The sequence below is a fragment of the Ornithorhynchus anatinus genome, chromosome 1 (assembly GCF_004115215.2).
Source record: "Ornithorhynchus anatinus isolate Pmale09 chromosome 1, mOrnAna1.pri.v4, whole genome shotgun sequence".
Taxonomy (NCBI): domain Eukaryota; kingdom Metazoa; phylum Chordata; class Mammalia; order Monotremata; family Ornithorhynchidae; genus Ornithorhynchus; species Ornithorhynchus anatinus.
Genome location: NC_041728.1, coordinates 56,773,512 through 56,917,690, shown reverse-complemented (window position 1 = coordinate 56,917,690; position 144,179 = coordinate 56,773,512). Strand labels below are relative to the sequence as shown.

General features: G+C 46.7%; 1 protein-coding gene and 1 non-coding gene across 4 annotated transcripts; both read right to left on the bottom strand.

Moving 5' to 3' along the window:
* Positions 1-22,225: 22,225 nt before the first annotated feature.
* On the bottom strand, positions 22,226-22,363 carry LOC114817384. The gene has a single exon (XR_003765240.1). It is a non-coding gene; the product is annotated as a small nucleolar RNA SNORA7 (small nucleolar RNA).
* Positions 22,364-39,728: 17,365 nt separating this feature from the next.
* On the bottom strand, positions 39,729-111,499 carry VRK1 (VRK serine/threonine kinase 1). Of its 3 annotated transcripts, XM_029066204.1 has the most exons (14): positions 111,421-111,498; positions 89,624-89,713; positions 88,771-88,932; positions 87,765-87,820; positions 81,892-81,961; positions 80,723-80,810; positions 77,307-77,415; positions 77,068-77,160; positions 74,415-74,547; positions 73,435-73,555; positions 73,072-73,130; positions 71,184-71,362; positions 56,638-56,728; positions 39,729-39,955 (listed from the first exon to the last, which is right to left on the bottom strand). In XM_029066204.1, exons 3-14 carry the CDS (start codon positions 88,925-88,927, stop codon positions 39,924-39,926), a joined length of 1,188 nt encoding a protein of 395 aa, XP_028922037.1. In that variant the 5' UTR covers positions 88,928-88,932; positions 89,624-89,713; positions 111,421-111,498; the 3' UTR covers positions 39,729-39,923. The 3 variants fall into 3 exon arrangements, with proteins under 3 accessions (XP_028922037.1, XP_028922043.1, XP_028922050.1); XM_029066210.2 differs by lacking the exon at positions 89,624-89,713; XM_029066217.1 differs by lacking the exons at positions 39,729-39,955; positions 56,638-56,728 and adding an exon at positions 69,307-69,753 and having other exon boundaries at positions 111,421-111,499.
* Positions 111,500-144,179: the final 32,680 nt, after the last annotated feature.

Here is a 144,179-nt window from a genome sequence, read left to right as displayed (position 1 = left end):
GGGGGGTGACTATCCCAGCATTCTCCCTCTGGCTGCTCATGCGTGGAGCTGCCTCTTCTGCAGGAGCACTTTAGTAGGGGTAACGGTATTAATAACAGACTGTAAGACTGTAAGCTGAGCAGTGGATGTGCCTTGTTGGATTGTATTTAGTAGTAGGAATAATATTTAACCACCTACTGTGTGCAGAGCACTCAACTAAGCACTAGAAGAGAATACACAGGTGGGAATTAGGCATGGACTCTGTCCATGAGCCCTTTGCCAGGAGGCACCATGGCTTTGCCTTAGAAAGCTGAGCTGTGCGGCCTAGTGGATAGAGCATGGGCCTAGGAGTCAGAAGGACCTGGGTTCTAATCCTAGCTCTGCCATCTGTCTGCTGGGTGACCTTGGGCAAGTCGCTTCACGTCTCTGTACTTCAGTCACCTCATCTGTAAAGTGGAGATTCAGACCATGAGTCCCTTGTGAGACGTGAACCGTGTCCAACCTGATTAGCTTGTATCTATCTCAGCGCTTAGTACAGTGTCCAAGTTCTTAATACTATCAAAAGAAAAACAAAACAAAAAAAATCACCAGTGAAGGGTGGAGAGCCATAGTGCTCCAGGAAAACTCTTGTTGCCCATTTGCAAGATGTGGGCCAAAATATGAGGCACCACCCTTCTCCTATTAACACACGAGTCACCTGCCGGGCCCTATCCCGTCTCAATTCTTCACATAATATCAACAAGCACATGATATCACATGATCCCCCCCCCCCCCCCCAGACTATTAGCCCATTGCAGGCAGGGATTGTCTCTATTGCTGTAATGCACTTTCCAAGTGCTTAGTACAGTGCTCTGCACACAGTACGTGTTCAATAAGTACAATTGAATGAATAAGCTCTCTACTCCCCCATCCCCTCTTTACTCCAGAAAAACACAGGGAGGCCAAGGATGACCCTCGGCTAATAACAAGATACTTGGCCAGGCTTGGGGAAAAAAAAGTTCACTCCCACTCTCTTCCCCTTCCTCCTCCACCTTGTCTGCTCTGTGACCTCGGCCAAGTCAACTTCTCTGTGACTCAGCTACCTCATCTGCAAAGTGGGAATAAAACTATAAGCCCTGTGTGAGACAGGGACTGTGTCCAACCCAATTAGCTGGTACCTACCCACCCCAGCATTAAGTACAGTGCCTGGAACATAATAATAATATTGGTATTTAAGTGATTAGTAAGTGTCAGGCACTGTACTAAGCTCTGGTGGGGAAACAAGCAAATTGGGTTGGACACAGTCCCTGTCCCATATGGGGGCTCACAGTGTTCATCCCCATTTTTACAGATGAGGTAACTGAGGCTCAGAAGTGAAGTTACTTGCCCAAGGTCACACAGACAAGTGGCAAAGCCAGGATTAGAACCCACATAGTAAATGTTTAATACCATAAAACAATAATTTATTTGTTTTAAAAAAAAAAGGTAGGCTGCCCCAAGGGAGCATTGATGGCCAGTAGTTCCTGTTTCGGGGGCTTCACTGAGTGATCTACAGTCCATTTTCTCCTCTTCTTGTAAGACAAACACCCAGAAAAACTAACACTTGGAGAAGTCGATTACAGGCCAGCTTAGAGCTCTAAGAGGGGCCCAAAGAGCCAGGAGAAACCGGCTGAGCAAAGATCTGAGAGTCACGAGGAAGTCGATGACTCAGTTATCTCTGGCTGGCTTTGTGGCTAGGCCGAGAGACCCTGTCTAAAGATTCTGGTCTTGTACAGCAAGACCAAGTGGATAAACCACAGGCCTGATAGTCAGGAGAACCTGGGTTTTAATTCCAGATCTACCACCATCTATGTGACCTTGGACAAGTCACTTCTCTGTTCCTCTATTAACTCATCTATAAAATGGAGATAAAGCCTGTGAGCCCCTTGTGGGATATGGACTGTGTCAAACCTGCTTAGCTCATGTCTACCTCAATGTTTAGAACAGTGCCTGGCACATAGTAAGTACTTAACAAATACCATTAAAAAAAAAAAAGACACCCCAGGATTCAACTATAAACAGTGGAAAGTCCCCCAGTCACCTGCAGTGAGAGGAGAAACACAGTGTTAATGCTGAGTGTGTGTTATTAATGGTATTTAATTAGTATGTGCCAGGAACTGTACTAAGCACTAGGTTAGATACAAGCTAATCAGGTTGGACAGAGTCCATGTCTCCCATAAGACTCGCAGTTTTAATCCCCATTTTATAGATGAGTTTAGGCACAGAGAAGTGAAGTGATTTGTCCAAGGTCACACAGTGGAGTGCAGAGCGAGGATTAAAACTCACATCTTTCTGACTTCCAGACTTATGCTCTTACACACAGTGTGGCCTAATGGATAAAGGAGAGAGTGTGGATAAGAGGCAGGATGTGTGTGTGAATCTGTCTTCCTGGGTCCTTATACGTATTTGAGGGGCAGGGGCAGGAACCCTGAATCTTCCTAACCAAAGAACATTCCTCCTCATTAATTTGTGCGGGAGCAGCCTGACTGGCTACTGAGGCGGAGATAGCAGCAGCAAAAGCCACCTCTGGCAGTGGTTATGTTTCATTATGAGGGGAGGGAAGGTGGGAGAACAGGTAGGCTGAGGAAGGTAGACAGACTCACTTTGGTATGAGGGATTGGGAGGTTGGGATCTTCCTCTCCACTCAGGTGGTCTCGGTTCTGGTAGGAAACCCGGAGAGAATGAGCCCAGGAGTGTGGCCAGCCCTTTGTAGGGCAGAAAATGGCTTTACCGCACAGGCATGAGCAACTAGGAGTTGGAAGGTAGCAGAGGAAGAGGGGCAAGCAGCCTACTGATCATAGAGAAGGGGATGGGGGACACTGCAGGAAACTGCTTCCAGCCCCGGACCCTGGTCTTGGCCACCCCCTTGCAGGTGACCAAGCATTGACCTCAATTTTTAGGCTTAAAATTATTTCCTGCTGTAAACATGTCCTCACTTTTAACATGGTGGAAAAAGCCTCTCACTTATGCCTGAGAAGAGATCGGGACTGGCCTCATCTCCATTATGTGGCCGATGAACAGGCCCCTGCCATCTGGGTTGGGTGGGTTGGTTCTCCCTTGCTCCCATCTCTCCATGGGAGACATGAAATCCACTGGCATCATATGCAGCGTGATAGCGGCCCCACAAAATAAATCAATTGGGTCTGAGGAACCATGGAAGGATTAAACATATCTGGGAAGAAGGAAGAAAGTGAGCGAGAGGCAGAGTGATTGCTGGGATTGTGAGCTTCTTTGAGACCCTTATGCTGATTTGGGGAGAGGAAAAGCTGAGCCCGGGCTCTAGCAATCAATTGGCTCAGTGGAAAGAGCACGGGCTTTGGAGTCAGAGGTCATGGGTTCGAATCCCAGCTCTGCCACTTGTCAGCTGTGTGACTGTAGGCAAATCACTTAACTTCTCTGTGCCTCAGTTACTTCATCTGTAAAATGAGGATTAAGATTGTGAGCCCCACTTGGGACAACCTGATTCCCCTGTGTCTACCCCAGCACTTAGAACAGTGCTCTGCACATAGTAAGCACTTAAATACCAACAATAATATTTATTAAGCCCTTGGGGTGGGCAGAGCACTATATTAAGCATTTGGGAGACTGTAGAACAGAGTTAGAAGACATTCGCTGTCCACAATGAGCTCACAGTTAAGAGGGGGAGACAGACATGGATCAAACTCCTTACTACCAGCTTCAAAACTCTTCATCACCTTTCCGCTTCTTAATAATAATAATGTTGGTATTTGTCAAGCGCTTACTATGCACAGAGCACTGTTCTAAGCGCTGGGGTAGATACAGGATAATCAGGTTGTCCCACGCGAGGCTCACAGTTAATCCCCATTTTACAGATGAGGCAATTGAGGCCCAGAGAAATGAAGTGACTTGCCCACAGTCACACAGCTGGCAAGTGGCAGAGCCAGGACTCGAACCCATGACCGCTGACTCCCAAGCCCGGGCTCTTTCCACTGAGCCACACTGCTTCCACCTCTCTTCTCTCCTCCTACATCCCAACCGACACACTCCGCTCCTCTGGTGCTAACCTTCTCACTGTACATCATCCTTGCCTGTAGCGCCATCGACCCCTGGCCAGGAACGCCCTCCCTCCTCAAATCCGCCAGTCACACTTCCTCCCCTTCAAAGCCCTACTGAAGGCTCACCTCTTCCAAGAAGCCTTCTCAAACTAAGCCCCCCCTTTCCTCAGCTCTCCCTCCCCATCGCTCCAACTCACTCCCTTTGCTCTATAGCCCTCTATCCATCCCACAGTACTTGTGTGTGTGTGTGTATATACACATATATATATATACACACACACACACACACACACATCTATAATTCTATTTATATTGATTCCTGTTTACTTGTTTTGATGTCTATATCCCCTCCCCTTCTAGACTGTAAGCCAGGTATTGTCTCTATTGCTCTGCACACGGTAAACACTCAACTACTATTGAATGAATGAATTTATATAAATAAGTTACAAATATGTACATAAGTGCTGTGGGGCTTGGGGGGGGGGGGGGTTGAGGTGGGGGGAAAATGAATACAGGGAGTAAGGTCAGAATAACATAGAAAAGAGTAGGAAAAGGAACAAGAAGGCTTAGTCAGGGAAGGCCTCAGAGGATATGTATCTTCAATAAGGCCTTGAAAGAGGAAAGAGTAATTGTCAGCTATGAAGAGGGAGGACGTTCCAGGCCAGAGACAGGACCCTGGGTGAAAGGTCGGCAGCAAGATAGAGGTAAAGTGAGTAGGTTGGTAGAGGAGTGAAGTGTGTGGGCTTAATAAGGTCTCTAATCTTTTCAGCTCAACCACAAGCCTAAGAGTTGTCTAAACTAGTTCACCATCTTGGTTATTTAATGAGCACTTATTCTATGCACAACACTGGACTAAACTCAACTTTAGACCATAAACTCATTATGGGCAGGGAATGTGCCTGCTAATTCTGTTGTAGGGTACTCTTCCAAGCACTTAGTGCAGTGTGTTGCACATAGAAGGCCCTCAAGTACCACAGATTCAGAGAATACAATACAGCAGAGTTAGTAGACATATTCCCTACCAAAAAGAAGCTTACAGACAATTCTCAGAGACAAGTATTCTATGTTCCCCTCCCCCAAAGTCCTCTTACATCATGTTGACAAGCAAGATAGGACACCTCTTATTCATTAACATTTTTCAGTGAAATAGTCCAAAGCCACAAATCATACTCACCAGTTTCACCTTCTCCAGAGTCAACACACTGGACATCTTGGAGAGTCAAGTTCAGTCTCCAGTTGACTGCTCCTCAAAGAGAAGCCACTCTAGGCTAGGAGAGGTGGTGTTACAGGCAGAGGAAATGGGGTAGATGTGGTGAAGCAGCATCGGGTCACTGGTGCTAAGGTGAGGTGAACAAACAGCTTCTCCTTGTTGAGCTTGTCTTTCATGCTCATAGAATACATGGACCAAGACCCTTGGTAGATATAACTCTTCATTTTTCCACACGAAAGTGAACAACAAGCCCAACCAGAAACAAAAAAGAAAGTCTTTTTGGCCACTGGTTTAATCACAACCTTCCACTCACACTCCCAGCTGCTTGTTGCCTTCTGGTCTGGAACCTTCGGTGCCTTTAAATAGTCATGGGTTCTCACAGCTGGGGCCAATTAAGCTAAGCCCATCACTTACAGCTGTTGAGTGATGAGGGAGAGCCATGGAAAGAGCTATGGTTTAGGAAAGGAGGAAGAAGCCTGCAAGTGAAATGGAGGAGAGAAAAGAGAGAAAGAGCAAGTAGGGGAGAGGAAGGGGAGAAGAGAGAAGAAAAAAAGAGGAAGATTGGAAGTGAAATGGGGAAGGGAAAAAAGGAAATGAGGAGAGAATGGAGGGGGGAGAAAATGGAGGAGGGGGAAGGAGAGGAACTTGCAGGGGGCAAGATTAAAGTGTCAGAAGTGGGAATGCCCTGCCCTATTGATTATTTTAATATTTATTTTATCATATTTATTGAGTGCTTACTATGTGCCGGGCACTGCTCTAAACTCTGGGGTAGATACAAGCTAATCAGGTCAGACATAGTCCATGTCCCACATGGGGCTTACAGTCTTAATCCCCTTTTTACAGATGAGGTAGCTGAGGCACAGAGAAGTGAAGTGACTTTCCCCAGGTCAAACAACAGACAAGAGGTGGAACCTGGATTAGAAAACAGGTCCTTCCGACTCCCAGCCCAGGGCTCTAGCCGCTTGGCAACCCTGAAGGGTTCTCACCAGGGAAACCCAATTATTTAAAAATGTGATATATGTTTACCCACTCCTCCCCAGAATGTGAAGGTGCAGGAAAAATTGAGTGTAGGGTGTTGTAAATGAAACATAATGGTGGAAGAAACACAAACCTCTAACACCCCTTTACATGGTATTTTTGTACACAGCTAGGATTTTATGTCTTTCGCTCATTCACATTTATTGAGCGCTTACCGTTTGCAAAGCGCTTTACTAAGGGCTTGGAAGGGTACACTACAACCGAAAGCAGGCACATTCCCCACCCACAGTGAGTTTACATTGAACACTTACTGTGCAGAGCACTGTACTAAACGCTTGGGAGAGAACAAGAGGATGGAGCTGGTAGATACATTCTCTGCCCCCAACGAGCTTACAGTCTATAAGGAGAGTCAGACATTGATAGAAACAAATATATGACGGATATGGACATAAGTGCTGTGGAGCGAGGGGAGGGGGTGAATAAAGGCAGCAGATCGGGGTGACGCAGAAGGGAATGGGCGAAGAGGAAAGGCGGGCTTATTTGGTCGAGGCCTCTTGGAGGAGGTGTGCTTTTACTGGGGAGAATTAGTAGTCAACATTCAAAGAGAAATGTCTGTCTCCATGATCTATTAATAATAATTACAGAATTTGTTAAATGCCCCCTATGTGCCAAGCACTGTACTAAGCGCTGGAGTAGGTACAAGATAACCAGGTCCCACATAGGACTGACAGTGTAAGTAGGAAGGAGAACGGTTACTGAATCCCCATTTTGCAGATGAGGGAACCGAAGCATAGGGAAGTTAAGTGACTTGTCCAAGGTCACACAGCAGACAAGTGATAGAGCCGGAATTAGAATCCAGGTTATCTGACTTCCAGGACTGTGCTCTTTCTACTAGACCACCCTGTTTCTCACTGAAAGGAATGATCCAAAGGCACCTTACATTAGAGATGACTAAAACCCCAGATTCTGGCCCGATGCCCACTTATCAATTTCACTCCACCTACTTGAATTCCCAAGAAGTCTCCATTGAAAACGTATTGAAATTTAAAAGCATAACTTTTATTTTAGCTCTGAAAATCAGTTTACACCCACGTTTGTAGGGGTTAAAATAAATCTGACCTATTTAAAGAATAGCTCTGCAGATTCTTTCTTCTCATCCCTCTTTCCTCTTCTCCCTTCCAGTTTTTTAATCTTTCCTTCATCTCTCTTGTTTCCCTTCCCCTGCCTACTTCTCTCCCCGTTACTAACTCCCTCCATTCACCCTTTGCCTCATTGTCCCTTCAGTAGCATTAGGCTGTACCATAACTGAGTGGTCTTTAGGTAACAGAACAGCATGCCATCTCCACAGACGAATCAGTCAATCAATCAGTAGTAGAGAAGCAGCAGGGCGTAGTGGAGCACGGGCCTGGGAGTCCGAAGGTCACAGGTTCTAATCCTGACTCTGACACTTGTCTGCTGTGTGACCCTGGGCAAGTCATTTCACTTCTCTGGGCCTCAGTAACCTCATCTCTAAAACAGGGATTGAGACTGAGCCTCACATGGGACGGGGACTGTGTCCAGTTTGATTTGCTTGTAATGATAATAATGATGATGGTATTTGTTAAGTGCTCACTATGTGTCACGCACTGTTTTAAGTGCTGGGGTAGATAAAAGGTAATCAGGTTGTCCCACGGGGGGCTCACAGTCTTAATCCTCATTTTACAGATGAGGTAACTGAGGCACAGAGAAGTTAAGTGACTGGCCCAAAGTCACACCGCTGACAAGTGGCGGAGGCGGGATTAGAATCCATGACCTCCGACTCCCAAGCCTATGAGACTGTGGGACAGGGACTGTGTCCAACATGATTACCTTTTATCTATCCTAGCACTTAGAACAGGGCTTGACCCACAGTGAGCACTTAACAGATATCATAATTATTATTATTAATCTATTTTGCAGGCTCCTCCTCTGCCTCCCACCTCTTAACTGTGGGAGTCCCTCAAGGCTCAGTTCCGGGTTCTTTCCTATTCTCCGTTTACACCCATTCCCTTGGAGAACTCATTCGCTCCCATCACTTAACTACCATCTCTAACCAGATAATTCTCAAATCATCTCCAGCCCCAACCTCTCTCCTTCCCTGCAGTCTCTAATTTTCTCCTGCTCTTTTCTCGGTGATACTCGTTACTCACCGCACTTCATTCTCGTCTATCTCGCCACCGACCCACATCCTGCCTCTGGTACGGAACGCACTCCCCCTTCACATCCGACACCATCACTTTCCCCACCTTAAAAGCCGTATTAAAAGCACATTTCCTCCAAGAAGCTTTCCCTAATTAAGTCCTTCCTCTTTTCCCACTCCTATGTTGTCCTGGCACTTGGATTTACCCCCTTTATTCACCCCTCCCTCAGCTCCACAGCACTTATATACTATCTGCAATTTATTTATTTTATATTAATGTCTGTCTCCCCCTCTTGACTGTAAGCTAGTTGTGGGCAAGGAAGGTAGCAGCGTGGCTCAGTGGAAAGAGCCAGAGTCAGAGGTCACGAGTTTGACTCCCAGCTCTGCCACTTGTCAGCTGTGTGACTGTGGGTAAGTCACTTAACTTCTCTGTGCCTCAGTTGCCTCATCTGTAAAATGGGGATTAACTGTGAGCCTCACGTGGGACAACCTGATTACCCTGTATCTACCCCAGCGCTTAGAACAGTGCTCTGCACATAGTAAGCGCTTAACAAATACCAACATTATTATTATTATTATTACCTACCAATGCTGTTAGGTCATATTCTCCCAATCCCTTAATATAGTTCTCTGCACTCAGTCTCAATAAATATGACTGCCTGATTACTTACTTACTAAATGCCAAGCTCCAAGCACTGGGTTCAAGTGACTTGCTCAAAGCAGAGTGACCTATTGGTTAGAGTACGAGCCTGGGAGTCCAAAGGACTAACCTAAACCTGGACAAGTAATCTAATTTCTCTGTGCCTGTTATCTGTAAAATGAGGATTAAGACTGTGAACCCCATGTGGGACATGGGGCATGAACTGTGTTTAATCCGATTAGCCTGCCAGCGCTTAGTACAGTGCCTGGCACATTGTAAGAGCTTAACAAATACCATTTTAAAAAAAAAGTCACACTGCAGCCAAGTGGCAGAACGGGGATTAGAACCCACCTCCTCTGACTCCCCAGCCCAAACTCTTCTCACTAGGCCATGCTGCTCATTCCCTTGACTACTTCATCAGTCTTCTTGCTGACCTCTCTCTCTCTTTCTCCCCCTTCCAGTCCATAATACACTCCGCTACCTAGATCATTTTTCTAATTAAAAAATTCAATCTATGTCTTCTCACTCCTCAAGAACCTCCAAACGTTGCCCATCCACATCTGCAGCAAGCAGAAACTCCTTACCGTCAGCTTTAAGGCACTCAATCAGGTCTCCCACTCCTATTCCACCTGGCTGATCTACTGCCCACCAGCCCGCACACTCCATTCCTGCAGTCACAACCTGCTCACTGTGCCACGATCTCATCTGTCTTACCCCTGACCTTTAGCTCAAGTCTTCCCTCTGTCCTGGAATTCCCTCCCCTTTCATATACCCCACCTTCAAAGCCTTATTAAAATCGCAACTCCGCCAAGAGGCCTTCCCCGACTAAGCCCTCATTTCCCCTACTCCCTCTCCCCTCTGCATCACCTATGTCCTTTGATCTGTACCCCTTAAGCCCTTAATATTCACCCCACCCTCAGCCCCACAGCACTTATGTCCGTATGCTTTCCATCTGCAATTTATTTTGATGTCTGCATCCCCCTCTAGACTAAAGCTCCCTTTATCGTGCTCTCCCACGCGCTTGGTACAGTGCTCCGCACACAGAAAGCAGTAAGTAAACACCACTGATTGATTTATTAACAAATACCACAATTATTATCATTATTATTGGAACCAGACAAGAGTTCACCAAAGTACTCATTGTGAATACTTGGCTTCCAGGTTCCCGTGTACCGTACGGAGGAATGAGCTGAAACGGAGGAGTTTGATTAAACAACATTTAATAGTCAAAGGGGAAAAAAAATCCACAACGGCAGAAGGTCATCTTTATTATCTCTCCTTCTAGAAAGCAGTGTAAGGATAAAGATGAAATACTTTACCCTGAATAATAATTACTCGTGTTGATTAAACCCTGCATGGTTGCGTGGAATGAGTGCTCTTTACCAAAGTTAGCTATAGCATTTATAGATCTAGAAGGGCTGAATGCTGAGGTTTGCTTTCTTAACAATGTCGCTACATCCATTTGAAGCTATTTTCTTCCTATTTAATTTTTTTTTTGCAAGTTGATGAAAAGCAGTACAATATTTATTTTTCCTAGGCACCAAAGTACAGCTATTTTATCAGTATTACAAAGCACCTTCAATTTAAGCCCAACTTGTAAGAACAGCTGAAGACTGTTGTGCTTTTATACCCCATTATGCTGAATATTATTCATTACTTCTTTTTTTTTTCCAGCAATGTGTTTGCTATCAATGTGGAACTATTGTGGCTCTTTATAACATAAATGAATTTCTCCCCGCTATAGTATTACCTGAGAAGCCCCCAACAACGTGTGATTCCGGGATTCCTTAGTTGCTTGTATATAAGCAACTTTCAAACGTCTTTCTCCTCCACTCAGCCATCTCGGCCACCTTTATCGAACTGTTTTAGCAGCGGTCTGAAGGGCGAGTGGGCGGATGTGATATCAGCAATAAGCCACATTCGGTGGCCACAGGAACCACCTACCGCTCCGACGTCAGCAGTCCCCACTGGGGAATAATAACAATGATAATAATCACGGTGGTATTGGTTAAGTGCTTACTATGTGCCAGGCATTGTATTAAGCGCTGGGGTGGAAAAATGCAAATCGGGTTGGACACAGTCCCTGTTCCACCTGGGGCTCACAGTCTCAATCCCCTTTTTACACATGATGGAACTGAGGCCCGGAGAAGTGATTTGCCCAAGGTCGCACAGTAGACGAGTGGCAGAGACGGGATCAGAACCCAGGTCCTTCTGACTCCCGGGCCCGTGCTCTATCCACTAGGCCACGCTGCTTCCCATTAGACCACCCGGGATAGTCAGTCACATCTCTGTCTTCAACCATGGATGCCCCAGGAGAGACAACTCAACCAGCCTCATGTAGGGGAGATATCTTGGATCCAGGCTTCCAGGAATAAGAAGAACTGGGTGCTAATCCTGGCTGTTCTACTTCTTGTCTTGGAACCAGGGGAAAGTCACTTTACCTTCTCTGTGCCTCACCTTCCCCTCGTGTAAAATGAGGGCGAGAGCATCGATGGGAAAAGGCTTTGAAAAAGCCCTGGGCTCTCCAAATACGTGTACTAGTGTTACATAGACTGTAAGATCGCTTGGGGTAGGGAACATATCCTCTAATTCTGTTGTACTGTACTCTCCTAAGTGCTTAGTTCAGTGCTCTGCACACAGTAAGCACTCAAGAAACACCACCGATTGATTGATAATAATACACAAGATACCAAGAACTCCCAGACTAAGCCTCGAAAACAAGTTTGGTCAGAGAATTGGGAAACCATTTTCCTCAACAATAATAATGATGATGTTTGTTTAGCACTTACTATGTGTCAATCACTGTGCTAAGAACTGGGGTAGAGACACGATAATTATGTCAGATTCCATCCCAGTCCCAGGTGGGTCTCAAAGTCTTAGCAGGAGGGAGACCAGGCATTCATTCATTCATTCAATAGTATTTATTGAGCGCTTACTATGTGCAGAGCACTGTACTAAGCGCTTGGAATGAACAAGTCGGCAACAGATAGAGACAGTCCCTGCCGTTTGACGGGCTTACGGTCTAATCGGGGGAGACGGGCAGACGAGAACGATGGCGATAAATAGAGTCGAGGGGAAGAACATCTCGAAAACAATGGCAACTGAATAGAATCAAGGCGATGTACATTTCATTAACAAAATGAATAGGGTAATGAAAATATATACAGTTGAGCGGACGAGTACAGTGCTGAGGGGATGGGAAGAGAGAGGGGGAGGAGCAGAGGGAAATGGGGGGAAAAGAGGGTTAAGCTGCAGAGAGGTGAAGGGGGGGTGGTAGAGGGAGTAGAGGGAGAAGAGGAGCTCGGTCTGGGAAGGCCTCTCGGAGGAGGTGAGTTTTAAGTAGGGTTTTGAAGAGGGGAAGAGAATCAGTTTGGCGGAGGTGAGGAGGGAGGGCGTTCCGGCACCGCGGGAGGACGTGGTCCGGGGGTCGACGGCGAGATGGGAGAGACCGAGGGACGGTGAGGAGGTGGGCGGCGGAGGAGCGGAGTGTGCGCGAATCCCCATTTGGCAGATGAGGGAACTGAGGTCCGGAGAAGTTAAGAGGCTCATCCAGGGTCACCAGGCAGGCGAGTGTTACAACGGGGATTACGACCCGGGTCCCCCGACTTCCACTAAGCTGCACATTTCCTCCGCTCCTTCTGCCTGCAAGCAGAATGAAACCAGGGCGGACAGTGAGCAGCCTGGTGCCCGGATCTGTGTGGTTGAAAATGGGGTCCAAGAAACCCCTCTCCCCCAGATTGAGGGTGCGGGGGGGAAGGGGCTTGAGAGACCCTGTCCCCACCCCATCTTGGCATCCGACAAGCTCCATCCAAGCATCCCCTATCTGGACTCGGTCAACCAGTCGTGTTTACCGAGCGCTAACCGTGTGCAGAGCACTGAGCGCTTGGGAAACGCAATACAACTCCCGCTGGATTCTGACAGCACGGCGTTGCACTTTCAAGCCAGCCGGTGCTGCTCACCCCACTCCTTCTCCCGACTGCCAAGCTAAAGGCCCCGGGGGTGGGGAAAGGGCATTTCTCTATCGAACACTCGATCCGGTGATTACCGTTATTGTATAATTGGTGACACAAAGAGCAACCAAGTGAAGTGCTACTGCCAAGCTGAGAGTTTTCTGCTTCAAATGACACTCTAGGTTCGGCGGCTACAAGACATGAAAATGTAGTTAATTGCGACTAAAGAGCGTTCTGCCTAGCTTTCTAATTTTCCACAGTGAGTTCCTTTTATTCTGCAGTGGTATCCTTGCGGTAATTGACTTTCAAATACTACTTGTTACATATCTTGTTTAAAAGGAGTCTTTCTGGCGGCGGTGAGCCCTACGGTTCTTCTAGAGCTGAATATCATTAGAATATGCAACCGTACGCTTTCGCAGCCTTTCCACCGGGACCGCGCATACAGTAGGTGCTCGGGAAATATTAGCCGATCCATCGTATTTAGTGGGCATTTACTGCGCGCAGAGCAGTTGACGGTGATGAGGTCTGTGCGCTGTGCTAAATGTACTGTACATTTCGGTAAAGAACTAGAATGAGGATGCTTACACACTTCACTCTGAGGGGCTTACAGAACTTACCTGGCTGATCCCTTAATATCATATCTAGTGTGTGACCTTGGACAAGACATTTCTCTGTTCCTCAGTTACCTCAACCTTAGAACGGGGATCAGATTCATTCTATAGTACTTATTGAGCGCTTACTATGTGCAGAGCACTGTACTAAGCGCTTGGAATGGACAAATCGGTAACGGAGAGAGACGGTCCCTGCCCTTTGACGGGCTTCCAGTCTAATCAAATCCTACTCCCTCCTACTTAGACTGGGAACCCCATGAGGGACAGGGACTACGTCCAACGTGATTAAGTGGTTCTCACCCCAGCACTTTGAACAGTGTTTAACACACAGAAACTCACCGGATGGATCTTTTAATATCATATCTGCTACGTGACCTTGGGCAAATCACTTCTCTGTGCCTCAGTTACTGTATGTGGCAACTGATTAAATCATACTCCCTCCTACTTATCTGCAAGCCCCATGGGGGACAGAGACTATGTCCAACCTGATTAAGTTGTAACTACCCCAGCGCTTAGAACAGTGCTCAACACACAGTGCTTAATAACTCTCATGATTATTATCTGTTAAGCGCTTACTATGTGCTCAGCAAGGTCCTAGACTCTGGAGTAGATACAAGATAAGCAGGTCAGACAAAGACTCCATTCCACATGGGACTCACAGGCTAAGTGGGAAGATGAACAGGTATTGAATCCCCATTTTACAGATGAGGAAACCGAGGACACATAGCAGGTGAGTGGCGGAGCCGCGACTAGAATCCAGCTTTCCTGACTCTTAGGCTGGTGTCCTTTCCACCGGACGTAGGGTTAAGGTGGGGACCGGGAATTCAGTCCGTGGAGCCCTCTCCTTCTCCCAACCCCCTCCTCAGACTGGATTCACGGGACACTTCCAAAGTGCCTTGACCCCTCACCTCAGTCGAACCGGCAGCCGCTATGTGAAGCGGTGTGGTTTAGTGGAGAGAGGAGGCGGGCTTGGGAGTCAGAGGACCTGGGTTCTAATTCCAGCTTCTCCGGTTGTTTGCCGTGTGGTTTGGGGTGAGTCACTTCACTTCTCTGTGCCTCAGTTTTCTCAGCTGTAAAACGGGGATTAAGTCCCTGTTCTCCCTCTTATTTAGGCTGCAAGCGTAACAGGGACTTGTCCAAGCTGATTAACTTATAACTACTTCTGTTCTTACAACAGTCTATGACACACGGTAAGTGCTTAACAGATACCACAATAATAATAATAACATTTCATGATTTAAAATCAGGGACTCGAACCCTTCCTTTTTTCTCATATTAGAACTAAACCCGGCTCTGCCACTTGTCTGCTATGTGACCTTGGGAAAGTCACTTAACTTCACTGTGCCTCAGTTACTTCATCAGTAAAATGGGGATTAAGAATGTGAGCCCCATGTGGGACATGGACTGCAGACAACCTGAATACCTTGTATCTACCCCAGTGCTCAGTACAGTGCCTGACATATAGTGAGCATTTAACAAATGCCATTTAAAAAATGAAATAAAAAAAACTGCACCTGAACTGCTCATGAAGAGACTCGTTAGATCGGAACCCAAGCCCCCCTAACTTCCTACATTCTCCCAACATCCAGTATTTCTGGTGGTGTTTTTCAACGGAAGCTAAACAATCTTCCCAGCTACGTTCTACCTACCCTCCACCGAGCCTTCTCTGAGTCGTTGGGGGATTTCTCTTTCCCCTACGTTGTCTGCCTTTGGCCCACGTCTCTCAAGGAAAATGACCCCCTAGACTATAAGCTCACTGTAACCGGGAAACATGTCTACCAACTCTGTTGTGTCACACTCTCGTGGTGCAGTGGATGCAGCACAAGCCAGGGAGTCAGAAAGTCATGAGTTCTAATTCCGGCTCTGCCGCTTGCCCGCTGGGTCGCTTTACTTCTCGGCACCTCAGTTACCTCATCTATAAAATGGAAATCGATTCCGTGAGCCCCAGATGGGGCAGAGACTGCGTCCAACCCGATTTGCTTGTATCCCCCCCAGCGTTTAGTACAGTGCCTGGCACCGAGGTCATGGGTTCGAAGCCCGGCTCTGCCACTTGTCGGCTGTGTGACTGTGGGCAAGTCACTTCACTTCTCTGTGCCTCAGTTACCTCATCTGTAAAATGGGGATTAAGACTGTGAGCCCCACGGGGGACAACCTGATTCCCTCGTGTCTACCCCAGCGCTTAGAACAGTGCTCTGCACATAGACTTATGTGCTTAACAAATGCCAACATTATTATTATTATATAGTAAGCACTTAGCAAATACCATTATTATCATTATTATTTATTATTATCACAGTTTTCTGCACACAGTAGGCACTCAATAAATGACAGTGACGAATTGATCAGTTGATTGAAGAGGGGCAAAACACCCAGCAATGTAAAAGTTTCACTGTTAAGTAGAGCCACTTCGGAATATGAACTCCTTAATGCTATTTGTTAAATGCTTACTATGTGTCAGTCACTGTTCTAAACGCTGGGGTAGTTACAAGGTAAACGGGTTGGACACAGTCCCTGTCCCTCATAGGGCTTACAGTCTTAATCCCCATTTTAATCACCATGTGACAAGATGTCTTTTGTTGGATGGGGCAATAGGGATTTTGTGGGTTCTGCTTCCTCTAGACTGTTTTAGCTCACTGTGGGCAGGGAACGTGTCTTCCAACTCTGTTGCATTGTAGTCTCCCAAGTAGTTCGTTTATTCATTCGTTCATTCAGTCATATTTATCGAGCGCTTACTGTGTGCAGAGCACTGTACTAAGCCCTTGGCAAGTACAGTTCAGCAACAAAGAGAGACGATCCCTGCCCACAACGGGCTCACAGTCCAGAAGGGGGGAGTCGGACGTCAAAAGAAGCAAACAGGCGTCAGTAGCATCGATATAAATAAATAGAATGATAGATATGTGCATATATGTACAAGTGCTGGGGGGGTGGGGAGAGGGGTAAAGCAAAGGGAGTGGGGCAGGGTGATGGGGGGGGCAGGGGGAGCTGAGGAAATGGGCGGCTTAGTCTGGGAGTAATTAGTACGGTGCTCTGCACACTGTAAGCACACAATAAAAACAACCGATTGAACTACCCAAAAGATCTAGTACGGGCTCCTTTAGGGTATGGCTAAAACTATCATTATTATTATTATTATTATTATTGTTATCATGTGGCTCGGCGGAAAGAGCACGGGCTTTGGAGTGAGAGGTCACGGGTTCGAATCCCGGCTCGGCCACTTGTCAGCTGTGTGACTGTGGGCAAGTCACTTCACTTCTCGGTGCCTCAGTTCCCTCATCTGTAAAATGGGGATTAAGACCGTGAGCCGCACGTGGGACGACCTGATTCCCCTGTGTCTACCCCAGCGCTTAGAACAGTGCTCGGCACATAGTAAGCGCTTAACAGATACCAACATTATTATTATTATTATTATTCTAGAGATTTTAAAGCACTTAACCTTGCAGACCAATTGTAATAATAATAATTATGGTATTTGTTAATGGGAAGCAGCATGGCTCAGTGGAAAGAATACGGGCTTGGGAGTCCTCATCTGTCAAATGGGGATTAAGATTGTGAGCCTCACATGGGACAACCTGGTTACCCTTTATCTACCCCAGCGCTTAGAACAGTGCTCTGCACACAGTAACAGATACCAACATTATTATTATTATCATTATTATTAAGCGCTTACTATGTGCCAAGTACTATAATAGTGGTATTTATAAAGTGCTTACTATGTGCCTGGCACTGTACTGAGCCCTGAGGCAGATGCGATATGATCACAACATAGTGGGATCAGACACAGTTCCTGTCCCACAGGAACTCCCAGTCTAAGTAGGAGGGAAAACCTGTACTTCATCTCCATTTTACAGATGAGGAAACTGAGGCCCAGAGAAGTCAAGTTGGCCAAGTTCACAGGGCAGGCAAACGATGGAGCCAGGATTTAAACTCGGGTCTCCTGACTCCCACTTCTGGGATGTTTCCACTAGGCCACGTCGCTTCTTAAGTAAGCAATCGTCATTCGAGGGAACCCTGTGAAGCCAAGAGGTCGCATGCTGGATGTGGAAGCCCAAGAAACCGACAGAACAAGCTGCCAACCCCTCCAGGTATTTGTCCATGGGTCTCAGCAGAAGAAGAGGAAACTTTCGCTTTTCCATCTGCTGACTTTCAAGGAAACCCCCGGTCAAGGCTTGGGGCTAAATGGTTGTGCGACCTTGGGCAAGTCGCTTCTTTTCTCTGTGCCTCAGTTTATCTCATCTGTGCAGTTCATTCATTCCTTCTGTTGTATTTATTAAGCGCTTACTGTGTGCTATACTAAAAGCTTGGAAAGAACAATACGACAATAAACAGCGACCGATCCCTGCCCGCAACGAGCTCGCAGTCTAGAAGGGAGGGAGAAGCAGTGTGGCCTAGCGGCTGGAGCCCGGGCCCGGGAGTCAGAAGGAACTGGGTTCTCATCCCGGCTCCACCATCTGCCCGCTGTGTGACCTTGGGCAAGTCACTTCGTTTCTCTGAGGTGTAAATGGGGACCGTGAGCCCCATAACGGACATGAACTATGACCAAACCGATTAGCTTGTAGCCACCCCGGTGCTCGGTACGGGGTCTGGCACATAGTGAGCGCTTAACAAAAACCATAACACGAAACAAAAACCGCCAAATCTACGGCAGCGTAAACAGTCCCCTATCACCCACCATCCCAAATCCCACCGCGGGAAGGTAGAGGGCAGACGAAAAGATTGGGGTCTCCCGGGCTGCGCAACTGAAGCGGGGACTCCGAACGAGGGGTCCGGCGCTGCGAAGCTACTAAAAGGGGAGGTGCAGGAATCGTGGAGGTTCACAGGCCCCTTCTCATCCGCGGTTGTTCGGAGCCCGGCGGCGTCACTCTGCAAGATAAGTTCACTTCCCAAAATACCACACTCCAGGTAATCGGGAGAAAGGTCAGAGTGATGTAGGGATGCTTGTTATAAATCATTTTGTACATAAAACTGCCTAATTACCAGGGAGATGAGGCTGAGGAGACGCTGCTCCTGGGAACAGCTATAACGCTGCTGCGGATGGGCTCACGGGAGGACCGTTGCCTGCCCGGGAAAATATTTTCCCGACTTACAGTACCGTCCTTACTTTTTCCAGCAAAGAGAATTTCAACATATCACCCTCCCCTGCCTGTCCCTTCCCTGTTTAAGCTGCTCATATCACCTTTCTCTAACTTCATTTAAGGCTGAAGTAATGTCACTATTCCTTTCCTTTTTCCTCTTCCTTGTCGGTCCCCAATTTTCAGGCAAACTTGTTGTGGGCAGGGATTGTATTTGTATTTCACCTAGATGACACAGTTTAGCACTGAGCGACACCCATGCAAAACAACCATGAGATCACGGTCACTGCGTTTCCCGGTCCCAGACCTGCTAAGGAAAGGGACAGACCCCTTCTAGGGCAGCCAAAGCAGTCAAATATCAGACAAATTTGTGTGGGGTTCCCCCAACCCCCGATTGGCTTCCAAAGTTGTATCGGAAGAAACAGACATTAAAAGTAATTCATCCAGGGACAAAATTTATACTTGACTCAATGAATAATAATGGCATTTATTAAGCGGTTACTACGTGCAAAGCACCATTCTAAGCTCTGGGGGGGGGGGGGGATACAAAGTGATCAGGTTGTCCCACGTGGGGATCACAGTCTTACGACCCATTTTCCAGATGAGGTAACTGAGGCACAGAGAAGTGAAGTGACTTGCCCACAGTCACACAGCTGACAAGTGGCGGAGCCGGGATTAGAACCCATGACCTCTGACTCCCAAGCCTGGGCTCTTTCCACTGAGCCACGCTGCTTCCCATCACTTCAGTGGAATTTCCTGAGTGGTAACTGTGTGGAGAATACTGTACTAAGCGCTTGGGAGAGGACAATAAAACCTGGTCGCGGGTTCTAATCCCGGATTTGCCGCTTGTCTGCTGCGTGACCTTGGGCAAGTCACTTCACTTCTCTGGGCCTCAGTTACCTCATCTGTAAAATGGGGATTAAGAGTGAATGCCCTATGTGTGACAGGAACTGTGTCCAGCTTAATTTGCTTGTAACCACTCCAGCGTTTAGTACAGCGCCTGGCACGTAGTAAGCGCTTACCATATCCCACAATTATTATTAGAAGAGGAGTCTTCCAGCTGGTCTCCCACCGTGTCTCCCCACACATCCTGTCCTTGGTTGCCATGTTATTCGCTGCCTTGTCTGTAGCTGGCAGCTGGGTCCCGTGTCTGGCTTCCAGGATGGATCTGAGAAGCAGATCTACCCCAGAGTTCATCACAGTGCCTGCCACATCCATCGATACTCACACTTATTGAGCGCTTACTTTGTGCAGAGCACAGTACTTAGCTCTTGGGAGAGTACGACATAACAGACACATTCCCTGCCCGCAGTGACTTTGCAGTTTAGAGGGGGAGACGGGCCTTAATATGAATAAATAAATTACAGATACGTAATAATAATAATGTTGGTATTTGTTAAGCGCTGACTATGTGCCAAGCACTGCTCTAAGCGCTGGGGTAGATACAAGGTAATCAGGTTGTCCTACGTTCATTCATTCATTCAATAGTATTTATTGAGCGCTTACTATGTGCAGAGCACTGTACTAAGCTACGTGGGGCTCACAGCCTTAATCCCCATTTTACAGATGAGGAACTGAGGCACAGAGAAGTCAAGCGACTTGCCCAAAGTCACACAGCTGATACGTGAGGGAATCGGGATTAGAACCCATGACCTCTGACTTCCAAGCCCGGGCTGTGGGGCTGAGCAGGTGGGGAATGAAGGAGCAAGTCAGGGTGGCATAGTAAGCTCTTAACTAACCCCCTCATTACCATTATTCTTATCTGGCCCAGTGGGCCAGGCAGAGAAGCAGCGTGGCCTAGGGGATAAAGCACGGGCCCCAGAGTCGGGACGTGGGTTCTAATCTCCAATCTGCCACTTGTCTGCTGCGTGATCTTGGGCAAGTCACTTGGCTTCTCCGGGTCTCAGTTACCTCATCTGTAAAATGGGGGTTAAGTCCGTGAGCCCCACGTGGGACAGGGACTGTATCCAACCTACTTTGTATCTCTCCAGGGCCTAAAACAGTCAGCACATAGTAAGCACTTAACAAATACTACTTAAAAACAACAATAAAAAAAGTGAAACAGTGGGCATAGATGGGAGGGGATAAGGCAGTGTATGTTGTATCCATCATGGCCAGGGAACCAGATGGATCACAAACATGGGATCCCTTGTGCCACAGTACTAATTCTTGTCTCCCTTTAGGTCCCACTTCCTGACAGGCCGGAAAGTACAGGGGGCTGAGTGTCTTGTGTGGAGGCCTTCCCGGACCAAGTTCTCATTCGCCCAACACACCGTCTCACCCCTGCCCTTTGTAATGATAATAATAAAAATTTTGGTATTTGTTAAGCACTTACTCCGTGCCAAGCACTGTTCTAAGCGCCGGGGTAGATACAACGCAATCAGACTGTCCCACGTGGGGCTCACGGTCTTAATCCCCATTCCACAGATGAGGTAACTGAGGCACAGAGAAGTTACGTGACTCGCCCAAAGTCACACAGCTAAGTGGCAGAGCAAGGATTAGAACCCACGACCTCTGAGTCCCAAGCCCGTGCTCTTTCCACCGAGCCACGCCGCTTCTGCTCCGTCCCACCCTGCAAAAGGATATCACCAATTCGACGGTGATGCTCCTCAGAAAATGACACCCGTTGAAACGTCTGCTCGAACAGTGAGTCGCAGCACAGTCGGAAAACGTCCGCTGAACTTGGGGCCCATCCCCTTGGGCTTTCTGCCCACAAAGAGCCACATCCTGGGTGGTATGGACGGAGCTCTCGGCCCAGCCAGAGAACGCCCCTTGCTGACTGATCTCTAATCCCCGACCGAGCCGCCTAACGGAGGCAACAGCTTCAGACGCCTCCCTGTCTGGACACCAAAGCCAAAAGGCATTGAGCGAGCTCGTCTAAGACTTTCTAAATTCCTTTCCTCCTTACCTACGTACGCCTCTGCGGCTCTACGATTCAACTGATGACAGACGCCCTCCTCCGTAACGCGGAAGGTTACTGTTGGGGCGGGGGGAACAGCTAAGTGTGAACTCTAGGAAAATCCCTTGCCGAACCTGGTTCAATTTCCCTAACCCGTTCTTACGGATATTTCCTCTGCTACCGGTTCTTTCCGCGCCGCCGTGGATAAGAGTTAAGTATGGGGCCCGTGATTTGGCTCTATTTTGATTCTACCCATGCTTAGATGGATGCTTAAATTGTAAGATCGGTTCTTTGGGCACCAAATGCTCGAAGCTTTCACTCTGTTTGGCTCTCCTGCACAAACAGGTCGCTGACCCCGATCAAGTCTTGTCTTATGCAGTTGAGTCATTCATTCATTCAGTAGTATTTATTGAGCGCTTACTCTGTGCAGAGCACTGTACTAAGCGCTTGGAATGAACAAGTCGGCAACAGATAGAGACGGTCCCTGCCGTTTCATCCCCGACCCATAGCGATTCCATGAACGGGTCTCCCAGAACTCCCCACTCTCCATCTGCAATCGTTCTGGTAGTGCATCCGTAGAGTTTTCTCGGTAAAAATACGGAAGTGGTTTACCACTGCCTCCTTCCACCCCCTCAACTTGAGTCTCCATCCTCGACTCTCCCCCATGCCGCTGCCGCCCAGCACAGATGAGTTTTGACTTCGTAGCAGATCGTTTTCCACTCGCTAGCCACTGGCCAAGCTAGGAATGGAGTGGGTCTGCCTCTGCTTGATTCTCCCTCCCGTAGTCGAGACTGGGAGAGTCCTGGAAACTCTCCAGGTGTGATCCCGAGAGGGGACCTGATCCAGAAGTAACCGTATTTAAGTGCATACTGTGTGCAGAGTACCGTACTAAGCACTGGGAGAGGACACACAAGTGGGAAATGGCACATTCCCTATCGGTCAGGGAGTTCACGATCTTTGAGAGGTTCCCTGGGTTTTACGACCCGTATCTTTTCCATCTAGCTACTGTAATGAGGATTGAGCCTTAGATGTCCACTGCTTAAGCATCCCTCGAATAGGTTGAAAATGGAATTAATAATAATAACAATAATAATGTTGGTATCTGTTAAGCGCTTACTATGCGCAGAGCACTGTTCTAAGCGCTGGGGTAGACACAGGGGAAACAGGTTGTCCCGCATGGGGCTCACAGTCTTAATCCCCATTTTACAGATGAGGGAACTGAGGCACGGAGAAGTGACTTGCCCACAGTCCAGAGTCGGGATTCGAACCCATGACCTCTGACTCCAAAGCCCGTGCTCTTTCCACAGAGCCACGCTGCTTCTCCGATAAAAATTATGCAATTTGTTAAGCACATACTATGTGGCAGGCACTGTTCTAAGTGCTGGGATGGCTACAAACCAATCACGGTGGACCCAATCCTGTCCCACGTGGGGCTCACGGTCTTATTTGTCATTTTACAGATGAGGAAACTGAGGCACAGAAAAGTGAAGGGACTCGCCCAAGGTCACACAGCGGACAAGTGGCAGAGTCGGCGTTAGAACCCACATCCTTCTTACTCTCAGCCCCGGGCTCTCTCCACGAGGTCATGCCGCTTCCAGGTGTCCGGATGGGGCGGCATCAGAAGAAGGCTGGGCCTGACCCGAGAACTTCAACAGGGATCATTTTGGAAAACGGGACTTTTCTTCTCAAGACCCCAAGTTTGCCACCGGCGAGAACGTAAGCTCCTTGAGGGAACGGATCCCGGCTACCACCTCTGTAGTACTCTCCTAAGTGCTTATTAATCAGTGGTATTCGTCGAGCACGTACCGTGTGCAGAGCACTCTCCTAAGCGCTACGGAAAGTTCAGAACAGCAGAATCGCTAGATGCAGTCCCTGCTCACAAGGAGCTTACGGGTTAGTACAGTGCCCTGTGCTTGGTGGAGCGTCCATAAACCCTCTTGATGGATCGGAGAGAAAAACTGGAGGTACTCTGTGCGGGTTTCACAGTCAATTAACAGTCTTGGCAGGAGGAGATAGAGTGAAGGTGAGAGATGAACATAATATAGCATCCTAATAATAACCAACATCTTTCCCCTTGACGGGAACGCATTCATTCAATCAATCGTATTTACTGAGCGCTTACTGTGGGCAGAGCACCGTACTAAGCGCTTGGAAAGTACAATTGGGCAACAAATAGAGACAATCCCTACCCGACAACGGGTTCACAGTCTAGGAGCGGGGAGACAGACCACCAAACCAAACAAGTAGACAGGCATCAATAGCGTCAGTGTAAATAAATAGAATTATAGAGGCGCATCATTAATAAAGTAAATAGAAATACGTACATATATACGCGAGTGCTGTGGAGCTGGGAGGGGGGTAGAGCAGAGGGAGGAAGTAGGGGCGATGGGGAGGGGAGGAGGAGTAGAGTAAAGGGGGGGGGGGGCTCAGTCTGGGAAGGCCTCCTGGAGGAGGTGAGCTTTCGGCCACTGGTCTCTCCGCGACCAGGCCAACGCAACCCTATTTACTCCTTGTGGCAACGGCAAGGTGGGAGAGAATGGAATTTAAACCGACCAGGCTGGGACTCAGAAGGCCACGCTTATTCCAAAAAGGAGACGAGATGAGGATTTTGGCAGCCAGGTCTCTAGGTCAGACCGCCAGTTGGATACCGCCGGACCAGATTCTCCGACTGGTCAGACTACCGTGCCTAGAAAATCGGCTGTGATTTCTTGCTTGCTTTTTAGCTGTCTGAGAATGATTAGTTTCACCCCAGAGCCTATCCCTGTTCAGTTTCTCCTAAGTAGAGAATAGTTACATGTCAACCAGAAGGCTTATTGTTGCTTTTGACAATGTTCACTGTGCCAAATCTCCTTTCCTACATGGGGATAGTAGAGGGTTTTCAGTTACCCAAGACATGGAATTATGCCTTCTTGGAAGCAAAAGAAAGCCATTTTCTTTTAATATTCTGTTGTGCAGCTCACCAATTCCCTAACTGCATGTTAGAGTATGCAATGTGAGCAATTGCTGCTATGTAGCTGTCTGGCAGTGCATTACCTCAGCTCTGTCTTGCATTATTTCATAATCAGCAGCAGTTGGAGTTCTACTTGTAAAATAAAAACAAACCCCAAAATGAGGGAAATCTACAAACCTCATCCTACAGTCGTATCTTTTTTATAATCTGCTCTACCTGTCACTTTGGACATTCTGTGGCTTTTAAGACCGTTGTCAGAATGAACAAGTTTGTTGGAACTTACTGGACACTACAGTGGAAACAGTCAGATGGAGGTTACCATTAACATGACCTCCAGATCCCAGAATCTTCCTAAACTTTGGGCTATTCCAGATTTGGGAACCAATAATAGGCGCTTTATCAAGAGCTTAATAGAGAGTTCTGCACTCGGTAAACACTAAAACGATTGATTGAATGAATGAATAGAATAGAGCGGGCCTACTATAGGCACGTGGAGATTTTGGATTTGAGGCTTTCTCAAATATTGTTAAGTGTTGATCAATTTATCAAATCAGGAAGAAGCCACATACAAAGTAAAGAATGGGAAATATTAATCGGTGTTGAGTTGCTTTCTCATTTAAATAGAAGCAGAAGAGTCTTAAGAAGTCTCAAGATAGCACGGCTGACTCCTTCGGGTTTACTGTATCGTACTTTCCCAAGCGCTTAATAGGGTGCTTTGCACATAGTGAGCGCTCGATAAATACGACGGAATGAATGAATGAATGAAATACAGCACCCCATCTCCATCTTCCGCTGACCATCCCCCTGAGGTGTCATGTATCACCTGTAGCATTCAGGATCTCTGTACTTTGTCCAGAGGAAATTGCTCTTGGCTCGAGAGTCGGCTGTTGATCCGGGCGGTAGAGAACTCATCGAGGAATCGGGAGACCCGGTTCTACCCGGAGCTGGCTAATGTGAGCAGAGCCCTCCGTGGCATTTGGCAGCGTGCTGCCTTCCTGCCCGCCCTCTTCCTCACTGCATTCTGTGGCCCAGCGGAACATGCCCGACAGGGATGTTGAGCATGTGGCTGACGGCGATACAAACCGCTAGCGCTAGAATCAACCGTTCAGGTGGATTTCGAGCCCTGAAGTCCCAGGACTGAGGCTCCGCTGTCATCCCTGATGGGAAACTCATCGTCATCATCATCAATGGTACCTATTGAGCATTTAGCACTGTACTAAGTGCTTGGGAGAGTACAACGGAGTTGGCCGACACATTCCCTGCCCACTGTGAGCTTACAGGCTAGAGGAGATTCCATCGCAAACCCGCAACGGGGCTTCAGGGTGCAAACTTCCGTGTCTACTATGAAGCGAGCATGGAAGTCCGGCAGGTGAGCTGAGAGGATTATGACGGTATAGAGCCCGTTGACCTTGACTGTGAGGAAGCCATCGATGACTTTGGGGATCCCCTCCCAGCTCCTTAAATTGGCTTTCCTCTTTTGAATCGGCCCTTGATTCAGAGACCGAATTTTTCCTAATTAGGAAAACTGACTAACTTGATACAGATCAATAGAGAACTTATGCTCAGAGGCTGAAGTTGTTCGGTGCTCTCGACTTTGCCGGAGCAACTATCCACATGGAAACCTTAAGCATCTGTCATGATGGAAGCATCCATCTATAAACCACAGCAGGCTGTCCCCTTCGCCTTCAGAAGATCTGCATGGCTGACGCCTCTAAGCAAGACCTGAAATGAAAGATGATTGGAGCTGATTTCTCCGCTAATAGCAGGAAAGTTCTACCTCTTTTGAGAAGGAGGTGGAAGCAGAGAAATCAGGCCCTGCCTAGAATGATCCAAACAAGTTTGGGGGGGGGGGATTGGGAGGTGGGCAGGGAAAGGAGGTCCTAGAATATTCCAAATCATTCAGATGGGGGAGACTGGTAGGGATGTAACCTCGCTGCCTAAAGTGCCGGGCCACTGAGCCATCAGCTTGAGGGAATCAAATGACTGAGGAAGGCCAGGGCCTTTTGTAGAAGCAAGCCAGTGAGGATTGATAATGGACACTGTGATGCCGCCAAACCCAGGTTCCACCTGGAATTGCCTCTTTCTGGATTTCTTGCCACCCAGCTCAATCAGCAGCGAGGCTGATGTTATCAAAGGGAAAAAAAGGCAGCAATTCTGAGGGAGTGGGGCATAGCTATCCCCGGAGAGGGCCCAAAAATGGGAAACAAAAAGTACTCTGAGCCAAGGTGAGGGCACAAGCAAGATTCCCTCCCGCTTCTGTATGGGAACATGTATGCTAAAACTTACTGTTCATACTGTTCCCTCCCTCCTTCCCCTCAGCACTGTGCTCATTTGTATATATTATTTATTACCCTATTTATTTTGTTAATGAGGTGTACATCCCCTTGTTTCTATTTATCTTGATGATGTTGTCTTGTTTTTGTTTTGTTCTGTTTCGCTTTGCTGTCTGTCTTCCCCGTTTAGACCGGGAGCCCGTCACTGGGCAGGGATCGTCTCTATCTGTTGCCGAACCGTACATTCCAAGCGCTTAGTACAGTGCTCTGCACATAGTAAGAGCTCAATAAATACGATTGAATGAATGAATGCTTCCAAATTGGTCCACATAACCCGGTTCTCCTACAACAGAGAACCCACATTCTAGCAGAACCCCACACTGAGGATACCTCCCATTGTAGAACTCATCTATGTCAGAGGCCATGAGCAGGTGCACAGCTGTTTCGTCTACCACCGAGTTGGGCTGTATCCAATCAATCAATCCCTGGTATTTAGTGAGTACTTACTGTGGGCAGAGCACTATACTAAACGATTGGGAGAGTTGAGAGAAACATTCCCTGCCAAGGACAATTTAACAGTTGAGCGACGGACAGACAAGTGCTCTAAGAATATCCTCAAATTCATTCATTCAATCATATTTATTGAGCGCTCACCGTGTGCAGAGCACCGTACTGAGCACTTGGGAAGTACAATTCAGCAACAAATAGGGACAATCCTTGCCCACAACAGGCTCACGGTCCAGAAATCCTGCCGCTGCCGCGTCCTAGCCAATACGCAGAGTGAAAATGTGTCCTGGCACAACTGGGTGTGTTTTAGAAGGAGGGTGTCATCTCAGCTCTGACAAGGTAAAAGCAATTCATTTGTAGTGGAGGTAATTAGTCCAGCCACCTGGCTCGTTCACATTGGTGTATTCCATTTTCACAGTCTCATCTTCCCAGCACCAACTCTACGATTCCCCGGCTACGGGCACGCCTCTCCCAACTTCTTGCCCAGCGAAGTCACGTCTGGGGAATAATCTCCAGCAATGATCCACTCACAAGTTATCAAATCTGGAAACAAAACAAGGTCTTTGAAAATGGGAAACAAAATCAGAAATCCGGTAGGAGAAAGAGCAAGAAACGGGCTCGCTCCATGGCACAGGGAGGTGAAAGTATTCAATGGCGGTCTTTAGAATTAAAACAAAATCATTATCAGGGCTATCAATTAAAGAATGAGTGCTCTGAGCCTATGGGCTGGCATGCCTACAGTTTTTATAATGTCTGGCAGGATGTTTTACAAACTAAACTCAGCAAGACTACAATTCCACCAGAAGGTGCCTCAGATGGTTTTGCTAATAATTTTGATCAGCTGAAATGGAGGAAAACCATCATTTCATTTATTTGCTTTTCAAAAACTGTCAGTTGGAAATGGGCACATTAATGGCCCCTGTCCTTTCTCTCCCCCCCATAAAAATGTATAACAAAGAAGAAGTGATTGGAGGCGGGGGATGCGGGGGAGGAGATTTCTTCTCAAATATTTTGATCTGTGCCAAAATCAGGAGTCTAACAACTTCCCTTGCCCAAGCAAAGTTGGGTCCATCTCATGGGGAATTTTGATGGAAGGGTACACGGGTTTCTTCGAAGAACGCGGTGAAGACCGACAAAGAGAAGACTGCCGCAAACATATAAGTGTTCCTCACCATCTATTGGCTTTCGTTTTAATAGCCTTTTAACCAACTTTGTTAATGGACTGAATGCAATTTAGATATGGAACTTGGCTAAAATGTAACTTCAATTGGCTATTAAAATTTAAGAGCCAACTAAGATCGCTAATTACAAAAAAAAAAAAAGCTCCAGCGATAATGCTAAGCAGAATTAGTAATAGCAAATGACAGTCTGTCTAGTCTTATTCCCATAGGGAAAGAAACTCTTAACTGAGAAGTCAACCAGACAATGTGCAGAAAACCTAATTGCATTACTGGTATTATGGCATCCAAATCTGGCAGCTTCTGGGGACGAAACAGTGAGTAAAGTCTGTCAAACTCACGTTGGGAAAATGACTGACCAGTTTGGGGGTGGTTTTTTTTTTTTCATACCGGATGGGGCAGGTTCCAGGAAAGTTGATTTGATTCATATCTGATGGAAAAGTCCTCCTTAGCGATAGAGACTCCTGTAAAACCAAGACGGGGAAAATAAGACCCTCAAAGGACTTAAAAAAAAAATTTACCTACCAGGAAAAAGAAATAAGCATCTTTCGGTGGAAAGTTGAGCTTGGGGGAAAAATTGTTTCGACTTCTTTGCTTCATTACAGATATCCTCATTATGCCATCAGTTGAAGTGCAGACTAGTTTTCCTGTGAAGATTTATCATGTATGGTGGCCACTTTGAATCGGCTGTAGTGGAGTCTTTAACATTCCCTAGTCAAGTGTCTCCCTGCTGTGCCTATAAATGTCAGTCCAGTTTTTTCACGGCTGTGCGCACAGATTAGAAACAGCAGGAGAGCTTGGGATTCTGACTACAATACCAGTAAGGACACTTGTCTTCATGGCACTGCTCAAGTGATTCTTGGAATGCAGGACCCTGCTGTTTTCTAATATTTACACATAACTGGAGTCATCAAGAGAGTAAATGCAGTCTAAAGGCAGCGGGCTTCCTTTGTGTTAGGGACTTTACATTCAAATAGGGATCTCAACAACAACAACAAAAAACCAAAATATGGTTCCTATTTCCCCTCCGTTCTGAGAATAAAAGACCAAGCCCCCGCTGTACGGTCGAGACGGTCCACTTAATTCTCCCCCACCCCACCAAATATTTCCTCTGCGCATCCTGTAGCTCCTCGGGAACGGCGGGTGCTCTCGATTCTTGACCTTGAATTGTGTTTCCGTCGGCCGCCGCTCGTGTGACCTCTACAGGAGGAGACAGGGCCTCAGAAACCATTTCGACGTCATCTAACGCCCCTTTGCCCGCCGAGGCGTTTACCTGACCTGGCTGTGGCTTTGGGGCCGGAAAGTCAAGAATCAGCCAGCGCCGGTGGAGCCGCTGACAAGGGGCTTAGGGTCCGATCCTTTCCGGTGTCCTCATCTCGACAGGTTTCCAAGACGTCATCTCGCTCTGGCAGGGTCGGGAGGAAGCGGCTTTCAAAGGGACGCGGGTGCCGGTTCTTCGCGGGCAATTGGACCGAAAGCTGCCGTCCAGAATGTTTTCTACCTGACGTTCCCGGAAAGAAAGACAAGGGAACAGGGGAGAATCTTGGTTTTGACGCATTTAAGAACCACCGTCAAACCCTTCTGTATTGTTTTTTTTTTGTTTTTGGCTTCTGGGAAAAGCAGCTTTTAGGGAGAGAAACAGTGGATAGAGATAAAAGGCAATTCTTTATTTCCTATCACCTGTTATGCCAAGGAAGTCATAATCAGAGGCTGGGACTAGACTTGGTTCTCAATGATTAGTAATGCTAATTCCGGGTCAGACCAATGGCCCAACCAACCGGACGTTCTCCCTTCAACAGTGGACATGGAAAAACGGTGAGGTGATTTCTGTTAACCGCTTACTACGCGTCAAACACTGTTCTAAGTGCTAGGGTAGACAGAAGTGAATTAGGTTGGACACAGTCCCTACCCCGCATGAGACTCACAGTCTAAATAGGAGAAGGAACCGGAGTGCTGAGGCACAGAAAAGTTGAACTGACATGCCCAAGGTCACACAGTAAGCACCTGGCAGAACTGGGGTTAGAATTCAGGTCCTCTAACAATAATAATAATAATGTTGTATTTGTCAAGCGCTTACTATGTGCAGGGCACCGTTCTAAGCGCTGGAGGAGATACAGGGTAATCAGGTCGTCCCACGTGAGGCTCACAGTTAACCCCCATTTTACAGATGAGGTAACTGAGGCACAGAGAAGTCAAGTGACTCGCCCACAGTCGCACAGCTGACAAGTGGCAGAGCCGGGAGTCGAACCCATGACCTCTGACTCCGAAGCCCGGGCTCTTTCCACTGAGCCACGCTGCTCTGACTCTCTGGCCCCTGTTCTTCCCACTAGGCCATGCTGCCTTTCATTCATTCATTCAGCCGTACTTACTGAACGCCCACTGTGTGCAAAGCACTGTACTAAGACTTCCAAGGCCTAGCGGAAAGCGCACGAGACTGGGAGACAGGAGGCTTGGATTCGAGTCCCTGCTCCATCAGTGGCTTACTATGGGACGTTGGGCAAAGTCAATATATCTTCATCACCCTATTTATTTTGTTTAATGAGATGTACATCATCCTGATTCTCTTTATTTGCTATTGTTTTAATGAGATGTTCTTCCCCTCGATTCTATTTATTGCCATTGTTCTTGTCTGTCCGTCTCCCCCGATTAGACTGTGAGCCCGTCAAAGGGCAGGGACCGTCTCTATCTGTTACCCATTTGTCCATTCCAAGCGCTTAGTACAGTGCTCTGCACGTAGTAAGCGCTCAATAAATACTATTGAATGAATGAATGAACCTCTCGGGACCTATTTTTTGATCTATAAAATGGGGATGATAGATTGCACGCACCATATAAGAGGACGTGCACAGCGTCTGATCTCATAACCTTGTGTTTTCTCCAGCACTTAGCACAGAATAAGTGCTGAAAAAATGTCATAATTAATCACTGGTTAGGGACGGACCATGAACATCGCTTACCCTCTGGGGCCCCCTTAACCATGAATCTGTCCAATATCTGCAGGGTTGGAGAGAGAAATGGGGGGGAGAAAAGCAGGAGTGGTGAGGGGAGGGTAACCAGAGAAGACAGAGAAGCAGCGTGGCCTAGTGGATAAAGTACGGGCCTGGGAGTCGGTAGAACCTGGGTTCTGATTCCGGCCCCGACAAGTCCGCTGTTACTTTGGGCAAGTCACACTGAACTTCCCACGAGAAGCAGCGTGGCTCAGCGGAAAGAGCATGGGCTTTGGAGTGAGAGGTCATGGGTTCGAATCCCGACTCTGCCACTTGTCAGCTGGGTGACTGTGGGCAAGTCACTTCACTTCTCTGTGCCTCAGTTCCCGCATCTGTAAAATGGGGATGAAGACCGTGAGCCCCACGTGGGACGACCTGATTCCCCTGTGTCTACCCCAGCGCTTAGAACAGTGCTCTGCACATAGTAAGCGCTTAACAAATACCAACATTTTTCCCTGTGCCTCAGTTACCCAATTTGTAAAATGGGAATTGAGAACCGTGAGCCCTCCAGACTCTAAGGTCACTGTGGGCAGGAAATGTCCCTGTTTATTATTACTATACTGTAATTTATTAATTATGGTACTTATTAAGCACTAACTATGTGCCAAGCACTGTTCTATGAATGAAGTAGATACAAGTTAATCAGGCTGGAACACAATCCCTGACCCCCATGGACTCACACTCTTAATCCCCATTTTACAGATGAGGTAACAGGCTCAGAAAAGTGAAGTGATTCGCCCCAGGTCAAACAGTAGATACGTTGAGTAGCCGGGATTAGAACCCTTGATCTTCTGACTCCCAGACCCGTCCTCTATCCACAACGCCACGCTCCTTCCCAAGCACCTAGTACAGTTCTCTGTCCACACTAAGGGCTCAATAAATAGAATCGACTGACTGATTGACAGTATGTGTCTAACCAGATGAACTATCCCAGCACTTAATACAGGGTCTGGCACATAGTAAAGCGCTTAACAAATGCCATTTAAAAAAAAAAAAGAATTACAACTACACCGGGGAGAAATAGGAACCCTTGCAGCGCCAGCTTGCATTCTCCCAGTCCCTTGGGAAGGCTAAGACTTGGGAGGAGGCCGGGAATCCTGGAAGTCACTCGAGAATCCTGAGGATCTCCCTCCTCCAGCGTCACCCAGAGACCTCGACACCCCTTCTCCCAGTCAGGTGCGTCAGTCAGCGTGGCTCAGTGGAAGGAGCCCGAGCTTGGGAGTCGGAGGTGATGGGTTCGAATCCCAGCTCCACCACTTGTCAGCTGGGTGACTGTGGGCAAGTCACTTCACTTCTCTGGGCCTAAATTCCCTCATCCGTAAATGGGGATTAACTGTGAGCCTCAGGTGGGACAACTTGATCACCCCCTATCTACCTCAGCGCTTAGAACAGTGCTCTGCCCATAGCAAGCGCTTAACAGATACCGGCATTATTATTATCATTAATCATTATCATTATCATCATCATCCCGATGAGGGTCCCTAGCAGGTCCTTCCATACCCCCCCGCCACGCGGCAGCCTGGATCTTCAGCCTCGTAGGAGAGCCCACAAAGGGAAAGTCCCATTTAAAATCGGGCTGAATTAGAGTCAGGAGCATCGACCCTAAAGTCAGCCCTGGAAACACGGCTTTGGCTAATTCATAGAGAACGGGGTTCGGAAGCCATCATATGTTACGTTTACTGCATGCTTACCTCCCCAAATCTCTGAGGATTACCTAAACAATGACCGCGATAATGGAATAATGTCTCAAAACCCTGTGAAACTGATAATAATCGTTGTGGTATTTGTTAATCGCTTACTGTGGGCCAGGTCCTGTATTAGGCGCTGGGGTGGATACAAGCAAATCAGGTTGGATGCAGTCCCTGTCCCTCGTGGGGCTCACAGTCTCATCCCCCCGTTTACAGATGAGGTAACTGAGGCACGGAGAAGTGAAGTGACTCGCCCGAGGTCACGCAGCCGACAGGCGGCGGAGCTGGGATTGGAACCCGTGACCTTCTGCCTCGGAGGCCTGTGCTCTAGCCACTACACCATGCTGCTTCCCTAATTATCTAACTGATTATCACATGAACCTTTCCAACCTCCCCGCTAAGTAGATGCAGATATTCTCATTCTCAGTAGAGAGACGGAGAGAGTCGGTTTGACTTCCAGTTCCAGGCACTCCCACGTCACCGGTTCCTACCCTGTAGTTAGCGGCGCTCGAGTACTCCGCTAATAATCTAAAGAGGGAAAAAGAGGGAAAAAGACATCCAGATCATTTTTAAAAAGCAAACGCTTCGGGCCGTCATCTCGGCCTTCCCGATTTCATCCCATGGATAACAATCACTACCATCTCGAAACGCCTAAGTGGGATAAGCTCGTTGTGGGTAGCCAATATGACTGTTTATTGCCATATCATACTCCCCCAGACGCTTAGGACGGTGCTTTGCGCACAGTGAGAGCTCAGTCAGTACGATCGAATGAATGAATGAATAACCCCTGAACATAAATCCCTCACCTAAATCTGGCTCGCTGTAGGATTTATACATACGATTTTATTGCCATATTAGATACACACACATATGAATATATAATACTTTACATCGGTAACGATTTTAGACTTTTGAAAAACTGTGTCCGCATTAAAGCTGCGGACCAAATTTATGGCCTTAATCTCCCCGAGTCCCAATCTCCTCGTCTGTCTCGGCGACCGAGCCGAAGTTAGCCAGCAGTAAAGCTGAAATTAAAAAATCTCATTTCTGACTGCCGATCGGAGTTTGACTACTCCGTCCATGCCACTCTACTGCTCCTAGCTTAACTGGGGCTTCTGCCGGGAACATCTTGATGTGATTCGACCAGAAAGAACCACACGGCATGCGATCTGACCATTCCGAGCAAGTCACGGGGCTTCGCTTCCAAGGAAAGGTTCGGCAGCCGATTCGCCGACTCATAACAAACTGACTCGGGCTTGCGTTATCCGTTTCTAGTTATAAAGACTTGGGAAACTGAGCGTGTGTGGCCGGGGAGAAACTGGGGGTGGGAGGGAAGGATATATGTGCAGAGGCAGGGTGTAACCTCCTTGAGGGCACGGATCACGTCTACCAATTACCGTATACTCTCCTGAGCGCTTAGAACAGTGCTCCGCACACGGGAAGCACTCGATAAATATCACTAACTAATCGATTGATCGTGTGGTCCAACCGCTAACTTGTGAAGTGCCCGGATCAACTCCCACATTTTAACACCCCCCCCCCCCCCCAAAAGTAGATCAAAGCCGAAGGGAAGAAACTCACTTGGAGCATATTTTAGGCCCCAAGAGAGGCCCGCGACATGCGGCGGGAGGGCGGGGAGCAGCAGGGGAGGGGACACGGAGGGAACCCCGCCCCTCGTCCTCCGTTCCCTCACTCATCATTCATTTATTCATTCCGTCTGAGTTACTGAGCGCTCCCCCGGTGCGGAGCACTGTTCTGAGCGCTTGGGAAAGTGCACTACAACAATAAGCAGACGTATTCAGTGAATACTTCGTTCTGCTGCCGGATTATCTTTCTACAGAAACGCCGTGGGCATGTCCCTCCCCTCCTCGGAAACCTCGAGTGGTTGCCCATCAACCTCCGCACGAAACAAAAACTCCTCACTCTTGGCTTCGAAGCTCTCCGTCCCCTCGCCCCCTCCTACCTCACCTCCTTTCTCTCCTTCTCCATCCCAGCCCGCACTCTCCGCTCCTCGGCCGCCCACATCCTCACCGGGCCTCATTCACGCCTGTACGAATTCTAGTACCGGCTGTCACCTTGGGCAAGTCACAACTTCTCGGGGCCTCAGTTAACTCATCTGAGGGATGGGGATTAAAACTGGGGGCCCCGTCTGGGACGGGGACTGTGTCCAACCTGATAAGCTTGTTATCTATCCCGACGCTTAGAAGAGTGCCTGCCACACGTCTTAACGTGTCTTGTCTCCTGCCGTCGAGTCGCTTCCGACCCATCGCTCCCGGAACGCCCCGTTTCTCCATCTGCAGTCCTTCGGGTCGTGTGTCCGTAGAGTCTTCTTGGTAAAAACACAGAAGCGGTTTACCATCGTCTCCCTCCGTGCAGTCAACTTGCGTCTCCGCCCTCGACTCCCAGGCCGCCGCTGCGCGGCACAAGTCAAATGCGATTAAAAAACGTTAATCGGGTTGGACCCAGTCCCGGTCCCTCAGGGGACTCACAGTTTAAGTAGAAGGGAGTAGGATTTAATCCCCGTTTTCAGATGGGGTAACTGAGGCGAAGAGAAATGAAGCGACTTGCACAAGGTCACACAGCAGACAGGAGGATAGCTGGGGTTTTTTTATGTGGGTTGGGGGGTCCTGAAGAGTCCAAAGTTGCCGTTAATAAAACTTAGATCTGCAAGTTCAGGCCAGCCTCCTCCTAATAACGGTTCTCGGGAGGAGCTCCGTATAGACTCCGAGGGCTAGCAAGAGTCTTATCATTCCGATTAAAGGCCTCCGGAAGTCCGTCTGGATTCGTTCACTTCATCCTGTTCCCGACTTGTCCATTCCGAGCGCTTAGTACGGTGCTCTGCCCATAGTAAGCGCTCAGTAAATACTGTTGAATGAATGAAATTCAATAGTATTTACTGAGCGCTTACTATGTGCTGAGCGCTGTACTCCCAGGCTGTGCCCCGCTCAGGTATTTGGTGGGGATGCAATGCCTGGAAAGCCTAAAGCTGCCTCGCTGGGCTTACGCCTGTCGCAGAAGAAGCAGAGAGACCTGGTGAGCTTCCCAGGGGAGCTGAAATAGAAGGGTGTATTTACGTATATATCCGTAATTTGTTTATATTAATGTCTGTCTTCCCCTGTAGACTGCGAGCTCGTGGGCAGGGAATGTGTTTGATGTTATATTGTACTCTCCCAAGAGCTTAGAAGAATGCTCTGCACCCCGTAAGCGCTCATTAAATATGACTATTAATAACAATAATACCACAGGGCATCCACTAGATTGGAAGCTCCTCCGGGGCGGGGATCATGTTTTCTACTTTTGTTGTAAGCTTCCTAGGTGCCCAGCTCACAAGGTGAGGAGGTATATCTCCCAACAAGGATTTTGGACCTAAACGCCTAGAGTTTTGGTTTTTTTTTCTTAACCATCTATGTCAAGCACTTACTACATGCCGGGCGCTGTACTACAAGCAGCGTGGCTCGGTGGCAAGAGCCCGGGCTTGGGAGTCAGAGGTCATGGGTTCGAATCCCGGCTCTGCCACTTGGCAGCTGGGTGACCGTGGGCAAGTCACTTCACTTCTCTGTGCCTCCGTTCCCTCATCTGTAAAATGGGGATGAAGACTGTGAGCCCCACGTGGGACAACCTGACCACCTTGTATCCTCCCCAGCGCTGAGAACAGTGCTCTGCACATAGTAAGCGCTTAACACATGCCAACATTATTATTATTACTAAGCACTGGGGTAGATGAGTGCATCAGGTTGGACACACTAGCCCATCTGGGGCTCACCGTTTTAACCCCATCTTCCAGATGAGGTGGTAACTGAGGCCCAGAGAAGCGACTCGCCCAAGGTCACGCAGCCGACAAGTGGCGGAGCCGGGATTGGAACCCACCTCCTTCTGACTCCCAGGCCCGTGTTCTATCCACCAGGCCACACTGCCTCAGGACCCCGACAAGTCCTTGGAGTTTCCAATTCGAAAATGGGAGCTTTTCAGGCTAGTAGTTTAGTTTTTTGGGGGGGGGGGGCCCGGGGGGGTTTAAAGTCTGCCCTCTCCCAGTCCTCATCGCCCGTAAAATCCCTACTTCCTTTCCGTCCCCTCTGACAACGGAACAGAGGTCCCTCCGGTAAGCTTCCAAGTGTTCGGTTCAGTGCTCCGTAAAGAAGAGGTACCCAATTCATTCCGAGGCTAATAAATACATCCTCATCATTTTAGACGGACTGCCCAGCTAGACCCTTCTGGCTTATTCTGGCTTTGACTATTTGCGGGCAAAATGAGGGGAAGCAGGAGTGAATGGACCTGGAAATCAGGATTGGGCGAGGGAGGAAAACATCAAGAGATGGCAAAGAGACAAAAACAGGCAGTGAATAAAGTACTTCGAGGGCCTCCCGTGGGAAGAACAACGTACGTGAACCAGATACGCAGATAGTAGCCACCAGAAAATCGCGAACGGAAACATGGAGGGAGCACAGTATTTAACAAGATGGGAAAGGGAAGAGAGCAGTGAAGTCCATCAAGCAAACTTGCTGGCTAGCCGGGCTAGTGGTTTCTCATTCATTTTCGCAGGCCTGCCAACGTAGTAACACTTAGAAAAATGCCAGCACTTGTTAAAAAAAACAATATGCAAGAAAATGTTTGTTTTCCTAATATTTAACCAACAGGTTTTGCTGTTTTTGTGTTTTGAAAAATTAAAAAGGAAAAGGCATGTACACAAACACACACCACACACATTTCGTCCTATTTTAAGCCTCAATGTGTTTGAGACAGAACTTGAGAGTTGATTTAAGTGCCACAAATAAACTTGGGACCATAAAGCTTTCAAGTGCCGAAATCCAGACTTCCCCACAACTCGGCAACGCTGTCTCCCAGTGCCCCGGTTCTCTGCTACGGAAACGACCGCGGCTTTGGAGATCGCAGGAAAGGGTGGAATCCAGCGTGCAAAGATTCAGTAGATGGAGCCGTTCGTTGCCCGGGGAAAGCCGAGGAAAAAATAATCCACCTCGATTACCCAAGGACCCGGTAAACTAACGGTTTGAGGATGGAGTGAAGGTCGTCGGTGCATCCAGCTGTGCAGAGGAGCGAGGCTGGAAGAGGCCCCTCTCAGCTCTACGTGGAGGATTTTTCTTCAGCCACCTTGCCTTTACTGCCTAAAGGTCTAGTTCTTCTTCTTTCTCTTCTTCGTCATAATAATAATAATTGTATTAAGCACTTACTATGTGTCGAACACTGTATTAAGCACCAGGATAGATATAATAAATCAGATCGGACAGTGTCCGTCCCACACAGGGCTCAAAGCCTACGGATGAGGGAGAATAGATATTAGCTCGTTAAGGGCAGGGAATGTGCCCACTAATTCTGTCGTTCTGTAATAACAATAACAGTAATAATAATGATGGCATTTGTTAAGCGCTTACTACGTGCCAAGCGCTGCTTTAAGCGCTGGGGGAGATACAAGGTAACAGGTTGTCCCACATGGGGCTCACAGTTTTAATCCCCATTTTACAGATGAGGGAACTGAGGCACAGAGAAGTGAACCGACTTGCCCGAGGCTACACAGCAGACAAGTGGCGGAGCCAGGATTAGAACCCATGACCTCTGACTCCCAAGCCCGGGTCTTTCCCTTAAGCCACGCTACTTCTCATACTTCTGTATTCTCCCGGGTGCTTAGTACAGTGCTCTGCACATTGTAAGCACTCAATATCGTCGACTGATTGATTCCCCTATTACAGATATGGAAGCTGAGGCCCAAAGAAATTAAGTGACTCGCCTGAGGTCACACAAGAGGCAGGCTTGGTTTTTCTCCCTCCCCTTCTGTTGGTGCACGTTGATTGGCCTGAAACTCCTACAGAGGGATTTTCTGGAAAGCACCACCATCTTTACCATGTTAATATAGCAAATCCTAATACTGCAAATTAATATCCATCCTCCGGTGCTTTTCAACACAGTCAACCCAAACCTCACGACGACTTTGTACGGTTGGGGAATAATTACGGGACATTTGGGATTTATGGGAAATTTACATCTTATATTTTTAAAGGATATACTTCGTGATGAAAAAAGTAAATTGTGAGAACCTTTACAGTTAAAAATAAAACCCACCAAAACCCTCCGGTGGGCAGCATACATATTTCACAAGCTGAACTTCAAGGAAGATAAAAATGATGGAGTATAAAAAGTATTTAAAAATCAAGACAACCAGTCTCATCTCAGCTTGATCAATGATCTTGGACAAGTCACTTCATCGGTCTGTATCCCAATTTCCCCCTCCAAGGGGATCAATGGGAGGATAGCAACAGAGCATTTCAGAATATCTGAAAGATCCCACAGCCATTAATTTCACTGTTGCTAAAGCCGGCATCCATCTCTAAGAAGGTGCACCGTGTCATAAACACTTTTCTAAGGAAACAGTGGCCCAGACTTTTATTTGGGGATTTAAGGCGATAAAACACTTTAATTCACACATACATTTGGGGGCGGGGGGGAAATCAGTCTGGATGTAAATAAAGTAGAGAAATACGGGCAATGCACAGACCTTCCCGAGCATCAGGTCCTTTCAGGGCACAGAAAGTACCTCATTCGAGCTTTACTTTAGGAAAGACTCAAACACCGTCAAGACATCGTAGAATTCAATAAATGCACGGAACTTGAAAATTTGAAAAAATGCACTTTTATCATTTATACGATGCTTACTCGAATAAAAAACTTAATTCTTCAAGGTTAAGTACAAAGAAGCAATTAGTAAACAATGCATAATTTTTCATTATTCATATGGAAACTTAACATTTAAAATGCCAAAGAGGAATGAAACAAAACTAAACGTCGGGCTCGTGCAGGTCACTCTACTTCGGAACTCTCTTTCGAGATCTCGTACCTTCGAAAACAAGAGAAAGACTCAAATCAGTCATCAGTAAAGCACCGGAGTGGAACAAAGATCCCCACGTTGGGTTCGATTCTTTCTGTCCTAGCAATTTGAAAAGAAACCTACAATGAAACAATTAAATGCTGGTAATGGCTTGACAGCTTTTATGTAAAGAATCTTTCCTTAATGCTTGGCCGGAAATAATGACTTCCTTTTAAAAACTGCAATGAGGTCTGGGTAAATTGTTTGGAAAATAACCTAGTAAAAAGTGACACTAATTTGTCCCGAAGGCCGAGCCCCGGTTTCATAGCTCTGGGGTTTGCGCAACTGGGTGTCACGCGTCGAATTAAGAACATCGGCCCCAGAGCGATGAATAGAAAACAGCATTTCCAATTAGAAATCATTCATCACCAGGGTAAACACGTTAATTCTACGTCATAACGCACACCGATAGCTAAATACGTATTCATTTTGGTGAACCATCAATTGCAGGTAGTCAGGAACACAGGTTTGCCAATTCCCCAATTCCACCGTCGGACTCTCCAACTTGAAGAGCAGCTCTAGACCATTCTGGCACCAAAAACATACTCTACTGGGACTTGCCTTTTCCTGCCCGCCCCGGCAGCAAACTACAGATCCACACCTGCACGCTTAGGACACGGCTCCGCACACAGTAAGCGCCATCAATAAATACCATCGACTGATTAAGGCAGATGCGTTCTCCCCCGGCCAACCACCGAGGACACTGCTGTGCACACTCCGAGGACCCGACATTCCTGCCGTGAGCAGGAGCGAGCAGGAGGGCAGAGGAAGTGAGGCACGTGTAATTCCGATTTCAGGATTCTCGGGCATTTTCACCTCCGACCACGGCTCTAACCCTTCTCCACCTCAGTGCCACGGTTGCAGGGCTCTAACCCCTTACCACGCAATCAGTCGGTATTTACTGAATGCTTACCGCGTGCCACCAAGCGGTTGGGAGAGTGCAACCCGAAAAGGTCGGGAGACGCGTTTCCCGCCCGCAGCGAGCCGCCCCTCGAGCAGAAGCCGACGGCAAGAAGGACAAGGAAGCAGAAACGGCAGCGCTAGTAAGAACCGCCACAAAGCCCTGGGGCGGGTATGGCTCTTTTTAAGCTTTGGCTAACGGCCAGCACATTAGGCAAAAGGAGTCGCCTCTGGCGTGGGTTCTACAAATTGCTGGGCACCGGCAGGAGAAAATGCTCCTCCGAGACCCGGGGGAAGGAGCTGGCTTAGGTGCTTCCCCGACACCAGCGAGGCAGAAGGTGTTTTACATTCACCATTTCCAAAGTATCCCATCTAATGCTGCCAAAGGAAGAGGCAGATTTTTAAGGAAAACCGAGCCTACTCATTTTAAGTATCCACTTCTCTTACTCTCGTAAAGAATCGGTGATTTGGAATGTTCTGTCAGAATACAGATTGACTGGTGAAATCGAAGTATTACCGCAAGCCTCAAGAAAATCTCCCAAATACAAGCTCTGATAAGAAGACGTCGAAGTTTCCAAACGTGGCTATATCTAAGCTTAAAGAGCAAGAACTTAGGAAATGTCTTCGTAAATGCCCATTATTACCGTGGTTCCTCCCAAGAGAGATCGAAGAGCAAAGTACGAATAATTTCCTTCCCCGAGTGATCCGCAGCTTTGGGAATCAACATTCAAGACCCATCACAAGACCCATGTACGACTACAGAGGCGATTCTTCACACCGTGGCGAAGTTCGCTGGCCGTTATTATTAGTGCATCACACCTCCTGAATCATTAGAATCACTTCCAAACATCACACGAGAGTCCTAAACTTTTTCGTCTGCGCTACTCTGAAGTGGGGGAAATCACATGTAGCACACAGACGATTCTGCAAGTGGTTAAAAATTATGCTCGTTTAAAAACAGGATCAGAGACCCTTGTCGCTCAAAACCATCCTCACTGTGGGCAGCGAATGTGTTATACAGCACTCTCCCCAGCACTTAATACATGCCTAGAGAAGCAGTGTGGCTCAGTGGAAAGAGCCTGGACTTGGGAGTCAGACGTCATGGGTTCGAATCCCGGCTCTGCCACCTGTCAGCTGGGTGACTGTGGGCAAGTCACCTCACTCCTCGGTGCCTCGGTTCCCTCACCTGTAAAACGGGGATTTACGGCGAGCCTCACGTGGGACAACCTGATTACCCTGTTTCTACCCCAGTGCTTAGAACAGTGCTTGGCACACAGTAAGCGCTTAACGAATACCAACGTTATTATTATGCTCCGCACACGGGAAACGCTCAATAGATACGACTGAAGGAATGAAAAACCACACTATCACTCACCACTTCTCTTTCTTCGGGAAAGCTAGGACGTGACATGTTTTGAAACCATCGTGCTTATGTAACACAATAGACTCACGCTTATTTCAAAGGAATATCTGAATATTTCAAATGAATCAAAACCTCAAGGAAATGATGCACACGCTTAATTCTTTTAATGCTACTTACTGCGTGTCAGGTACCGTACTACGCGCTGAGGTCGACACAAGCTGAACAGGTTGGACGGCCCACGTCTCACCTGGGGCTCAAAGCCTTAATCCCCCTTTGACAGATGAGGTAACTGAGGCAGAAAGAATGACTTAAATATGTTCTAAAATTAAGTTGCTCCCATTTTGCTCAGTATACTTTGAATGACTGAGAGGGAAAAAATTCTTACCAAACTGCAAAATATCCAATTGCGTTGGAAAACTGTTAACAGAGAGACTGACACCTCCAAAACTACTGCTGGTAGTGACCATGTTCTAGAAACATATACTGGTGATACCAGCAATAACAAAGCCCCCAAACTGAATATGAACTGAAGCAGACTATGCCTCAAAAAATAAAAAATCAATGACATTTGAGCACATACCGTGTGCACAACACTCTATTAAGCACTCGCCAAACCCGAGTTGGCAGAGACTTTCCCTGCCCACTAGCGGCTTATAGTCTAGTTGGGGGTGGGGGGGGGGGGGCACAGATAATAATGTAAATACATTTATAAAATATAATTTATAGATAGGTACAAAAGTGCCGTGGGGAATACCAAATGCCCCGAGGTCACAGTCAAGTGCTCTGCACATAGTAAGTGCTCTGCACATAGTAAGTGCTCGATAGATATCTCTGATTGCTCGATAAATCTTCCAACTCACACCCTGTGAGGTAATGTAGTGTGTCCTTCACAGAGAGCTGCTTCAGTCTCTAACGGTGCAAAGTGGATTGGATTTAATAATAATTATGGTATTTGTTAAGCATTTGCTGTGTGCCTGAACCGCAGCGTGCTAAGTGCTGAAATCACTGCTTCCATTTAATTATGGTTTTCTGCATCATCTCTGCTTGATAAACATCTCGGTGCATAAAATAATAATAACGTTGGTATTTGGTAAGCGCTTACTATGTGCAGAGCACTGTTCTAAGCCCTGGGGTAGATACGGGGAAATCAGGTCGTCTCACGGGAGGCTCACAGTTAATCCCCATTTTACAGATGAGGCACAGAGAAGTGAAGTGACTTGCCCACAGTCACACAGCTGGGATTCGAACCCATGGCCTCCGACTCCCAAGCCCAGGCTCTTTCCACTGACCCACACTGCTTCGCTAAAACTCCAATAAAGGTGAAGATTTTGTTATGAGAGGATATAAGGACATATTTACCACCCATTTCAAAGCAGCGAGTGGTGTCAGATCAATTTTGCGGGCAATCTGTCCCTGCATTATAATTCGGTTATTCCATTTGCCAAATTGCAGTACAAACTTGTGAAGGAGTAGGTAAATGGCGATTGGAGCAGCGTGGCTCAGTGGCAAGAGCCCGGGCTTGGGAGTCAGAGGTCATGGGTTTGAATCCCAGCTCTGCCACTTGTCGGCTGTGTGACTGAGGGCAAGTCACTTCTCTGTGCCTCAGTTACCTCACCTGTAAAAGGGGATTAAAACTGTGAGCCTCACGTGGGACAACCCGATGACCCTGGGTCTACCCCAGCGCTTGGAACAGTGCTCTGCACATAGTTAAGTGCTTAACGGATACCAACATTATTATTATTATTATTATTAGAGGGGCATTTCTGCCCATTGCCTTAGGAAGGCAACACATACCAAAGACGGTCCATAGTAGCAGACGTTTCTATACTTTCAGTTTTGAATTCCCTACTACAAAAAAAATTCAATGCATGAAAACAGCCTCTGGACTTACAAAACCTGTTAAAACTGGACCGTCACTTCAGTACCCTGTGGGCAACTCACTTAACTTCTCTGGGCCTCAGTTCCCTCATCTGTAAAATGGGGATGAAGACTGTGAGCCCCACGTGGGACAACCTGATTCCCCTGTGTTTACCCCAGTGCTTAGAACAGTGCTCTGCACATAGTAAGCACTTAACAAATACCAACATTATTATTATTATTACCCTCTGATGGATCCAGATGCCTGCACCATTTTACCGGAATGACTTTAAGGGCCCAACCAGCCAACAGGCACGCCTTGAATGGTTCACTTTTCATCCTGAAATTTTTAAAGTTGGCATTTTGGAGGAATCATTTCTTAGGTGCAATTACCCCAATAACAAGTATTAGGCATATTGTCTGGGTTTTTTTTAAAAAAAAGGGCAGAAGCTAGCACCTCATCCATTCTTTTTAAATGCCTTTAATTACCTATGTCACGGCATATTTCTCCAAAATCTCCCTCAGTTCCTTCCACATCTTCAACCTCAACAGCGTCAGCAATAAAAATGCTACTCCTCTGCGACTCGTTCAAGACCAAGGAAATGGGCTATAGATAGCCAGCATCCATCCCACGTTTCTGTTAGCACGATGTGAATAATAATAATAACGTTGCTGTTTGTTAAGCGCTTACTATGTGCCGAGCACCGTTCTAAGCGCTGGGGTAGACACGGGGGAATCAGGTTGTCCCACGTGGGGCTCACAGTCTTCATCCCCATTTTACAGAGGAGGTAACTGAGGCACCGAGAAGTGAAGTGACTTGCCCAAAGTCACACAGCTGACAAGTGGCCGAGCCGGGATTCGAACCCATGACCCCTGACTCCAGAGCCCGGGCTCTTTCCACTGAGCCGCGCTGCTTCTCGTGAAGGACTTGGGATACGGCGATTCCAACCCGGATGTCTTTAGGAACGGTGATTAAATCAGACCAGTTGTCAATATGGATAGTTAACGTGGTCCTCTGTTGCGTTTCCTCATCTGTCACGAAGAAGTATTTTGGTACAGTGGAAAGAGCACAGAGCTGAGAGTCGGGAGACCCGAGTTCTAATCGCGGTTCTGCCAGTGGTCTGCTGTGTGACCTCGGGCAAATTCATCCATTCGACAGTATGTCATTCATTAGTATTTATTGAGCGCTCACTATGTGCGGCGCACTGTACCGAGCGCTTGGAATGTACAGTTCGGCAATAGAGACAATCTCTGACCAGTGACCGGCTCACAGTCTAAACGGGGGAAATCATTTAACGTCTCCGGGCCTCTGTTTCCTCATCTGTGAAATGGGGCAAGGGGAGCGTCCCCTGGGGTAGGGATGATGTCCGATCTGGGAAGCAGCGTGGCTCAGTGGAAAGAGCCCGGGCTTGGGAGTCAGAGGTCACGGGTCCGACTCCCGGCTCTGCCACTTGTCAGCTGGGTGACCGTGGGCGAGTCACTTCACTTCTCTGGGCCTCAGTTACCTCATCTGTAAAATGGGGATTAACTGTGAGCCTCACGTGGGACCACCTGATGACCCTGTATCTATCCCAGCGCTTAGAACAGTGCTCTGCACATAGTAAGCGCTTAATAAATACCAACATTATTATTATCGCCTTGTATCTACCCCGGCTTAGCACATAGTAAGCACTTAATGAATGCCACGATAATACGGTTCCTCTTGCTTTCTCCTCAGCAGCTTCTACAGAGCTGCTATCGGGGCTGCGTCCCGCAATTAGAACACCACTTCACTTCATTTCGGGAACAAAGAATTCTTCGCCTGAGACGCGCCGTCGAATGAGCACTAGAGGCAGATGAACTTGGATCGTTCTTCTCCCCCCGAGTTAGTTACGACATTAACTCCCTACTTTTCGCCAAGCACTCCGGCGAACACAGGATAAGCAATTCAGACAGCCCCTGTACCATAAGGGGCTCACGGTCTAGATGGGGGAGGGCAGACACGTAGAACAAGATGAAACTGCAAGCGGGAGTCAATTAAAAATCAGTGCAAATTAAGGACATCACAAAATGCAGCCCAACGGTTCTTGGAGCAGGGCAGACCTCAAGTTCCTCACCGCTCCGGGCCAGCGATCTTCGGTCGCAAGCCGCCACGGCCTGCGCAGAGACCTAGGGAGGTGGGAGGTGGGGCTTCGTTCCCGGAGCGGGGCTTATCCGGGCACTGGATTCCCCCGGCTCCCCGACCCTCCAAACCCCCCCACCCCGAAGCTCACGAGAACCCTGAGCCACGGGGGTCTCGGTTTCTGCCCATCCCCTGTCACGGGAGGCGGTTCGGCCATCGCTCCCAGAGGGGAGCGGAAACGCTGGGCTGGGGATCCGGCTGTCCTCTGTTACGTCTGCGTCCCAGTTTGATCAGTCTTTAATATACGCATTCCGATTTCCTTTCTCAGTTTATTATGTATGTCCAGCAGCATCCTCTTTTTTTATTTTTTAAACGGTATTCGTTAAGTGCTTACTATGTGCCAGGCGCTGTACTCAGCACTAGGGGAGATACATGCTCATCAGGTCGGACCCAGCCTCGCCTCACGTGGGGCTCACGGTCCTAATCCCCAATTTACAGGTGAGGGAACCGAGGCCTAGAGGAGTGAAGTGACTTGCCCGAGGTCACAGGGCAGACGAGCGGCAGATCCAGGATCGCAACCCAGGTCCTACTGATTCTCAGAGCTGTGTTCTATCCACTCGGCCACGCTGCTTCCCATATTCTGCTTCCTCTCTGTTCTGCACTGCGTGCTTTCTTTCTCCGAGTTAGGCAGTTTCTTTTCTATTGGCCCAGCAGCAGATGTTATTGGAACCCTTTGGACAAATACCCACTTTCCAGAACTCAGGTTTAGGATTCAGTCAATTTAACGCATAAGTACATTTTCTTGACATCGGCCCCTCTATCTGTACTGTTGGATAAATAATTGGGGCGTTGGTCAAAATGATCAAACCATGCCACTGAAACATGCTCTCTACGGAAGGAAAAGAGAATCCGTTGCAGAAATCAAAACCCAATTTTTCGTCGGTCAACATCTTACAGTTGAGCCCCAGGATTTTAATTTCATATATTCCGCAAAAACGTGGGTGTGCTGTGCACCACTGTATCGGGGGAAACTTCTTCCCTTAGACCGAGATGTAATCTGTCATTTTTCCTATTCCTGACGTGGAGACCGAGCCCTACTGCCACCTCCGATCTCTGTTAGGCACCGACGCCTCGATCTGGTTCCCATCTCGTCGTTATTATTGTAATTATTACTGCCGTACTGGATAAGCACTTACTAGAGATCAAGCACTGTTCTCGGGGCTGGGTTAGATACAGGTTAATCAGTTGAGATACACTCCCTGTCCCACACAGGGCTCTCAGCCCAAGAAGGAGGGAGAACAGGTATTGAATCCCCATTTGACGGATAATAATAATAACAACGCTGGTATTTGTTAAGCGCTTACTGTGTACAGAGCACCGTTCTAAGCGCCGGGGGAGATACAGGGTCATCAGGTCGTCCCACGTGAGGCTCACGGCTAATCCCCATTTTGCAGATGAGGTCACTGAGACACAGAGAAGTGAAGCGACTCGCCCACAGTCACACAGCTGACAAGGGGCAGAGCCGGGAGTCGGACCCACGACCTCTGACTGCGGAGCCCGGGCTCTTTCCACTGAGCCTCGCTGAAGCGCTGGGGTAGATACAAGGTAATCGGGAAAGAAACTGAGGGACGGAGCAGCTAAATGATCTGCCCAAGGTCACACAGCAGGCAAGCCAAGATTAGAACCCGGATCATCCATGGAAGTCACCGAGCCCATACAGGGTGCAAAGCACTGTACTACGCGCTTGGGAGAGTAGAATACGACGGAGTTGGTGGACAGGTTCCCCACCCACGACGTAGGAGGGTCTTCAGACGCCCAGACTAGGCCATGCCGCTTCCCTCCCGCCCCAGTGCCAAGGCTCCAGAGCCTCTGCAGCCCCCCTTCCCCCGCTGCCAGGGACGAGCCAGTAAGAAGTTTGGAGGAGAAGGAACGCTGCCTCTTTTTTTACGGTCTTAGTGGAGCGCTTATTATGAGCCAAACGCTGTTCTAAGCACTGGGGTAGAGACAAGTTAATTAGGTCTCCCTAAGTAGGAGGGAGAATGATAATAATAATAATAATGACGACGATGAGGGTATTTGCTAAGCACTTACTACGTGCCAAGCACTGGCTGGGGGAGATACATTTAGACTGCCATCCCCCCCGATTAGACCGTGAGCCCGTCACTGGGCAGGGATAATAATAATGCCGGTATCTGTTAAGCGCTAACTATGTGCCGAGCACTGTTCTAAGCGCCGGGGGAGACGCGGGGGAATCAGGTTGTCCCACGTGGGGCTCACAGTCTTAATCCCCATCTTCCAGATGAGGGAACTGAGGCCCAGAGAAGTGACGTGACTCGCCCAAGGTCACACAGCAGACAAGTGGCAGAGCTGGGATTCAAACTCATGACCTCTGACTCCAAAGCCCGTGCTCTTTCCACTGAGCCACGAATGTCTCTTTCTGTTGCCGAACTGCACGTTCCGAGCGCTTAGTACGGTGCTCCGCACACAGTAAGCGTGCTCGATAAATACTGCCGGATGAAGGAATACAAGGTGATCAGATCGTCCCACGTGGGGCTCACAGTCTTAATCCCCATCTTCCAGATGAGGGAACTGAGGCACGGAGAAGCTAAGTGACTCGCCCAAAGTCACCCGGCTGACGAGCGGCGGAGCCGGGATTAGGACCCCCGACCTCTGACTTCCGAAGCCGGGCTGTTTCCGCTAAGCCGCGCTGCAGTTTACAGTCTGAGGAAGCTGAGGCGCGGAGAAATTAAGCGACTTGCCCAAGGTCACCCAGCAAGCGACTGGCAGAGCCGAGATTAGAACCTAGGTTCTCTGACTCCCAAACTCATACTCCTTCGACTGGGTCACGTTGCTTCTACTTAGGAAGGAACTGAATAGCGGGAGGGGTGGGGGGGTGGGGGGGTGTTGTGTGTGTGTGTGTGTTCATTCAATAGTATTTATTGAGCGCTTACTATGTGCAGAGCACTGTACTAAGCGCTTGGAACGGACAAATCGGTAACAGATAGAGACGGTGCCCGCCCTTCGCGTGTGTGCGCGCGTGCATTGGGGGAGGGAGAAGCGGGGAGGCAACGAGGCGGAAAAGGGAACAGAATCCCCTCCAGATGGAGCTTCCACATCCTGGGCAACGTCCGGACGGAGCGCGCGCCCTGGCTCCAAATTGTACAACTGTGGTCTTCCAGAACGAAGGGATCGGCTGAAAGGGAATCCGCTGATTCTTACTACAGGTTTATCTACAGTTCGGGGTGATGACATACGGCTGCCACCGACTGTGGCTTAATAATAATAATAACGTTGGTATTCGTTAAGCGCTTACTATGTGCAGAGCGCTGTTCTAAGCGCTGGGGTAGATCCAGGGTCATCAGGTCGTCCCACGTGAGGCTCACAGTGAATCCCCATTTTCCAGATGAGGCCCAGAGAAGCGAAGTGACTCGCCCACAGTCACACAGCTGACAAGTGGCGGAGCCGGCGGTCGAACCCATGACCTCCGACTCCCAAGCCCGGGCTCTTTCCACTGAGCCACGACGGTACCCCGCGACCTTACAAAAGCCGTGCGCGAATGAAACGGTGCCAGCCCCGCTCTTGCCGCGTGCAAAGGCCGGAGGAGGAAGCCTGGAATTCAGGCGCCGGGAGACGGTGCCTCCGGTGACGGCTAGCGGGGCGGGGAGAAGAAAAGGACCAAGCTACTTGGACGGTAAGGATCGGCTCCTTCCGTCTCACGCGGTCGGCTGGTGCCCGACACCTTCAAACATCCGACGCTAAGAGGTCTCTCCGAAAGGGAGCAATGTCCGCGCTCCGGTATCACCCTCGCAGAAAAACCAAACCCGAGTCTGGGTGCGCAAATGCCCGCCTCGGGACGACTGCAGTCGTCCGCTCGAAACGCTTCTCTTCTGTTTCTACTGCTGCTCCGGTCTCTACCTTGTCTAAATCTGTCTCGCCCCTTTATTCATTCATTCGATAGGATTTATCGAGCGCTTACTGTGTGCAGAGCGCCGTACTAAGCGCTTGGAAGGGACAAGTCGGTAACCGAGAGAGACGGTCCCTGCCCTCTGACGGGCTTACGGTCTAACCTTTAAAGGGAGAAGGGGCCTGACTGGGTTTATAAACACAAAAAGACGCATCCGAGCCGACGGATCGGACCCGCTGCTCTGATTCTTCTTGACTACGATTGCGTCTCATCTCTGCCGGTACAAATCCAGAGTTACAGCTAAGAACCGGAGAGATCCTCGGTGGAAATTTCTAGACAATAGGACGGATCCCGTCGGGTGAGGTCGATCCCTTTAATCCTTCGGAGGAACCATCGGGAGCCCCGGAAAACGGAGCGGCAGCACGGCCCACTGGCGAGAGCACGGGCCCGGGGGTCGGAGGACCTGGGTTCTAATCCCGGCTCTGCCACTTCTCTGCCGTGTGCCCTTGGGCGAGGCCCTTAACTCCAGAGCTCGGGCTTGGGAGTCAGCGGTCAAGGGTTCGAATCCCGGCTCCGCCGCTCGTCGGCTGTGTGACTGTGGGCGAGTCGCTTCGCTTCTCCGTGCCTCAGTGACCTCATCCGTAAAATGGCGATGAAGACCGTGAGCCCCACGTGGGACAACCTGATTCCCCTGTGTCTACCCCAGCGCTTAGAACGGTGCTCTGCACACAGTAAGCGCTTAACCAAAATACCAACATTACTATTATTCTCTGTGCCTCAGTTACCTCATCTGTTAAAAGGGGGATGAAGACTGCGGGCCCCTTGTGGGACAGAGACCGTGTCCAGCCTGATTATGTTGTATCTACCCCGGCAGTTAATATAGTGCTTGACAGTATGCGCCGTAAATACCATTTTTTAAAAAAAATCGGCTAATACGCCAGTTGAATCGAGAGATCTGTTTATAAACTTTTTCTAAAAGGACTAACTATCCCTAAATTATATATTATAAATGACTTGCTCATCTACCCCTCTAGACCGTAAGCTCGTTACGGGCAGGGTAGGTGTCGCTAATTTTGTATTGTACTCTCCCAAGCGCTTAGTACAGTGCTCTGTGCATAGTAAGTGCTCAGTAGAAATCACTGATTAACAAGAATGGCTGATACACTATCCTTAAATTATATATTATAAATGACTCCTTCAAGGACATTAGTCCATCTCCCCCTCTAGACTGTAAGCTCATTACATGAGAAGCAGCGTGGCTCAGTGGAAAGAGCCCGGGCTGCGGAGTCAGGGGTCATGGGTTCGAATCCCGGCCCGGCCACTTGTCAGCCGGGTGACTCTGGGCGAGTCACTTCACTTCTCGGTGCCTCAGTTACCCCATCTGTAAAATGGGGATTAAGACCGTGAGCCCCACGGGGGACAACCTGATTCCCTTGTGTCTACCCCAGCGCTTAGGACGGTGCTCGGCACATAGTAAGCGCTTAACGGACACCAGCGTTATCATTATTATGGGCGGGGAAGGTGCCCGCTAATGCTGTTGCACTGTACTCTCCCAAGCGCTTACTACAGTGATCTGCGCATAGTAAGCGCTCAGTAGATATCACTGATTAACCAGAACGGCTATTATCTTGCTCCCAACCCCGGGTTTCTCCCGGTCCGCACTCAGCTCCACGATCATATCCCCGTTCACGATCCCCTCCACGCTATCCCCAAGCCACCGGCCCCCCCCCATCCCACCCCGCCACCACCAGTTTCAGCTCTCCACATTTCAGGCTCCTCCGCTTCCCGCTTGCTTCGGCTCCGTACGGCCCAACGCCGCCTGCCAACTTCCCTCGGGTCTCACCTCCCCGCGCGTGCACGACGCAAGCTGCGACCCAGCCGAGAACGTGAGCGGTGACGATCCGACGTTATAACTCCGCTTGCACGATGATATCTTCGGGCTTTAACGTATCGTAAATTAAACTTTCTTTACGGGTCTATTTCCTTAAAGAATCACTGAAAAGCCAGTTTTGAAAATTGTTGATTTTTATCCACCCTGGAGTAGTGCACACATCTCTCCTGACAACTTATTTTGCTACCGGCTGCCATTTTATCAGTTAAAGTTTGCTTGATTCATGAATATCCGGAAATCAATTACCTAAACTCACTTTCTATTCAGGGAAAAAAAAAATAGATAAGACAAGCACAAACCAAAGGGCCTATGTGAGTAGAAAAATGAATAAAGGAGGAATGAGGGAGAAAATGGTTCATTTTATTTTTTTTTTTTTTACCGTTTTAAAGCTCAGTGTTTCTAATGACATACTTCCAAAGTGCACTGGTAGGAAGACGAGTGCGATTCACGAGCGAGCGAAGGCTCAAACAAAATGGAACACTGGCAGCTTCAACATTTGATTTGTTACATGCTAATAAATTCATTCCCTCAAACTTTGCTAATGAGAAACGCTACTCATTAAAATGATTTCATTCAGTTTTTCTGCCCAGGATTTCCTCTGCATTTAAAAATACCAGATCATGAAAAATAATCTCTTTCGTCTCATTTTACCATCCAAAAAGCTATGTGCAAAATTAAATAAGCCTGATGCTCATGATAACAATGATGATGGTATTTGTTAAGCGCTTACTATGTGCCAAGCACTGTTCTGAGCCCTGGGGTAGACACAAGGCAGGGAGGCGGCGTGGCTCAGTGGAAAGAGCCCGGGCTTCGGAGTCAGAGGTCATGGGTTCGACTCCCGGCTCTGCCGCTTGTCGGCTGTGTGACTGTGGACGAGTCACTTCACTTTTCTGTGCCTCAGTGACCTCATCTGTAAAATGGGGATTAACGGTGAGCCTCACGTGGGACCACCTGATTCCCCTGTGTCTCCCCCAGCGCTTAGAACAGTGCTCTGCACATAGTAAGCGCTTAACAGATACCAACATTATTACAAGGTAATGAGGTTGTCCCTCATGGGGCTCACACTTCTCAATCCCCATTTTACAGATGAGGTCGCCGAAGCCCAGAGAAGTGAAATGACTTGCCTAAGGTCACACGGCAGACCAGCGGCGGAGCTGGGATCAGAACCCACGAACTCTGACTCCCAAACCCAGGACGTTGCCACCAGGCGAGCAGCGTGGCTTAGTGGAAAGAGCACGGGCTTGGGAGTCAGAGGTCAAAGGTTCTAATCCCGGTTCCGCCGTCGTCAGCTTTGGGCAAGTCGCTTAACGTCTCCGGGCCTCACTTACGTCATCTGTAAAATGGGACGAAGGCTGTGAGCCCCAGGTGGGACAACCTGATTATCTTGTATCTCCCCCAGCGCTTAGAACAGTGCTTGGCACATAGTAAGCGCTTAACAAATACCGACATTCGTGTGTGAGGTCATGCTGCTTTTCCCCGAAGTTAGCTGATGTCAGCTCCAGGCCCCACTGGGAAAGGTGGATTTTCAATCTTGGTTCGCATCAAGGCTACCCTCCATTTGGGGCTCTTCCAGAACTAAACGTGAGAATCCTATCAGACCTTCTAAAATGAAAATATTCCTCCCTCACTAGAACACCTTGATTTTGCTTCCCCTCACTACAGCTGCTTCGACCCCCTCGCTTTCCACCAGCAATAGGGCAGATGGATGGAAGATGAAGACAGAACAGGGAGTGAATGTGCTCCTAAATTACTTGGATTTCTGCTGTTGGAATTTTTTATAATTTCTCCACACAGGCTGTCTCCAGTGTAAATAGTTCTGACATTCAAAGTACATCATCGATCGCGATCGATTTTTGTATATTTCTCATTACATTAGCGAAACCGAAGTGAATTTACCCCGGACGGAGCTGCAGAATTCCACCGAGAAGCGGCGTGACCTAGCGGAGCGGGCACGGGCCTGCGAGTCAGGAGACCCGGGGTCTAATCCTGGCTCTGTCACGGTACGCTGCGTGATCTTGGGCAATCGCAACTCTCTTTGCTCCAGTTGCTTCATCTGGAAAAGGAGGATTTCAGACTTGTTCCTCCTCCTTGGACTGCCAGCCCCACGTCAGCAACTAAAAACGCCACTATGCTCACGATCGCTATTATCTTATTACGGTTATTACTTGCACTCCCTAGAAGCCCCGTGCAGGCCAGGGCCTGGGCCAGGTCTGATCATCTTTTAATAACAATCATAAATAATAACAGTGGCATTGGTTAAGCGCTTGTCGTGTGCCAGGCGCTGTACTCCCCCGTGGGACAACCTGATTCCCCCGTGCCTACCCCAGCGCTTAGAACAGTGCTCGGCACACAGTAAGCGCTTAACAAATATCAACCTTATTATGAGAGGCAGCGTGGCTCAGTGGCAAGAGCCCGGGCTTGGGAGTCGGAGGTCATGGGTTCGAATCCCGGCTCCGCCACTTGTCGGCTGTGCGACTGTGGGCGAGAGTCACTTCACTTCTCTGGGCCTCCGTTCCCTCATCTGTAAAATGGGGATGAAGACTGTGAGGCCCCACGTGGGACAACCTGATTCCCCCGTGTCTACCCCAGCGCTTAGAACAGTGCCCCGCACATAGTAAGCGCTTAACAAATACAAAAATACCACCATTATTACTAGGCACCGGGGTGGACACACAAGCAAATCGGTTGGGACACGGTCCCTGTCCCACGGGGGGCTCACAGTCTCCATCCCTGTTTTACAGATGAGGTATCTGAGGCACAGAAGTGAAGCGACTCGCTCAAAGTCACGCAGCGGACAAGTGGCGGAACCGGGATCGGAACCCATGACCTTCTGACTCCCAAGCCCGTGATCTATCCACTAGGCCGTGCTGCTTTCCATTTACCCCCGTTTTCAGCACAGGACTAACCACATAGTTGAGCGCTTAAAAAACGCCAGGGGCAACCTATGGCGGCCAGGCATACTTGACTCTGAACAAATCAACATTCCCAGCCACCCGAAAGCAATTTTTGAGACACCCTGTACGTACAAAAGACGACAGTGGGATATCTATATCATCTACACTCTTACAGCAGCACCTAATCTATACATCATAATCTGGTTATACCAACACTGAAGGAATGAAGCGTGGCTCAGTGGAAAGAGCCCTGGCCTGGGAGTCAGAGGTCATGGGTTCTAATCCCGCCTCGGCCACTCGTCAGCTGTGCGACCTCGGGCAAGTCACTTCACTTCTCTGGGCTTCAGTTACCTCATCTGTAAAACGGGGATGAAGACTGTGAGCCCCACATGGGACAGCCTGATTACCTGGTATCTCCCCCAGCGCTTAGAGCAGTCCTTGGCACATAGTAAGCGCTTAACAAATACCAACATTATTATTATTAACGAAGGAATCCGATTGCCACAAATGTACTTGTTTTGAAGCACGTGCTAACTGAAGACATCATAGCTTCCACCCGCTACCTGCTCCACTCATCTAAGCAGCTCTTCCAATTTTGCTCCTTTCCCACTTTGTCACAGTCTTTCTCGGTTGGGAAAGGTGCTTGGTTATTACAAAAAAAATCCCCAAACCCTTCTCTGACGATCCACTTTAGCCCCTTGCCCCAGCACTGCTAGTCCAGGGAGGGGACGTCTAGGCTGGGAGGCTTTGCTTCGGCCTCAGCGTGGCTTAGTGGATAGAGCGAGGACCTGGGTCCTAATCCTGCATCCACCACTTGTCTGTTGTGCGACCTTGGGTAAGTCACTTCTCTGGGCCTCCCTTACCTCATCTGTAAAATGGAGATTATGAGGTAAGCACCATGTGGGATGGGGACGTGTCCAACCTGATCAACTTGTATCTACCCCAGCGCTTAGAACAGTGCCTGGCACATAGCAAGCACTTAATAAGTACCATAATTATCATTATAATTATTATTACTGCAGACCAGGGAAGGCTTCTAGCTTCTACTCTATGACCTTCGGTAGAGAGGAAGTTGACTTTTCATTTTTTAGCAAGGGCTGCGATGAGAAATGCAAATTATTCCATTTCTTACAGGGAATGAATCCACAAGACCCATACTACTATGGGGATAGGACATCTTAGTGAGGATGCTACAGTGAATTCTTAAATCGCAAACAGCAATTTCTAAAAAGCGACCTAGATAAAGTCAAAAGTCACATCTGTGATTCATCTACACCTTCCTTTTCAAGGAACCCCCATTTTACCTAAAAATGACCAGGTTTTACAAAGTGTAGGATTCGGTCTCTTTCCGATTTCCACCTGAATTTTGAGCAGGTCAGATACAGCACACCCTCTGGTATCAGGTACTTTCCGTGTGATCTGTGATCGCCAAGCATTACCTCCCTCTCCAACTGCCCTGGACCCAGATCTGCTAGAGAGAGATGATGCTAGATCTGCTAGAGAGAGAAATTAAGTTTGGTATTTCCACAGAAATTCCTATTTTTCCACCAAATGACGCCCATGTCTGCCTTTGCCGTGATAAATCCTAATAAATCCCGGGGGAAAAAAAAATAATGACAAAAAGCAAAATAAAAGGGGGCTACTCATACTTATATTCATCGCGAAGTTTTATCTAAGAGGGGTACGGGGGAAAACTGAGGCAGAAGTCCGAAAGAGAACAAAGAGAAGTATGTTAAACTTACAGGGGTGAGTTGCTTCCTTTGACTTTTTGGGAGAACTTGCCGTCTCTTCAGGATTTGGTTCAATGTTTTCCTCTGGTTGTTTCTTCCGTTTCTTTTGCGAAAGAAAGAAGACACATATGGCAGGGAAAAAATGACAATCATATTCATACCGGCGAGGTATTACAGAGCTCTGTAAAAACACACATTTACTCTCTTCACATCACTAAAATCTACCAGTCATTCAAAACCGACATATTTCTTTACTAGTCATTCTTTCCCTCGGAAGGGACAAAAATTAGAAAACATCCAGAGAGCGTAAGCATTCATAAATAACGCATTTACGATTTTATACACCGAATCTGTGACTTTGCAAGACTCCAGCCAATTATTTTAATTATTTCCGTTTTACCGATCGGGGACCGGAGAAACAATCACCAGCACCAGATACGTAAGAAGTTATAGAATAAAAAAGATCAGTGGTAGAAATGTACACTATTAACCCTCTTCACACTCCACCACACGACCCCTTGGTTACAAAGTACAACTGCAATATGTCCTTTTTTGAACTAGCCTTAAATTTGAATGTCACCAACAATCTGAATTTAGCCCCCCAAATCTTTAATTTACCGTTCACTTCATCTACCTATATTTTACCGTGATCCGACATCTACCAGGGCAACAAGTCTCATTTATAATTTCTAGCAATTAACATTAAGTTCGACTTTCATCTTAAACCTTTTTCTCCTTTGCTGGGGGCCATTTTTTTGAACAACTATTAAAAAGGTGATAACCCACTGTTATTTTTCCTAACAACCACCACAGGTTTTATCCCAAATGAAAACTACCAGGGAAAGCCAAACTCCACCGAAGCCCCATTAATCCTAAAACTTGCAAACGGGCAGAACTGTTATGATCCGCGCATCACGATTAATCCTACCGTTTCAAAATACTTTAAGAGGGCTATACAAAGATTAAAACCCAGATGTGCGTTCACGTCATCCCCCCGGAGGGTACGTCTCCCCGTATAAAATAAGAAAGCAACTCGACCGAGTCTTCGGAAACTTTCTGCGACGTTCCCTAGGCAGCTTTGTATACGGACACATCGCTGGTGCTAAGAGAGCTTTAGGAGTGGTTATAACTTCCCATAACCGATGAGGGCGGGGGTTGTGGGGGGAAGAGTGCCTTGCATCTTTCTCTTCCAAAGTGTTGCTTCGTGATTACCATCTAAACCCTGCTGGGCTGAACAGATTGGTTCGATAATTACATACAATAACTGCAGTGGGCAGGTAACCCTCAGCTGGCATAGGGCAGCTCCCCCGTGAGAACTTCCATATGCAAACTGCACTGATGGAGTACATTAGGTACATCCTTCCCGCCGCTGCACAGGCCTGATTAACGCCAGCCAGGCCTCCGAAGCGGGCGCGTCAGCAGATTTGTGATGCATTAGGCGGGAATAAACAGAGACACCGCCGTTCACTCCGGCCGAAATTAAGGAGGAAGATTTCCACGCTCCTCTGCTTTCCACACGGGAGAGGATGCACTTTCCCCGAGTTGTACCGGGAACGATTTTAAATGTTCGTCGTCAAAATAGGTACCCCAAACACGTTACCCAAGAGTACGGGGCATTGATCTCCTCTTCCAGTTTCTCGAACGAGAGGTCTGACTTAAGCTGGATGCAAGTGAATTGCGTGGCGGTGGAAATCGGCGTTCGGTAGACAAAGGAGACGTGCCTTTTTTAGGTAGCCTTTGCTGGGTGAAGAACCATCAATGACACCCGCCCATACTTCATTCCCGACTTTTTTCCGCTAACTCAAAATGGAGAAATTGGCGGTCGAGGTAGAGAGGATCTACACAACCCACACGACCGGATGTCGGGAGACCAGGGTTCGAATCTTAACTCCACCCCCTGCCTGCCGTATGACCCCGGGCAAGCCCGAGCCACAGTCTCCTCACCTGTAAAATGGGGCTAAAATACCCGTTCTCCCTTCCTCTGTGACCGAGAGCCCCACAGGGACGGGGACTGTGTCTGATCTAATTACTTTATGACAACCCCGGTGCTAGGAACAATGCCTGATATTTATTCACGTTAAAGTCTGTCATCCCCTCTAGACTGCAAGCTTGTTATGGGCAGAGAACGTTTCCGGTTAATTCTGTTGTACCGTTTTCTCCCAGGCGCTTAGAACAGCACTCTGCACGTAGTAGCGCTCAACAAATACAACTGACTGATTTAGTGCCTAATAAATGCCACAAATCATCATATTAGTTTACACAAGTGCAAAATTTGGGCTGAATAATTGGGATCTCTTTCCCGATACACTCGGTTTTCCTATAACATGGGGATAGCGGTCTTGGCAATCCCATGCTAAGGAAAACTCACGTCCCACTGTGCGTACATGCACACAAACTGCTTTTTCCCCACACCACAGAGAGCTGTATTCCAGCAGGCTCTCCGAGCCGGTCCAACGTCCCCTGATAGTGTCCTAGTTGAAACGCAGCATCGAAAACCAAGTTCTGGTGGGTGGCGCAGGGTGCATTTAACGGTCCTTCACTCATATTCTCCCCTTACTTCTCAGAATGCCTCAGAAGCAATAGGTAGACAACTAACTCCCCTTGTACAGAAAGAGAAATTGAAGAGAATAAAATTAGACAGCCTTCCCTCGTGGCCTAGTGGAAAGAGCACAGGCCTGGGAGTTCAGTGGATCTGGGTTCTAACTGACCTGCTCTGTTACCTTGGGAAAGTCACTTCCCTGTGGTTCACTGGGGAAAAAAATGAAGGTTTAATACCCGTTTTCCTCCCATTCGGACTGAGGGTCCCAAGCGAGTCAGGGACTGGGTTCGAACTGATTATCTACTATCCACCCTGACACTTAGCAAGGCGTTTGACAAATAGCGAGCGTTTAAATAACACAAATTATGACTTTTACGTATTAATCTCATCATAAATGCAGATTCAGCTAGGCCACACTGCCTCCGTTCACATTTTAAAGACTAGGTATTATTCCTTAGAGATATTTAAAAATAGGTGAACGCTGGAAAAACCAACCACCACCTAAAACTGTCCCTTCGTTCATCACCACCGAAACGTGAGCCGACCGGGTAGTTTGAGGGCGACGTGCAGTGGTTTTCTGGCCGGTGGCCTCCTCCACTGCATTTATGGCTCTGCCACTTGTCAGCTGTGTGACCGTGGGCAAGTCGCTTCACTTCTCTGGGCCTCAGTTCCCTCATCTGTCAGATGGGGATGAAGACTGGGAGCCTCACGCGGGACAACCCGATTACCCTGTGTCTGCCCCGGCGCTCAGAACGGTGCTCTGCACCCAGTAAGCGCTTAACAAATGCCAACGTTGTTGTTGTGGGCTATTCAGATAGGCTGGACAGAGCGGTAGTGAATTCCGCAAGGAGAAAAAAGGCTGCTTAATCTGTGCTGCCCAAACTACCGGCGACCATCAAGCGTGCACGGGACGGGTCCATTCGTGCTCGTATTCGATGCCTACATCTCTTCCGTCTTGGGAGGGTTAGGGTTAGAAGAGGAGGACGCGTATGTGCTGGAGGAAAAGAAGTTAACTGGGGAAGAGGGGGCGAAAGCCTGCAAAAAATGTAGGGCGGGGTGGGGGAGGGAGAATTTGGCAGAGCAACTGAAAACAAGCAGCCCGACCTAGTGGACAGCAGTTCAGGACAGCATTTAGCACAATGCTCGACTCATATTAAGTGCGAAAGAACGAACAATTCATTCTGCCACATTTAAGGCAATTTTAAAAATACGTGTAGAGATCAAAGAAGGCACGACCAATTTCTAAAATCGTTGAATTCAGAGCACAATACTGGAAAGAATAATCTTGTCATCCCGGCTCTGCCCCTCGTCAGCTGTGTGACTGTGGGCAAGTCACTTCACTGTGCCTCAGTTCCCTCATCTGTAAAATGGGGATGAAGACTATGAGCCTCACGTGGGACAACCCGATGACCCTGTATCTACCCCAGCGCTTAGAATAGTGCTCTGCACATAGTAAGCGCTTACCAAATACCAACATTATCATCACCATGAACCTCCCCAAAGACTGTAAGCTCGTTACGGATGGGGACAGGTCTGCTAACACTGTTATATTAGAGAAGCAGCGTGGCTCAGCGGAAAGAGCCCGGGCTTGGGAGTCAGAGGTCACGGGTCCGACTCCCGGCTCTGCCACTTGTCAGCTGTGTGGCTGTGGGCGAGTCACTTCACTTCTCTAGGCCTCAGTTACCTCATCTGTAAAATGGGGATTAACTGGGAGCCTCACGTGGGACGACCTGATTCCCCTGTATCTCCCCCAGCGCTTAGAACGGTGCTCGGCACCTAGGAAGCGCTTAACAAATACCAACATTATTATTACTCTCCCAAGTGCTCGGTACAGTGCTCTGCACGCAGTAAGCGCTCGGTAAATACCAATGAAGGATTCACACAACAAGCTTGAGTTTATCATATTTTGAAGGGTTCATTAGTGGAAACCTGTCAAAGTGCCAAGTTCCAAAGTCACCCTAAAGCTAAGGGAGCTTCCGTATCCTGTTGGCCAATGCAGGAAGCCAGTCTGTCAGTCGTATCTATTGAGTGCTTACTGTGTGCAGAGCACTGTACTAAGTGCTTGGGAGAGTATAGCATAAAAGTAAACGGACACACGCCCTCCCCACCACGAGCTGAAGACAGAAAACGAGTTGGGCACTGCTAATGGTATGCCATTCTAATCCCCACAACAAAATAATTATAATTATCTGATTGTGTTATTACTATCATTGCGGTAAGCACTCAATAAATCTTTCAATAAATACGACTAGGCTACCAGATGTCCTCCATTTCGGAAGCCACTTATTTTGTCTTTTGCCGTTCGCTGATTTACCCCAACGTCTCAAGTCCCACCCTAGGCGCTACGTTCCATCACCGCATGCCAATTTATGCTTTTTTTAGTATTAGGATGACGATGGCGATGGTATCTGTTAAGCGCTTATTACGTGTCAAGCGCTGACCTAAGTCCCGGGATCGATACGAGTCGACCAGGTCGGATGCAGTTCCTGTCCCACAGAGGGCTCACAGTCTACAGGGAAGGGAGAATGGGCACTGAATTCCCATCCGACAGACGAGGACGCTGATCGACAGAGAAACGACTTGCCCAAGGTCATACAGCAGTTGACTTTTTTCTGGTATTTTCAGTGAGGATTTGTTGCGTCTGGGTTTATTTTTACGCACGCTCAACTTGCGCGTTTAAGGAACGCTATGGGAATCGGAATATCCGACAGCTAAAGGGCCACAGTCTCTCAGTTCGTCATTCTAGGAAGCCCAGCTAGAGAGGTGGAAGATTTACCCCAAATCACCCTGTACAATGTGATAGAGAAGCAGCGTGGCTCAGCGGAAAGAGCCCGGGCTTGGGAGTCAGAGGTCAGGAGTTCGAATCCCGCCTCCGCCACTTGTCAGCCGTGTGACGGTGGGCAAGTCACTTCACTGGGCCTCGGTTCCCTCATCTGTCAAATGGGGATTAACTGTGAGCCTCACGTGGGACGACCTGATGACCCTGTATCTACCCCAGCGCTTGGAACAGCGCTCTGCACGTCGTAAGTGCTTAAATACCAACATTATCACAGAGGGATTAGAACCCAGATCATTTTACCGCCAGCCCATGGCTCTTCCCACTACACTACGCTGTCTCCTCGTGTGCTCTTCTAGTAGGACGAAGCACTTTGCCGGTCTTACTATTGAGGAAATACTTCTACAACTCCATAAACAGATCTGGATCGCAAGCTCCTTGAGGGCGGCGATCCTCTCTCCCGATTCTGCCGTCCCGGACTCTCCCAAGCGCCTAGTTCAGTGCTCTGTGTAACCTGAACGCCCGATGAACCCGTTGAAAATCCCACACGTGATTTTCCGAGAACGCAACTGACGTCAACTACGGCAGGTCTCTTTCGCGTCTGATTGTCCGGGGAGACGGGGGCGGGTATCGGTCGTCAGAGTGGGAGGCGGGACTTGAGAACTCGAACCCGGATTGGAGTTGCCCGTCGGAAGGGGAACGGGAAGAGGGTAGACGGGGAGGGAGATGTCGAAGTCACGGGCGTAGAGACAGTGGTTGGGGTCGTGAGAGAAGTTGAATTCCCCAAGACGAGGCGGAGAGGAGGAGGAAAACCAGCAGAGCAGCAGGGCAGGACGACGGAGCTCAAACAGCATTTCCTGGAGTAGGAAACGGTCAACGGTGAAACAGTCTGACCTAAAGGAAAGACTGCAGGCCTGGGAGTCACAGAACCCGGGTTCTAATAATAATGTTGGTATTCGTTAAGCGCTTACTATGTGCAGGGCACCGTTCTAAGCGCGGGGGCAGACACGAGGGAATCAGGTGGTCCCACGTGGGGCTCCCAGTCTTCATCCCCATTTGACAGATGAGGGAACTGAGGCCCAGAGAAGTGAAGCGACTCGCCCGCAGTCACCCAGCTGACAAGTGGTGGAGCCGGCATTCGAACCCATGACCTCTGACTCCAAAGCCCGGGCTCTTTCCCCTGAGCCACGCTGTTTCTAATCCTGGCTCCGCCACTGCCTGCGGGGTGACCTTGGGCAAGTCGCTTCACTTCCCTTCACCTCAGTTTTCTCACCCGCAAAATGGGGATTCGACTCCTCATCGCCCCCGACACTTAAGACCGCGTGCCTGAGGTGGGCCAGGTACCGTGTCTAATCGGATTAGCTTGTAACCACTCAGAGTTTAGGACACAGTGCTCGGCTCATAGTAACAAATCAATCACTGCTGCTTTCTGCGAGCTCAGTGTGTGAAGAGCACTGTACGAAGCGCTTTGGACAGCACAGTGGAGTTGGAAACCGTATTTCCCGCCCACGACAAGCTTAGAGCCTACGGCTATTACGCGTGTCCAAGATGGACAAGAAATCCTGAATGACCACGACAGGAGAGGACTATTTGATTACGCTATGCGGAGATCATTGGTAACATCGGAAAGGGAGTGAAAATTTTATTATAGTGGGACGAAAAGAGAGATGATGGAAAAAAAAAAAAAATTACCGCATTTGTTAAGCGCTTACTATGTGCCAAGCACTATTCTAAGCGCTAGGGTGGATACAAGGTAATCAGGTTGGATACACTCCCCGTCCCACACTGGGCTCACAGTCTCCGTCCCCATTTTATAGATGAGGTAACTGAGGCACGGAGAAGTGAAGCCACTTGCCCAAAGGCACGCAGCGGACAAGTGGCAGAGCCGGGATTAGAACCCACGACCCCTGACCCCCAAGCCCTTGCTCTTGCCACTAGGCCGGGCTGCTTCTGACATGTGAAGCAAAGGAAAGGAACCGAAGGGCAGCCGAGTCGAAGGTCGAAGACTAAAGATAGGAATGGGAGAGAGGATGATAGCCACAAAATAGTGGGATTTTTACTATTATTACGGTATTTAGTGTGCACTCTGTAGGTCCCCCAACACCATGCTAAGCGCTGGGGTAAATATAAAAAATTAAGACCGGATAAAGCCCTTGTCCCACACTGGGTTCACACGCTAAGAGATAAGGAGGGCAGGCACTTTATTCTCATTTTACAAATGAGGAAACTGAGGCACAGAGAGGGTAAGTGACTTGCACAAGGTCACCCAGAGGGCCAGGGACAGAGTTGGAATTAACACCCACGTTTCCGGACTCGCAGGCTCGTGCAGCGTGGCTCAGTGGCAAGAGCCCGGGCTTGGGAGTCAGAGTTCCTGGGTTCGAATCCCGGCTCCGCCCCTTGTCAGCTGGGTGACCGTGGGCGAGTCGCTTCACTTCTCTGGGCCTCGGTTCCCTCATCTGTCAAATGGGGATGAAGACTGGGAGCCTCACGTGGGACCACCTGATTCCCCTGTATCTCCCCCAGCGCTTAGAACGGTGCTCTGCACATAGTAAGCGCTTAACAGATACCCACATTATCGCTATCGCTTGGCCCGCTGCCTTTGTTACCCCAGGATGTCGTAGCTTTTCCCTTCCGGCATCCAATTCCCGCCAATAGGTTACATGGCAGTATGGCCTAGTGGGTAGAGCAAGGGCCCGGGAGTCAGAAGGACCCGGGTTCTAAGCCCAGCTCTGCCACTTGTCTGTTCGGTGACCCTGAGCACATCGCTTCACTTCTCTGGGCCTCAGTTACCTCATCTGTAAAATGGGGATGAAGACCGTGAGCCCAGTGCGGGACAGGGACTGTGTCCAACCTGATCAGCCTGCATCTCCGTACAGTGCCCGGCCCATAGTAAGGGCTTAATAATGCCATTAAAAAAACAAAATTCTCATTGCCTCCTTGGAGGAAACTCTCGCCAGAGTAGAGGGGAAAAACAGAGAGAGGTTGAAAATGGGGGTGAGAGAGAGAGGTACGGCAGCAACGTAAGATGATAATGTTGGTATTTGCATTTGTTAAGCGCTCACTATGTGCAGAGCACCGTTCTAAGCGCCGGGAGAGACACGGGAATAACAACGTTGGCATCCGTTAAGCGCTTACTATGTGCAGAGCGCCGTTCTAAGCGCCGGGGGAGACACGGGGTCGTCAGGTCGTCCCACGTGAGGCTCACGGTCTTCATCCCCCATTTTACAGATGAGGCATCTGAGGCCCAGCGAAGTGAAGTGACTTGCCCACGGTCACACAGCTGGCAAGCGGCAGAGTGGGGATCAGGCTGTCCCACGTGGGGCTCACAGTCTTCATCCCCATTTTCCAGATGAGGTCGCCGAGGCCCAGAGGAGCGAAGTGACCTGCCCGCGGTCACGCAGCCGACAAGTGGCCGAGCCGGGATTCGAACCCACGACCTCCGTCCGCTGAGCCACGCCGCTTCTCTACTCGGGCTCCGGGCCCCACGAGGGAGAGCGACTGTGTCCGACACGATTAGCTCGCATCCTCCCCGGTGCCCAGTACGGCGTTCTAGCGCGTAGCGCGTGACAAACCACTGAAAGGAGGACCAAGGGCTTTGGAGAGGCGGAAGGGGGCGGAAGCTAGCGCACGGGTAGATGGCGTAGATTGCGAGAGCAGATGGCAGACCTCCTCTTGGGGGGCGGCCGGAAAGGAGGAGAAAGAAGATGAGGGAATTAGAGGGGGCCGGGGAGTCAAGGGAAAGACTTGGGGAAGTTGACACTTTATGGTGTCTAAATTAGGTTCTCTCTAAATCGAGTCACTCCAGGGGAGAACACCTGCCTTTCCCTTCCTCACAGGGACGCTGCAGGATAAAAGGAGCTAACTGACGTGAAAGGGCTACGGAACAACGGGAGCGTTCCACCGTTAAGCTCGGGGGATCGGGAAATAAACTGGATCACATTACCCGGCCTTGCGCACTCGGTATCCGTTTGACCGGGTCCCGAGGCTCCAACGGCACCGGGCCCAGGCCGACTGCCGTGGATCCCGGCAGCGTGGCTCCGTGGAAAGAGCCGGGGCTTCGGAGGCAGAGGTCACGTGTTCGGATCCCGGCTCGGCTGTCAGCTGTGTGACCGTGGGCGAGTCACTTCTCTGGGCCTCGGTTCCCTCCTCTGGAAAATGGGGATGAAGACTGCGAGCCCCAAGTGGGACAACCCGATGACCCTGTGTCTACCCCAGCGCTTAGAACGGCGCTCGGCACATAGTAAGCGCTTAACAGGTACCAACATTATTATTATTATTATTAGATGGTAAGTTCACAGGCCTGCCAGGAGCATTCGATAAATCAATAAACGGCACTTATTGGTGCTTCAGAGAAACTAAATAGAGAAGCAGAGTGACACACAGCAGAAAGAGCCCGGGCTTGGGAGTCAGAGGTCATGGGTTCTCATCCCGGCTCTGCCCCTTGTCAGCAGTGTGACCGTGGGCGAGTCACTTCACTTCTCTGGGCCTCAGTTCCCTCATCTGTAAAATGGGGGTGAAGACCGTGAGCCTCACGTGGGACAACCTCATTCCCCTGTATCTCCCCCAGCGCTTAGAACGGTGCTCTGCGCGTAGTAAGCGCTTAACAAATACCAACATTATTATTATTATTATTATTAAACGCTTGGGAGAGCACAATCTAACGGAATTAGCCAACACGTTCCCTGCCCATAACGACCTTACTGTCTGGGGGGGGGGGGGGGGGGGGGGGCAAAACGGCAAACCCTCCCCAGGCTCCACCAGAAGTTAGCGGAACATTCTAGAAGGTCCGCCCATCCACAGGGAAAGTCCCACCTCACGCTCACCCCCAAGGCCAGGGTCGACCTTCTCAGGCCCAAGTTCGGAGGAGACCGTCCGTTACTTTTCCCGGGCTACGTACCCTGGATCTCATGAAGCAAGAGTTTCTGAGTAAGAATCTGCCGGCGAGGAAACCAATGCGGCAGATGAGTCGCCCTGACAACTGATCAGAGATGGGAGTAGCCTTTTTTTCCAGCAGATAGGAGAGATCGAGAGGGGAGAAGAGAGAGCAAGCAAGCACCACCAGGCTCTGCCAATAGCACAGATCGAACAGCCCTTCCCTTGTATGTACTGAGGAAGAGACCGCTGATCACGTATTTATCTCTTCAACCAGACCCGCACACGTGGAACTCACTTTGGGTAGCATTAACTCTGAATGCTTCCCAGCTCTGCCCCTTGTCTGCTGTGTGACCATCAAGTCACAACTTCTCTGTGCCTCAGACACCTCATCTGTAAAATGGGGATTAAGACCGTGAACCCCAAGCGGGACCACAGTCCAACCCGATTTGCTTGTATCCACCCCAGCGCTTAGTACAGGACCTGGCACATAGTGTTTTAACCAATACCACGATTATTATTATTTCTTTGGTGGCGTGAGGGAAGAATTGTTTGCTCAAGCCTGAGGATGATCTGGATGTCATTCCTTCCGGTCATTTTTGTAATGGGATTCTGGGGCCAGCCAAGTTCTGGCTTTGGGGTCAAAAGTCATCGGTGGCCTTTTTGGCATACGGTCGATGTCCCCGTGGGCGGGGGACGTGTCTACTAGCCCTATGTGGGGAGAGACTGTGTCCAACCTGATTATCTTGTATTTATCCCAGCACTGAATATAGTGCTTAACACAGAGTGAGCGCTTAACAAATAATAATGTTGGTATTTGCTAAGCGCTTACTATGTGCAGAGCACCGTTCTAAGCGCTGGGGTAGATTCAGGGTCATCGGGTTGTCTCACGTGAGGCTCACAGTTAATCCCCATTTTACAGATGAGGTAACTGAGGCCCAGAGAAGTGAAGTGACTCGCCCACAGTCACACAGCTGACAAGTGGCAGAGCCGGGAGTCGAACCCATGACCCCGACTCCGAAGCCCGGGCTCTTTCCACTGGGCCACGATTATCATTACTACCGTCCCCTCCCAAGTGCTTCATTCAGTGCTCTGTACAACAGTAAGTGCTCAATAACTACAACTGACTGACTATTTCTGAATAGGATTTTGCTCAGCAAATGGGGGATAAAACTGAATTTGCTCTTTTGGGGCTTCGGGAGCAGTCACGGACACTTCCCACAACTGATGACTAGAATCACCACTCTAGCCGCCATAAACCCTATATCCTTGGACACCAGGAGTGGGCACCCGGGAGCATCTGAGATCCTCGGAACTCTCTAAATTGATCCAGAGAGGTGTTGGGAATACCGTCTACGGGTGATGATCCGGGATGGGTGGCAACTTGGTCGATGTCTTCAAAAATCAAAGGCTATAGACGTGAAGAGGAAACGATCAATTTTTCCACTGACATTTTTTGAGAACAGAGTGCACAGAACCCAATCATTTAGAAAAACAACTTAAATCAGTTAATTATCAGCAGGTAATGTACTGATCCTAAAGGAAAAAAATCATAATTAAAGCTTTCAACATGTAGGGTATGATTCGACGGGAAATTTTCCCAGCCTTCTGGGCTGCGTAAGGACAAGAGAGGTCTAGAAGGTCACAGATGTTGGCTCTGCAGCAGGCTGACCTCATCAGCTAAGTCAGCCAACCCCTGGAAACCAATTTTTCTCTAGCCCGCAGATCCACAGAAACACTTATCTGCACAAAGGACTCCCCCCACCAAGTTTTCAGTGCAGTGAGACCCTTACTGCTGAAACAACAGGAATTTTAGGGAAGGATACCACAGAACACTACAGATTTTAACCCACAAAACTGTTCCCCGAGCAATGGCCGGACGCTTGGCACCGGCTGTTTAGGTTTCGCCACCGTTTTTTACATCCAGCCACTTCATCTTTATCTCGTGGTTTCAAACTTACTGCCTGTGGCTTTCCGGTCCACTTCCTGATTAAATATGTTGAGAAGAAACATTTGGCATGTTGAAAACATATTTAGTGTGTTCCAAAGTGACCAGGGAACCCAAGGAACGTTAGAAACTTCGAAACCCTGATATACTTTTGGAGGTTCAACCTGATTATCAGATCAGGCACGCTCCCCGACCTACATGGAACCACACTGTATGGGGGTGAGAGAAGGGAGACCTAATCCTTGTTTTACAGATGATGAACCTGAGGCACTGAATGACTTGCCCAAGGTCACACAGCAGGCAGATGGCAGAGCCAAGATTACAACCCAGGTTTTCTGACTCCCAGTTCAGTGCTCTATCCACCAGGCCAGGCTGCTTTCCTCTTCCAAAAGAGGAAAGTCCCCTTATGTTGCTTACGTGTTTGGTACCGAATAGTTCCCTTTTTAGACTCCATTTTTCTTGTAACTTCTTTTAGTTCCAAGGAAACATTAGATGGTTTATATTTTGTGTTTTACGATGCAAAAACAAAACCAAATAAGAAATCACTAGAGGTGCAGAGGCAATCTTTTATTCCCCTCCAACAAGCTCAAAGTGGTTCTTCATATACGTGCTCACGTGTCCTCATTTCTCTTTTCGAAGTTTAACTCCTTTACTTCTTACACTCATACAGTGAATGACTTTCCTTCAAAGGACACAAGCTACTAAATGTATAACGAACAGATTTTAAGCCTCACACAGAAAAGAAGTAAAAGAAGAAATTGAGGAGAAAACAGGAGGGGAAAATCAAGGCGCAGGAGGACCTCAAGAAATATGAAGAGTTGCGAGGGCAGACAACTTGTGACACCGTAATAATAAGTCTAAGTCCTTGCATTCCAGAAGGCACTCAACCGATCGATCACCAGAAAGTAGGGCATTTGATCTCTCGATCTTGACTACGCTGCTGACTTGCTAGACGGTACTAGGGAAGTAACTTCTATTTATCACTTTCTCCATCTATGAAATGGGAAGAAAAAGAAGGATGATCCCACTTAAATTTTTACACACTCATGAGTTCCTGAATCTGCAACCGGATTTTGGGAATTTCCCCCTGCAAATTGCCATTTCCGACTTGCATCCCTCGGCCTTGGCCCTTCTCTCAACCTCAAACTAACGTGTAGGAAGAGGGCTTCATGAAGTCTGTGGAGCTCAATTCCCAAAGTTCCTTCTCGAGAGTACTGGGACGGACTATCCGGCTGACACCTTTTCACAATTCCCAGTCCTGTTCCAACACCCCCAGTGGTACTCCGAGGCACCTTTTGGCAATCCCCACAGACCAAGCAGGCTGGCAATATTAGGAGGTGAGCACAGAGCTCCCAACATATCTGGCCAGCAGCCGTCAAACGGGAAGACACTCGGGGTGCTCAGAGAGGACACAGGCCATCGTAATCAAAAAAGACAAAAATCCGTGCCGCGGGAACGTACATGGTTTTCGGTTGAAATGCAAATATTTAAAAAGGAAGTCTAGGTCTCTGGAGCTTTTAAGACGGTTTGAGAACAAGGTAGTTTCCACTCTGCCTTTAAGGTATGTAGGTTTGAGATTTTCCTCCCCCAAAATGCTTTTTTTTTTTTTAAATCCCCCAGGCAGACATGGCCGGTATATAAGGACAATTTAAGACATACAACGCACTGGCCATGTCTCAAATGTAGTAGCCTAAGACAATGGGAGAACCCCAGAAATGGCCACGAGTACATCCTCATGCGAAGTTATTCAGGAATCCCAGCAATTTAGCCCAGTACATAGAGCTAAAAGATCATTAAAATACTACTGAAATGCTAAAATATCTTTATTTTAACTTTAAAAACCTACACTAGCAATGAATAGCTTAGCAGATCAGAAAATAATCTCAAGAGGGCTCTAATACGTCTTTAAACTAAAAGATCTTCAGATCTAACAATGCCTCGTGTGTGCTCACGAAGACGTGCATTAACTTGTCACAACCCCGGAAAGAGATTAACTCACCAAGACATCCATGTAAAAATTCATTACTAAATGTGAGATTCGGGAAAGGAAACAAAGCTTGATTAGAGCATTCAACTTAGCTCTATTAAAACACCTTCTGGATCTTTCAACAGATATTTAGATCCTTCAAAGGGTAAACCAAAAGGTCACATCCGTTTAAATGTAATTAAAATTACATAAAAATTCTGTATTCTTAAAAGATCACCACATTAGGAGGTCATGACTTCCTAAATTTAGTCTCGTTTCAGTCTTAAGTGTCCGAACAATTAGCGTCATTAAATTAAGAAAAAATGCTTGCTCTTGCATGGGGGGGTTAGACGAACGAGAGAGCAAAACGGTAGCTTCGGTCCTTAGGATACTTGTTGCATTTATAACTAACTTTAAACCAAGAGAATACTTTAACGATAGAAAAAATCACAGTTACCTTTGGCCCCGGTTTAGCTCTCGTGTCTCCATTTTCCGCCACACCAAAGTCCAATTTTCCATCATCTTTACTACCAATGGTCCTGAGTCCTTGCAAAAGAATGTCACGTAACCTCTGATAAAGGGGTTTTTCAGTGTACCCCAATAACTTCACAGTTTCCAAGTACTTGGCAATTTCATCTAGAAGAATATAAATGATAGTATTCTTTTGAAGCTGTTAATTTTTTATCTAAATCAATACATTTTATATTGAAATAATCCAGGCGTCACATTAGTTGTTTAATACCACTCTCAGGTTGAGCTAAAATATATTTTATTGCCTCGAAATCTTTTCTGTGCTTCTCCACGGTGCTATAATGATGCTCTATTCAATAGTTCATTCAATAGCATTTACTGAGCACTTACTATGTGCAGAGCACTGTACTAAGCGCTTGGGATGTACAAATCGGTAACAGATAGAACTTGGACATATACGGGCTGAGACGTACACTACAGAATTCACGTTTTGTGAAGGAAAACTTATTTTGAAACAGTGTGCAAATGTACTTATGTACTTATGGTCTACAACCAAAAGAATATTACTCTAGAATCAAAAACAGTTTAGAAAAAATAATCCCCACAGAGGAAGCAGTACGGCTAGCGGAAAGCGCTCGGGCCAGGGAGTCAGAGGAACTAGGTTCTAATCCCTGCTCTGCCACTTGCTTGCTGTGTGACCTTGGGCAAGTCACTCAACTTCTCTGTGCCTCAGTTTCTTCAACTGTAAAGTGAGGACTCAATACCTGTTGGCCCTCCTACTTGGGCTGTAAGCCCCATTTGGGATATACTTTGTGATTAACTTCTATTTGCTCCAGCACTCAGAACAGTCCTTGACACACAGTAAGCTCCCAAGCAATCAGTTCAGTGCTCTGCATACAGTAAGCACTCAATAAATACCACCGGTGATAGTAAGCACTTAAATACCATTTTTTAAAAAAACCTGAAAAAGTAGAATTAGAAAAATATCAGCCACGGTGAAATAATATATCTTAAAATGACAGAAATATTGGTTGACAATGACTTTGCAATCATAGGAGCTAATTCCTCATCAAACTTGTTTCTCCCAAAATATACTAACTCTGAATTATCAGTTTTCTTTTTTAAAAGTTAGATACGTCCAAAGTACACATGATCTAAATAGGACTATAACTGTCCTCGATAGGATGGCTTGTCAATATCTGTTTAAATAAAATATTCTTCAGTTGAAACACACATCTAATCCAAATACTGCATAAAGTTACCTCGCAATTCACCAAGCTAAAAGGAGATAGGAGAGAATGGATAAAGTAAAAATTGGGGCATTTGTTAAGTGCTTTATGCCAAGCACTGAAAATGAAATCGGTGATCCAAAAACCTCATTTTCACCTTCAGCATCCATCCCTACTAAATCTTACTAAGGCTGTTTAAACAAACAGCAAAGATTAGCTATTTTGAATCTTTCCACCATTCTCATCCCACCTTCCTCCCACTCTCCAACTGTACTGGAGAGCAAAAGCAGGCAACTAATGAACAAAAAGAAGAATAAATCAGTCTCTGCAAGAGAATGCTGGTGAGCAATGTCACCATTCAGAAAGTCCCAGGCCACTCTTCTTTCCAAAGTTAAAAAACCAGTGGAGGCTTATTTAGGGTTCCTTCCACCCTCAAAATGACTATTTAGCCTAATCTGGAACTTACCTGGAATCTGGAAAGTTACCTATTTTACTAAGATACCTTTAAATGGCGGAGAACGACATTTCATAAAAAGAGAGTAATGGTTTGAAAAATAAATGTATTTTACTCAATGAAAAATTCCAGAGTTATCCATTTTTTCAAAACAACAGAATCGACATTAAATTTAGTAAGACGCATCCCACCTGGCTTATTTTTCCCTGGAAAGCACTTGTCCATCAAACCCGCAATGTTTTCTCTGTAGCTACAAGAGAGCAAAGAATGAGTCATTGTTTTAAGCCTCCATTCCATAAGTTAATTTAACAATACTACGAAATCACATTTAGACTGGATCTGTTCGCCGACTTGTTCATAAATAGGAGAGCGGTACTAAGGAAATGCTCACCTCTCAAGGTTTCTCGCCTACAAAAATTCGGATCGTACTAAAACCTTTACGGCTCGCACTCCGAAAAGCTCCCCGCGCTAAATATTTGACGCTAATATTTTTAAGGGGCCGTGCAAAAACTGTGAGTCTGCCTATTAGAGAAAAGAAAAACATCTCCTCTAACCTAATTTTCGAATCTCTGACGTAGTTGGGATCTTTCAAGTTGTCTTCCCAAGGCAGATGACCACTGAGCCACTGGATCATGCAATAACCAAGTATCTCCAAATCACCCCGCCTCGATGGTGCTGCGGACAGAGGACAGATATAAATTTAGACACGGAACCAACCGCGGCAAATGTTGTCCTGTGTAGACTTGATCGGCGTGCTTATTTCACAGCATTCATTCGGTTCACTCGGTCCTATTTATTGAGCGCTTACTGCACGCACCCCACTGTACTAAGCTCTTGGGAGAGTACAAAACAACAATAAACGGACCCGCTCCCCACCCACAATAAGCTTACAGTCTAGGGGGAGTACACGAGACAGTTCGCACTCAAACCAAACGATAAAACTTCCTAAATTGTGGAATGTTGTAAATAACGACCAGGCTCCGGAACAAAGCAATACAAAAAAAAAAAAAAAAAAGCAGTAATCTTTTACAGAGACGAAAATTAGGAAATTATCATTCCTCTGAGAATATACATTTGAAATATCTTGTACCCAAATGCTTTCTTTGGAAAAGCAACAGTTGACTAGACACAAACTACAGAATAAAACAAAAATGATAGATTCGGAAACATTGCAAATCCCCTTTTTTTTTTTTAAATAAGAGCTACATTCATCAGAGAGCATCTTCTAGTAAATCAACATCTGATGACACAGTAAATCCTTATACAAAACGTTCTCAATCTCTCCATATATTTGCAAAATATATTGCTATGTATTACAAACACACACCCAACTTCCCACAAGAATTAAGGCTCAAAATTAGAGGCTAGCTTTTTTTTTAAGACGGATGTAACATTTTCAAAGTCTAAATCAGGGGCAGGGATGTGTCATTCACATTACACTCTATACAGTATATTATCTGCATCCTGATGGATACTCCCTTGGGCCACAGTGCAGCACATGCTCAGTAAAAACAAACGAATACTCCTTACTTACCCACTCCCTTGTGTGCATCAATACTAGTATATTCAAGAGTTCCATCATGACACCTCTTTGGGTCTTCTTTGTATTCTTTGTGAATTCCTTCGGGACAGTAGCGATAAGCAAGGCCATAGTCTACCAAATACACCTATAATTGCAAATGCCACAAAGCCTCAGGTTTAGGAAGAAAAATCGTCAAATGACAAATTAACCGTGTGATACCAATCACTGTTACTCACCAATTAAAGGAAAAGACTGAGTTCAATCTGTGCCTGAATTCTACACTACTCGTTACTGACCAACACTATATCCTTTTGAAAATTCACTTTTTCACTTTCTTAACTAGACAATCTACTTAGTCCGAAGAGATATTGTGTAGACTACAATTCCTGCAGCTTTTTATATGTAAGTGATTATGAATGCTAAGAATTACCAGCACTACACACGATAAACTAGTCCACCGGATGAAAAGTCTTTTGAACTTTAAAAATGCTCTTGGCACTGATTCCCAAATTAGACTGCCATATTCAACAAAAGACCCTACACGGTATTTTGACAGTATTTCTCTAAGAGCGTTCGAGAGCGTTGCAAATTTCTCCCTGTTTCTTAAACTCTGCTGTAAGTAACCCATGTCCATCAATGCTTAGTAGTTAAAGGTTTATAGTGGGGTGAGAAAAGAAGTTGATCATTTGACGAAGGAAGAGAAAGAAGAAATGATCCTTTTAAGGTCCCTTTTTATGGGATAATCGTTAATAATAAGAAGTGTGGCATTTGTTAAGCGCTTACTATGTACGAAGCATTGTACTAAGCACTGGGGTGGATACGACCAAATCAGGTTGGACACAGTCCCCGTCCCACCTGGAGCTCACGGTCTCAATTCCCATTTGACAGATGAGGCACAGATGTTTAGCACTTACTATGTGCCAGGCACTACTCTGAGCGCTGGGACAGATACGGGACGGACACAGTCTGTGTTCCACACGGGGCTCACGATCTTAATCCCCATTTTACAGTTGAGGGAACTGAGTCCCAGAGAAGTGAAGTGACTCGCCCAAGGTCACACAGCAGACAAGAGGGCGAGCCGGGATTAGAATCCATGTCCTTCTGACCCTCAGGTCCTACAACAGCAACAAAGTCCCTGCAGGCAGACAGGATGTCTTCCTCCCAAACCAGTGCTTCAGAGTAAATAATTGCTGAATAAGTACGTCTGACATTCGTCCCTTAGGAATTAGAAGCGAAAGGAAGGAAAAGGAAGGAAAAAAAGGGCACGGAAGCAACGGAGAAACAAACACAGCTGAGAAAATCTCCACCCCCATCATCGCTGTTTATTGGGCACCTAGGAGCGGAGCACTCTATCAGAAGGACATTTTAGAACAACGATCGACGTATAACTCAGAGCAGGGAAAGACTACAGGTGGGGAGATCAGTACGGAGGCTGAGGGTAGTCGGGCCGGGATATCACAAAGGGATTCGATACCTGTTCTCTCTCCCCTTTAGACGGCGAGCGCCATGTGGGACAGGGACTGGGCCTGGCCTGATTATCCTGTGACTACCCCAGGATTTAGCGCAGTGCTTGGCACACGGTAAGCACTCATCTACCACAATTATTATTAGGATGGGGGGGGGGGGGGGAGTTCTGTTCACTCAGCATCTTCTACACGCGCCACTGTCCCTGCAGGCGCACGCAGACTCCTGAGCAGGTGGGAGCCTGTACGCTTCTCTGACTGAGCCAGTATAACCCCTGCTACGTACGGCTCCTCCCCGCCCCGCAGGAAACCCAAGGTTGGGGAGGGAAACGACCAAGCGGGCCTGCTGCAAATTGAACCTGTCCCGCCTTTCGACTGGTCACCCCGAGCACAGCTACAGATCACACCGAGGCCTAGCAGAGCTCTCACTGAAGCAGAAGAAATATAGTAGAAGATACATAATCTTCTGTACAGGGATACAGGGATCAGAGATCAAGGGTAGAAACCGGTCTGAGGCAAGAGTTACGATAAATATGTTTTGATGTACCCAGATGCCCACGACACAACTACCGTCTAAGCCGAAGACAGAAAACACGCGCTAGACCACACTATTCTCTGAGGGTTCCCACACTACACTGAAAAACAGCAGTGTTCCTTTTTTTCCCCGAGGAAAATTATGGAAGGAGCGGGATAGAATGGGATAAACGCATGGGATAAATTGTGTGGAATTTGAATTCCACACAAACAATAAAAAATTAGACAGCTAAGTTATTTCTGTAACCCAGTTGATGTGAATAATCAACACGTTAAAGACCAAATTTTCCAAGTAACAGAACACTTACATTTGATGGATCACTTGAACAAAGAAATAAAAAAGTGACAAAGCAGACAGGCAAACATAATTCATCGGTACACTATATAATTTTAAGCTTCCACCCCCAAATAGCTATTTGAAATTCATTCCATATCACGAGAACTCCTCTCGAGTATTATTTAGGGCCAAATAGCCAACTTGAAAAACTGCCAGCATATTTAATCGAAAAATGTAGACTGCTAACATGATAGAAGTGTCAGAAATATTAGTTTCATCGGGTACGTTTTTAAAAAACAGAACTTTTGTTAGGGCTCAGATGGCCAGACTGACTCTATCGCTTTCTAATCAACAGGTTTAAAACCATGCAAATAAAATAATTTGGAGGTACCTGATCAGGATTCTTGTAGCTCAGGAGAAGATTTGAGGCCTTGATATCTCCATGAACGTATTCATGTTCATGGATATATTCCAGTATGTCCAGCTACGAGACAAAATGACAAAACAAAAAAGATGAAATACCTGACTCCAACCAGCAGAGGACCTAAACAACATAAATTCAAGATCGCTTTCAAAAAAGAATGCATAAAGGAAAGATTTTTGAGAAACTAGGAAAAATAGATCACTTACTATTCTCAAGCTCAACTGCAGAACTGTTTTTCGGGAAAACTTTTTTGCATTAGCTTCGTATACTTTCTGAAGATCAGTTCCAAAGCGATCCATGACCATAAACCTATAGCTGAGACGATCAAATAAATTATGAAGTACTTCTTCGCATTCTTTTGCTGTATCAGTAGTTCTTACTTATGCCATTTAGCTACACTCCTAAGCCACGCGATTCCGGCTCTGCTTGAGTGCGTTATTGCTAATGGTAAGGCGCATCTGTGTCGACGCAGAGATGGGTGGGCAACCGCTGGAGTTTTCTGAGGAGAGAGGGTCAGTGAACGGAGTGTTTTTGCTTCGGGCAGCAGCGTGACGATCGAACTGCTCAGGGCGGGGTCCGATGCGGTAGTTGAGTTGGGCTATAACGAGTGCTTGGATCAGCGTGGTGACCGGTTGGATGGAGAGGAAGTGGGCTGAGAAGAGATTCACCCCAACTGGGAACAGAGATGGTGACTGACTCAAGAGACTCATATCTTACCCTGAGTTGCGGAAAAAAGAAGATAGGGGAGGACCCTCAGGACAGCTTCTAATGCCGGGGCTGCATCCCATTTATCAAAGTTTCTGGTTATTATATTTGCTCTGGAAAAAATATTGCAACCAGTTTTGGGCACTTAGTGTTCTACAAATAAATGAGCACTATAATCTCTTTTATAGAAAGGAAAATTTAGTGAATTGCCTTTACCCTAAAGCAGTTGTGTATCTGGGAATATAATCTTGAATTTTTTATTCAGGCTTGAATTCTAACTACTAGCATTTTCCTTCTTTTTCATTATAGACACTGAAATTCAGTATTTGAAATGAGTGTTTTTATGGTGCTTTTGCCTAGAAGTTTAATTCATTCATGTAGTTTTTGTCTTCTGTTGAAGAGACCTGACACTCAAGTAATACACAATAGAAAAGATAGCTTGATAAGTGTGGATATTGCTTTGACTGATGTAGTATTTTGACCAGAAGTACCATTATAAGTCAAAGTAAGGGGAATGTTTTGTGCACCAAGTCTTGCAATAATTTACTCTATCAGCAGCAATTCAGAAAATCTAAATGTGCAAGTCAAAGTTGAAGTCTGTACCCCCACAACGGTGCTTAAGTATGAAGTTCACCTTTTTACAGGTGTAAACATTTTGTATAAGTAAAACTACTATATTCAACATGGAGGCTGACAGCATTTACATTTTGAAGATGACGGTTGAGAAAAAGATGTCGCTCTAGCCATGAGGTCAGTCCACCGATGGTATTTATTGAGCGTTCTCTCCGTGAAAAGCACTGTACAAAGTGCTAGGGAGAGTACAATACAACAGAGTTGGTAGACGTTCCCTGCCCGCAAAAAGCATGCAAATGATCTCTGAATCAATTAAGATTTTTTTTCAGTTGGGAAAGAACTCGCAGTATCCTCAAGCTTATTTTTATCAAAGAAGCAGGCAGGATGAGGCAACTCAAGCTGATTTGAGAAAAAAGGCAGTTTTCATTAGGTACAGTCTTTTTTCAGGAATTCAGATATCTCCGGATACTTACTAAAACTTATCCTGGCAGTGTTACACAAAATAATTTTGAATTGGAATATTATAAAAACACAATTACCTCCAAGGTGGGCCTCTTGAAGAAGTGATTTTAACGTGGCTTTGAAGGTGGGAGGAGTGATAAACATATCAAAATAAGGTCCACAAGAAGTGCTAGTAAAGTTGAGGTTTATTATGTTTTGTAGGCCAAATGGGAATTTGTTCTTAGTAACCTCAAACGTCCAAAATTAATTTGGTATCATGAAGAGCAAAAGTCATCCTCTTCCTCTGCCAGTTACAGGATAGCCAAACGTCGGGTTTTAAACCATTTTTTAGTTGGTTCTATCCCTCGACGTGTATTTTTAGGGGGCGAGGGGAGCTGGCAAAAAGGTGCTCGGGATTCTTGTGTGCGAACAGTGACTACACTAGTCAGGTACCATGACACCTAAGCACTTAACAGGGTAGCATTTTTCGGAAATAATTATCGCCAATTGAGGGCTCTCTTCCCGAACAGCCTGGAAAACGCTGACTGCTTTCTCTTGGGAGTATTAGCTCCACTTAGGACAAAAATTCAAGGATGAAAATTATTATGCTAAGTACTGCACTGATCTCACAATTGGCCCTACAGTGTCAGCCTTCAGCCTACACGGAAATCCTCTTAGAAAAGTGGAGCTCTTCCCCAGCCCCGTGCAGCCCCAGAGGGGAGAACACCCAGGCTCGTCTTCCACTGGGGTCCTGGAAAGGAGGAGAACCTTCCGCCGAAGTTCCCACGGCATTCTCTGCTCCCATCAGACCAGATCAGTAGAACGAGGTGGATTTTAAAGCCAGTCACGCCATATCTCAAAAAAACAAAATACAAACATACCAAAAAAGCCCCAAAACACCAACCTCTAAAAATAGCCTATTACTAGAGGTTTTCCTGGCTCCCCTCTAACACCTGATAGTGGAGATCAAAAACAGAAGACAGGCCGACAGTCATCACCCTGGTCACTGACCTGAAGGTGACAGACAGTTGTTCCTGCCTCTTGCTGTTCTTCTCTGATCCCTGGCCTAACTACATCTACTCACGCAGTCGTCTCTTTTAACTCGGTGCTACATGGCTTGAATGTCATGCGGGAAAACGAGATAGAGTTGGTTGGGGAACATCAGATTTTTCAGAGAGAAACCCATGGAGATATGCCTCCAAGACAGCCCATGCTTTGCCTTTCCCCTCTATCCTCTCGTTTGTGGAAAAATATGGTTTGTTGGGAAAAGTTGAAAAAGTAATCACTTGCTTTTAAATAGACCCTTATCTCACAACTATAATCACCTACAGTGTGAAGAATGAAATACGGCATTTCAAAGCATTTGAAACTTTTATGTAGTTATCGCTCGTCTTTTCAAATAGCGGCAGATGGGTGGATATTATGCTTTCTGCTTTCCTCTATATTATAATTTATCTTACTACTTGTTGTTCACATCTTTGTGCTCAGGAGAACCTAGATATTAACATGACTATTAGAATATTAAACTCGGTTATCGTGACATGCAGTGTCAAGTCCCAGATAATTACCCACAGGGAAAAAAAACCACTATGAAACATTATCTCCTCTTGGTACAACTTTCTCTTTTAGCGCCATTAATTTCTTGGTCACTTGCATCTCATTATAGCCATATTCCACTGTAGGTCATATACCAATGCAATGTCACAATGCTCCAATGGGGAAAAGTTCATAAAAATGCAATTGAAAACAATAAAACAAGCATACATTTTCAGAACACTCATCCAGATTCTTGTAAGTCCAATTTGAGCCTAACTTTTTTTTTTACGGTTTCATGAGAACTTTAATACACTGATTTCCCAAAATAGGTAGGAGGATTATGCGACATCTTTAGGATTATATTTACCTATTTCCATTTTTATCGTGTAGTCCAGATCCCCAGTACTTAGGAACTCCCAGATACTTCAATTTATGGGAATGAGTCCACTTCTGAACTAAAAATTAAAAATAGAAATTTGTGATTTTGCACTTATCACTTAAGAGTCTTTTACAAAAGAGCTAAACAAATTTACTGTATAATCAGGAACCCTGTTTGCTAATAAGCCCAAATTGCAGAACTACAAGTCAGTGAGGTCATACTCATTATCCAATATCCAAAGCAATCAAACCAATCTTGTACAAGGGATTCAACTTATTTTTTTATTGCACTCAAGTCCTTTTTCCACACTTACTGGTATCAGAGAGGTGAGGTAATGAGCCAGAATTAAAAATACATCCACAGGGTAGCTAATAACTAGAGGGTTTCCCTGGACTATCCTGGTCTGAACCGCACTGGTCAGACAGCCGGGCGACACAAACCAACCGAGAAATAAAGATCGCCCAATTCATTACAAGGAGATCTGTATTCCCAACTGCGCCCCAGAGTTGAAAATGGGAGACCTACGGTCTACATCAGCAGTGTTCTTTTCCTAAAAGGGCAACTGTTTTCCTTCTATGCACTTATTTTCTTAATATACCCTCATTTATTAATAGAATAAGGCTCAAGGGGAATGAATTATCTGGAAGACTTCTATAATGTGGAAATTAAACAAAAATCTTTGTAATTCTACCCTACACATAGAAAAATATACCTTATGATTGGTTTTTCAAATACTCTCAATCTCTCTGCAGGTTTTTGGGTTGTTTTTCGCTGCATCGATATAAAATCCAAACTGTCACGATCAGGACTATAGACTGAAGTCTCAAAAGCCTATAACCGTGGCAGAAGTTAAAGAATGGTAGCTACTGAGTAGGACTCTATAATTATCATTACTTATCTAAAAAAAACAATTGCACATTATACAAAGATAGGGATCCATTTAGGGTTGAAGAATATATTAATAAATAAAAATTAAATTTTAAAAAAATGTACAATCTACACCCAGATGCTAAAAATGCAATTTGGGGATTACAGCTGCCTATATGTGAAATTGAGCTTCCCAGTCTTCACGTAAATCCAAATTATCTGCAGTTGAAAATGGGGAGGGAGGAGAAGAGTAGGAGAGAGCCTGAAGGATAATACGGAATACAGCTTACTTAGCTCTGGTTTAGCAGCTCGTTGGTAGAACTTTAATTCTGTAAAGAGGGGTCCGTTTTCACTGGGCTCCTTGAATTACAAAATGTATAGTTAGTTCTGGCACCTCAAAAGTTCTTTGCAATTCTCTTTTAAACTCAGAACAAAAAATTCTCAAGATAATTTATTTATTTCTACATAAAACATGTTTAATAACCCTGAAATAAATATTAAGCCCTACTTGGTTTCAAGCATACTATTATAAATGATCTGAAGAGTTTACAGGCCTCGTACCTCTCCTTTCCATCCAATTTCTATGAAGTGACAAATCAGTTACATAAGTAAATATTGTGGTAAAGATTAGATTAATTGTTCTCAAAGAAGAGCTTCACGATCCTGGAAATCTATTGTGGCACAGTGGAAAGAGCCCGGGCTTGGGAGTCAGAGTTCATGGGTTCGAATCCCGGCTCCGCCGCTTGCCAGATGTGCGACTTTGGGCAAGTCACTTCACTTCTCTGTGCCTCAGTTACCTCATCTGTAAAATGGGGATTAAAACTGTGAGCCCCACGTGGGACAACCTGATCACCTTGTATCCCCCAGCGCTTAGAACAGTGCTTTGCACATAGTAAGCGCTTAACAAATACCACCATTTATTTTATTTTTTATGGACTGCCTGAGGAAACTAGAAAAGTATAGGAAATTGATCCCAGTAAATATAATACTTATAAAAGAATCTTCCTGCCACTAAATCAAAACTCTGAGGGTTAGTACGTAAAACGTATTTTATATATAATACTATGTTAGCAGAAACTTGAAATTCATTTCCTTTATTCATATTAAAGGTATCCAACTACAGGTATGACGAGAACTCAGCTTGTTATTTATCTTTGGAAAATGCTAAGTAAATATCTCACTTTCTTCCCAACGGGCTTACTTTAACAATCCAACTCCTACTATTTGTGAAGCACTGTACTAAATGCTGGGAAAAGTTCAACAGAATTAGTATAGCTGGTTCCTGTTCTCGAGGAGTTACGGAAGGAGATAAATTGTAAGAGGGAGGAAATAACAGAAAAATATGTACATAAGTGATACAGGGGATTGTGAGAATTTATGTGCATAAGTGGTGCATAAAGGGCAAAGTGACAGTTGGGGGACATAAAGCGAAGAGATTACTAAATGGGAAGAAATCCTTGAGAAATGCAACTTCAAAAGAGCTCTGTCTGATAGGGAAAACTGTGATCTGATCCGATATGAAGGGGGAAGAAGTTCCAGGCACGGACTGGGAAGCATGAACAAGAAGTTATGGTTGGAGAGATGAGAGCAAGACATAGTGAATAGGTTATCAATTAATCAATCGTAATTATTGAGTTCTTACTCTGCACAGAGAAAAGAACCAAAGGCTTGGGAGAGTACGTTACAATACAACAGATACATTCCCTGCCCACAAAAAAGTTTCACTCTACTGAAACAGAGAAACACACTTACAATAATCAAAATAATTAACAATGCCATATAATAATAATGTTGGTATTTGCTAAGCGCTTACTATGTGCAGAGCACTGTTCTAGGCGCTGGGGTAGACACAAGGGAATCAGGTTGTCCCACGTGGGGCTCACAGTCTTAATCCCCATTTGACAGATGAGGGAACTGAGGCACAGAGAAGTTAAGTGACTTGCCCAAAGTCACACAGCTGACAAGTGGCAGAGCCGGGATTCGAACCCATGATCTCTGACTCCAAAGCCCATGCTCTTTCCACTGAGCCACGCTGATATATACAAACAGGTGTTGAGAATGGAAGTGTGTAAACCCTGATAATATCACTAAATTTCTAGGATGCTTTGGAGTTTTGACCAAAATGATTGAGTGCCCTTTATCATAAAACTGCAATAAAAGTTCATACTTTTTTGTACCGTTTCTTCAACAGAATTCCATCAAAACAAAACAGAGTGGACATTCCACAGGCATCTCTCCATAAGAACTGATCATATTTCTCCATAAGAACTGATCACTATATTAGCATATTTCAAATCTGAAACTTCGCCGACCGCCATAGCCAACACTGAAAAAAGGAATTAGCACTGACATTTTTTAATATGTGGAGTACCCAGTTTCTTTAGGAATTGCATGTGTCAAAATGATAACAGAAAAAAAATTTAATAGATGAAAGATTTTGATTGCATAACTAGCTGCCACTTAGAAATGAAGCTGTATCACGCAGCTCTTCTCTATTAAAACTTAAGACTAAAAATTCAGATCACTTCTCAAAGAAATAAATGTCTTCCGGTCTGCACAATTCTTTCCTGACTATAGATGTAGACTAGTTTACCTCGAGACGGCATGACCCAGTAGAGAGCCTTGACAGTGTCTAAAGTCTGCTGGCTCTACCAAAGCAAATCACGTTGAGCCATTTATTCAGATCATTCCAATCAAACTGTTACAAAGAAAAGGGGGACTGGGGGCGGGATGGGCCTGTGAAAGCAGATTTATGAGATGACAGACCCTTACTTTTGGTTTCTGCAACAACAAAAAATAACCTTCAGCAACTCACTTATTCTAAGGATGCCTTCAAGTCCCTCAGTGCACGTCAAGGCCATCACTCCCTCCTACATATGTCAGATGCCATAAGTATCCACGTCCATTACATTATTACTGCTTTGCTATTAATGCAGAAATGGCCAAGGCTCATAAACTGAAGACACACAATCCTTACAGAGAACATGGCCGAGAGCAGCAAATAAAAACAATCCTTTTAATCAGAACGGAGAGCGGCACGACCTACTAGAAAGAGCCGGGGGCTGGGAGTTACAGGACCTGGGTTCTAATCCTGGCTTGTATGCTTGTCTGCAGACACTTGTCTGCTTTGCCTCAGTTTCCTCATCCGTCAAATTGGGATTAAATCTTACTTGGGGAAGTCATTTAACTTCCCTGTGCCTCCGTTGCTCTGCCCGCAAAATGGGGATTAAATATGTGTTTTCATTCCTATTTAGGACTGTGAGTCTTGTGGGACTGGGAATGTGTCTGACTGATTATCTTCTATCTACCCCAGCACGTGGCATAGAGCTTGGCACATAGGGGGCACTTAAATACCACAGTTATTATTATTATTATTGCGTGAGGGAACCAGGCAGCAAGTGAAAATGAGCCACGGTTTGGCCATGCCTGTAATATCCATAATATCCACATAACGAATACTGTTTCAATTACCACATTCTAAAGTGAACACTGAAAACACTGACACTCGCTGAAAATTTTTTACCTCTCCTAATGAATTAAATCAGACCCATATGCCTTAAAACTGACAATGAAAAAATGAGGAAGGAAATACATTTAACAAAGGTCACTAAAAGAGAATGTAAAATAGATCAAATATGGATTTCTTAGGTTTAACTTGGATTAAATCAGGTTGAACTTCCAACAATTTGAGTTCTATTTTGGCCTTCGCTTTTATGATCGGCCTTTTGCATGTTAAATGTTTCTTTGGTTTGTTTCTTTGCTCCTTCCTGGCATTTACAAATGCATCACGGTTATCTGCTGGTTTGCCCGGCAAGATTATCATCTCACCTAATGATGACTCCACTCGGCTTCAGTGACCCCCGTCCTCTCCTGGTTCTCTTGCTATCCCTCAACCTGCTCCTTGTCAGTCTCTTTCGCAGACTCATCTGCCTCTCACCCCTTAACCGTGGGAATCCCAAGGCACCGTTCTGTTTTCCTTCCTCCCTCTTCGTACCTGACAGATGAACGCTCTCCCCACCTTCAAATCCTTATTGAGAGCACATCTCCTCCGCGAGCCTTCCCTGAGGAGGCCCTTTTTGCCTCTCCTCCCACTCTCTTCGGTGTCACCGCGCCACTCTTCACTCACCGCTCCCTCGGCCCCCGAAACACTTATGTGAAAGAGGATGGGCCTGGGGGACTCTAAAAAATCACACCTCCTCCAGGAGGCCTTCCCAGATTCATCTCAACTCTCCATTCTATATCTCCCCAATTGCCCAACTGCCTCCTTATTAAGCACTCACCCTCATTCCCCATAACACTTGGGTACATATCTTTCTATTCTATACATTCCTCTTTTCTGCAACCTATTTTGGTCACTACCTCCCCGACTATACTATAAAATCCTTGTGGGCAGGGAGCACGTCTACCAACTCCGCTGTACTGTGCTCTCCCTTTCTACATACAGAAACCACTGAGTAAAATCACTGAGAAAATACCACCGATTGATTATTTGTAAGTTCCTTGAGGGCTTTAATTCTGTGTTCTCACCCAAGCTCTCAGTACAGTGTTCTGCCCAGTGGGTGCTCAATAAGCACTATTTATTAAAAAGAAAAGTGGCCATGTGTCAACACTGTCACTTATTTAGCAGCACCTTACTGAGAGCTCAGATTTATTTAAGCACATGTTAGATCCATCAATTGGCTCTAAAATACTCTTTTTTCCCAGTACATTTAAAGCCACAGGAAAAGGTAAGTGCCTCTCAACAAAAACTCATAAAGATATGCTGCTCTATTTTAAACTCATCCTAATCAGAGGTAACAATTTCCTCTGCCATATTCAAAAAACCAGTTACTTCATTCAACAGTATTTACTGAATGTTTATTTTGTGCAGAGCACTGTACTAAGAGCTTGGGAGACTAAAATATAACAATCAATAGACACGTTCCCTGACCGCAATGAGTTTACGGTCTAGAGAGAGCTTAAAGTCTTCGGGGTGCTTATACAAAGTGTTCTCATTTCAATAGACAGACGAGACTTTGGCTCCTGTGGCTGTTGGCCCTCTCCTCTAGTATAATTTGCTTAGTTGAAAAACTTAGGTTTATAATTCAGATGGGTCAAAGTCAGATATGGAGAGCCATAATCTTTCAATGGGTGAGAAAAAGCCTTTGTGCCAAAAAATTAAAACAAATCCAAAAACCAAAAGAGTGACCAGCTATGAATACTAGAACCCTAAATAACCATATATACAGACAAAATACATTTCAAGGAAATAAAAGGACATTGCGATTTCTAGAATTATGGTTTTTCAAACCAGTAATGTTCATTTGCTCAAGACGTAGTTGACAAATAAAGTTACACATGATCATATGATGACTGATAGCTTTCCTGTAATTTCACCTAACCGCTTTCATTCCCAAACTCTACAACTGGGAAAAATCAAATGGAGAAATTTTCCAAGTGAATTTCTCAAATAGGTGGTGAGAAACAGAGGGCACCCACTCAGTGACTTTAAAAACAGCACTGTGTTAACGGAAACACCAGTTGCAGAGTGGCCATCAGAGTACAACCGCACCGTTGGGCCCAACCATGCATTTTGTTCTTGTGCATATGTACCAGAAGATACTCATCTTTGCTACCCCCAAAATTACCAACAATAAGCTGCTTTCAACACGCAATTCCGAAAGAGGCTTTGATTTGGGGCCATCGTACTTAATAAATCTACCAAGTGAGTTAAGATGGGGAGGCTGAGGGATTGCATTTCAAAAAGGAAAATTAAATACCATTTGAAACATAAAATACTGTAAAATTGAGCTCAAAAATGCATAAAATTATGTCAATCTAACGAATTTGACAATTTAAAAAGGCTTTTCATCAAGTATAAATATCAATGGCAAATATAATTAATAACCCTGATATGCTTTGACTCCAGTTCTACCTTATTCTGTGCTGAGCCTTGATTTTCAGTGACAAACTACTCTAATTTAAGAGAGGTGAGGCTTTGTGAACTCAAGTTACTTAAAACCATAAAGTCATCTTGTTCTCTCAGAAAATATTTATGAGCTACACTATTAAAAACATAATGCCTTATGGTCAAATTAATTCCAGCTTACTTAGAGGGTGTTTCATAAGACACATCCTATACTAAATCATCAGTTCATGGTAAATAAATTCCAATTTTTCTTACCACTTTTACAACACAGGGTGCATCACTGCCAACTGATTTTGAAGAATTACCATCGGCTGTTAAAAATATGAAATATTTCATATCAGAATAAATTAAATTACAAGTATGATTCATATTACTATCAACACATCGAGTGCCCATATAATTTTAACCGCTCTGTAACACAGAGCTCGATAGTCCCATATAAACAGTTTAAAATCTCAGTACTTCGAACTCTGTCCTTGCAAGGTATATCAAGTTGGTTGGCCTCTGTATTAGCAGGCAAAAAAATCCTATCACACACAAAAGCGGCACCTTCAGTCAATTGAAAAGCACCACGCAGAAGGCATTTCTAGCCAAGATTGTTCTTTCAAGAATAAGGACTTGTCAACCCAGTTTAAACCGACAGAAAGAAAGTAGTTCCAAGACCCGTAAAACATAGCCACAGGCATACCATTGAAATATATGGTAAAGAAAAGACCCTCAGAATCCTTTACACACTTTAATTTTACAAAATGAAAAACAGTGCACCTCCAAATTGCAAGAAAAGCCCCACAATTCAAACTTGAAAATAAGAGCAATAGAATGCAAAGATCTCCCTCTCCGGGTCATCATTTCTAAGTTAACGCGGCTGGAGGCTAGTTTTTGTAAATGTTGACCACTGGTTTCGCTCAAACAACAGGCACTCAGTAGTACCTGTTACTTTCAAGAAAAAAAAAATGTAAACACAAACCTTAGGACCTGAAGAAAAAATAAATACTCCCAGAGATCAACGGACATATATTTTGTAAGTCCAGTGATGCTGTGAAAAAATATTTAGTAGCCTAATTTCCACGGGTGCTGAGCCCAGTCTCCCATTTTATGGTCCGGTATCTCCAAAAGGATGCATATTGAAGTAAATTTCTCCTGAGCACGGTACCCACGACACGGAATATGTGCTGGTCACATAACCGTCAATAGCCCTTTCAAGTACTTGGGCCAACTAAGCAGGCACACACATCCGTACACACCCCCATCATAAACTTACCAAGATATATGCATCCAAAGCCTCCTTGGCCAATGGGAATTCCTACTTTCCATTCCTTTCTTGTCATATCAGTTAATATTTCCCCAGCCGCAAAGTTTTCTGCTAGTTTTCTCTTTGCGGGACCTCTTCGTCCGGCTTGCGGCTTTCCCCGAGGCATTTTCACTATACCAAAAAAAAAAAAAGAAAAGAAAGAAAAAAGAAGGGATATCCTGGGTTACATTCCATAAGCCAGCAAGTAAAGATTCCTTTTTTTTTTTTTTTTGTGAAGTCTTTGAAGCCACGGACCAGATTGTTCGAATTTCTACTAGATCCAACCTGGAAAGCAGGTAGTCAATTACTTCTGAATTAACTCAAATTTTGAGCAAGAAGTTGTTTATTACTTTGGGGAGTTAGGCAGTAGGGGGAAAATGAAGTGACATGATCTGTTCAAACACCATGCAAGCATTTTTAATTTCGAAAATTGGATTTTTCTTGTCTAAGAATCCACATAACATTATGGCATGCAGGAAAAGCTAATAGTCCTAACAAGATAATCATTCTGAGAGCAAAGGAGAACATTTTAAGAATATCAATTTAAGGTATCATTTTGGAAATAACATTTTGTGACACTTGGGCCAAGACAAGCATAAAAAGCAACACACAAAAGGAAACTTGCTCTCTCCAAAGCAAACAAATACAGCAACGGTGAACTACGAAACACACTGCAAGCTTCTGAAGCAAATATTTAATGCAACCTCTGCGGCCTGAATCTTTTCCCATCACCAATGGACAGGGGCAGGTTTATTCGACCTGAGGCATATGATTTGAAATGCCACGAGAGACCCAAAAGTTAGTAGTAAAACCTTCTAGTCACCTGGGACACTTGATTCTCATCAGGATGTGAAAAAAATTGAACGTTCTTGAGTCGATCATACAGAACCCAGCATCTGCTGATGACTGTATCCTGGAAGCACAAAAGACATCACGCAAATGGATAAGAGACCCTTTGCGGAACCAGTGAACTGCTACCCGTGACCTAACGACCTGAAAACTGAAGTTATGCCGCACCTGGAGATTCAGATTTTTTTCTGGCAATGCAGAGCGAAATATGGTTCCTGAATTCTGCTTTCTGGGCAGCGCTAACCAATAATCAATCCCTTTCTGGACTGTAAGCTAGCTGAGGGCAGGGAATGCGTCTTTTGATATACTGTACTCTCCCAAGAGCTTAGTACAGTGCTTTGCGCACACAGTAAGCACTCAAATACAAGTGAATGAACGTATAAAGAAAGAGGAAAATGGAATCAAGATAACAGGGACTTCGGGAGAATGAAACTAAAGAGCCCACACGGCACCAGGTTTTGAATCAAGCTAAAAGGTCTGCTGAAAAGCAGGGGTACTGTGAGCCCCACGAGGGTCAGGGACTGTGGCCAACCCAATTTGCTTGTATCCACTTCAGCGCTCGGTACAGGGCCTGGTACACTGTAAACGCTTAGCAAATACCATCATTATTATTATTATCCCAAACGATGTGGTTCTGAATGCAGCCGACCCGTCAGAAACAAAGAGGTGGTAACGGTCAGAAGCTTTGCTGTGGTGCACGAATTGGACGACACCAAAGCACCCAATTAGCTGTTGCTGAGAACTGATGAAGAATAACAAGGTGGTGAATGAACTTTTTAAAAACACAATGAAGCACCCCATTTCATGATGCAACGGGGACAGCATCCGACAATCGGGACTACGGAAGTTCTTTAAGAAAAGATTCAGGAAGGAGAGAACCAGGGGCATACTAGATTGTGATAGAAAATGAGACTGAGGATTAATACGTAAACTCAGTTGTCCTTCATTCCCGGAATTTCTCCTGACAGATCTTGCCTCGTGGAAAACTTGCACTATCAGAAGCACACCTTGACCACCCCCGTGCGAACCATTCTTTACCTTAACCCTACGGTGGGCCGAACATTGCACCAAGCATCGGGGAGAGTCCGACGTGATCCCCGTCCTCAAGGAGCTAATAATAGAAGGGGTTATTTCTTCTGACATTTAATTCTATCCAGATGGAGGCAGATTGTCAGAATGCTCCCTAACGGCGTAAAAGCAAATCTACTCAAAACCCACTGTAAATCAATCAGTTGTAATTATGGAGCGCTTGCTCTGTGCCGAGCACTCTACTAAGTGCTTCGGAGAGGTACCATACAACAGAAGTAGCAGTCGCATTCCCTACCCAAGATGAGTTTATAGCCTAGAGGAAGACGCCCGTTAGGGAATAGCATCATTCATGATGAAAATCAGCTATGGACAGAGCGTCCGCCATCATCAGGACATGTCCTTGTGCTTAGGTTGTTATTCCGGAGGGGTGATGAGTTGCTCCGAACCATCCACCCTTATGCCCTCTAAGCTCGTTGTGGGCAGGGAATGTGTCTGTTTATGGTTATTACACCGTCCCAAGTGCTTAGTACAGTGCGCTGCACACTGTAAGTGCTCAAGAAATATGATCGAATGAATAAATGAATGCCCAAGCCCTATTACCCACTGGGAGATGGCTGGCTGGAATAGGGGTTTAGGCTTCCACCACGGAACCAGATATCCTCATACACCCTAATGAGCAGCAGACGCTGCTGTGCCCTCATTAGGTTTATACACTGCTGCTGAGTCAGAAATTCACAACTGATGTGCCAGGCGCTGACATCTTCGGTGGGAAATGTAACATAGCATTACAGAGTTTTATATTGGCCGATAAATGATGTGGAAGTGCTCGTCATAATATAAAGCTGGCGGCATTAGGTCCGGTGAGGCCTCCCCCCCACCCCACCAGACCCCCAACCTGTCCTTTCCCTGCCCTTTCAGGAGAGGCTCTGGCCTGGGGCAAGTCCCAGCCTGCCTGAGAATGAGCTGCGGTCAAATCGCGAAAATGGCTCCGAGATCTATTTCCCAGAACGCGACGACGAACGCTGTCGCCTCAGTGGCCCAAGGGCCACGGATGCACCTGTGGAACTTCGACAGAGGAAGTTGCCCAGGTGCCATGCCCCAGCCCCCTGGATATGAAACCTCCGGGACGGGGAAGAGTGTTGAAGTAAAGCTGAGCCCATTCCAATACGTGGATTGAATGGAGTTGCCCCGCGCGGCACTCGCCGCCCCTTCGAACGCTCCCGCCTCCGGAGTCCGTACGAATAGAAGCAGCATGGCTCAGTGGAAAGAGCAGGGGCTTTGGAGTCAGGGCTCATGGGTTCGAATCCCAGCTCTGCCACTTGTCAGCTGTGTGACTGTGGGCAAGTCACTTCACTTCTCTGTGCCTCAGTTCCCTCATCTGTAAAATGGGGATTAAGACTGTGAGCCCCACGTGGGACAACCTGATTCCCCTGTGTCTACCCCAGCGTTTAGAACAGTGCTCGGCACATAGGTAGCGCTTAACAAATACCAACATTATTATTAAAAGAATCTCACCTTGGGGACTTGGGTTGCAGGAGATCGGGTTCTAATTCCAGCCCCGCCACGTGCCTGCTGTGGGACCTTAAGCAAGTTATTGAACCTCTGGGCCTCAGTTTCCTCATCTGCAAAATCTGCTTTGTGGCCTAAAGCAAGTTACTGACCTTCTGGGCCTCAGTTTCCTCATCTGCAAAATCTGCTTTGTGGCCTAAAGCAAGTTACTGACCTTCTGGGCCTCAGTTTCCTCATCTGCAAAGTGGGGATAAAATACCTGCTCTCTCTCCTTCTTGGCTTGTGAGCCCCACGGGAGACAGGGGCTGTATGCAATCTGATTACCTTGTAGCGACCTCGGCACAGTGCTTGGCCCATAGTAAGCACTTATTACTAGTAGTATTATAAGACGACCACCTACTCTTCACACGCAGAAAATAATATTGATCTGACCTGGGGTTTTTTTTTTCCCACCCTCTTGGTATACAGAATAATTTGTATTTATTTCAGGAGCTTACTCTACTAATGGGTTTACCAGATTTTTTTAATGGTATTTATTAAGCACTTACCACGTACCAGGCACCTGTTCTAAGCACTGGAGTAGACACAAGCTAAACAGATTGACACAGTCCCTGTCCCACATGGGGCCCACAGTATTAATCCCCATTTTACAGACGAGGTAACTGAGGCACAAGGAAGTGAAGTGACTTGCCCAAAGTCACACAGCAGACAAACGGCAGAGCCGAGACAAGAACCCAGGTCCCTCTGAATATCCCGTGCTCTATCCACTAATGAATAATAATAATAATGTTGGTATCTGTTAAGCGCTTACTATGTGCAGAGCACTGTTCTAAGCGCTGGGGGAGATACAGGGTCATCAGGTTGTCCCACGTGAGGCTCACGGTCTTAATCCCCATTTTACAGATGAGGTCACTGAGGCACAGAGAAGTGAAGTGACTTGCCCACAGTCACATAGCTGACAAGTGGCAGAGCCGGGAATCGAACCCATGACCTCTGACTCCGAAGCCCGGGCTCTTTCCACTGAGCCACGCTGCTGCTTCTCCAATTCTTTTTTAATTCTTAATATTGAAGTTTATAATGTTTTATGTACTTACAAACATTTCACACTAAAATTAACCAAAAGGTTTATGGCATCTGTTACCTCTCCTACATTTTTACCCATTCTCTCTCTTAATGGGGTTTACCATTTTAATAACAGGCTCTGGGCCATGAGGCATGAAGAATGAGCTTTCTTAAAAAATTTCGGACAAAGTATAAGGAAAAAAAACTTAGCGAAACTTATCTTAAAATAACTAAAACATATACAGTGCTTTCAAATAATGAAGTTAATGCACTTCCCAGCAGACCTAACCTACATTATCAAAGCCATCAAAAAGACATCCTCCTGTTTGATTGCTAATCATTTTTATTACAGTTAAGACATTTTAAATGACTAAAAAATGTGTTTTTACCTTCTCTGTATCTCAATGTAGTGATTATAATAACTTTTGTATTTTGCTGGAGCTTCCTGCCAGTGGGAGTGACAGACAGACTCGAGTTTGATATTGGAAAAATTCTGACTAAAATCTACTTCACTTCTGGCTTCCAATATTTAAGGCGTTCACAAAGTCCTCATGCAAGTTTAAAGTCTGCTAATTTCTGACAAACATGAAAAAAATTTTAAATGGCACAATTATAATTCATAAAGACTTACTGCAATATAGTTCTTTTACACTTCAACGCTAAACTATCAATTTTCTTCTCAACGATGTTGTTAACTGTAGTTCAGCAAACCAAAATCCAAAAGTAACCTTCTCTTCGGGGCCTCAAAACAATATGGCATTTAAGGGGTACGATTTATAATACCCAAACCGTGATGTTTGTAAGCATTAGAGTTTCTCTGTATCATACGTACATCCAAAAGACTTTACGAATACGCTGAACATTATAATTGAGAAAATGTAGAATAGCGAAAGTTTAAGAATTGAGGATCATGTTTTTAAGTTCACATTTTGGTTTTCATTTTTTAAAGTCAACTAATTGAAATGGCTGTGATTGATGACAGCCACATGTAACGGTTACGTTGTCCTGAAAATACTCTCACAAAATAACAGAATCATCTTGGTCAAACCATTCATTCTCAAGGTGCTAATGCCCAATTACGGACTCCTCGGAAACCCTACGATTCTTTTAAAAATCGCCTATTCAGTTTTTCTTTATCACAAAGAGACTTGCCATTTTTACAAAAGATTCCTGGACAGCGGGCTTATTTCATGGGATTTGGGCTTTTGCTTTGTCTTTTCCTACTTTGGGGACGCTCAACTTCTTGAGAAAGCAGAGCCACTATTCATAAACCAAAGGGATACGGATTATCATGAAACAGATTATTCCTTGCCTTGTACTTTACCCTACAGCTGGCTTCGGGAAGGTACACAGTATAAAATATACAAGGGCAAAATTATTGGATATAATGCAGTCTACATCAAGGATAAGGCTTCGCCAAGACAGAACATCGTTTCTTATAAAATACTTAAAATGCAAAACTCCAGCAACCAGCACACCTGTTCTTAATTTCGTCTCGGAATATCTACTCACGTATTCCTAATTTACTCCATTCTCTATCTTGACCCCACTTATCCAAGTCAAGTAGGGTCTAACATTATGATAAAGTGCTAGAGCAGGATCCAGGCGATGTCATCTGAGTTCTGATGCCTTCTGTAGCTTTAAACGAAATGCACAAGCGTTTTCCGACGCTCTATCTCTTGCTACATTTGCATACATTGGTGTGGGTCCAACTACATCCTAGCTTGATATCGCTTTTGGTCTTCAGTAGCCAACTCAATTTAGAGGCTTCCAAAGAGAATAAAAAGTTGATACGTTACATAATCTGAATACTCTAATCCTTCGCATGCCAGCTAAACTGCAGAAAGCAATTCAGAGAGGCAGATCAATCAAAACTGCCCTTTGATGGAATCACTCATTGCCATACTCCACATTAGCATATTCACCAAAATTTAATTGTAAATAGAGCAATTACGGTACTAAAGTTATTAGATACACAAAAAGCTTGGAACGCATACATATTCAGATAGAATTTTAATGTCAGATCAACTTTTATATCTGAGACAATATCCTAATTAATAGTCAGCTCTGATTGTACGTTGGTTCCCTATTTTCAAATTCCATTCCAGAAAAAGTTTTCCTGTAAATACACTAACTCCATTTAAAACTGTAGTATCCTGTAATTTTCTTCTCTTTCTCATCCAAAAAACTTCGATCGTTACATTTGTCGATTCAGAACTCCGAACATTTAAACTACTGGCAGAAAACTAAAAAACAAAAAAAAAAAGGTATGTTTTTTGGCTATTTATAATTGTGGCCTAAATGCCATTTCTAGTTCCTAATTGCCTGGAACCCAAGAACTGATCATCCAAATCGGGCAACTGCAACTCATCTGCCAAGGATTTCTTTTTTTAATTTCTCCATTAAAGTCGTAGCACTTTATAGAATTAAAATACATGTGCGCATAGCCGCTTTCTCAATTAATTCCCTCCAAATATTATACTTGGAATGTGGAATGTTTTCTTGGTAATCAGAATGGAATTCCCGCTCCGATCACTTTTCCTTTCGCAATGATGCACGATTCCGTCTTGACGATAACTGTCCACGCCGGTGCAAGGGCACTAATTTTTTAAAGACGGTTGGCCCACTTCTATCTTAATGCCATAAAAATATAATGGCCAAACCTATTATTGTCAGTACTACTGACCTGGACTTAAACGGAATCTTTTCACATAAGCTCGTTATGGTTAGGGAATGCGTCTGCTAACTGCGCTGTACTGTACTCTCCCAAGTGCTTAGTACAGTGCTCTGCAAATAGTAAGTGCTCAGTAAGTGGCATTGATAACTGACTTTATATGAAACTAAGGACTTTTTATCCATTTTGAGCTCTACAAAAGAACAGCTCAAAATCACTCCGTATCTAAATTAAGCACACCCATATTACCTAAACTAATGGAGGAGTGTCCTTGGGTAGGTAGGCGGCTGAAGATCCAAAGCATCACCCTAAATCCAGAACCGTTCCTTGGAGATTTACAATCACTCAGGTGTAGGGCTCTCATCGGTACCAAAATGGACCACGAATCAATCCGGGAGAAGAAAGGTAGTCTGCCTATATTATACACACATTCCCTCGGAGAACGCTTTCACTGCCATGGTTTCTACGATCGTCTCTACGCGGATGATTCCCAAAGCTACCTCCTCCAGCCCGGATCTCTCCCGTCTGCTGCAGTGTTGGCACTTCTCCCACCTTCAAGACATCTCTACTTGGATTTCCCTCCAACACCTTAAACTTAACGCGCCCAAAACAGAGCTCCTCATCTTCCCATCCAAAGCCCTGCCTCCCCCGACTTTCCTTTCACTGTAGACAGCACCACCATCCTCCCTGCCTGCAACCTTGGCATTACACTCGACTCACCTCTCATTCAACCCGTCACCAAATCCCGTCAGTTCTCTCTTCACAACACTGTTAAAATCCATCCCGTCCTCGTCATCCTAACTGCCACCATGCTGACCTAAGATCGCACCCTGTCCTGCTCTGACTGCTGCCTCGGTCTCCTCACTGACCTCCCTGCCTCTCCTCATTCTGGTCCATACTTCGCACTGCTTCCTGGATCATTTTGCTTATTTTTCCCCATTCCTCGAGAACCTCCAGTGGGAGCCCTCCACCTCCGTATCAAAAGAAACAGCTTTCCGTGGACTTTAAGGCACCAGATGATGACGATGGTGATGGTATTTGTTAAGTACCTGTTATGTGCCAAGCACTCTCCTAAGCACTGAGGTAGATACAAGCTAACCGGGTTGGACACATCAATCTTGGCCCCCACATCTTACCCTAGTGATCACCTACCATGACCCAATATGCTCACTTGGCTCCTCTAACATCAACCTACTCGCTGCACCTCAATCTCATCCATCTCGGTGCCGACCCCTCGCCCACATCCTGCTTCTGGCCTCTTCATATCCGGCAATCTCTCTCTCCACCTTCAGAGCCTTATTCAAATCACATCTCCTCCAGCCTTCTCTGCCTCATTTCTCTACTCCCTCTCCCTTCTGCATCGCTCGTGCAATTCGATTCATCCCCTTTATTTGTCCCTCGGCACTTACGTACGCATCCGTACTGTATTTTCATGTCTGATTCCCGCTCTAGGCTGTAAGTTTCTTGCGAGCGGGAAACGTGAAACAGTAGTATAGTACTCTGCACACAGGAAGCAATGGAAAAATTTGATTCATGGATTGTTATATTTGAATGCAGTGCTTTGCCTGCAAGGAATGAACTAATAATAATAATAATGTTGGTATTTGTTAAGCGCTTACTATGTGCATTGTTCTAAGCGCTGGGGGAGAGATACAGGGTCATCGGGTTGTCCCACGTGAGGCTCACAGTCTTCATCCCCATTTTACAGAGAAGGGAACTGAGACACAGAGAAGTGAAGTGACTTTCCCACAGTCACCCAGCTGACAAGTGGCAGAGCCGGGATTCGAACCCATGACCTCTGGCTCCCAAGCCTGTGCTCTTTCCACTAAGCCACGCTGCTTCTCTATAACAATAATGTTGGTATCTGGTTAAGCGCTTACTATGTGCCAAGCACTGCCCTAAGCGCTGGGGTGGATACAAGGTAATCAGGTTGTCCCACGTGAGGCTCAGTCTTAATCCCCATTTTACAGATGGGGTAACTGAGGGCACCAAGAAGCGAAGCGACTTGCCCAAAGCACACAGCGGACAGGTGGCGCAGCCAGCATTCGAACCCACGCCCTCGGCCTCCTAAGCCCGGGCTCTTTCCACTGAGTCACGCTGCTCCAAAGCACTCCAACTTTTCGGCCTTAGTGTGCTAAAACACCTACCCTCTGCTTCTTTTTCAATAGTATTTATTGAGCGCTTACTATGTGCGGAGCACTGTACTAAGCGCTTGGAATGAACAAGTGGGCAACAGATAGAGACGGTCCCTGCCGTCTGACGGGCTCACGGTCTGATCGGGGGAGACGGACAGACGAGAACGATGGCGATAAAGAGAGTCGAGGGGAAGAACATCTCGTAAAAACCGATGGCAACTAAATAGAATCAACGCGATGTACATTGGGCAAGTCACCTAACTTCTCGGTGCCTCAGTCACCTCATCTGGAAAATGGGGATGACGACTGTGAGCCCCACGTGGGACGACCCGAGAGCCCTGTCTCTACCCCGGCGCTTAAAAAAGCGCTTGGCACATAGTAAGCGCTTAACAAATACCACCATCGTTATTATCATCGAAGCACTATTTCTTTCCCCCGTCAAGAACGCTCCTTTCACACTCTCCTTCGATTACCAAACATCTTGCAGTCACTGGCCCAGCAGAGTAAAAGTCCTCCTTCCAAACTCCATTACTATCATCTGGTTACCTCAGGAGTCGGGTACTTCTGCAATACTTACAGATTTTGAAAGATCGGTAATAAACATAGCCCCCAAATTGAAAATAGTTTGGCCGTGAACTGCTTTACTGTAGTCTTGCATTTTTCACGCCAAACAAAGCAAACTCTTTATACACTGGACTCTCCCAGGAGCTTAGTACAGCGTTCCGCACGCAATAAACACTCAATAAATAAGATCGATCGGAACGACGGGATACCACTTTGAAATCCTGACCGGTCGGCAATCCGTTGCAACTTCCGCTTCTTCCCCTTGATTCTGACCTCCCGTACCAGATCATTTCCTTTCGGTTCCTGAAAGAACCGCTTAAGCATCGATTTCGGGCCTTCAATCTTGCCTCCGTATTTTGAGTTATGGAAACGAGTCCCCGATGAAATGCTTTTTTCACCTACTAAAGCGGCTGGCCGGACACGAGACGGCAGCAAGTACGACGCTTTAAACACCAGACTGCTACTCCTTTTCCAGAAGTGCTCTGCCTAATAAATCCCAAGAAAAGATAAATCCAGAACTATTTAAGAGGATCCAGTCAACTACTGAGATTTAAAGGACACGTTCTCAAATGCAATGCCTTCGAGCATTCTGTACAACCGACGGAGCATTTACGGTGGGACAGTCTGAGGTTTGAGAGAAGAAATATTCAATAGTATTTATTGAGCGCTTACTATGTGCAGAGCACCGTACTAAGCGCTTGGAAAGGCCAAATCGGCAATTTAGAGGCAGTCCCTGCCCATCGAAGGGCTGAGCAAGCTTTCGTACCTATCACCTTCCCCTACCGAGGGGAGGGAGGGTGGTGGGATGGAGATTTGGAGGGTGGGGAAATCACACATATTAAGTAGTCCCGGGAAGCAATTACCTTGATGGTCCCCAACGGTCTGTTTCTATCAGAGCACAGACACGGATAAATGCTAACGAAAGCTAGGCGGATTCTGGACTAACGATGGCACTCCTTTATCCATAGGCATGAAGATTCAGGACGGACAGACGTTCGAACGTCCCCGACTGGGAATCCTGCCCTTAACAAATACACTTGATGCACATACATGATTTCTTGGCTGCCTGCGCTCATGCCCATCTGTTAAAATGGCATTATGCCTGCTCACATGTTGGTCAAACTGTCACTAGGGCATAGGTGCCAAGCAATGATAGTTTTAAATGGGCAGCTTGCAGAGAACTGTGAGGATCTGCTCTCCTGCAGAAGAGCCTCTCCTATACGGTTACACCGAAAGGCTGTGATCTCAAGCAAGTGATTTTTTCGACCAACCCTGAAAGTGACCCGCTGGTAAAGCAACTAGGAAGCGGAGAGGAGGAAGATGTCGTAACGGGAAACGGGTCCTGTGGTGGCTTTCAAACCAACCACGCTCCCAACGCCGATACGAGACGAGTCGGGTCCAGCGTCTTATACAGAGCCTTGGATCCACAGCCCGTCCTCGTTAGGAGGGAAGGCTCCCCAGATTCCCTCGACGAGAGCTACGCTGGGATCGTCACCCTCGCGAGGGCAGATAATGAATATCTTTCTTCTGGCGCCCTTTCAAGAAATAGAAGCGCCTCCCAGTATGACGACGACACTGCTGAATCAATCCATCAGCGGTATCTATCGAGCACTTTCTACGTGCAGAGCACTGTACTAAGCGCTCGGAGACACGTCCCCTCCTCCTAACGAGTTTAGCTAAAGGAGGGCTCAGAATCGAGGAGGTGTCGATGGGTCACCTTTGATTGACGGCAGTGCTGAAAGTAGAAAACATGTCATTCATTCACTAGTATTTATTGAGCGCTTACTATGCGCTGAGCACTGTACTGAGCGCTTGGAACGTACAAGTCGGCAACAGATGGAGACGATCCCCGCTCAAAGACGGGCTCACGGTCTAATCGGGGGAGACAGAGAGCGGAACAAAACAAAAACAAGACAACATCGTCACGATACATAGAATCCAGGGGATGTATACCCCATTAACAAAATAAATACGGTAATAAATAATATATACAAATGAGGACAGTGCTGAGGGGAGGGAAAGAGGAGAGGGAGTAGAGGATGGAGGGGGAGCAGAGGGAGAAGGGGGGAGCTCAGTCTGGGAAGGCCTCTTGGAGGAGGTGAGCTCTCAGTAGGACATTTTTACGGTCCTACAGTAGAAATAACATCTCTGCCATTTCTAACCAGGATACTGGCAGCCAACTCTGGCGAGTCTGATGATGAGCGAAGCAGGCTCCCCTGGGTGGCGAAGGAGGCGGGCGGGATGCCGGGGGAAGGGGGAGGACGGCACACAAACCAAGGCCTTGGGGTGGAGTGAAATGGGGGAGTGGGGCTACAAAATGCTCGCCAACAAAGTCAGCAGACAGCACGGGCCGGGGGACACCCAACGCCCCAGTGCCCGAGACCAACCTGCTGTGGGACCTTTTCTTACCAAATCCATCAATTGTATTTTTTGAGCGCTTCCGTGCGGAGCACTGTACTCAACACTTGGGAGAATTCAACAGAATTAGCAGACGCGTCTCCTGCCCATACGAGTTTACGGTCTAGAGGGGGAGACGGACATTATTATGAATAATTTATAATATATAATTTAAGGATACGTACTTAAATGCTACGGGGTTGGGACGAATATCAAATATCCAAAGGTCACAGACTGAAGGGCACAAATGACACGGAAGGGAGAGCGAGCCAGGGAAAAGAGGGCTTAATTGGGGAAGGCCTCTTGGAGGACCAGTGTGACCTTAGTAATTCTTGGAAGGGTGGGAGAGCAGTGGTCTGGCGTCAACAGAGGGGGAGGGAGTTTACAGGCTACGGGGAGCGGAAAAGAGGTCGGCAACGAGATAGACGAGAGCTGGGCACAGTAAGCTGGCGACAGAGGAGCGGAGTGTGCGGGCTGGACCGTATTAGCAGGTCGGTGAGGTGAGGTAGGATGGGGCGAGCTGACTGAGCGCGTTAAAACCAATGGTGAGGAGTATCTGTTTGACGCGGAGGAGGACGGGCATCCCTTGCAGGTTCCTGAGGAGCGGGGAGACGTGAACTGAACGTTGCCGTTGATAAGCAGAGTGAAGTACGGAACGGAGCGGGGAGAGACAGGAGGCAGGGAGGTCGACGAGGAGGCAGACGCGGTAGTCAAGGCGGGATAGGATAAGCGCTTGGATCAGCACGGTAGCAGTTTGGGATGGAGAGGAAAGGGCAGATTTTAGCGGTACTGCGAGAGTGGAACCGACAGGATTCGGTGACAGACTGATACGATATTATCCAGCTTACTTCCAGCGCCGACTAGTTCAATCCTTCATTTTAGGTTCTATCTGAGGGGACTCTTTTTGGCTCCAACCGCTGAAGGCCCGCAGAAAGCCAGCGGTAACTACTCTGTGACCGTGGCCCTCTTTCCAGCTGCCCGCCTACGGAATCGTAGTCTAGGCGCAAGGAAGCCAAGTGGAAGCCCCCAAACGGACTTTGAGCCACCTTCCCGACTGTGAAGGTAGCACGACCCTGCGGGGCAACAGCAAACAGCTTGGAAGTTAAAGATCCTTCCCCAGATTTATACTAGGTACTGCATTAGCAGGGCGTGGTGGACAAGAGCACGGGCCTGGGAGTCAGGTCATGGGTTCTAATTCCGACTCCGCCACTTGTCTGCGGTGTGGCCTTGGGCAGAGTCGCTTCACTTCTCTGGGCTTCGGTCACCTCATCCGTAGAACGGGGATTAAGACCGTGAGCCCCATGCGGGACGGGGACCGTGTCCAACCCGATCTGTTTGGCTCCACCCCGGCACTTAGTACGGTGCCTGGCACATAGGAAGCGCTTAACCAACACCATGATAATTACTTACTCATAGAACTGTTTTCACCGCATAACTCTCCCATCCTGATCTTTGAGGAGGGGGGAAAAAAAGTTCCTTCTCTGTACCCAATAACTGTACGCAGAGATAGCCGTCTGGGCCGAGGTAAGAAGAGGAGAAGGGTCGGAATGTGTTTAGACAGGAGATGGAGAATCTCCAGCCCAGCAGGAGGAAGAAGAGATGGGAGTGGCCAGTGCAATACTAGACTCAGTTTCAACAGCCCTCTACTTCTCCTTTGCCCCTCCTTTTATTCTTTTTTTATCTCCCGTGTCCCACGGTGCTAGACTTAATTCCTACATGACCCCAGGCAATAGCCCCAGCTCTGTTTCGGTGTTGCAAAAGATTACGCAAAGAAGTGGGGCGATTAGGCAAGTAATACCAGTAAGTTAGATTATAAATTCTTTGAGGGCAGGGATCGCTGTCAACCAACTGTACTGAACTCTCCCAAATGCTCAGTATAATGTCCTGCACCCAGTAAGCACGCAATAAATGCCACTGATTGATTAAATGCAGTAGCTCTTGGAGTAATTAACTCAAAGGGTTTCTTAAAGATCCGGACAATCTTCCCCAATCTCCAAGTCTTATCCCCAGAAGTTTGCATTAGTTTGGAACAATCTCTGTCATATAATAAGTTTAGTCAAGCAGATAGGATTCGATGTATTTCTTTTCTTAAATGGCTATTTCCAAGATCATTTCTCCCTCCTTTTATAATTAAAAAGTATGAGGCCTTCCCGTTCAACAGTCTTCAACAACAAATTGCTCTGAGTTCGCCTATCAAGAGCAGTAGAGTCACATATCGAACATCTGATGTTTCGTGCCGAGCGACGTTAACGGATTTGGGATTTCCGCATACTCCGGCTGTGCCTGCTTTATTTCCACCGGGAGCTGAGGAGCTGGGATCGGGACTGGCCCTGAACTAAGGGGGAATACTTTGGAGCCGCCCCTGAAGAAGAAAATGCAGGGTCCCCTTCCTCTTCCTCACCCCCAAAAGATCTCTCCCGTTGTACTCTAGTTAAGGCTTATGATTCCATGAAAATACAGTGTAAGAGAAAAGAATGGTAAATAAAAAGAAGTTTCTCATATTGAATAATAAGGTGCGTTAATGTGTTCCCTAGATCCACAAAACACACATACGCTTAAAAGCGTGAAAAAAACACAAGCTAGTTCAAATGAGAAGGCAAAAATAAGAACTGTGAAATACTTTTGAATTCTGGGGGGGTTCTTATGTAAATACAATACTTCCAAAGCGTTTTCTTTCACAGCCTTTCCAGGGAAAACATAGTAGAGTCAATATGTCTGCTATTAGCTATGTTCATAGATGTTACCATCAAATGCCAAATTCAAATGGCTTTTCGTTAATCCTCAAGTTAATCACAATGCTTCCAAGGAAGAGGACTGGAGCGGCTTAAACCAAGTATACCGGAAGGGCACCGAAAACTAATACAGGCTTTAAAATGACCAAAAGGGGTACGTCGCAAGCTCCTTGAGGACAACCATCACGCCTATTATTCCCTCCCGAGTGCAGAGTTTCGTGTTCTGCACAGAGAAAGCACCCACTGGATGTATATCGACTGGTTAAAATAAACAAGCAGCGTGGCCTAGTGGAAAGAGCCCGGGCTTGGGAGTCGGAGGTCATGGATTCCGATCCCACCTCTGCCACTCGTCAGCTGTGTGACTTTGAGCAAGTCACTTCACTTCTCTATGCCTCAGTTACCTCGTCTGTAAAATGGGGATGAAGCCCGGGAGCCTCACAGGGGATAACCTGATTACCTCGTATCTACTCCAGCGCTTAGAACAGTGCTTGGCACACAGTGCTTAACAAATGCCACAGTTATCGTCGTCATCAAGGAGGGGATGGTTCTCTCCGAGTGGCTGCTTCAGAAGGAAAGAGGAAAGGAGGCAAGAGGAGTTCTAGACTGTAAGCGCACTGTGGGCAGGGAACGTGGCTGCTTATTGCTGTACTGTACTCTCCCAGGCGCTCAGTACAGCGCTCTGCACCAGCAAGCACTCAAGATGAATGAGCACCGAAAACATTAAGCACAACAAACGGGACAACCATTTTGCGTGCCCGCTGTGGACCTCACATTGGCCTTTTCGGCCGGGCGAACCTCACCGTCGGTGCGTCTTCTTCCAAGACAAGGGCCACCTATACATAAAAAATCAGGGATCGAAGCCTCCTCCTCACAGATAATACGTCGGGGATGTCACAGGAAAAAGCAACTCCATCCAAGTGAGAGGAAGACGGCAGACTGTAGAGATGTTGGGGAACGCGTCTCCCCACCCTTTGGAGCCCCTACTCTCAGTTTAGCACTTGGACCACCTATTACACTTGGACACTCACTCTCGCCCCTTCTCCCCTTGCCCGGAGGCAGGCGTCCTTACACTCCGTGGTTCTCCCAGCCTGCAATTTCCTTCAGCGTCTCCCCACGCTGGACTGCCAGATCCTTGAGGGCGGGGATCATGTCCCCTAACTCTTCTGTACTCTCCCTAGTACTCGGTACAGTGTTTCCCAAGGAGCAAACTAATAAACGCCACCGGCGGAGGGAATAGGAACGAACTAGGCCACTTCAGAAAACAGCGAGGGGAGTTTTACCCGTGGACTCGAGCAGGGAGAGGAGGTCGGAGAGAATAAGCAACTTAAGGCTTTTGGATGTTGACAGAATTTTCAAAACTTTTATATCTCAGAGAGCAGAGCATCAGATCTTGTCCACGTGTCCACACTGCCCATACCTGACTAATTTTTACTATGCTTTCTTTTTCGGCCAGGGGGTGAGACCCCTTCCACCTATCGGATTGCAGAAGGCCTGCCTCGTAAAAGGCAGGGGCTTTTAATTACCTCGGTCTTTAGGTGTCACCTATCATTAACTCCCACCTGCAAAATTACCGTTTACCACTTCACAAGGACCAAGTGAAGCTCCTTCTGCAATCTGTGCTAAATGGATGCTTCCAACAAAGTTTCTCAAAAGTCTAAGAGGCCAAAGTTTTCCTGCCTGTCTTAACAAGAAGAAAAAGGAGAAATCACGCGAAATCTAATTTCCTGAATACTGCAAGAGTGCCACTGATTACCACTTCCTACTAACAAAACAGCAACACCTCCAGAAGGCTCAAGTGTTTTGTGAACTGACAAGCAAACTTGAAAAAAAGACTACCTTCTTTTAAACATCTGAAGGAATTTTTAAGCTGTTCCAGCTATTTTTCCATCTTCTTGGGTAATTAAGTCCTCTCGCTCTTTATTCTTGCTATTTTTCCGTCTTCTTGGGTAATTAAGTCCCCTCGCTCTTTATTCTTCCTATCAGTGGTCCCAAAATAGCGAAGCAAACTCATAGACAGTAGCACCCATACCGTATGGCAACCGGCAACCGTCTAGCAAGACTGATGGGGGTCAATCGACCACATTTACCGAGCTCTTACTGTGTGCAGAGCACTGTGCTACGTGCTGGGGAGATTACAATGTAACGAAGTCGGTAGAACACATCCAAACTACATCCCCAAAACACAAGGCAACGGGCCTTTCTAATCGAGGGGACTGTGCAATAAAATCATCGGCAAGAAAAAGTTGAGGCAATTAAGATCTCTTCGATGGATACAGCCTAATAGTCTTAAATGACGTAATAGATTAAAATAAAGTTTCCGGGATCCGGTTCTGAAAATTCTGCAGTGAATTCATCTTTTAACACAGAATATGGCATCGCCCCATATTTTAGACTGTCTTGAGATCACATGTCTTTCTATTTAAAATTTATAAAGCTGGAAGCAGCGCGGTCTAGTGGAAACAGCCCAGGCCTGAGAGTGGAAGGACCTGGGTTCTAATCCCAGATCTGCCAACTGCTTGATGGGTGACCTTGGGCCAGTCACTTAACTTCTCTTTGCCTCACTTTCTCCACCTCAAAAATGGGGATTAAATTCATTCATTCATTCGTATTTACTGAGCACTTACCGGGTGCAGAGCACTGTACTAAGTGCTTGGGAGAGTTCAATAAAGCAACAGACATTCCCTTTCCACAACGAGCTCACAGTCTGGGGGGGGGGGGGGGAGATAGACATTAATGAACAGTGCTCCGCACATACTAAGCGCTTAACAAATACCAACATTATTATTAATATACACACAGAAATAGATAGATATAGATATATTTATGTGCTGTGGGGATGGGAGAAAGGAGCAAGTAAGGGCAAAGCAGAAGGAAGCTAAAGGAGAGGAGGGCTCAGTCAGGGAAGGCTCCTTGGAGGAGACGTGCCTTCAATAAAGCAATCGTCTACCCGATACGAGGAAGGAGGGCTTTCCCGGCCAGAGGCAGAACGTGGATGCGGTCGGTGGTGAGCTAGACGAGATCGAGGTACAGTGAGAAGGTTGGCATTAGAGGTGCGAAGTGGGCCGGCTGGGCTGGAGTAGGAGAGTAGCGAGGTGAGGTAGGAGGGGGCAAGGTGATTAAGTGCTTTAAAGCCGTTTAAATGCCGGTTCCCTCTCCTACTTCGGCTTTGAGCCCCTTTTGGGACAGGGACCGTGTCCAACCGGATTAACCTGTATCTACCCTAGTGCTTGGACAGTAAGTGCTTAACAAACACTCTAACAACAACAACAATAATAATAACCATAAAGCCTAGAAAACCTTATTTTTCAGACCACATAACCTCCCATCTAAAAGTTAGCCTTGCACCAGCCTGCTTTTTAAACCTACTGTCACTAAAGATTTGTTCACCAGCGATATCGCCGTTCGAGTGAAAAGTACACGCTAGTAAATTATAAGGACAAAAAGGCTTATTTTATTCAGACACCAACAGCCTTAAAACTAAGCGGGGAACAAGGTGACCAGTACTCTCCAACACAAGAAAATATTTTGTATATTTAAAGGCGTCTTGGTCGGGGGGGGGGGGGGAGAGAGACACCCTGGAAAGGGGCATATGCCCCAAATCCTACAGGTCCACTGTATCAACTGTATTTATTGGGCACGTGCGGTGTGCGGAGCACTGTACTAACCGCTTGGGAGAGCTCAAAATAGCAGAGTTGGTGGACACGGTCCCTGCCCGCAGCCGGCCAGTAAATGTCACCTAAATGATGATGGTATTTCTTAAGCGCTTACTATGTGCCAGGCACTGTACTAAGCGCTGGGGTGGATACGGGCAAATCGAGTCGGGACACGGTCCTTGCCCCACATGGGGCTCAGTTTCAATCACCATTTTACAGATAAGATAACCGAGGCACGGGGAATAATAATAACGTTGGCATTTGTTAAGCGCTTACTATGTGCGGAGCTCTGTTCTAAGCGCTGGGGGAGATACAGGGTCATCAGGTGGTCCCATCCCACATGAGTCTCAGTCTTCATCCCCATTTTACAGATGAGGTCGCCGAGGCCCAGGGAAGTGAAGTGACTCGCCCACAGTCACCCAGCTGACCAGGGGCAGAGCCGCGATTCGATCCCATGACCTCTGACTCCCAAGCCCGTGCCCTTTCCACTGAGCCACGCTGCTTCTCGAAGTGAAGTGAGTTGCCCCAGGTCACACAGCAGACCGGTGGCGGTGTCGGGATCAGAACCCATGACCTTCTGGCTTCCCGGCCGATGCTCCGCGGACGAATCTCTGCCAGCTTCGGCTGGTTCCCGGCCCACCCGTCTCTGGACCCTCCCTGACCGCCTCAGGTGTCAATTCACTCACTCAATCCTATCTACGGAGCACTTACTGTGCGCACGGCACTGTACTAAGCGTTGTCAGAGCACTGCGAGCACCGTCGATTAATTGCTGGTATTTCTTAAGTGCTCCCTAGGCACCGGGCGCCGTCCTAAGCACCGGGCTGGATACAAGCAAATCGGGATGGACGCAGTCCCCGTCCCACGAAGGGCTCCCGGTCTCAATTCCCATTTTACAGATGAGGTCACTGAGGCCCAGAGAAGTGAAGTGACTTGCACGAGGCCACAGAGCAGACAAGCGGCGGAGCCGGGATCCGAACCCACGTCCCGACTCCCAGGTCTGTCCTCATCCACTAGGCCACGACCCCCCCGGGTGGCACGAGGGGCATTTCCGACGAGGTCTTTTCCTCACCGTCCCCGTCGGGGGCGGGAATGGGGCTCTTTTTGTTCTACTGGGCTCCCCCAAGCGCTTAGTACAGTGCTTGGCACACGGTAAGCCTCAGTGATACCACCACAATTTATAATGACGGCATTTATTAAGCGCCGACTCTGTGCCAGGCACCGCCCTAAGCGCTGGGGCGGCTGCAAGCCAACGGGGCTGGACGCAGTCCCCGTCCCGCACGGGGCTCACGTTCCCGATCCCCATTTTACAGATGAGGCCCGGAGAAGTGAAGCGACTCGCCCAGGGCCAAACAGCGGACAGGTGGCGGGATCAGAACCCGCATCCCCCGTCTCTCCGGTCGCCCTTCTATCCACGGGCGAAAAGAGTCCGGGCTCGGCAGTCAGAGGTCATGGGTTCGACTCCCGGCTCCGCCCCTTGTCGGCTGGGTGACGGCGGGCGAGTCACTTCACTTCTCTGGGCCTCAGTTCCCTCATCTGTCAAATGGGGATTAACTGGGAGCCTCACGTGGGACGACCTGATGACCCTGTCTCTCCCCCGGCGCTTAGAACAGTGCTCGGCACATAGTAAGCGCTTAACAGATGCCGACGTTTATTATTATTATTATTATTAAATACCCGTAAAGGCAGGGCAACGACGGACGGCGAGACATTTTGGGGCCAACCTTCCTCTCCCCCACCTTCTTCTCACCCGGCCCCGCTGGGGAGAGGGAGAGTTCATTCGTTCATTCAGTCGTACTCATTGAGCGCTTACTATGTGCAGAGCACTGTACTAAGCGCTTGGAAAGTCCAATTCGGCCACAGACAGAGACCGTCCCCGCCCGACGACGGCTCGCAGTCTAGAAGGGGGGAGACGGACAGCGAAACGAAACAAGTAGACAGGCATCGACGGCATCGAAATAGATTAAAAAGGAATCATAGATATAGAGTAATAAATTGGGGGGGGGGGGGCGGTGAATCATTCATTCATTCAATCGTATTTATCAAGCGCTTACTATGTGCAGAGCACTGTACTAAGCGCTTTGAATGTACGATTCAGCGGCAGAGACAGTCTGGGAGACCCTCGCCCAAGGCCTGTTTCAAGGATGATGATAATAATAACATCATAATAATGGCATTTGACTAGTCTGCTGTGTGACCTTGGGCAAGCCACTTGACTTCCCTGGGCCTCAGTTCCCTCATCTGTCAAATGGGGACGAAGACTGCGAGCCCCACGTGGGGCGACCTGCTGCCCTCGGGTCTCCCCCAGCGCTCAGAACAGTGCTTGGCACACAGTAAGGGCCCGACACACACCATGATAATCATCACTAAATGCGCCTCAGTTCCCTCATCTGTAAAATGGGGGTGAAGAGCGTGAGCCCCACCTGGGACGATCCGATGACCTCGGATCTCCCCCGGCGCTTAGCACAGTGCTTGGCACATAGTAAGGGTCTAACCAGGACCGTGATCATTAGGATCGTTATCACAGAAGCAGCGTGGCTCAGTGGGAAGAGCCCGGGCTTTGGAGTCGGAGGTCATGGGTTCGAATCCCGGCTCGGCCACTTGGCAGCTGGGTGACTTGATTTCTCGGCGCCTCAGTTATCTCATCTGTAAAATGGGGATGAAGACCGTGAGCCCCACGTGGGACAGCCTGATTCCCCTGTGTCTACCCCAGCGCTTAGAACAGTGCTCGGCACCTAGTAAGCGCTTAACAAATACCAACATTATTGTTAAATGCGCCTCAGTTCCCTCATCTGTAAAATGGGGGTGAAGAGCGTGAGCCCCACCTGGGACGATCCGATGACCTCGGATCTCCCCCCCAGCGCTTAGCACAGTGCTTGGCACGTAGTAAGGGTCTAACCAAGCCCATGATCATTATGATCATTATCATTAAATGCGCCTCAGTTCCCTCATCTGTAAAGTGGGAATGAAGAGTGTGAGCCCCACCTGGGACGATCTGACGACCTTGGATCTCCCCCAGCGCTTAGCGCAGTGCACGGCACAGAGTAAGCGCTTAACAAACGCCACCATTATCATGATTATTAGTCTCTGGGCCTCAGTTCCCCCATCCGTAAAATGGGGACGAAGCCTGGGAGCCCCACCTGGGACAACCCCATGACCTCGGATCTCCCCAGCGCTTAGCACAGTGTGCGGCACGTAGTAGGCGCTCAACAAATACCATTATTATTATTCTCTAGGCCTCAGTTCCCCCCATCCGTCAAATGGGGATGAAGCCTGGGAGCCCCACCTGGGACGACCCTTTGACCTCGGATCTGCCCAGCGCTTAGCACAGTGCGCGGCACCTAGTAGGCGCTCAACACACACCATTCTTCTTCTTCTTCTCTGGGCCTCAGTTCCCCCATCCGTCAAATGGGGATGAAGCCTGGGAGCCCCACCTGGGACGACCCTTTGACCTCGGATCTGCCCAGCGCTTAGCACAGTGCGCGGCACCGAGTAGGCGCTCAACACACACCATTCTTCTTCTTCTTCTCTGGGCCTCAGTTCCCCCATCTGTCAAATGGGGATGAAGCCTGGGAGCCCCACCTGGGACGACCCTTTGACCTCGGATCTCCCCCAGCGCTTAGCACAGTGCGCGGCACCTAGTAGGCGCTCAACACACACCATTCTTCTTCTTCTTCTTCTCTGGGCCTCAGTTCCCCCATCCGTCAAATGGGGATGAAGCCTGGGAGCCCCACCTGGGACGACCCTTTGACCTCGGATCTGCCCAGCGCTTAGCACAGTGCGCGGCACCTAGTAGGCGCTCAACACACACCATTCTTCTTCTTCTTCTTCTCTGGGCCTCAGTTCCCCCATCCGTCAAATGGGGATGAAGCCTGGGAGCCCCACCTGGGACGACCCTTTGACCTCGGATCTCCCCCAGCGCTCAGCACAGCGCACGGCACAGAGTAAGGACTAAGCAGCGGGAGGATTAAGGGTCCTCGTGGCTCCGCCGGTTCCCCCACCCCGCCCCGCCATCTACCTGTGGGAAGGGGCGGCCGTGGGCTCCCGCGCCGCCGGCTCCAACGGTGGCGCCCGCGCGCATGCGCCGTCGCCGTCGCCCGCTTCCGCCCGGCGCGAGACGCGCGGGAAAGCCGGAGGCGGCCGGAAGCGAGGGGGCGGGGCCCCGCCGGCCCCGCCCTCGCCCTCCCTCATTGGCTGCCCCGCCGGCCTCCCGCCTCCCCATAGGCCGCGCCGCCTCTCGGGAACAGCCAATGGCGACGCGGGACGGGAGTTCGAACGGCGTCGCCCGGCCCCCCTGCTCCGGCCTGTCAATCAACCCGGAGAGGCCCAACGCGCAGGCGCGGGGATGGGCCTCCCTCCCCCCCCGGGGCCCACGGGGGGGGGGGGGGGGGGTTGGTCCTGCCTGGAGGCCTCCCTGGATTCCTTTTCATAAGAATGGTGGAATTTGTTAATAATAAGGGTGGAGTTTGTTAATAATAAGGGTGGAATTTGTTAATCATGATAATAATGGTGGAATTTGTTAATCATGATAATAATGGTAGGATTTGTTAATGATAAGGGTGGAATTTGTTAATCATGATAATAAGGGTGGAATTTGTTAATAATAAGGGGGGAATTTGTTAATAATGATGGGATTTGTTAATGATAAGGGTGGAATTTGTTAATCATGATAATAATGGTGGAATTTGTTAATAATAAGGGGGGAATTTGTTAATAATGATGGGATTTGTTAATGATAAGGGTGGAATTTGTTAATAATGATAATAATGGTGGAATTTGTTAATAATAAGGGGGGAATTTGTTAATAATGATGGGATTTGTTAATGATAAGGGTGGAATTTGTTAATAATGATAATAATGGTGGAATTTGTTAATAATAAGGGTGGAATTTGTGAATAATGATGGGATTTGTTAATGATAAGGGTGGAATTTGTTAATGATAAGGGTGGAATTTGTTAATAACGATAATAATGGTGGAATTTGTTAATAATAAGGGTGGAATTTGTTAATAATGATAATAATGATGGGATTTGTTAATGATAAGGGTGGAATTTGTTAATAATGATAATGTGGAATTTGTTAATAATGATAATGGTGGAATTTGTTAATAATAATGGTGGAATTTTTTTATTATAATGGTGGAATTTCTTAATCATGATGGTGGAATTTGTTGATAATGATAATAATGGTAGAATTTGTTAATAATGATAATAATGGTGGAATTTGTTAATAATGGTAATAATGGAATTTGTTAATAATGATAATACTGGTGGAATTTGTTAATAATAATAATAATAACGGTGGTATTTCTTAAACACTACTGTACATTCCAAGCGCTTAGTACAGTGCTCTGCACAGAATAATGACAATAATAACGGTGGTATTTGTTAATACGCATACTAATAACGGTGGTATTTGTTAATACTAACACTGATAACGGTGGTATTTGTTAATACTAATACTGATAACGGTGGTATTTGTTAATAATACTAATGATAATGGTGGTGTTTGTTAATGCTAATAGCGGTGGTATTTGTTAATAATACTAATAACGGTGGTATTTGTTAATACTAATACTGATAACGGTGGCATTTGTTAATAATAATAACCGTGGTATTTGTTAATGATAATAATAACGATGGCGTTTGTTAATAATAATAATAATAAAGGTAGTATTTGTTAATAATGTTAATAACAGCGGTATTTGTTAACAATAATAATAACGGTGGTATTTGTTAGTAATAATAATAATAATGGTGGTCTTTCTTAAGCGCTTACTAGTGTACATTCCAAGCGCTTAGGACAGTACTCTGCACATAATAATAATAGTGTTGGTACTTGCTAAGCGCTTACTATGTGAAGAGCACTGTTCTAAGCGCCGGGGGTGATACAGGGGAATGAGGTTGTCCCACGTGAGACTCACAGTCTTCACCCCCATTTGACAGATGAGGGAACCGAGGCCCAGAGAAGTGAAGTGACTGGCCCACGGTCACCCAGCCGACAAGTGGCGGAGCCGGGAGTCGAACCCATGACCTCTGACTCCCAAGCCCGGGCTCTTTCCACTGAGCCACGCTGCTTCCCCAGTGCTTAGTATAGTACTCTGCACACCGTACGTACTCAATAAATCCGATTGGTTGATTCCTTGATATGTCCATCGGCTTTCTGGGTTGGAAAATGCCGTACTACGATGGCCCAGGGGCTCAAAATTGTGTGTTGAATATGACCGTCCAAGGGCAGGGACCGTCTGTATCTGGTACCGAGTTGTCCATTCCAAGCGCTTAGTACAGCGCTCTGCACATAGTAAGCGCTCAATGAATAGAATACCGTTGAATGAATACTGATGGAAGGTGCTGAGCTCGGGATTTACCCGCCGCGGTCCGTCCCTCCGGGTCTCCTCTCCGTCGACTCTTCTCCATGCAATGTCTTAATTTCTGAACAGGGCAGCTGTTTGTCATCTCTTCTTTTTCTACGTGACCGTCCCCCCCGACCTAGATCGCGAGCCTCTTGCGGGGCAGGGATTGTGTCTGAGCCGTTTGTATTTTCTGCAGCCTTTAGCACGGTGCTCGGCCTGCGGTAGGTGTTGAATAAATAATTCATAAATCAATACGCCCTCTAACTCCCCCAGACGAGCTTCCCCCTGCCTTCATCAGTTCCCATCGCCCCACACCGACCACCCCTCCCACTCCGTCGCCCGTGTCTAATTTGCTTTCCGTGCATCCGGCGCAGCGGGAGGGTGATTAATCAATACGTTTTAATGAGGACGTACATATATTACAGAGGTATAGCCAAGATCTCCTGTTCATGTAATTACGACCTACGCCAATTAGGTTCAAGGACTGCCGGCTTAATAGCACATTCGAAGGTTTTCCTCTTACGCCCAGAATCTATAGGAGAAACTAGCAAATGCTAAGCACGCTGTGAAACGAGGGACGTCCGCATTCGGTTTGCCCTTTATCCTTTTGACGGTGACCGTGGATACGTGATGAACGTCGGCGACGGTGGGCCGGGCTTGTGGATCCAGCTCTGCATTCCCCGATCCTGCCTGTCTCTACGTACCTCTGCCTCCCGGGAAAAGGATGAGACTCCATTCCAGTGGGGGTGCGTGATGATTTCACAGTAATCGTATCGCCTATCACCATATCATTCACCTAAAACACCGTCGAGGTGATAATCGATCCAACGGTGGTATTCGTTCCACGGTCGCCGTTCGCAGATTGTCAGTTCTCCGGTGTTTCCGGCGACAACGTGCGGATCAGAAAGCCGGGCGGTGAAGAAACAGGTTAGGGAGAGCATCGTTCCTTTGGAAACGTGGTGGCGGAGAAGGCTTTCGTGAATCCCACGGACAGCCCGAAAAATAAACAGATGGATTTTAGAGGAAATTAAAGGGGTCTTTGGAAGGCCGAATGACTTCGATTAGCGTATTTTGGCCACGTAATCAGGAGGACTCATTCTCTGGAGGAGACACTAATGCTAGGACAAGTCCAGGGAAAATGTGGAAGAGGCGGACCGGCGGCTGGACGGATAGGGTCCGCAACCATAACGGAAGAGCCATTAGAAAGTTGGCGAATTATGGCAGAGGACAGGACGTTGGGGCGAAAGTCTATCCGGGCAGTCGCTGTGAATCGGAAACGACGGCACTTAGTAATGATAACACTGAGTGCAGAGCACTGAAGTAAGTGTTTGGGAGAGTACAAATCAGGAGAGTTGATAGCAATGTCCCCTGCCCACAAGGAGCTTACAGGGTAGAAGCAGAGAAATACATTAAAAGAAATTATGGCTGGGTACGTAAGACCCGTCGGGCTGAGAGTGGGGCGGATATCCTGGACTTAAAGATTACAGATCCGAGTGCAGAGGAGATGCGGAAGGGAGAGGGAGTAGGGGAAATGAGGGCTTAGTCGGGGAAGGAGGTGTGATTCGAACAAGGTTTCGAAGGTGGGTAGCGTGGCGGTCTGTCGTATACTCTTGGGAGCGTACTTCTAAAAGCAAAATGAGCATCCCTACTCGATCGCCCAAATATTTGCGCCCAATTATTGGACTTCCAACCTATGGATTTCCTTGGGCTCATTGTGGGCAGGAAACTCGATTAGACCGTGAGCCCGTCCCTGGGCAGGGATTGTCTCTATCTGTTGCCGAATTGTCCAGTCCGAGCGCTTAGTACGGTGCTCTGCACGTAGTAAGCGCTCAATAAATACCATTGAATGAATGAACTTGTCTACCAACAGTTGTATTGAGAAGCAGCGTGCCTCAGTGGAAAGAGACGGGCTTGGGAGTCAGAGGTCGTAATGATAACAATGTTGGTATTTGTTAAGCGCTTACTATGTGCAGAGCACCGTTCTAAGCCCCGGGGGAGATACAGGGTAATCATGTTGTCCCGCGTGAGGCTCACGGTCTTAATACCCATTTGACAGATGTTGTCACTGAGGCCCAGAGAAGTGAAGTGACTTGCCCACAGTCACACAGCTGGCAAGTGGCGGAGCTGGGATTCAAACTCATGACCTCTGACTCCCAAACCTGTGCTCTTTCCACTAAGCCACGCTGCTTCCCATGGGGTCTAATCCCGGCTCCGCCACTTGACTGCTGGGTGACCTTGGGCACGTCACTTACCTTCTTTGTGCTTCAGTTCCCTCCTCTGTAAAATAGGGATTGAGACTGTGAGCCCCACGTGGGACAACCTGATGACCTTGTCTCTACCCCAGCACTTAGAACAGTGTGTGGCACATAGTAAGCGCTTAACAAATGCCATCATTGTCATTATTATTACTACTCTCCCAAGTGCTTAATTTAGATTGATTGATTGATTGATTGGATAGAGACCTCAATAGCCTCCAGCAGGGCTGCAACAAATGCCACCCTAGTCCAAGCACAAGGAGAAGAAGCAGAGATCGGAGTGCGAGAAAACTGGGATTTGAATAAGTACTCTGGTTTTCCTGAAAAATGTAAAGGCTAGATGTTCATGTACAGCCAGTACCCTCTCTATCCTTAGGACCAAAAAAAAAAAAAAAAAGCCTTTGAAAACACGCAAACTAAATCTGCAGGGGTTTTAAGATCTAATTGAAAAGGTATCGAAGCCGTGCAAGCCTAATTTCCAATCTTCCTTCCCAAGTTCACTAAAAAAGACGTTGAAGATCTAGTAAAATGTCCCCCTACAAAAACAAACGCTACTCCCTTGGAGACACTGAATAGATTTTATTGTTTTGGACAGACTGTCAAATGAATCTGGGTGCTAAATGCATATCTGATTTCTCCCACTGGTCTCTGGAAATGCTGAACGCCTTTTACGGAGGCTTCATTTAAATACACATGCTGACTAAACACACCGGTACAGACGCGGTTGCCAAGGTAGAGAACTTGGAATAAAAAAGTCAATAAAGGCAATAATATTTGCTGTCATTTTTGTCATTTTGAAACTCTTGTCATGTTTCGGTTGCAGTTTACTTTGAAATTCTGAGAGGAGAGGACACTCTAGATAAATATTAGTGATTCAATCAACTCATCGATCGTATTTATTGAAATACTTACTGTGTGCAGAGCAGTGTACTGAGAGCTCAGCAGAGTACAATTCAACAGAGGTGGTGGATATGTTCCCTGCCCACAGAGAGCATGAAGCAGCATAGTGTATTGGATAGAGCAAGGACCGGGGAGTGAGAAAGTCACAGGTTCTAATCCCGCTTGTGGGCTGTGTGGCCTTGGGCAAGTTACTTCACTTCTTTGTGCCTCATTTACCTCATCTATAAAATGGGGATTAAGACTGTGAGCCCCATGAGGGACAGGGACTGTGTCCAACCCGATCTGCATGTATCCACCCCGGCGTTTTGTACAGCGCCTGGCACACAGTCAGCGATTAACAAGTACCATAATTGTTGATGAACTTAAAGTCTAGAAGGGGGGGAAAGACATTAATACAAATAAATTAATTAAATATATATGTAAACAAGTGCCGTGGGACTGAGGAAGGGGTGAATAAAGGGTTTGGGTAGGAAGATGAGGAGTTCTGTTTTATACAAGTTAAGTTTACAAGATTCTAAAGATTTCTGACAAAGCAGGCTTATTTTTCCTATGGGAAGCAGCTTAGCCTTGTGGATAGACCTTGGGCTTGGGAGTCAGAAGGATTTGGGTTCCAATCCTGGCTCTCATGGAGTGCTGCGTTGGGCAAGTCACTTAACTTCTCTGTGCCCCAGTCACCTCATCTGTAAAACGGGGATCGAGACGATGAGCCCCACGTGGGACGAGGACAGTGCCCGACTCGACTATCTTGTATCTACCTCAGTACATAGTAGGCACTTAACAAACACCTTTAAAAAAAAAAATCTGAGTTGTATTGCTGACTACAGTCCCTGCGCTGAAACACATTCCTTTTCCTTTCCTTTCTATCGACAAGCAAAAGACCCGCGCACGTCCCTCGCTTCCACTGACCCGAATAAACCACAGCCCGGGAACTGAACGTGGTCCAGCAGAGAGGGTTGTTTTCAACTGTTGGTACCTCAGATCTTATTAGTCAAAAGTCAAACCATGTTTATGGCCTTGGATCCTATTTGACCGTGGTTTCCTCCTGCTTGACTGAGTAGAGACTCTATGAGACATGCGTAAATTCCCCATCCTAAGCAGATACGTTGTTATGTTCTGCGGTAATGATCAATTTTTCCTTTATGAGGCTATGTCCATTTAATTCATTGGCTTCGTGGTCTTTAATATTACACCACAATGATACTTTATAGGCTTTGATTGACCCCAGGAAGCAAGCGGGGGTGACGGTGCTGTAAGACTCAGGGGAGGTGTCGGAAATTGACTTCGGAGGTCCAGAATCGAAGGCCCTGCTTGAACCCGGAGCTTGAGAAGCAGCACGGCCTAGTGGAGAGGGCTTGGAAATCAGGGGACCCGGGTTCTGATCCCCACTCTGCCGTAGGTCTGTTACCGTGACCTTGGGCAAGTCATTTAACTTCTCCGGGCCTCAGTTTCATCATCCGTGAAATAATGATAATTACGGTATCTGTTAAGCGCTTACTATGTGCCAAGCACTGTTCTAAGCGCTGGGGTAGATACAGGGTAATCAGGTTGTCCATGTGGGGCTTGCACTTTTAATCCCCGTTTTACCGATGAGGTAACTGAGGCACAGAGAAGTGAAGTGACTTGCCCGAGGTCACACAGCAGGCAAGTGGCAGAGTGGGGATTAGAATCCATGACCTTCTGACTCCCAGGCCCACGCTCTATTCACCGCACCATGCTGCTTCTCTATCATTTACCTACTATGAGACCTTGGGCAAATCACTTAACTTCTCTGTGCCTCAGTTCACTTATCTGCAAAATGGGGATTCAATACCTGTTCTCCCTCCTATTTAGGCTGTGAATCCCATGTGGGACCTGATTGTCTTGTATCTACCCCAGTTCTTAATACAGTGCTTGGCATATAATAGGTGCTTAACCAATACCCCTATTCTTCTTCTTCTTCTTCTTCTTCTTCTTCTCCTCCTCTTCCTCCTCCTCCTCCTCCTTTCTTCTTCTTCCTCTTCTTCTTCTTATTGCTATTAAAAGTTGTTAATGATGAAGACGAGAACATCAAAGCCAGTTTTCATTCCAGCATAAACCACCTCTCCCTCAATTCCACATTTATGCTCCCTGATATGGGATAGACCAAATCTCATTGTTTTATGATAATATTTTACATCAAATACTTAGAAGTTATAGGATTTGAATGGGATGGAGATGGGATTTGAACCCACGTCCTTTGAATCCCAAGCCCGTGCGCTCTCCACTAAGCCACGATTCAGTATCTATTCTCCCTTCCCTTTAGACTGTGAGCCCCATGTGGGATGGGGACCTGGATCTACTACAGTGAAGCACTGTGGCCTAGTGGTGAGAGCGCGGGTCTGGGAGTCAAAGGACCTGGGTTCTAATCCCATCTCTACCCTTTTACTGCTGTATGACCCGGGGCAAGTCTCTTAACTTCTCTGTGCCTCAGTTACCTCATCTGTAAAATGGGGATTAAGTACCTGATCTCCCTCCTGCTTAGGCAGTGAGCCCCATGACGGAGATGGACTGGGTCCACCCTCATCACCTTGTATTTACCCCAGGGCTTAGAACAGTGCTTGAAACATAGTAAGTGCTTAACAAATACCATAATTATTATTATCATTACAGTGCTTTGCATATGATAAGTGCTTAAACTACTATGATCGTGATAATTATTATTATCATTACTATCGCCATCCTCGTTATTATTATCTGTAGTGGTTGGAGGTACAGGAAGTGCAAAAAAGGAAGCTGGAAACTGATGAGTTGAGGTGCGTAGGGAATGTATCTGTTTACTGTACTCTCCCAAGTGCTTTGCACTCAGTAAGGGCTTAATAAATACAGTTGAATTAACGAATGAACGGAGGTGTGGCAGAGCCATCTAAAGAACGAGAGCTCACCCTATCCTAACCTCCACACCATCCCCTCCGCCCAGGTGATTTGTTGCTAAGGTGACCATTGATCCCATTTTATACCAGTCATCCCAGTTTCTAACCAGTCTGCCCCTTGTCTGGCACTGATAGAGCACCAGTTGCTTTCCGGTCCAGTGTCTCGAAAGGCTCACATGCACTCCACATCAACACCTGCCATCGCGTCCTGTGATTCGGGAAAATGGCGGCCTGGTGAAACCAGATCTAGATCTGGTTCACAATGGCTCTGGAGCAAGGGAGGTGGGATAGAGTGGTCTTTCTGGACAAACACTGGAAGTTCCGGGGGAGTCCTGCGAAACATTCTTCGTTAGGTCACGGAGCAGACGAGGGGCAGAGCGGGATTAGAATCCAGGTCCACGGACTCCCAGACTCTCTTACCACTGCAACACTGCTTCACTGTAGTAGATACGGGTCCCCGTCCCACACAGGGTGAGCTCAAGGTCTACAGAAGGAACAATTCATTGTGAACAGCGAATGTCATTGTTTATTGTTGCACTGTACTTTCCTAAGTACTTAATGCAGTGCTTTGCACATAGTAAGTGCTTACTAAATACAGCTATTGGATCCCCATTTCACGGATGATGAAACTGAGGCCCAGAAGAGTTAAGTGACTTGCCCCAGGTCACACAATAGACTGTAGATGTGCCCTGCTTAATGCTTGCAGAGTCAAGCATGACTCAGTGTCCGGGATTTCCGTGTCCGGGATTTCTGACTGCCATTACCGGCCTCTCCATTTGCCGCCCAGACCTGAAGGGAGATATTGGATCCACGAATTAATTTCAGCCAAGAAGCTTCACAAGACCCATTTCAACCTTTGACCATTTCTACGGAGTCGGCTCTCTGTGGCTCATATTCCAGTGCGTACTAAATGCTGGATCTCACTGATAATAATAATAATAATAATAATAAATGTGGCATTTGTTAAGTGCTTACTATGTGCCAAGCACTGGGCTGAACATTTGGACAGATACACTACAATAACATCAGACACTGACCCTTTCCCATTCTGGCTGTTATGGGGGGAGGGAGAGCAAGTATTGCAACACCATTTGACAGATGAAGAAACTGAGGTCCAGAGAAGTTAAGGGACTTTCCCGTGGTCACACAGCGAGCGAGTGCTTGCTTAGAACTTTCTGATTTTTCTGAAATCTTTCTGATTTCCAGTTCTTGAGCGCCTTAAATGAGACCACTGTCCACATCTCACATTCAACGCTCAGCTGACTCACCTTCAGAAGCCTCCGTGGCAGTTGGGAAACCTCGGAATGTGAAACCCAGGAGGAAGTCATGTAGTCTGTGTAAAGAGCACAGGGATCCGAAGAAGTGAGTTTTGGTCTCAGCCTTTTCTCTAACCTGCTGTGTAACCCTGGGCAAGTCACTTCAAATCTGTACCGCAGTTTCCTCGGCTGAAAAATGCTCGGGATACAGTGAGTGCTTAATGAATACCACTGATTGATAGATCGATTGATAGTACCTGCTTATCCCTACTTCACAGGATGTTGGGAATCCAAACGAGGTAATTTCCATAAAAGCACTTTGGATAAATTAAAGAACATTATATGAATTCACAGAGTTATTAATATTATCCTATTAAGTCTTTTTGAAAGCATCGGCAATAGCGGATCCAAAACCCTGGCAAGGGAAGAACGGCGAGAGGGCAAAGTGGCATAGTCGGTCGATCATAAAAAGGGGAAAAGTATGGAAATCACAATTTCATTTCTTCTACAATATTTATGGAACCCCCATTCTTTGCCAAGCACTGAATTAGGTGCTGGGAATTGGGAAAAAGAACACAGTATTCGCTATACTTTACGCAAGGAATTTGAACAAAATCGAATGTGAATCTTAATATCTATTCTGCTACGAAAAACACAACTTAAAAATCTACTGCCATCTGATTTCATCCCCCTCGTGACCCTTCATTAGTGAAGCAGACTAATTATCATACTTGTTTGTATCCTAACAATTTGTGTGTGCGTATTATGTCTATATCGCAGACTATTTTTACGCACTGCTAGGGGTTTCGAAGTGTAATATAGATGACTCAGTATTTTGGGTAATAAGCACAGTAGGAAAAATTTTCATGGGTAATCAGACTGAATAAAAAGACAAGGCACGTGCTTTGAGTGAAGAGAGAGAAAGAGAGAAACACTTAAACACGGAGACAGGCATGTTGTGTATAGTCAAGGTAGGTGATGTGAATCAGCAACTTCAGAACGACAGACCAAGGAAAGTTTCTTCTTTTACTGGAAGCTGACGTTTACACCCAAATCATTTAAACTTGTTAATGTTGTTCCGTCTACCTGGAGGCTTCTAAGACCAAGAGCCTGTTCGAAGTGATCTAAATCAATGGAGACCCAGATATTATTGCGGCTTTTTAAAGGGCTCAGACTCTTTCTGTGGTTGCGATCCAAAATCAAGCTCTTTGTCAGTATCTAAAATTGCCTGGGTGGGACGGTTGTACAGCCACTGTACGTGAGTTTGGATAGTCAATATATATCATATAAATATTAGAGTAGAGATTTTTTATGGTATAATGAATTTTGGTTTATCATCAAACCCGTAATATATCCTAATATACGGGATCATATCTATTCTGCTGTTGAGAGACGCTTTTCCTTATAATGGCATTTTAGTCGGGAAATGTATTTTGGCATTAAAATGTTCCACTTTATAATGTCTATGGCTCAATCAGAGATCTAAAAGGTACTTAAATGCTTTGAACAAGATACATAAAAAGCTTTTATTGCAAAAGCCTTGCTGATTCACCCACTTCTGCCATTGATCTCTCCATGTAAGGCAGTCCTGCAGGTTGCCCGTTCTGTATAAAATCACATGGTGACTTCTGATCCCCAGCTGGTGATTAAAGCATAATGTGAAGGCTTGACGTTTTCTTGTGGTCATTAGCATAACTCTAAACAGTCATGTATTAAAATATACATTATTTTAAAAAGCAGCCACAGATTTATAAACTTTGCTATCTTTCCGAATTCTAACAACAGAAGTCCCTTCAGCGAAGTGCTTGCAGAAGAGGGAATGGAAGAAATTAAACTCTAAACCCAAAGAGTAAAAACATAGCTTTATTTCTCCTAAAAAAAAGTTCTCATTCTGTACAGATTGTCTGGACCAGTTAGAGCAATTTTTATTTCTTGAGCCCCCCCCCCCCGAACCTTCAACACGGGTCCGATCCCTTAATCCTTAGATGGACAGATCTCGGCATGTCCAGTGGGAGTTTCGCCTGCCTAACGATTAAAGGATTGGGACCTGGGTAAAAGGTAGGAATGTTTTCTTAGAGATGCCTACTGAAACTTGTTTTCATGCTATATGTTTAATTAGATTTTTTAAAAATGTTTTAAAACATAGTACTAATAACAGAACACATAAAGGGAAGGGCACAGCCAGAGGGGGAAAGTGAGGATCAGGAATTGAATTTGTTTTTGTGCTGCCACAGGAGGTGCCTGAGGCCTTTTAGGGAAAACAGTCCTTTTGCATTCCACTAAAGGAGCAACCCTCCACACCCTCATCAACCATCACTCCTGCTTCAATCAGGAGAGGGCAAAGGAAAAGAGCCCCATATGTTTCTTGAGAGGAAATTTGATCTAATTTTTAAAATCCATAATCCTGGACCCCCCCCTTTATAGTTCAAAACTTAAAGGCCAAAGATCTAGTCAAAGATTACCTCTGGATGCGTTAGGGAAAGCAGGAAGAATCAGAGACTTCCATATTTTGTGTGTGCTAACCACTAGGCTCACTCTCTCTCTAGACAACAACCTGAACCCTTGGGCCACTAACAAAGAACCTAGGGTAAAAAGGTGTCCTTAAGTGAGCCAAACAAATGGCATATCAGCAGGACTTTGGTTGAAATGCAAAGAAAGAACAAACTTCCTCTAGAAGAGGGGAATCAGTTTTGAATTCTTAAAAAAAAACCCTGAATTGTACCCCGGATTTTATTCAGTGAATACGCTCTGACTTAGAAATCGTTAAAAAATTAAAATGGACCAGCATCTCTGAGTTTAGTAGGGATTCTATAGCCTTCCCTATCGGTCTTACAACATATGGCCTGGGAAAATATCAGCTTTATTTAGAAGAGCCGTTCAGTTAATTGGTGTGGCTTATTTTCCCTCAAAGGTCTCCCTTCCATTAACCAAATTTTTCACCTCTCCTCTCCTGAATGTGAGAAATCACTTCTCATCGGCACTGATCAGCAGCAGCCAGTCCTCCGATGGTATTCTCATCCGGGAAAGGGTCAGATTTCTAAAGCCGTGGCTCAGTGGAAAGAGCATGGACTTGGGAGCCAGAGGCCATGGGTTCGAATCCCGACTCCGCCACTTGTCAGCTGTGTGACTGTGAGCCAGTCACTTCACTTCTCTGGGTCTCAGTTCCCTCATCTGTAAAATGGGGATGAAGACTGAGAGCCTCATGTGGGACAACCTGATGACCCTGTATCTACCCCAGCGCTTAGAACAGTGCTCTGCACATAGTAAGCGCTTAACGAATATCAACGTTATTAAAGCCGGCCAGTGGGCCTTAAACTTCAGCCCTTGAACTACAGCAGCAGGACCGTGGATTATCAGTTCAACTTCTCTGATCCCCAAATGACTGACATACGAGCAAGACAAAAACCCCGAAGCTGACAATCCATTTCATTCTCCCCAATCACAAATGTTTAAACAATCACAGATTAAAGGAGCCGATATAGCGTGCAATCAGAGAAAGAACTAGATGCAAATATGGTCAATTTCAGAAATGGGCTTAGGTTGTTAGAGGGATACCATTTTGAGGAAATCTACAATGATGCGGTGCATTTGTACGTATACATTTCCTACAGCAGATTCTCCCTTCTGCATTACAGTTGTGTTCCTGGGTCAAATACAGGTCCTTCCTGCTGGAGGAAACTTCCATTTGAGTATATTTCCAAGATAATCAATATTTAGGCTGTAAGATCTTCCCCTAGACTGTAAGCTCCTTGAAGGCAACAATCCTGTCTACCAACTGAATAGTACTTTCCTGAGCACTTAGTACAGAACTCTGTCAAAGTAAGCGCTCAGTAAATGCTACTGATTGATACTATTAGGATTTCCAGGCTACCTGTTCATTCGTTCATTCATCCGTATTTATTGAGCGCTTACTATGTGCAGAGCACTGTACTAAGTGCTTGGAAAGTACAATTCGGCAACAGATAGAGACCGTCCCTGCCCAATGACGGGCTCACAGTCTAATTGGGGGAGACGGGCAGCAGAGCAAAACAGAACGAAACAAAAACAAGACAACATTATCATGATAAATAGAATCAAGGGGATGTTCACTTGCTGGGAGCAATCTACCCTACTTGACTAGCCAAAGGCAACACAGAGATTCAACTAGTAAATGGGAGAAACAAAAAGCACTTCCTATTGCCAGAGAAAGGTGAAAGCAGAGGAAATCTGTTACACTTTGAAGCCCCGCTCAAAAGGTTGGGACTCTAAACCCAATGCAAGAATAAATACAATTGAATGAATGAATAACAATAATAATAACATTGGTATTTGTTAAGCGCTTACTATGTGCAGAGCACTGTTCGAAGTGCTGGAGTAGATACAGGGTAATCAGGTTATCCCATGTGAGGCTCACAGTTAATCCCCATTTTACAGATGAGGGAACTGAGGCACAGAGAAGTTAAGTGACTCGCCCACAGTCACCCAGCTGCCGAGTGGCAGAGCCGGGATTCGAACCCACGACCTCTGACTCCCAAGCCTGGGCTCTTTCCACTGAGCCACGCTTTTCTCCATTCTTGTCCCCTCTATTTTCCAGGACAATTAATCCGCTCTATCCATGACCCATCCTTGTCACATTGCTGATCTTAACTTTCAGCTCCTCCACCAGCTCTCAATCAATCAAAGGTATTTATTGAGCACTTTTTGTGGACAGAGCAGCGTGGCTCAGTGGGAAGAACACAAGCTTGGGAGTCAGAGGTCATGGGTTCGAATCCCGGCTCTGCCACTTGGCAGCTGTGTGACTGTGGGCGAGTCACTTAACTTCTACGGGCCTCAGTTACCTCATCTGGAAAATGGGGATTAAGATTGAGCGCGTCACGTGGGACAACCTGATGACCCTGTATCTCCCCCAGCGCTTAGAACAGCGCTCTGCACATAGTAAGTGCTTAACAAATACCAACATTATTTTTATTATTACCACTAAGCACTTGGGAGAGTACGCTACAACCGTAATCACGTTCCCGGCCCACAACGAGCTTACAGTCTAGAGGAGGAGACAGACATTAATATAAATAAATAGTTTACGGATATGTTTATGGGCGCTCTGGAGGTGAGGGTTGGGTTCAACACCAAATGCCCCAAGGGTAGAGATCCAAATGCATGGATGATGCAGAAGGGAGAGGGAGTCAGGGATAAGAGGACTTAATCGGGCAAGGCCTCTTGGAGGAGATGAGATCTTAATAAGGCTTGGAAGACGGGGAAAGTAGTGGTCAGTTGTATATGGAGGGGGGAGGGAGTTCCAGGCTAAAAGGAGGGCTGGGTAAAGGCGTCTATGGTGAGATCATTGAGACTGGGGCATAGTGAGCATGCTGGCTCTCAAGAGGAGCGAAGTTTGGGGGCGGGGATGTGGTAGATTGAGGAGGAGGTAGGACTTTGGAGGGGGCAAACTTCTTCCCAAGCGCTCAGTACAGTGCTCTGCACACAGTAGGTGCTCAATAAATACGATCGAACGAATGAATGGAGTAGGAATAAGGAGTTTCTGTTTGATGAAGTGTCTTAGTAGTTGTTTGATAATTAATCCTTAAATAATAAGAAATACTTGGCAAAATTTTGCAAAAACTGTTAATTACCATCCACCTTTTCTCTCTAGTTACACAAGCGTACCCTGAATTTAGCCTTACGTATTATTGTGATTAGTCTGTCAGTTGCGTTTTGAAATGTTTCTTTTTTATATACAATTGTAGTAGGACACCCAGAGCACATTGATAATATGGATATAGGAAGGTTGACATTGAGTTACTAAAATGATCTAGTTGTTATTGGGTTACTAGAGAAGCAGCATAGCCTAGTGGATAGAGCAAAGGCCTGGGAGTCAGAAGGACCTGGGTTCTAATCCTGTCTGCTTTGTGACCTTGGGCAAGTCACACAGCTTCTCTGTGCCTCAATATCCTCATCTGTAAAATGGGGACTAAGGCTGTGAGCTCCACCTGAGAAAGGGACTGTGTCCACCCTGAATATCTTGTATCTGACCCAGCGCTTAGTACAGTGCCTGGCCCTTAGTAAGCGCTTAACAAATACCACAATTATTATTATCATTATTATTATCTGACATTAACATGGAAGCTTCTGCAGAGGAATGAAAGAAATACCAGACTTTTAATGTTAATAATCCAGATACGCCTTTACAGATCATTTTTTTTTTTTTGGTATTCATGAAACTGCAGGTATATTGCTGCCAGTGGCATTTACAAGCCTCAGTGAAGTCTTTGGGCCAATTTTTCTAAAAAGCATTTTCTTTCAAGAGGCAAGTCCACTCTGCTCAAAGTAGCAACTTCATCCACTTGCCGAAAGGATACTTCATTTAGGAAAAGCTCATGATTGTTTATGGAACAACAGAGCCCGCCATCTAAAGAAAATAGTTTTTATTTTGCTTTGGAGCGTGAGCAAGATAAATGGTTTTAATATTCCCACTTCAAAAACATGACAAGGTTTCTGTCGAGAAAATGAGAGTTTTTATCTGAATTGTCCCAAGAAACATTTCTCTGGGGTTACTGATCTTTGCTCTTGAGCTTCTAGTTCAAATTCCACGGTGGTTTGAGGGGCTGAACACTTTCCTTCCCTTTTCCGTGTCTTACGCAAATGGTTTGAGCGATAAGTTCTTTTCACCTTCCTGAGTTTGGGTCTGAATGTCACAAGAGAAGTGAGCCTGTCGTGGGCCAGGACTTCCGAAGCGCTTAGTACAGTGCTCTGCACACAGTAAGCGCTCAATAAATATGATTGATTGAATGAAGAGAAGGGGAAGGGAGACAGGAAAAGGAGGAAGGAAAGTGGAGGAAGGAAGGGACATGGGTGAGAGAAAAAAGTAAGAGCAGACACAATGGTGCTGGATTTTATGCTACCATTCGCAGGGCCGTACCTAGAGAAATGTAGGACATTAATAATAATGTTGGTATTTGTTAAGCGCTTACTATGTGCAGAGCACTGTTCTAAGCGCTGGGGTAGATACAGGGTAATCAGGTTGTCCCACGTGAGGCTCACAGATAATCTCCATTTTACAGATGAGGGAACTGAGGCACAGAGAAGTTAAGTGACTTGCCCACAGTCACACAACTGACAGTGTCTTTAAAATCTAAGAAAAGGGCTTTTCTGGCTGAAAAGGAAGAAAGGTGCTATTGGAGGAGGCAGTGAAACGGGATGAAAATTGAGGTCTCCACAGGGAAAGTCCCTAGAAAGATGTTCCTAGTTCACCTTGGGATTTGAACCCATGACCTCTGACTCCCAAGCGCGGGCTCTTTCCACTGAGCCACGCTGCTTTTCTAATAAGCCTCTGCTGGACCCTATTTTGGGGGAGGGTGATTTTAAAAACAGAAATCCCCCCGCTAAAGAGCCTCCCCACCTGTTTCGATGCTATGGAGATCACTCCCCCGCCCCCCCCCCCCCGCCCCCCGTCTCCACACCCTTCCCTCTAGGCCCCAGACCTTAGTGAGTGCCACCCTTCCTAGTAGGTCAGGTTCCTGAGAGCTCCCATACGGTTATTTACCACGGAAGAGGTAGGGAGAGCAGGTTTAGAGAGAAGACACATCTTACCTAAGATCACACAGCAGGCCAAGGGCAGAGCTGGGATAAGAACCTGGGCGTCCTCACTCCCAACTCCGTGCTCTTTCCGGAGGCCGAGCTGCCTCTCAAATGCGAAGTTCCATCCCTGCTTCCAAGCTGCCTCCAGGGAGTTGTTTCCCTGGCAGTCCCATCACTTGGCTCCTTCCTCTAATCAATCAATCAATCAATCAATCAATCAAGGGTATTTATTGAGTGCTTACTGTGTGCAGAGCACTGTCCCTGCCTCCCTGCTGCTCTTCTCTGTAAGCCCCAGTTTTGCACCCTGTTGACCTCCTTGCTCAGTGAAATCTGGGCCCCTCAGAGGCAGCGGTAGAGTTTTAGGAGAGGACTTTCTTGAAGGAACAGGAAATATGCAGTCGGGGTCAATCAATCAATCCATCAAGGGTATTTATGGAGCGCTTAGTGTGTGCAGAGCACTGAACTAAGCTCTTAAAAGAGTATAATATAACAAAGTTGGTAGATACATTCCCTGCCCACAACAAGAGATTGTGAGCAGGGATTTTCACTCTTTATTCTTCCGTCGTACTTTCCCAAGCGCTTAGTACAGTGCTCTACACACAGTAAGCGCTCAATAAATACGACTGAATGACAGAATGAGTGAATGAGCTTACAGTCTTGAAGCAGGGAGGAGTCAAGTGAGACTGAGTCCTGCTGAGCGCTGAGCTGAGTGGGCAGGGAATGTGTCTGCTTATTCTTGTATTGTACTCTCCCAAGTGCTTAGTGCAGTGCTCTGCACACAGTAAGCACTCAATAAATACCATGGAATGAATGAATGAATGTGCTTGGATATCTTCCAGAAGAGGTGAATCAATCAACGGTATTCATTGAGTGCTTACTGAGTGCAGAGCACTGTTATAAACGCTCAGGAGAGTGCAACAGAATTAGCTGACAGGATTCCTGCCCGTAGTGAGCTTACAATCTAGTGGTAAAATGGATGATCTAACAGAGTCGCCCTGCTGTTTCTGCTGGTCGTCCCTCATGCGACACCTCCTCGGCGGGTACTGGCCCCAGCTGTCCATTTTTGGGTGTCCTAGTTTGGACCATTGCCGGATCCAGTCCAGGTGACGGGAAACCAAAAGACTGCAAAAGATCTACTCAGACTGGCTCATGGACCAGGGCAGAATTGAACACATTTCCATTCCACAGATGTCCCTGCGGGGGAAAAAGTATCATGGCAACCGAAAACAGAGAACACAGAGGAGGGAAATGTTGAAGCAGAATGAAAGGTCGGCCACTCCGTCAGACGTAAAAGCACATCCCACAGGTGGAAGGCAGCAGCGTGGCTCAGTGGAAAGAGCCTGGGCTTCGGAGTCAGAGGTCATGGGTTCGACTCCCGGCTCCGCCACTTGTCAGCTGTGTGACTGTGGGCGAGTCACTTAACTTCTCTGTGCCTCAGTTCCCTCATCTGTGAAATGGGGATTAACTGTGAGCCTCACGTGGGACAACCTGATTACCCTGTATCTCCCCCAGCGCTTAGAACAGTGCTCTGCACATAGTAAGCGCTTAACAAATACCAACATTATTATTATTATTATTATTATTTTAGCCTGTCTCCTGGGAGCTGCAGGAGTCTTGCTTATATCACTCGACCATCTTGCCCCTTCTACCTCACCTCCCTGTTCTCCTACTGGCTTGCACACTTCGCCCCCCTGACACCTACCTAGTTACTGTTCCTTGATCTCTTCTACCTCGTCGCCGACCCCTCGCCCACATCCTGCCTCCGTCCTAGAACGCTCTCTCTCTCTTCATATCCGACAGACGATGACTCTCCCTACCTTCAAAGCCTTCCTCCAAGAGGCCTTCCCTACTAAGCCCTCCTTTCCTCTTCTCCCACTCCCCTCTGGGTTGCCCTGATTTGCTCCCTTTATTGACCCCTCCCTCGGCCCAATAGCAGTTACGTACGTATCCATAATCTTTTTTTTATATTGATGTCTGTCTCCCCCTCTAGACTGTGAACTCGCGGGGAATGTGTCTACCACCTCTTCCAAGTGCTAAGTACAACACTGTTCACTTACTAAGCAACCATTATATACTATTTACTCCTTGATTATTTGATAACTCTCTTTCTAGTGGCCAACAGTAGCCATCATAGCCCACGCACATAAACGCCTCCAAAGCCCTGATTGATGATGACTACGGGAAGACAAGGAGGTGGACGCGGAGGGGTTGGTGTACTTTCCGTGGATCGAGGATCTCGGCGTGCCGGGCTGTCAAACCGACACATTTCACAGAAGCAGGGGAATTAATGATAAAAAAAGAAATACTTATCCAGCGATATTTCTGTTAAAAAAATGCTCGATCTAATTGGCAGACAGATAATTTCATCTGTTACATAAGGCTCTTGTCTTCCGTCTCAAGAAGAACAGAAGTTTCCCTCGGAAATTTTAACATAATCTCAGGAACTTCGAGGTCTTCTGGCCACTGAACGGCAAGTAATCGAAAAATCACACTATATAATATTATATATGATCAGTCTCACTTAAACGTGCTTACAGCAGTGTGCGGCACCATCCAATCTTTCCCGAGGGACGTCGCTGTTTTGACTTCATTCTGAGGGCTATTTCTGTTTGGAGCTGGGAATCGGGTGGAACGGAGCTCTCGGTATCTGGGATTCCATAAACCCTTCTTCGCAAGTCTCTTTTTCTTTGAAGAGTCCGATTCCTCCACCAGAAGGGAGGAAGGGTAAAACCCCCTCTAAACTGCTTCCTCATTGTTTGCATTTCTACCAAGAGAAGCAGCGTGGCTCAGTGGAAAGAGCACGGGCTTTGAAGTCAGAGGTCATGAGTTCGAATCCCAGCTCTGCCACTTGTCAGCTGTGTGACTGTGGGCAAGTCACTTCACTTCTCTGTGCCTCAGTGACCTCATCTGTAAAATGGGGATTAAGACCGTGAGCCCCACGTGGGACATCCTGATTCCCCTGTGTCTACCCCAGCGCTTAGAACAGTGCTCTGCACATAGTAAGCGCTTAACAAATACCAACATTATGACCTAACGCATCTGCTGTCGCTACTCTTCTCCCCCCCAGGAGAGGATTCTTGGTAGACAGTTTTTCTATACTCATCTTTGCTACAGTTCCCCTTCACTTTTATTTGCCCTGGTCTCAGTGAAACTCTGCCCAGTATTTACTCAGCGTGGCTCAGTGGAAAGAGCCCGAGCTTGGAATTCAGAGGTCATGGGTTTGAATCCCGGCTCTGCCACTTGTCAGCTGTGTGACTGTGGGAGAGTCACTTCACTTCTCTGGGCCTAAATTCCCTCATCTGCAAAATGGGGATTAACTCTGAGCCTCACGTGGGACAACTTGATTACCCTGTATCTACCTCAGCGCTTAGAACAGTGCTCTGCACATAGTAAGCGCTTAACAAATACCAACATTATTATTATTATTTACTCAGTTGGTTTATAACATTGCCACATATTTAGTTGTCATGTCTCCTTCGTGAACCATCCTATTGCTAAATACTGTAGCATGTAAGTCATTATTTTCCTTGGTCTTCCTGATAGTCACAGGAGTAATAGTATGTCTTAAGGGGAACAGCGTGACGTAGTGGATAGAGCATGGACCTAGGAGTCAGAAGGTCATGGGTTCTAATCCCAGCTCTGCCACTTGTCTGCTGTGCAGCCTTGGGCAACCCACTACACTTCTCTGTGCCTCATTTACCTCATCTGTAAAATGGGGATTGAGGCTGTGAGCCCCATGAGGGGCAGGGACTGTGTCTAACCCGATTTGCTTGTATCCACCCCAGTGCTTAATACAGTGCCTGGAACATAGTTAAAAAGTGCCATACTAATATTAATAATTGCTCTTCTTCTTCTTATTCTTCTTATTATTAAGGACATACTGTGTTCAAAGCACTATACTTAGCACTGGGAAAGAATGAAAAGATGGGAATTAGACACAGTCCCTGGCCCTCAAGGGGCACATAATCAAGAATATAAATTGGGGAGAGTGGGCTGGAAACAGACACATCAGGAGGGATGAAACAAGAAAACACAAACATCATAAAAGACAAGAACAAAAACACAAAATATACTGATGGAAATTTTGCAAAAGCCAGCCAGTTCTTTGGCTTTTTTCCCCCTCCAGATAGTTTCCAAAATAGATCATAAACTCTCCTGCTCCTAAAAGCTTACATCAAATTCTTCCAATCCTGCAAATTGCTGCAAATTTTCCCTAGCCGTCATCCTCAGGATTCTGATACTTCAAAATTCCTACCGCACATAATCCCTAGGTGGTTACTTGCTGATGTCACTTTCAAATCATCTTGTAACAGCAAATCGTCCTTTGGAAATGCTTCATAGGGTGTTGTTTTCATCTGCTGGCCTTTCTTTTCTTTCCCCCGACCATAATAGTGGAGAGATACCATGCCCTTATTTAGACCATCTCCTGTTTCTCTCCTCTCCTCCCTTTTACGGCTTTCCTTCCTGCTCCCTTCTCAAATAGTAATTCTTCCCTCTCCTCTTGTCTAGGCCTTCTTTTAATGATAGTTGTTGAGTGCTTACTATGTGCTATACACTGTTCTAAGGGCTGGGGTAGGTACAAGTCAATTAGGTCGAACACAGTCATTGTCCCATATGAAACTCACAGTCTAAATAGGAGTGAGAACAGATACTTAAACTCCATTTTACAGTTGAGGAATCTGAGGCAAAGAGAACTTAAAGGACTTGCCCAGGATCACACAGCAAGCAATTGGCAGAGTCAGGATTAGAACCTAGGTCCTCTGACTCCCTGGCCCATGATCTTTCCACTAAGTCATGATGCTTTCTTGCAATTTTTCTCATCTTCATTCATTCATTCATTCAATAGTATTTATTGAGCACTTACTATGTGCAGAGCACTGTCCTAAGCACTTGTAATGTACAATTCGGCAACAGAGACAATCCCTGCCCAATGACGGGCTCACAGTCTAAACAGGGGAGACAGACAGCAAAGCAAAACAGAACAAAACAAAAACAAGATATCATCTATCATAAATAGAATCAAGGGGATGTACACCTCATTAACAAAATAAATAGGGTAATAAATAATATATACAAGTGAACACAGTGCTGAGGGGAGAGGAAGGGGGGGGGGAGCAGAGGGCCGGGGGGAGGGGTATAATAATGATGGTATTTGTTAAGCGCTTACTATGTGCAAAGTACTGTTCTAAGCTCTGGGGGGGATACGAGGTGATCAAGTTGTCCCACGTGGAGCTCACAGTCTCAATCCCCATTTTGCAGATGAGGGAACTGAGGCACAGAGAAGTTAAGTGACTTGCCCAAAATCACACAGCTGACGAGCAGCGAAGCTGGGATTAGAACCCACGACCTCTGACTCCCAAGCCGGGGCTCTTTCCACTGAGCCACGCTGCTTCTTCTCCCTTACTCAACGTGACCACTGATCCCACTTAGAAATACTGGGCAAAAAGATTACCAGGTTGTAAAATACATTATGTCAGTTTTGCAGCGAAATGCGGTGATGTCATATGCATCATTTTGTGGAAATCGTCCCATTTCGCACCATCCAAGAGCTTTTCTCCAGGGTGTTCCCTGAACTTCCCACTTGCTCCAGATCCTTTGCACTCCCTTCGGCTCCACTTGAGCTCAAGCGCTGATTCCGATTCGCAGAACTTGGTGGCGGGAGCCATAGAGGAGGGAAGTTCGGCACAGAATAAGAAATGGGCATAAAGGCATCCAGTATCATATCTGTACACTAAAGCGGACAGGCCAGCCGGAAATGGGACTTTCTGTGGTGAAAACAAACATCTGACCATTCTACTTCTATTTCCTACCAACTTCAATCTGTGATGGCCAACTCTAGGAAGAAAAAAGATTCCTGGTTTTAAAAGTTCTCCATTTCTTGAACTGCATCATGCTGCTCTTTCTTTCTTCTTTATGCCAATCTCTTACTCCACCTCAGACCCTCCTCCACTCCCCCAGTCTCTCTTCCCTTTATAGAAGGCAGCCACAGCCAAGGATGGTAGTGTTGAATCTCTTCTCCAAGACGCTGCTCTCTCACTCCTTATCATGACCACCTTGCAGCTGAGTGGTGGGATAACTAGGGCAGTCAGTGACAATACTCAGAAAAACTCACCCCAAAACCCCGTCAGACCTTGAGGTCACATGCTTCACACCAGTCAATCGATCAATCAGTTGTATTTGATAGTGCTTACTGTGTACAAAGTACGGCACAAAGAGCTTGGGATGGAATTGTTTTCGTTATACGGTACTCTCCCAAGTGATCGTACTCTCCCAAGTGCTTAGTTCAGTGCTCTGCACACAGTAAGTGCCCCAAAAATGTGATTGACTGACTGCCTGGGAGTGTAAAATAGAACAGAGTTGGTAGACATGTTCCTTTCGCCCAATAAGCTTACAGTCTAGAGGGTCCTCAGGGTAATCAGATTGTGTCATACAGTCAGCATTTTGGGGAAGTCCATCCTATTCCACCCAAAGCTACCTGGACCTAGACTGTTTCTCCTGAATATCTTGGCACTCCTAATTGCTCTGTGGCCATTGCGTTCCTTTCCCGGGCCCTTCTGAACATGGTTGTCACTGCCAGCCATGGAACTCACAAGCAGGAGCTGAAGGGGGAGAGGCATGACACTGAAAAATGTAACTCTTCATTCATTCATTCATTCATTCAATCGTATTTATTGAACGCTTACTGTGTGCAGAGCCCTGAACTAAGCGCTCGGAGAGTACAGTTCGGCAACAAATAGAGACAATCCCTACCCAACAACGGGCTTACAGTCTAGAAAGAGATGAATCTATCAGATCTATACCAGAATGGAGGCAGACTAGCTGAAAACAAGACTGTGCAGTATAAAATCGCATGACTGGCCACTCTAGCGTGATCAGGGTGACAGGGAAGAAAGACCGCTAGGACAAGGGTGGTCACTGTGGAATAAACGTAGGAGCTCGAGTTCTTGGGGAGAGGGAATGAACCAGTATTTTGGCAGCAATTTCCTATTAGCATTTCCTATTTCTTGGAAAATAGGAACAAATCCACTTCCCTTCACAGGGTTGTGGGTTCTAGCAGCATGGCCTAGTGGATAGAGCACAGGCCTGGGAGTCAGAAGGACATGGATTCTAATCCCAGCTCCACCACTGCCTGCCGTATGACCCGGGGCAAGTCACTTAACTTCTCTATGCCTTAGAACAGTGCTTGACTCATAAGCGCTTAACAAATACCATTATTATTATTATATTATAATTATTGTTATTATTATTTTACCCCAGAAGGAAGCCTCTTGGCTAAATTAACTCAGGCCAAATAAGAGTAAAGCCTCAATTCCAAATAAAGTCTACAGAAAAAATCAGAAAGTCATAGACTTGGTTAAATGAGCCAAAATGAATGTATGAGTCTTGCTGCTTTTTTTTTTTATGACATATGGGAAAAATAAATAAAACTAGAAATACAACATAGTTGTCTTCTGAGGATTTTTCATTCTCAGTAGGCTACAAACAATCTGAATTCAACATCGTTTCGGCGATTTGACTTGTTAATAATCAAACTGCAAAAACCCACCTTTTCATTTGCTTCAAAAAGCAAGTGCAAACTATTTGGAGCAGTTTGGGGGAAGTATGGAATGAAATGCTAGCTTAAAATTCTGAATCTGTAAACCTGCTCCCATGAATGTATTATAATTTATATTGGTCCATTTTGATAGAGAGCAGCATGATGACGTAGTTTAAAAACAGTTTGAAAAGCTACTTCTGAACTCCAATTTAGCGGGACAAGTCAATACGAGAACGTCATGGTAATTCTTTGCATATCTTCGATTAGACCGTAAGCCCGTCAAACGGCAGGGACTGTCTCTATCTGTTGCCTACTTGTTCATTCCAAGCGCTTAGTACAGTGCTCTACACATAGTAAGCGCTCAATAAATACTATTGAATGAATTCTAATGAAGACTCCAGAAATGGTAGCTCTAAAAACTGCAAAACCTGACTGATAGATTGATGGGTGGCTTACCATTGGGCCAGGTGTTAGGAATCTTAACCTAGCACCCAAACAACTATTCCTCTATCGCCAACCAAGGATTTTGATATATCCCTTAAGAGTCTATGAGAGTCATTCTATCGTATTTATTGAGCGCTTACTGTGTGCAGGGCACTGTACTAAGCGCTTAAACTTTTCTGAGGTGTAAACACATTTCCAACAGCATTTCTAAAAATTGAAGGTGGCTTCACGCTCATTATGGAGGAGGGAATTCTAAGAATCAGCAACACTTCAGGAATCTTAACATATCATTGTTCATCAAGTAAGAGCACCCATGAAGAAGGCAAAACTTGCCCACTCTTGGGGATGTTATCCCTTTCCAACCTTTGAGGAATTATGGATATTGATAGATCCACAGAGAATCCTAGGACTTCCAGAGCGGATCTATCGATCAGTGGTATTTACTGAGCCGCTTTGAACGTATTCATTCATTCAATAGTATTTACTGAGCGCTTACTATGTGCAGAGCACTGTACTAAGCGCTTGGAATGTACAAATCGGTAAAAGATAGAGACAGTCCCTGCCCTTTGACGGGCTTACAGTCTAAGTGTCAGCGGGACGTTCAAGTAGATATATCCTGAAGGCAAGAGGAAATACTATGCTGCAGAGAAGAAGAAAGGTCAGGGCTGGAGAGGTAAATTTGAGACTCGTCCATATAGAGATAGTAGTTGAAGCTGTGAGAGCGAATGAGTTCTCCAAGGGAGTGGGTGGAGGTGGGGAATAGGGGTCCTATTCATTCATTCATTCAATAGTATTTATTGAGCGCTTACTATGTGCAGAGCACTGTACTAAGCGCTTGGAATGGACAACTCGGCAACAGATAGAGACAGTCCTCGCCCTTTGACGGGCTTACAGTCTAATCGGGGCAGACAGGCAGACAAGAACAATGGCAATAAATAGAGTCGAGGGGAAGAACAGCTCATAAAAACAATGGCAAATGGAATCAGGGTGATGAACATCTCATTAAACAAAATAAACAAAATCAATAGGGTGATGAAAATATATACAGTTGAGCGGACGAGTACAGTGCCGAGGGGGTGGGACGGGAGAGGGGGAGGAGAGGGAAAGGGGAGAGAAGAGGGTTTAGCTGTGGAGAGGTGAAGGGGGAGGGTAGAGGGAGCAGAGGGAAAAAAAAGGGGGGAGCTCAGTCTGAGAAGGCCTCTTGGAGGAGGTGTCCTAGAACTGAGACTTGAGAAACCCCCACAGTTAGTGGATCAGAGGAGAGGAGGAACTGGTGAAAGACACTGAGAAGAAGTCATCAGAGAGGTAGGAGGAGAGGGCCACCGAATATGTCCACGAAAAGGCAGATCCAAAAAAAGAAAAAATCGAGAGATCTCTAGTCTCCAAGCTCCTTATGGGCAGGGATCCTGTCTACGAATTCTACTGTCCTGTATTCTCCCCGGTGTTTAGTCCAGTGCTCTGCTCGCAGTAAACACTCAATAATTATTGCTGATCGATCGACTGATTCATTCATTCATTCATTCAGTAGTATTTACTGAGCGCTGACTAGGTGCAGAGCACTGTACTAAGCACTTGGAATGTACAATTCGGCAACAGATAGAGACAGTCCCTGCCCACTGACGAGCTTACAGTCTAATCGGGGGAAACAGACAGACAAAAACAATAGCAATAAATAGAATTAAGGGGATGTACATCTCATTAACAAAATAAATAGGGTAATAAATGATGCCACAGCTTCCGCGAATATGTGGAAATCATATTCAAGACTGAACCGCTGAGCCGTCTCCCCACTGGACTTCTCTCTTGCCCCCCTCTTCCCCTCCCACCCCCGGCTTAGCTGTGAGTGGGAAAAAAAACAAGCACACAACTAATTGTGCCCGCAGTTGCCGACTGGCAGGTGCAATTAACCACCTGCATCTAATTCTGAGGGCGCCAGAGGCTAATTGCCTCTGCCAGCAGGCAGTCATGGGCCCGGTGAGTTGTGAAGTCACTCTTGGTGGCGTGGTTTCTTGGTGGGCGCCAACGCTGGGACCACAAACATGGGGAGGTCTGGGTTGAAAAGTGACTGGTCCAGACCCACGAGTTACCCGCTGCCTCCCCAGACCTCCAAACCTACCCCGCGAAGACGGGGACCCCAACGGCTAAGTACTGAGTCTTGGGCAAATCCTGGGGCTGCTGGGATGGAGCGTCCCTACCTGTCCTCTCCTCTCCAGTTGAAGGAGCGGAGTGCTGCTGATGCAATGGAAAACGACCGAACGAACAACCACTGTCAGGTTGCGGCCTCCTCCATTTTGCTTAGCTTGGAAGAGGAAAGGGGAGGAGGGGAATGGTGTGGGGCGGGGGGAAAACAGTGGAGAGGCAGGGGGAGCAGGTAAGGGGAGAAGTACGTTTAAGCCTAACACCTGGACTTCTGTTTTCGTCTGCCGTTCGTTTTTCATGCTCCATAAGGTGCTTACCAATGCCGCCAAGGTTCACCTCTCTGAGAGCGCGAGGCTGACACGCTCTCAGCCCTGACACCAGACGAACAGCACACGGCTTCGTTTGATGTTCCTATAACCTGATGCTCGAGCTGTCTGCACAGATGGACCTTCCGCTTCCAACAGCAGAATATCTCTCTTCATTATCATTGGCGAGGTTTTGGGTTTTTTCGTGTGCGTGTGTGTTCGTTTGCCTGTTGTTGCTTTTTACCTCAGCAACCGACAAGCAAATCGCCTACCAAATGCAGCTTCTGTCCCGATGCCGGATCAGAGGAAAAGAAAACCGACATTGAGACGACTACAGTTCACGATTCAAATGATACAAATGATGGAGGGGCACAATTGGATTTCGGCGGCAGCTGACCCTGGAGACGTTTCTTAACTCATCGAATCAGCTTACGGCCATAACTGCTAGCGTTCAACCCCACTAAGTGTTTTTTAAGTAACTGCAGGGATTCCGTACGTGCGGACGAAGGTCGGGATCGAGGGCTGAGGTCCTTCCTAAAGCCGGCCATTCCGCACGACATAAGGAATGGAAACTACCAGCCCGTCCTTAATAGACTCTCACTGTTTGGATGGCGACGTTCCAGGCGAACGCAATAGGGAGAGAGTGAACGGGTCAACTGCCCGCTTCACTTTCCCAGCACCACTCATTTAAATAAAGACACACTCCCCTAATTGTTGTTGTTTGCTGCTTTTGATGGTTTCCGTTCAGCTCTAACTATGTGTCAGACACCGCACTAAGTGTTGGGGTGGATACGAGTTAAAAAGGTTGGATACAGTCCACGTCCCGCATGGGGGCCTCACAGTCTTAATCCCCATTTGACAGAACGAGGGAACTGAGGCACGGAGAAGTGAAGTGATTTGCCCAAGGTCACACCACAGGCAAATGATGGAGCCGGGATTAGAACCCAGGTCCTTCTGACTTCCACATGCCTCAGATGGCATCGGTCCGGGAGGGCCCGGGCCTTTAAAATCCATCGAAGAACGAGGAGTAAAACCGAAGTAAGTCGACTTGGGTAGCTAGGCAAAACTAGAGTTTAAATTGGGCGAGAAAAGACCGGAAAGGGAGAAACGCGTCTGACAAATCCGTGAGGGAGTGAAGTGCCCATGAAAGGGAAAGATACAGAGCAGTGGCTAGGGCCAGGCAAGAACATGGGCAGAGAAGATTATTAATACTAAAAAGCGAGCACCTCAGGGGACACGCCCACAGACAGTCTGTCACCCAGCGCTTTTCACATTCCATTTCAAAGTTTAATTAGAGGCCCACGTGGCAACGCTTAAATAAAATTAACCCCCTTTCGGGTGGCCCCCCGGCTGGCTGTCAACTTTCCCAGTTGGAATCTGTAATACTCACTCTGGACCTTTGACTCTCATGTAGAAAATCATTTTAAAAAGCGATAACCAGCTACTTCTGTTTAGCAGTCAAAAGGGAGATAGATCGCAACGAATTGGGAAGCAGACACTGCCTCTCGTAAGAATGTGTTCCTCTCCTCCGATCCTCACAGAACCTCTTGAAGGCGAATAAATTCGGGGGAGGTGATGGGGGGCGGAGGGGGTGGGGAGGAGAGGGGGTGGATTCTGCCGTCTGCACCGATACTTTGTTGAAGGAGATGAAAGTGATTGCAGACTTTATTAAAATGACTGTTATTTTCTCCTTAATGCTCGGTGCTGTGCAGACACCTACTGCTTATTTAACCGGGTTGTCGGTCTCTTAGTATAAGAATGGGGATTTCGTTCCAGGTAATTCGCGGGGCAAACGTGGATCGCTTTTGCCACTTCCCTCTCCCACGCACCGCCCTCCCCCGTCCCCAAAGCCAGTTCTGCCTCCCCCAGACCTGAGTGGCAGAAGGCAAAAATAAGATTCAAACTGCCATCTTCCTCTTTTCTAGCACCAAGTGAAGATGAGAATATGACTGCTTAGCGGCGTTTCCATTTTAGCTGGGAACAAAGACATTTTTCTTTCTGATGTCTTGCCCTGAGCGGACTGCGAGCCCGTTGTTGGGTAGGGATTGTCTCTGTCTGTTGCCGAATTGCCCTGTCCAAGCGCTTAGTACGGTGCTCTGCACACAGTAAGCGCTCAATAAATACAATTGAATGAATCGGGAAAGGGGAGCACTTGTGCGAAAAACTCTTCGCGGGAGGTGGACTGATATCCTGGCTTCATAGAAAGAACACGGGCTGGGAGTTGGGGAACCCAGACTTCAATCCCAGCTCTGCCACTGGCCTTTTGTGTGATCTTGGGCAAATCACTTAGCCTCTCTGGGCCTCAGATTCCTCATCAATTATAATAACAATAATAATGGTATTTGTTAAGTGCTTACTATGTGCCAAGCACTGTTCTAAGGCCTGGCGTTGATACAAGGTAATTAGGTTGTCCCACGTGGGGCTCACAGTCTCAATCCCCATTTGACAGATAAGGCAACTGAGGCACAGATAAGTTAAGAGACTTGTCTAAAGTCACACAGCTGACAAGTGGCAGACCCGGGCTTTGAACCTCCCAAGCCCAGGCTCTTTCCAATAAGGCATGAGGTGAGCTGCCTGCTCTCCCTCCATTTTAGATTATGAATCCCTTGTGGGACAGGAAGAGTATGCAATCTGCTTAAGCGCAGTGCTACGCACATAGTATGCATTTAATAAATACCCTAATTGACAAAATCTGTAAACTCCTGGAGGGCAGAGATTGCTTCTACTAGTTCTAATGAATTTCATTTTCCTAAATGCTTAATGCAGCGCTCTGCAACGGTAAGCACTCAGTAAATATCACTGATGGATTATCCCCACGTCACGCCCAATGATCCAGAGCTAAAGAACAGGCTCCTACAGAGGTAGCCCGGTTTAAGTCTCAAGGTCTCAAGTTGATTCCGCAAACGCTGTTCTAAGCACTGGGGTAGATACAAGTCGATCACACTGGACACAATCCCTGTCCCACATGGGGCTCACAGTCTAAGGAAGAGGGAGAAAAGGTTTTGAATGCCCATTTCACAGGTGAGGAAAACGAAGCGGAGAGAAGTTAAGTGACTCAGCCAGAGTCACACAGCAGGAAATTGGCAGAGCTGGGATTAGAATCCAGGCCCGTGCTCTTTCCACTAGGCCAAACTGCTTCTCTAAGATGTAAACTGACATCTCCCAGCGTGACCAGAAAATTGAAGGCATATTGCCAGTGACTTTTTTTTTTTTTTTTAGGGGACGGTGAGGATTTTAAAGTTCTAATGTGTTTCTAAGATCTTGAGTTCTTCCAGGTAGAATGGGCCAGAGTCTGGGAGTCTGGTCAATTGGAACTGAATCCTGAGTTCTCCACTGACTCCACTGACTGTGAAGAGCAAATCACTAAACTTCGGTGGACAGGACCTCAGTTTTCTCCTCTATTAGAGATAACAATCCCTAGCCTTTCCTACCATGCCATGAAATAATGCACGCAAAAAAGAACTATGAGCTTTTAGGAAGAAGATCCAAGACATCCAAGTCCAACAAAAACTTGAGGTTAGAGAATGTGAGCGTCGAAGGGCATGACCATCCAGAAATCTAAAAATGAGACGATAAAGTGTCTGCTTATAGTTAATGAGTATTCTTTACGTTTTCTTTCTTTGGGACATGATGAAATATCACCCAACTCTATGTCATGCAAAGTGGACTTGGCGTACCCTGCTGATGCTTCCAACATTATCTTAGTTTTTTTTTTATATTGATGGCAAGGCCACGCCTGAGAACTACATCTTAAATGATACAATAGAAGAAATTGCACGGGAGAACTGGAACAATAGGTCAGGAAGCAATGATGATGTTCAGAGGTGGGGAGGCCCAGTAAAAGAGGCGGTAATAATAACAGTTGTGTAGTAGTAGTGATAATATTTATTGAGCACAGGGAAGACCGGCATAGAAACATGCCCAAGCAGGGGAATCAGAATAAATAAAATTTAAAGTTCAATTGAGTACACCAACATGCACAAGCACGGAAGATGAGCGTAAATAAATAAATCCACAAGTGCAAGAAACTCCTGAAGGGTTGAAATGAGAAACAGAATGGCCTAGAGGGAAGAGAACAGTCTTGGGAGTCAGAGGACCGGGGTTCTAATGCCGCTTCTGACGTTTGTCTAATATGTGACCTGGGGTAATTCACTTCACTTCTCTGTTCCTTAATTCCCTCATCTGCAAAAGGGGGTTTCGATAACTCTTCTCCCTCCTACTTAGACTGTGACGCCCACATGGGCTCACATTAGCCCCAAGTGGAAGCTGATTATCTTGTATCTATCCCCGTGTTTAGTATGGTACTTGGCACATAGTAAGCACTAAAGAAATTCTACTATAATTACTACTACTACTACTAAAAATAACACTAATAAAAATGATCTGCGGTACTGATGATTAGCTGGGAAAGGCTTGTTGGAGGAGAAGGTGGGATTTTAGGAGGGCTTTGACGGTGAAGTTTGGTAGATGCGGTTGGGACGCACAGTCTCAATCCCCATTAGACAGATGAGGTAACTGAGGCACACAGATGCGGTCACACAGCAGATACTGGATTGGAACCCACGTCCTCTGACTCCCAGGCCTGTATTCTTCCCACTAGGCAACACTGTTCCTCTGTGGGCAAGGAGTGTGTCTACCAACTCTGTTATATTGTACTCTCCCAAGCACTTAGTATAGTGCTCTGCACACGGTAAGAGCTCGGTAAATATGACTGACTGATGGATTGTTTATTAAGACACAGTCAACCATCACTCCACCAGCAGGATTTGGTTTCCAATCAATCTCAGAAGAGTTAGAAAACAGAATCTCACCACCTAGCCAGACTTCCCAAAGATTTTCAACTCCCTCCCACCTCCCTCCCACCCCCAAAAATCTATATGCGATTACCCAGATGATCCAAGATTTTCTTGGACGATTTGAACTTGGGGAAATGCAGGATCCATTCCACGCCAGCTGGCTCAAAAAACTATTTTCCACCCATATTTGTCACCATTTCCCTGAACATCCAATGCTCTTTCCCCACCCTTCCAGCCCCTCTACTCCTGAATTAGCCAAGTTGACCGACCGAAAGGGATCTATTTCTTCTGGCCCCATTTAGATGGGCCACTGGCCGGACCAGGGTTCAGAGGATCATGGATGTGAAAGTTCTA

Coding starts and splice junctions, on each gene's coding strand:
- VRK1 (XM_029066204.1), bottom strand. CDS start 88,927: ATGCCTCGGGGAAAGCCGCAAGCCGGACGAAGAGGTCCCGCAAAGAGA. Junction 77,416..80,722: donor CACGATAAAAATGGAAATAG/GTAAATATAATC, acceptor TGATCGTCTCAG/CTATAGGTTTATGGTCATGG. Junction 73,556..74,414: donor TGATGCACACAAGGGAGTGG/GTAAGTAAGGAG, acceptor CTCTGTCCGCAG/CACCATCGAGGCGGGGTGAT.